We start from the raw sequence: 113803 nt of genomic DNA on the forward strand, positions 1-113803 counted from the left end.
TTTGGTCTTCTGTGGCCATGGTGGATATGCATTACACAGCCAGGGGTAATAACCCCCACACATAGGGTTGCCAATCCCCAGGTGGGGGCAGGGGATCCCCCAATTTGGGGGCCCTCCCTCTGCTTCAAGGTCATCAGAAAGTGGGGAGAGGGGGGAGAGAAATGTCTGCTGGGCACTCCATTATTCCCTATGAGGACCAATTTCCATAGGTTATAGTGGAAAATTGATCCGTGGGTATCTAGGGCTTGGTGGGCCGTTTTTTGAGGTAGAGGCACTGAATTTTCAGCATAGCATCTGGTGCCTCTCCTCAACGCCCCCCCCCCAAGTTTCAAAAAGATTGAGCCGGGGGGGGTCAAGTTCTATGAGCCCCAAAGGGTACCCCTATCCATTATTCCAAATGGAGGGAAGACATTTAAAAGGAGAGTGGTCCCTTTAAATGTGATGGCCAGAACTCCCTTTAAAGTTCAATCATGCTTGCTCCTGGCTCCATCCCCAAAGTCTCCTGGCTCCACCCCCAAAGTCCCCAGATATTTCTTGAGTTGGACTTGGCAACCCTACCCACACAGTATGATCAATACTTGTTAGGATTGCCAGGTCTGTGTTGGAAAACTGTGTTGGAGACTTTGGGGTGGATCCGGGAGAGGGTGGGGTTTGGGAAGAGGAGGGGCCTCGGCATGGTACAATGCCACAGAGTCCACCCTTCAAAGTGGCCATTTTCTCCAGGGGAGCTGATCTTTGCCACTGGAGATCACTTGTAAAAGTGGGGGTCTCCAGGCCTCACCTGGAGGCTGGCAAGCCAAATACCTGCACATGCTCAGATATCAGGGAACATTTGGTCAGTCCAAAATGGCAGCCCACATTGAGCCAGCAGTGGCTACCAGGCAGCATGAAGAAAAGGACATGAAAGTGTGTGGGGGGAACGGGATGGAGCCAGAGGCAGTGAGGAAAGGGGGAGGGAGAATGGTTTCCTCATGGGCCCCCACCGATGCTCCCTCTAAGCTGTGAAGTCTTGTGAGCAAAAAATTTACTTCATGAGCTACTGGCATTGAAAGTTGTGAGCTACTGCATAAATTAGTTTGCTCTGGGGCCATCCTTCCTGAGTTAAGACAAAAATGTGTGAGCCAGAGGCTAAAAAACTGTGAGCTAGCTCACACTGACTCAGCTTGGAGGGAATACTGGTCCCAACGTTGACAGGGCTGGTGCGTAGGAGTAGGCCAGATAGGTAAGTAAGTAAGTAAAATTTTATTTATATCCTGCCCTCCCCCGCTGAAGCAGGTAGCCAGTTTGGTGTAGTGGTTAAGTGCATGGACTCTTATCTGGGAGAACCGGGTTTTATTCCCCCCTCCTCCACCTGCAGCTGCTGGAATGGCCTTGGGTCAGTCATAGCTCTGACAGAGGTTGTCTTTGAAAGTGTGTCTGTTGTGGGGGGAGAAGACATAGGAGATTGTAAGCCACTTTGAGTCTCTGATTCAGAGAGAAGAGTGGGGTATAAATCTGCAATTCTTCTTCTTCTACAGGGGTGGCAGGCACTCCCTCCGACTCCCAAGTGCAGGCGCTGCCCTGCCGCTTTTGCCTTCCCAGGTCTGCACAGACCCAGGAGGGCAAGAGTGGCACAGCAGTGTGTGTGCTCCTTGGAGCCTGCCTTACCTTACAAGGGAAGGCAGGCTCCAAATAGAGCAGGTGCCGCCCCGCCACTTTCGCCTTCAGGAAGGTGAAAGTGGCAGGACGGAGCGCACTCTTCAGAGGCCTAGCGGGGGTGGGGCCTAGGGCACCAGAACCCGTGGCGCCAGCCCTGCTTGTTGGGACCAATTTGTAATCATGCTCAGTCATGATAGACCACCCACCCCATGTTCCCCAAAGTGGTTTTCAGCTCTGTCCACAGAAACCTTTAAACTTCTTCTCAGAGAATTGTCAGGCATCCACTTTTGCTCCCAGTTACCAGAAGCGGATATCAGGTTCTCTGCCTGACAGGGAGTTGACGATAATCCATTCAAAAGAAGGCTGTGGCTCAGCAGAAGAACCTCTGCTTGGCGTGCAGAAGACCCCAGTTCAAACCTTGGCTGTCATCTCCAGTTTAAAGGATCAAGCAGGAGGTGCTGTGAAAGACTTCTGCCTAAGACCCTGTACAGCTGTTGCAGGTCTGAGTAGACAATACTGACCTTAGTGGGCCAAGGGTCTGATTTTGGTATAAGGCACCTTTCATATGTTCAAAGAGAGGTTTCTCAAGCAACATTGCAGAAGTTCAGAATATCTCACTACATTCCTCTGTTTCCAAGCGATGTTTCTTCCTGCTTGCATTTCATTTTTTTCCTTTGAAGTTCATCTGAATTTCTTGTGGAAGGAGAGGCTCTTTGGTTGCTGGGCATGAGAAAACGAAGGTACATGAAGACAAAGTAGATGATTGAGGGTTTTGGCCAGGGCTTTTTTGGTAGAAAAAGCCCAGCAGGAACTCATTTGCATATTAGGCCACACCTCCTGGCACCAAGCCAGCCGGAACTGCATTCCTGTATGTTCCTGCTAAAAAAAACCCCCTGGTTTCCACAAGACTTGCCTCAAGACATGCACAAGGTGACTCTCTGTAGGGCAGCAGCTGCTTGGTTTGCTGTAGCCCCCCAAACACACCATTCACTTGGAGAAATTAGACAACCTTAAAACCCTGCCATTTTCTTTAATGAAATAGTTGCCTTGACAACCATCTTGTCACATTAGGGCAATGTGCTGCTGCGAAGATAGAGTATTTGCTAAGAGCTGGAGCTGAGGACAAGTTACAACAGAAGAAACAAACAAAGGAGGTTAAGGATCAAGCGAGGAAGCTTCCAGGACACCTGGCAGAAGGACGTTAGAACAGTCCTTCTGGATGTAACCAAAAGGGCCATTACGGTAAGTCCAGCACCTTATTTTCTGCATCAGCCAGCGGGATACAAACAAGACATGACTTCTTGTTGGGAGGCTTCTTGCATTTCGTGTCCACAGGTACGCTGCCTTTGAATATGGAGGTTCTGTTTAACCATCGTAGCAAATAACTCTGGATTGACCAATACTCTCCATGTCTTTGTTTTTCCATTCTTGATAGAATTAAGGCCTTTATAGGACAGCTGTCTCCAACATAGCTGCTCACAACAACCTTGCTAGATTAAATCAACTGGCTTCATTCCCGTGAAACATCCTGTTCATTACGGTGGCCAACCAGAAGCTTTCAAAAGGTCCACAAGATCCTCAAGAACTGGTACTCAGAGGTATGCTCTCTCTGCACATGGAGGCTCTCTCATGCCGTTTCAGTGAATCTACTGAACCCATTTTAAAGCCATGGTAGCACTGCCAATCCCCACTGGGGGCAGAGGATCCCCTGGTTTGGAGCTCCTTCCCTCATGGAGATATAAGGGAAAAAAGCATATCCTCCCACATGGGAAGGGAATAGAGACTTACTTTTTAAAAATTAAAGCTGGGGATTCAGTGAACCTGCTTAAAATATCGTTACAATGGCATATCAATATATCTATATTTTAGTGCCCTTTTAAAAAAAAATTCGGCCACGACCGATATAAGCATGTGTAAAAAAAATAAAAATGTGTGCGTGCTGTGATGCCAACGATGATGACAGCACCCTGCCTTGAAACTCCGGATTTCAGGCACATGTAGAAGAAAATATACTCACTCCACAGCTGTGAATGTGCAAAGGGAGGACAGATGTGTGGGAAGAACAGTGTCCAAACCAATCTCAATGCTTGTGGGTAGACTCCCAAGAAAATCGGGAGTAAGCTGAGCGTGCGGAATTCCCCTTCAAGTTCATCTGCAATCCCTTGGTGATAAGGATCCTTGCTACTTTCTGTAGCTCACCAATGAGATGAAGATCACACATCTCAGTCCATCCACAATTTGCATATTTCAGGCTTATCATCCTCAATTTGCTTTGGGGGAGGCATGCAGAGAAAGGAGATGGGACTTAACCAGGGGTCATTTTGTAGAAAAATATGTGGTGGAGCTCATCCAGGGATTGTTATGCAGCTGCACCTACTAGTCAATGGACAAGGAGGTGGAACTCTCAGAAAGGTTCAGGAGCTGTGCTCCTGTGAGCTCCCACTGAATCTGAGGCCTGGACTTAACTTTTCAACCTTTACTCAGTTTTGTTATTCAAAACCAGGCTACCTTCTTTAATAGCATTTGTGGGGGTTGGGAGATGTAGCCTTTAAAAATAGGACTTTTTTTGAGCAGGAATGCTCAGGAATGCAGTTCTGGCTGGCTTGGATCAGGCATCTGGCCTAATATGCAAATGAGTTCCTGTTGGGCTTGTTCTACAAAAAAAGCCCTGAAAATACTACATGTATCCTTTAAAATACACTGATATAAATTTGGATTTGTTTATTGTTGTTGCTGGGTATTGCACAGACAAACTGAAGTGATGCAAGAATAGTAGGATGGGATGAGTTTGGATGGGACCACAAGGTCTTTGGAGGAAGCAATAGACAAAAAATCAAACTGGTTTACTATACATCTTGCATATATCATAGAAGCATAGAGTTGGAAGGGACCTCCAAGGTCATCTAGTCCAACCTCCTGCTCAATGCAGGAAACTCACAGATATCTCCCCTAAATTCACAGGATCCTCATTGCTATCAGATGGCCATCTAGCCTCTTTTAAAAACCTCCAAGGAAGGAGAGCCCACCACCTCCCGAGGAAGCCTGTTCCACTGAGGAACCACTCTAAAGGTCAGGAAGTTCTTCCTAATGTTGAGCCGGAAACTCTTTTGATTTAATTTCAACCCATTGGTTCTGGTCCTACCTTCTGGGGCCACAGAAAACAATTCCACACCATCCTCTATATGACAGCCCTTCAAGTACTTGAAGATGGTGATCGAGTACTTGAAGATGGATATCATCAGAGTTCATTTGGGGTAGCCTGGCAAACCACTTTGGAAACAAGGGGTGGAGAATTGTGTGCAACTCCGCTCCTGCAGGATATTGTGGCCCATCTGAAGGTTCCCACTTTGGTACCATTTTTTGTCCATGAACAAAACAAACTCAAGGAGCACCTAAACAAAGCATCAATCACTCAGAACCAGGCATTTCCACAGGAACTGGGCAGAACCTGCTGGCAGTTCACACTTTATTCTCTGCGACTGCACCAAACAATGCAACATTGATGTCTGCCGTCTCAAAACAAGCCGGAGAGGGGACTGTTGAGGGCATGGCAATATTTTCTCAGAGAACAAGTCCTTCTGAAAAGGAAAAAGCTCAGTCCTTGACAAAGCTCTTTTTTAAAAAAAGAGAGCTTTATTTTCCATGTAAAGCCAGATGCTCAGCTAGCTAGCAATACTACTGTTTGGCAAACTGCTTAACTAGGAAGGACTGGGATAGCAATTTAAGAAATACAAGCCTGTCTTACACAAAATCAGATTCCTAGCCCACTGAGATCATTCTTGTCCCCTCTGACTGGCATCTCTCCAGGCTCACAGGCAGAGAAAGGTCTTTCCCAATACCTGCCTCTGAGATCCTTTAACTGGAAATGCCAGGGATTGAACACAGGAGCTTCAGCATGCAGAGCAGATGCTCTACCACCAAGTTGTGGGGGGCCATTTCTAGCCTGGAACAGCCTATGCCAAGACAAACTGCTGGTTCACTGTAGACTCCTTGGATCCATAGAAGCAGGGCCAGATTAGGAATTAGGACAAGTAGGCACTGGCATATGGGCCTCCACGCCTTTAGGGGCCCCAGGCCAGCTTCCCCCCTGCTTGCAGCCCTCCCAGCCTGCACATGCAGCCAGAAACAGAACTGCTCTTTGCCTGACTTGCCTGGTGCGGCTGCTGCTGGTGTCATTGCCAAGTTTGCCTCTCTCTGCCTCTCCCCTGGAGTTTTGTCAAAGGGGCTTTTGAGAAGGGGGCTGCAGGCTGCAGTGGGGGCCGTGGGTGGTGGGGCAGGCGCTCTGACTCTGAAATAATTTGCAAGGGGGCCCCCAAGATTTTGACTGTCTAAGGACCTCCGCAGGGTTTAATCCAGCACTGCATAGAAGTGGCTCTCCAAGGTCTTTCCCAGCACCTGAGAGCCTTTTAACTGGGACCTTCCACATGGCAAGAAAGTGCTATCAAGTGAACTTAAAATCCCATTCAAGCTTCATTCATGCCACTTGGCAAATCTCAAGAGACGGATCATTTAGGCACTTCCAACTTCAAATGCAGAATTTCCTGCCCGAAGGGCTATCACTCCCAACTTCACTCTGCATGGCTAATTAAGGGTCTGCCTAATGCCCACGTCTCTTACTACTCAGCAACCTGTGCATTCCAGGGGAATTAGTGATTTAACAACCAACCGCCTCCCTTCCCTAGTGCATGTTTTGAATAGCATATTTGAACGAGGAAAGTCTAAGCAGCATGGAGAACGACTGATGGCATTTAAAATAAGAATTTAATCAGAAGAAAAAGATTCACACATATACCGTACTTTGCACAACAATGGAAGAGGAGGAGGAGGAGATTGGATTTATACCCCATCCTTCAGTACCCAAAGGAGTCTCAGAGCAGTTTACAATCTCTTTCCCCTTCCCCTCCCCACAACAGATACTCTGTGAGGTAGGTAGGGCTGAGAGAGCTTACCCTTAATTGCTCTTGAGCAGAACAGCTCTGAGAGAACTTGTGGCTGACCCAAGGTCACATCAGCAGGTGCATGTGGAGGAGTGGGGAATCAAATCTGGTTCTCCCAGATAAGAATCCTGGAGGGCTTTCCTGACTGAATCCTGGACTGAATGGGGGGATACAAAAGAAAGGCACAAACATGCATTCTGTTGTCCCTCAACTTTGTACATGCCCTAGCTGGTCTTATTCTAAGGCAGGCTCTTTAAGCTTAGAGGTTTTTTGATCAGTCACACAGTTGAGTCCGACTCTTTGCAACCCCATGGACAAGGTCACGCCAGGCCCTCCTGTCTTCCACCATCCTTGGAAGTCTGCTCAAAAAGCTTGTCTCATGGATTGCTGCCTTGACATGGCGAGAGGGCTTATGCGGTTCACTGAGGCTGTGGGCTATGCCATGAAGGGACACTCAAAATGGACAGGCCACAGCTGAGAACCCAGACAAAATGCAATCCACTGGAGAAGGAAATGACAACCCACTCCAGTATCCTTGCCAAGAAAACCCCATGGACAGTAACAAAAGCTTAGAGGTTACAACCATCTAAAACTTTGGAGTCTTTATCCAGGCAGCCAGTCCTTTGTCTGGTCCACATGGCAATGGCAGCCAGAAAAACGGAGTCCAGGTGTGAGTGCTTTTTTGTCCAGATGGAATCAACCTCAGTGGACTGCTCTTCCTTCCATGCCAAGATATTTAATCTCTCCTGCCTGTCCAACTCCTCTATGGGTCAAAGCTCTTCTTTTTTAGGGTTGCCAGGAAGATTCTATGTAGCCTCCTGCGTCCCAAATCTCTGTCACCTTCTGGTTGTAAGATTATAGCCAAGGTGTGAGCTGGCCATTTCATTTTCTCCATCCAGGACGGCTATTTTCATTTGCAAAGTTTTGATGGCTCCGTAGTTGCTGCAGCCATCAATATGACAGGCCCTACTTGGAAGCAGTTGACTTCCTCCCCTCCTGCCTGTGGGGTTTGTGCAGAGCTCAAGCCTCAAAATAAAATGCATTTCTCCGCATCAGGCACAAAATCCTCCTTGGCAGCTTAAAATAAAATTAACCTTGAAATGCATCGGTTAACACGTACAAAGCAACTTGTCTAAAGTCAACTAGATAGCCATCTGACAGCAATGCTGATTCTGTGAATTAGGCAGATCATGAGGAGGGCAGGAAGGGTTGCATCAATGCTTAGTTCTTGTGGCCCTTTCTTACATGCCCAGGGAAATGCTGATTGACACTTTGAGGTCAGTCAGCAATTTTTCTCCAGGCCAGTTTGGCAACGGATCCTGGAGGTTTTTGCCATCTTCTGGGCATGGAGCAGGGGTCACTGGGGATGTGTGTGGGGGAGGTATTTGTGAATTTCCTGCATTGTGCAGAGGGTTGGACTAGATGACCCTGAAGGTCCCTTTTATGAACTACAAGCCAGCAAAATAAATGAACAAATCAGTAAGTTCTTCAAGTCTGTGTTCATTTACTCAGAAGTTTCAAGTTCAATGTTGCTTAAGCAAGAATGGAATGGATTGCACCCTTCATTAGTTCACAGTTTAAAAAAAAAAAATCCCAGGCTGTACCAGAGTGCAAAGACTATGTGAGCAATAAGCCTCCCCTCCCTTTGAAATTAAAAAAAAAACCCAGTTGCTAGTCAGATTCATTTTGGAGGCAATTACTATACCTCTGTGCTGTAATAACCATCTCAAACACTGTGTAACCTGCTACGTCAATTTTGAGCCTGCTGGGATATAGGGGGTTTTCTACGTATCAACAAGGATAATAAGTTGAAGAGCCACATGATTTTGTTATCATTTCACTATTTATGACAGTGAGTTTTTTTTAAAAAAAAAATTCAGAGAATCGGAATTCAAAGCCACGGGAATTGAGAAATCTGTACTCTCTAGATCTTTCCCAGAAACTCCATTTCCAAAAAGATCCTTTTATGCAGCAGGCCTTATCTTGGGTTTATAAAGAAGGGGATGCACCTATCCCTTATCCTTTTCCAGGGCTGGCACTAGACTGTTTGGCACCCCTAGGCAAGCTTGACTTCTGACTAATAACGTCATCAGGTCACACTGGGGGTGCCCAATTAGGCACCCCCAGAAGGCCAGCGCCCTAGGCAATTGCCTAGTTTGCCTAGTGGCAGAGCCAACCCTGTCCCTTTCCCCAAACTGAACAGATTGTCTTCTTTCTACTATAGAGACAAATGACAGATGGACAGTTTTCCAAGAGAGGCTTTCCTTTCTCTGCTAATGCCACAGCTATCCAAACAACACAATAGCACCACCTACTGTCAAGTTACAATCACTAAGGAAAGGCCCTCTGTGCAAGCACCAGTCGTTTCCGACTCTGGGGTGATGTTGCTTTCACAATGTTTTCACAGCAGGCTTTTTACGGGGTGGTTTGCCATTGCCTTCCCCAGTCTTTTACACTTTCCCCCCAGCAAGCTGGGTACTCATTTTACCAACCTTGGAAAGATGGAAGGCTGAGTCAACCTCGGGCAGGCTGAATCCAGCTTCTGCCGGAATTGAACTCAGGTCGTGAGCAGAGTTCAGACCTCAGTACTGCAGTACTGCTGCTTTACCACTCTGCGCCACGAGACCGCTTACAACCACTAAAGGCATTGTTAATTTTAAGCCATTTGTGCCCAGTCTGTTAAATCGCAAGTTTCAATATTGTGCCGCAGAATATTCCAAGAAGCGGTCAAAGGACAAATCAACCACAAGCTATGTGCACCTAAACAGAAGCCAACATGCTAGCTCAAGTCGACTGCAGACAGACAACCCTACGCATGTTGATTAGGTAAATTGGAAATTAGCAGGGTTTGGTCTACAGTAGTTTGTATGTGTAACCATCCCAACAGAAACAACTGCAGTGCCCTTCAGCAAAGAGGGAAAAATATATATCAAAGAATCTCACCAACTTTTGGAGTTGCTGGTTTGTTTTCTGCATTGCAGTTGCTTAACAGCAGCCTTGTTCCATCTTTTTGCCTTGTTGGAGCATCAAGTAGAAACATTTCCAGCTGTAGAAATTTCTGTTTAGAGTTCACTGAAATCTATTATTGCCTTGCTTCTAACACCAGGGGTGGGGGGAACAGATGCCATCAGTTCAGCTCATTTGAGACCCAGTGTGATGTAGTTGGTGATTAAAGTGTCTGACTAGGATCTGGGAAACCCAAATTTGAATCCCCATTCTGCCATGAAAGCATGCTGGGTGACCCTGGGCTAGTAATTCTCTCTGTTTAACCCAGGGGTGGTCAAACTTGCTTAATGCAAGAGCAACACAGAATAAATGTCAGATGTTTGAGAACCACAAGACATGAACGTCAGATGTCTGGGAGCCACAAGGCAAGGAAGGAAGTCAGGAAGGAAGATAGATCAGTGGAGGGAGAGGTAGAAACAAACAACTTTAGATACATTCTCCAAGCTGCTGGATGGCTTGGAAAAGTGATTTTCCATGTGGGTGGTGGGGGCTTTGAAAGCCACACAATATGTGTAAAAGAGTCAACACGTGACTCCCAAGCCACAGTTTGGCCACCCCTGGTTTACCCTTTGCCACATAGAGTTGTTGTGAGGATAAAACAGAGCAGAGAACAAATGTAACGCAGTTTGGCTCCCCATTGGGAAGAAAGGTGAGGTAAAAAGGATGTAAAGAAATAAATTCAAATACAGCAAATGCCCCAGTCAGCTGGGAGTGGGACGAATCTACTCCTTGGGCCAGTCCCATTCTCTCAGCCTAACCTACTTTGCAGGAGTGTGTGAAGATAAAACAGAAGAGAGGAGAACAATCTAAGCTGCTTTGGGCCCCATCCCCCCATTTGGAAGAAAGGCAAAGTATAAAAGAAAGCAATTAATTCAAATGTAGCAGATACTCAAGCTGGATGGGATGTGCCTAATTCCTCTACCTCACCAGCTGCTGATGGCGGGGGTGGAGAATCCACAGGTGACATCACCTGTGACATCACAGAGCTGACTACGGTTGCCAGGTCCGTCCCCCCCCCCCCAGCAGGGGATGGGGATTAGTTAACAGATCCAGGTTTGGAAACTCCCAGAGATTTGGGGATGGAGTCCGTGGAGGACAGGGACCTCCAGTCAGATACAAAAGTGTCCACAGTGTCCACCCTCAAGGGCACCCATTTTCTCCTGGAGAACTGATCTCTGTAATCTGCAGATGAGCTATAATTTGGGGGGATCCCCAGGTCCCAGTGGGAGGCTGGCATCCCTGGCACCAGTTTACCCAGCAAATCCTTCTTCCACAGTCAGGAAGCTCCTGAAAGCATTGCCACAAGTTGTCCTTTCTGCAGTCCAGGCAAGTTCTTAGCTGTATCCCATCCCATGCTCCACCCCAACCCAGGGAATAATGCCAGTTCTGAGACTTTGTGAGCTGCTGCCATTGGTATTCCAGTTTGAAATGACGTATTTTCTTCCGAAGACAAATTTAGAGCCAAGGAGACCTACAGACCAACTTTTAAACAATGTGGCTGTTAAAAAAAAATTGAAGGGAAGGATGAATGTATTAAAAATTTACACAATTCCTGTTGTCCTGAGAAGAGCAAGACTGATCGTTGACCCCATGTTACCTTTGATTGGAGCCTCTCCACAACTCATCTTGGCGTCTTGGCTACAAAAGAAAGACAGCATGCAGCAGGAGGGAAGGAGGTAGCCACTCCAGCCACTGATTCCAAGCAACAGCAGAGTTCTGAATATTAACCCCTCAAAGTCCAAGTGAGCTGTCGCAAAAAACATGGAAGTTCTAGTATAAAAGTATAGGGAAAACTAGGAACTTTCTTCATTTTTAGACAATGCATGTATGGTAGGAATGGCCAGGCCCATGTTTCACCACAGGATGGGAATAACTGAAGTAAGATCTAAATGAGGCCTGGGATGAATGCAGAAGTCTGGACAAACACATTCCACGTGCTGCATCTGACTGCAAGTCTGGGCGAGCAGACCTGAGGGACCCAGGTTGTCATCAGAGAAACAGGTGTCTGCAGCGGCCACTAAACATGTGCCTGTCAGCTTTCCCCTTATCCGGAAGCCATCTCTCTGGCTGTGCTGATCAAAGCAACAAAACCCTCGAGGCTTGACAATTGTGATGCACCCTACGTGGGACTCCTCGGAAATCATGAATGGTGCAAAATGTGGCAGTTCGTGAGTCACCAGGGTGGGTGATGTGGATTGTATCACACCTGCTTGCAATCCTGGCATGGGCTGCCTAATGATTTCGGAGTCCAGTTTGAGATGCCCGGGCTTACCTTCATGACCATCTCTTCCAGGATAAGCCCATGTCAGCAGCTTTGCTCGGTGCAGGTTATGGTTGGCTGCTGCCAGCTCAAGGCTTTCTCTGTGGTTGCTCCAACGTTATGGAACAGCCTCCCAGAGGATTCCGAGGCTTCTGTTCTACAGTAACACAACTCTTTACAGAAGACTTCTGCTCCTTAAGCAGATGGCTTTGTGGGTATCTTGAAAGATGGCATTCTCTGCTGCCCTTTAAAGTTTTCCTGCCGGTTGTTTTAATTTCTACTCTTAGAATTATATAATATTGTTCTGATTTTGTCTTGATTTTCCTGCCTTGGACAAGCTTCTGAAATGTTATATATAAGCAAGAGAAGAAATTAATTCTAACATCCAGCCCTTCTGATTAATCTGCCCGTAAGATGATCCTCTGCCTAAGGAGAAAGACTCTTCACCTGAGATGTTGGTGAGTTGCCGGCAACGGATAATGGGTTATGCAGACCACTGGTTTGGCTTGCTATAAAAGAGACTCTTATGCCACTGACCTCTACATTTATTTTTTTAATCAAATTTATATCGCACCCTCCCCTAACAGGCTCAGGGCGGCTAACAACAGTTAAAAAACATCATAGAATATGAAAAACATTATACAATAAAATGAATTCCACACATTTTAACCATAAAATCCAAGATGCACATCGATGTTTCTGAATGTCTATATTTGTCCAATGGGATTGTAAGTGCTGTGGGACATTTCTACCTCCCCTTAACTATTGAAGGAAAGCTTAAATAGTTCGGTCTTACAGGCCCAGTGGAACTGTGGCTAGAAGATAGAAGATATTGGATTTATATCCTGCCCTCCACTCCGAAGAGTCTCAGAGCGGCTCACAATCTCCTTTACCTTCCTCCCCCACAACAGACACCCTGTGAGGTGGGTGGGGCTGGAGAGGGCTCTCACAGCAACTGCCCTTTCAAGGACAACCTCTGCGAGTGCTATGGCTGACCCAAGGCCATGCTAGCAGGTGCAAGTGGAGGAGTGGGGAATCAAACCTGGTTCTCCCAGATAAGAGTCCGCACACTTAACCACTACACCAAACTGGCTCTCCTCCCACAGGGCCCTGATGTTTTCGGGGAAGGTGTTCCATAGAGCAGGGCCTATTGTTGAAAATGCTCTGGCTCTAATGGTGGACAATCAAATTTCTTTCAGTCCAGGAATCTGAAGAAGATTTTGGGACCCTGAACGTAGTGCTCTCTGGGGCCCATATGGGGAGAGGCGGTCCCGAAGGTAGACAGGTCCCAGGCCATATAGGGCTTTAAAGGTCATGACCAGCACCTTGAAACCAATCCCCCCCAAAAAACAGACACACAAAAGAATCCAACCCATCTTTGTGTACTTTCCGTTTTTAATAGAGTTTGACAATATATCTCTTCATCTGCATATATCCACCGCATCTATAGCCTATGCTGTTGTTTTTTTTATACACGTTAAACCAAACAGAAATCAATGTAAGGGATTGGTTTTAATTATGTTAAACACATACACAACAACAAAAAATTGTGAAGTCCAAAAAAAAAAAACAACCCGTAAGAAAATTAAAAACCACCGTGTTTTTTTTTAAAAAGTGTTTATATTGAAAGCAAAAGTTGTTATCAGGGTGATTGATGGTGGTTTCTTAATATATCATACAAGATTTCAACACACACAGTCATTATTATAGGCACATATCTCCCCCATCCCCAAATGTGTATAAAGTTCAAATCTCATTTTTTTTTTTGCATTGAAATAAATCTGTGAAGTAATTCAGAAGAAACAACCAATTCAGTGTGTACCCTGTCCTTTCTCATGTCCCTTTCTAACTAAATGGAAAACCTTCTTAGAAGTTAGCTGCCCCATATGGACAAAGGTGATAAGAGACATCACTGTCTGCTTTGGACCACCGAGTTCCACATTGGGGGGGAGGCACAGGGCTGAGATAGAAGGGGGAGGGTGACTGTTTACTGGCTTCACAATGACAGACCTGCTGAGTTCAGGACAAGCAGTCTGCACTAGGGGCTATCCTGTGCGATTATTCTGAGAGAGATTACTATGCATATGATTTCCTAGAGAAAGAAACATGTAAGCCAAACAGGAAGTGGGGAGCGGGATAGGATTAGAGGCATCTGTATAAGCAGTGACCCTGAAGGATTTTAAAGGGGGGGGGGTCACAGGGAATGAATGGAGATTGCAGCAGCCTCTTTGAGAAGCCTGGTGACATTTCAGCAAACTGTTTACTTGAGGAACTCCATTTTTTTCTCTCAAAGTCAACTTGAAAGGGGGGCCCTCCACAATTCCAACAGTAATCCCTCAGCCCCCTCTGGATGCAACATGTGTGAAGGTGGGCCTTCAAAAAAAAAACAACCCCAAACACTTGGCTTTGCTGTATCCAGTCCTTCCCTGCATCCTCCCCGATACGTTAAGGAAGACACGATTGCTATGCCCATAAAAGGAGAACACCTCCCGCAGTTACCCCATGCTTTGAAGGAAAACTTGGCAATGGGATAGGAAGGCGGCCACCTGAGACACACCCCAAAAGCAAGCTTCCCGTCCACCTCTCCCTCCTCCACTAGAAGGCCCAATCCTTCCTAACCGTCATATTTTGTGTTACCAAATCAGCATCTCATAAATATGCTTCAGCAGCCAGGCCCTTAGCAGCCTTAAACACACAACCGGTTCTCCTTCCCCAAATCCCCTCTGTTTTTTTTTTTTAATTACAGCCCTGCTCACCTCTTCCGGTCGCTGATTAAAATCTGGAAGATGAGATGCTGTTGGGCAGACGTTGCAGATTAAAGGGCTTTACAGCAGCAGACCGACTGCACCTCCTGTTCCCGCTGTTTTTCAAAAACGCTCGTCCTTGACCAGCTCTGTTCCCAAAAGCAGGTTTTTCTGCACGCTCTGGATGTTATAAAGGGGCTATCGCTCCTGAAGAAAAATCCCCCTCCTGAGCAAATCAATCCCCATCTGACTGCACTTGATGGGAGTTCCTTACTGCCTTGGTTGGTTTGTGCGTGCCTTTTCCTCAGAATTAAAATTCTGGAAAGCGTTAAAGCGCGCCAAGTTTGGCAAACCCGGGATGTGAGAAAGACAGCAACAGCAACTTGGGGATGGAGGCTGCATGTGGGTGTCCATTTCTATTTCCGTGCGTGTTAAAAGACCAGGCCCTTCTTGCTGTTTGCCTCCGGAAAGGGAGCAGAACGCCAGCCCCTCTCTGCCGCCAGCAAGAGAGTGATGCCAATTCGTTTCAACTCAAGAGGTCTTTGCACAGAACTCCTGCCCGAGCAGGAGCTACACACAGTTATTGCTTTATGAAGCAAGTTAGGGGAATCGCTGGCTGCTCTGGAGCTGGGACCTCTGACTCAACTAGCGTCTCTTCCCTTGATGAAACCTGGGAGAGAAGCATCCTTGACCTTTTCCCTGGCGTGAGCAATCTACACAAGCTTATCCTCTAGCAACAGTCTCTCACGTATCTATTTTTTTAAAAGTTTAGCTTGTTTAACAGGGACTGGAGCTGGCTGCTGCAAGTTGACTGGGGTGGTGCCGCCTCTTCCCAAGGGATGGGAAGTAAAATGGCCATGCTGCAGCAGGAGCCGGTTTTGCTCTTGCTGCCCCTCTCCCTCCCCTTGAGCTCTGAGCAAAGCAGGTACTGTGGCACAGAACCTGCTCGGGTTAAGGACGATGCCTCTGGCTGGCTCGCTTCCAGGTAACTGTCGTTTTCCCCCCGGCGGGAGACAATCCAACAGGGCTGAGGGGTGACGACCGGAAAGGGGAGCTGCGTTCCTCTCCTTCGGGGAGGGAGAAGCTATACCACCTCTCCACCTCACTCCGTTTACTTTGAAAATATTGAAAGGAAGTAAATACTGTTCCGACAGACATGCTACAATAGAAGTGCGTACATAGCTGCAGGTGACACACGAGATGCTCCGGAGAGAGTGCGCCCCCATGTCCTCGGAAGTGCACTGCTGCTTTGACGGAATCTACACTGGGGGGGTGGCTGCGTTGTGCACGTACACTGAAGCAGAAGGACCCTCTCTCCCTCTCGTCCGTCCTCCCGTGCCCGAAACAAGTTCAGGTGCTTGCGCGCTAAGGTTCCTACGGACAGAAACTATCCTATCCCAAAGGCACGAGGCCGCTCGTTAAACATTCCAGAGACTTGTCAATTTGTTGGGATAGTTAATGGCAAGGCTAATAGCAGCAATGTTTTTCAGGGCCTGTTCAGGAAGAGAGAAAAGGAGGGGAAAGAGAAAGCAAAAGAGTTGAGTGTCAGAGAGGCAAAGACCAAGCGAACCATCAAAATAGCAGATTCCCGTCCCTGAACAATAATGGTGCTGATCCAGCTGGTCCAACAAGGCAAGCCTGACAGAGGGCTGTGTGTGTGTGTGTGAACACAATGTGTGTGTGTGTGTGTGGAGGACTGCAGTTCTTGCAGCTCAAAACCCCGCCAAGCGCAGCATCATTTTCTCCTTGCGAGTGCTGCTACCTGTGTCTTCCAGCTCAAAGAGAACGCTCACAGGAATATCCTGAGGTTGTATTGAGTGAACAGGATTGAAACGACACATATGGCCATTCTTCATGTTCTGCACCTGGGTTGTGGAACAATACAACAAAGAGCTGCCTGACCCCTTTCAGCATCTATAACTTGCTATTCTGGGGCAATCTCAGCCTCGCTTCTGCATGTGTGCTAACAGGAAGCTGCAGCCAGCTGATCAAAACTCCTTGACAAATGTATCTCTTCAATACATGCATTTGCTGTGCTCTTACATGCATTTTCAGACATTACACACTTAAAACCATGTCTAATGCAATCCTAAACAGAATCACACCTTCTCAATCCACTCAGGAGGGCCATGGCACAGTGGCAGAACATCTGCTTGGCATGCAGAATGCCCCAGGTTCAATCTCCTGAATAAAAGGCCATCTGACATCTGTAACCCAAGTAACTCTGACTATGCCAACAATGGTGCGTAATTTTTTAAATATGTGTGATGCACTGTGGTCAAAGATCGAACATGAAACTCAGTACAAGGAAAATTCAAAAACTGGTTTCACACATGAATTTGGCGGTACAAAAATGACATCAGTTTCTAAAATAGTCCATCTCTTATCTGTAATCCAATAGACATTTGTATTCAAATTTCAATTCAATGCAGGTTCCAAATGGGCATCTAAACATGTTTTGCATAAATTCTTCAGTATGAGCAGTAATATAATAGTGCAATATATTTAGTGAATATAATAGTGCAACAATATACAGTGACAAATGCACTTCGTTATAATTAGAACAGTAATTGGATGTATCAGAGCAGGACAAGTCTTCTGATTACTGGCTGTTGCGTACACAAGTGTCTTTGCCAAAGTATTTCTGTTCCTTTCTGATCACCTTTAAATGGAACCCAATGGGAATAATAAATCTTTCAATACATGGACATGCCTATAGAATGCTTTTTTCCCCATATGTGTTTTTCCCATTTAGGCAAAATGTGTTGTTTGGATACTCATTTGGAATCTGCATTTAATTGAACTTTTGGGTACGAATCTTCTGGATTACAATTAAGAGGCAGGCTATTTTAGAAATATGATGCCATTTTTGTAGCGCTGAATTTATATATGACACCAGTTTTCAAATTTTCCATGTACTAGGTTTCATGTCAGTTCTTTGACCACAGCTCTGTTACTTTGCTTCACAGGGCATCAAAGGGGAGAGCTTTGTGAGGTTTGCTTTTGGGAGAGCAGACCCTCCTATGGGGGAGATTTTTCAGGAATAGCTGCTTTTAGGCAGAGACAGCGAGAGAGAATGCAACAGCTGAGCAGCACCCTGCACCGACAGTGAAAAGTGTCCCTTCTGTAACCATCTGCTTTAAGAACATATGAAAAGCCATGTTGGATCAGGCCAATGGCCCATCCAGTCCAACACTGTGTGTCACACAGTGCCCCCCCCCCCAAAAAAAAACACCCAAGTGCCATCAGGAGGTTCACAAGTGGGTCTAAAAGCCTTCCACTTTGCCCGCCCCCCACAAGCACCAAGAATACAGAGCATCACTGCCCCAGACAGTTTCAATAATATACTGTGGCTAATAGCCACTGATGGACCTCTGCTCCGTATTTTTATCCAATCCCCTCTTGAAGCTGGCTATGCTTGTAGCCACCACCACCTCCTGTGGCAGTGAATTCCACATGTTAATCACCCTTTGGGTGAAGAAGTACTTCCTTTTATCTGTTTTAACCTGACTGCTCAGCAATTTCATCGAATGCCCACGAGTTCTTGTATTGTGAGAAAGGGAGAAAAGTACTTCTTTCTCTGCTTTCTCCATCCCATGCATTATCTTGCAAACCTCTATCATGTCACCCCACAGTTGACGTTTCTCCAAGCTAAAGAGCCCTAAGCGTTTCAACCTTTCTTCATAGGGAAGGTGTTCCAGCCCTTTAATCATTCTAGTTGCCCTTTTCTGAACTTTCTCCAATGCTATAATATCCTTTTTGAGGTGCAGCGACCAGAACTGCACACAGTACTCCAAATGAGACCGCACCATCGATTTATACAGGGGCATTATGATACTGGCTGATTTGTTTTCAATTCCCTTCCTAATAATTCCCAGCATGGTGTTGGCCTTTTTTATTGCAAACGCACACTGCCTTGACATTTTCAGTGAGTTATCTACCACGACCCCAAGATCTCTCTCTTGGTCAGTCTCTGCCAGTTCACACCCCATCAACTTGTATTTGTAGCTGGGATTCTTGGCCCCAATATGACAGCAAACAATTCAGAATAGAGAGGAGCTTTGTTCATGCCAGCACATCATATACCTAAATACGATCCCCTGGGATGCCTTGAGGGCAGCCACATAGGAAAAAGCTCAAGCAGATTAGGACAAAAAAATAGTTAGGGACAAGAACACTTTGTGATCAGCAAACATGAGCACACAAGCTCTCTTCCAATTACAGAGTTTCAGACCTAAAAGGAAACCTGCATAACACCTGCCTGAAGAGTCATAATCTTGCTGAGCAAGGGCAGTTATGCAACTGTGGGCTAGGGGCACTACTAGGGCAGGGGCCCCAAATGATGTTTTCAAGGGGAAAGGTTTGGAAAAGCCAAGACACCAGCTTCCACCAGAGGCTTATGGGGAGTAGCACGCCAGGTGGAATGGCGCCGCTGAGGATTCTCAGAATGCTGCTGGAGGAAAAAGGAGAAAACTGAAGGTAATGCTTTGCACATCAGCCTCCAGGAGGGGCAGTTCTTTCATGGACAACAGTTGCTCAGCACAAGGTGTAAGAGAAAACAGAAACAGGATAGTCCTACAGCCACTTTCGGCCACAACGGCCACTTCTTACAAGGCCAGTCCAGAAGGAGCTCCCCGTTCTTTTTTAAAGAAAAAGAAAATCTACACAGCATCGAGTCCAGGGCTGCAGCGGTAGAAACGGAAGCCTGCCCTGTGCATCAAAATGTCTAACAGTGGCACTAAACAAGGAGCTAGGGAACAAATCCAAGGGGACATCCAGAGATGTAAGGCCACCAGTTAACATGGGTCAAAGCCACATGCTATTTACTGGCTTTTAAAAATTTTGGCACCCATCCTCCAAAGTGCACAGTGTCCCAAATCTCTCTGCACATAACCAGTCGTGTCAAGCAGGAGGGACGTGATCAGACATGCCGGGGGCTTTTACCTGTGCTGTACAGCGGTGAAGATGGTCTTCCGTATTTAAGGCAAGCAAGTATTCCTGCAGAGATCCAAGTTCCTGTAAACGTGGAGGGGGGGGGGGAGAAAGTATTTTTGCCACTGGATTACATGGTAACCCTATGAATTCATGGAATGGGGGTACATACTCTGCTAAAAAGCCAAAATAAGTTCTGCAACTTCCACTTCTGCTATCACTGCATTTCAAAAGGATCCCCCCACATAACTGATCCAAGGACTGCAGCACACCAATACTTATGCTGGTCAGGATGAGAATACGCAGAAAAACAGCAACCCTCATGACAGTAAAACAAGCACTCCGGTATAATCCCATAAAGGGACGTTTTGCTGCAATTATCTTAGATCACAAACTTTACCCAAGAAAGCGAGAGGACCGGAAGAACAGCCTAAACTTATTAGTTTGCATTTTTGGCACTTGGGAGAAAGGGGGAGGGGGAAGAGGAGAGAGAACACTTACACTGACTCTATTCTCAGTAACAAAGAAAAGTTCGGTCAGTGCCCGGTGAAGTGGGAGGAGGATTCCCGGCTTGGTCATGTCGACGCGCAGGTTGTTCTCCATGCGGGTGAAAAGCTGCCACAGTGGCTTCAGTAACGTGAGGTCACAATCCCTGGGATTAAAAAAAGATTAAATCAACACAGGAAAGGCAAGGCCCAAAGGCCCCAATGGAGTAAGTAGCCCATAACTTGGTTTACACATGAAAAAGAGAGGTGAAGGCAGAGTTCCAAGTTGGCAGGAACAGCCCACACCCTTTCAGACTCTATAGACTGAGGGGGGGGGAGCCTCCCCATAAGCAGAAAACCAATACTGCAAGAGAAGGCTAGGGGGATCGCCCTTTCTGTCTCCTGTGCTGCTTTTTTCATATTTGACACACCTTCCATGTTTCATAAGATAAGTATAGTGCTGCTTTTCATCCATATGGGTCTCTGAAAGCAGAGCAAGCTGTATGACTTGTGCAAACAGGTTGGTGGTGGTGGTGGAGAGGAAGTGCTTCTTGAGTCTAAAATGAGAACTGATAGCCCCACATCTTACACTGAATATGGGAAACAGGGCACAGGAGGATTTTACGAACCACTTCAAAGCTGTTGGGTACTATGCATGATCTCCCTGTTGTCATTTCAGCTTTATAGGATCTTGAATATCCATTGCTTGGTATGTCCAAGGAGTCTTTTATGACCCTCTTACTTTAAAGCAAAGCTGGACTACTCGAGGAGCTCCCCCCCACCCTGCTCAAATTCAGACATCACACCTATAAAGAAGTAACGAAGCTTTAACATAACCATTAAGGGCTGTCAAGTCACACCTGACCTGTGGCGACCCCTCAACAGCTTTTCAAGGCAAGAGAACAGCAGAGGTGGTTAGCTATCACTTCCCTCAGTGTAGCAATCCTAGACTTCCTTGGTGGTCTCCCATCCATGTACTAATCAGGGCCAAACCTACTCAGCTCGCAAGCTCTAGCAAGCTTTGACCAGTCTGGACTATTTGGGCTGCTAAGGAAGCTTTAAAGGGTTGAAAAGAAAAATGGCTGGTACTGCTGTGTGCTTATATAGCTTTGTCATGCAAGGCTGTTGGCTCAAAACCATCCAAAAGGAATGCTTGCAGGTTCTGCGGCAAACATGCCATAGAGCTGGCAGCCAGCTTTTGCGGAGACATGAGGCCCCATGAGGTCAAAGCAATCAGTGGAAACTCAAGAATATTTTAATTGGCATCCCTTAAAAAAAAAAAATCTTTCCATGCAAGAATGATTCTTAGCTTCACTTTTACCATTCTGTATTGCACGTTTTCTTGTTTTTAAAAAAGTTAAAAGCCACAAGATGGGACTTTTGTGGGTTTCGTTTGTGCAGATGTGAGGATGAGCAGTGAGGATGAGCAATGCAGGCAACAAAATGGAGACTTAGCAGGTGTACCTTTGGCTACAGCACTGCACTGTCTTCAGGAGCAAGTGGATGGCTTTCAATCGCTGGTGGCCTGTTTGTCGGCAGGCCACGCCCACCTGCCACTCCCAAACTTTGGCCAGCGGAATATGAGGGACCACTCTTTCCTCCGACAGCATCTGTTTCAGGATCTCAAACCCTGGAATTCAAAACACAGAGGGTATTTTTTTTAATGGTGTCTTTTTGCTTCTCTGATAAATGGCTATTATTATTTCTCTCAAAACTCTTTCTACTCCACATTTTCAAAAGCAGTCTGTTTGCTGCAAGCACCATGGAAAACAATGGAGCACCAATAAAGCCTAGCAGCAGGAGGCAACTCATTTGCGACAGCCAAGCCAAGCCTCAGAAATCTTACAAAAATGGGAACACCTCACAGCATACAGAAATAAAGTGCCTAAATGTCAGGAAAAAAGCTGCCATCCAAACCTTGTAGAGGGAGCTGTTACGAAGATTTGGGGCCACTACTAAAAAAGTCCTGCTGGCAGTTGCTTCCACCTCCACTAAGAAGACTTGGGGGTGGGGGGAAAGCAAAGGATCTTCACCCAACCCAGAAACTTACAAGTTACCATGGTAGCGCCCTATCATTTTGCATATGAGAACCCCCCCTTTTAATATCAAACAATTTAGCAGACACCCCCCCGCAATAGTAGTTATATTGTTTATACCCACTGATAGAGAATATTTATATTGCCAGAAAGATCAAAATGATATTTGTTTGGGGCGTGTATGGGTTCACGGATTTATTGCAATAATTTCGCCCTTCCGGGGCTCCCTGCCTGCCCTGCACCCCCCCCCCCACCCGGTGAGGAACCACTGAGGTACAACATAAAATGAGATTTTATACAAACAATCAGAGTGGTATTTTGCATCTGCCCTTCCACATCGTACTTCAAACTCCATGCTACGCACTGAGCATAAAAGCCTCTGCTTTTCCATGCATTTTTTAAAACTTATCACTTTCCCCCCCCAGGATGTCCATGTAAAGAACAGTCCTCAGGCCAAGACATCCTAGTTTCACAAAAGACTTCTCAATGTGTCACTCTGACCAGAGCTCACCTGTCTGGAACCTCCCTAGGTGACCGGCCGTCACTGTAAACTTGTAACCCCATTCGGTGTTGCTCATGTCGGATGTAAATCGATAGTACAGTGTATCTCCTGTCAAGCAGAAAGGAAAGATTCACACAAGCTGGGACCCCAGGCTCAAAGAATAATGGCAGGAGGGCAGCTCCAGAATTTTTCCACATCAGCAACATTTACAAAAAATGGGAGTGGAAAGTACCTGTCTGGTCTTCTAAAGGTAGGCTACCTGCAGAAGCACTGCAAATACAGGAGACAGTAAAGCCTGCAGCTAAGACCATAAATTTAGGAAGGGGAGGACATCAAAGCACCTGGTGTGTTATCTGTCAATTAACTGCTAAAACAGAAAGAAAACTGAACCCAAAATAACAGACCAAGTAACCAAAAAGTGGGGCAAATGTTCTTTAAAAAATAGTTGTTAGGCAATAAACAATTTTAATAAAATCACATCCAAAAGCCTGAAATAGATCTGGCATATAAACCTCCCTAAACAGAAAAAGTGACGTGGTATAAGCCCAAACTAAAAATCGAACATATACCTTTCAGCAAAAAAAACAGAAGCCTTCATTAGTGTTCAATCTATCCATCAATTTGTTTTTAACCAAAGATGCTGAGGACTGAACCTGGATGCAAATGCTTACTATCCTCAATGGGAGACATTATCTCTCTGCCTTTTCCAACAAACACGGTAATAGGCAGGGGAGGAAATTATTTCCTCCACGATGTTCTTTAAGATCAAGGAACTGTTTTAAATACATCATTTAACAGAGCCCTGATTCCAAATGCTGAAGTATCTGTCACTGGCAACTCCTAATAGATTAGAAATGTTTTCTGACAATTGTTTAGAAATATTTTTTGACAGGCAACACAACAGGAATGCTTGGGGGTGCTCCTTCCCATTAATAAGCCATTCTGTAAGTGACACACAGGGAGGGATGAGTCATGGCAAGCGTGGTATAAGACATATGGTGTTTTTCATTCTCTGCCAAACTTGGTGTATTGTTGGGGGCGGGGGGAATGAAACCAACACAAGCTACAGGGATTGTTGGGAGAGAAAGGAATTAGGTCAGAACTGAACCCCCATTAGTTGAACTGAACCTGATTATACTGTGGCTGGAAGGAGCAAGCCCAACCCTCTAAACACACCAGAGTGCATCATATTAATATTCTCAGAAGAGCTTTTGTTCATAAGACTGCCATAAAAAGGTAAAGATTGTCCCGTGTAAGCACCAGTCGCTTCCGACTCTGGGGTGACGTTGCATCATGACATTTTCACGGCAGACTTTTTACGGTGGTTTGCCATTGCCTTTCCCAGTCATATATACTCCCCCCCCCCCCCGCCAGCAAGCTGGGTACTCATTTTACCAACCTTGGAAGGATGGAAGGCCGAGCCAGCTACCTGAACCCAGCTTCCGCTGGGATCGAACTCAGGTTGTGAGCAGAGCTTGGACTGCAATACTGCAGCTTACCACTCTGCACCACAGGACTCTATTAAGACTGCAATACTGAACCGTAAAAGAGCTACCAACCACCCTCTTTGCACTCACCCAGGCTACTGACTAAACCAGAGAGGGATCCCAGACAGCGTCAACCACCGTTAGTGTTGAGGCAGATGTAAGGGTAAATCTAAGTTAAGGGTCAACAAAAGATGGAGAAAGGAATTCATAAAGAGAAAATGGGAGGGTAACTCCATTCCCCATGAGTAACTCCTGATTGCCAAGTATGGGTTGCAGACAGCAACTCTTATGCCAGCAAAGCACTCTAATCTCTGAAACCATATTGCATGCAATGCAATTAAGACAAACGAGGAAGTGGGTTCTAGATCATATCAAGTCAGAACCCTCCCTGGAAGCTAAAGTGACTAAACTGAGGCTATCATACTTTGGTCACTGGGAAAGACAACCATGCTAGGGAAAGTGAAAAGCAGCATGAAAAGAAGAAGTTTCACCTGGGAGCTCGAAGTCGGTCCACTTGTGTGGGGGTCCGCTGAAGCTGTGTCGGTCATGCTGCAAGTCGCTGCTGCTAGATATGAGCAGTTCATCGCACCCTTCTTCGGTGTTACACTGGGGATCAAACTTGATGGAGAGGTAGATAGCACCAGGGATGTGAACTTTGTCCTGTGGAAGACAACCCAGGCCAACGTCAGTAACTCCAAGCGTGTGGCACCAACGCGTCAACTCCAAAGGCAGCTTCTGGCTGAATGTGTCAAGGGGACTGGATTGGGTGCAACCCACTGAATGAATCAGAGACCTGAACTGCAATCTGCTGGAGATATGGAGCTTATGTCAACAGCATCTAGGCTGGTATCTGTCTTAGTGAACTAATGAGAACTGTGCATAGCCTGTGCTCAGCTTGGTCACAACAGGGGAAGCCCAACACCATGCCATGTGATGGGCGGCTGGCAAAGAACATCTGGATTGACTAAGCCATAGTTATCAGGAATGAGGGACAGCTCTGACATCAAAATATCATCAGCCCCCTCCAGCCCAGCCTTGATATTACTATCATATTGGTATTACTTTGTATTACTTTACTATCATCACTCACTGCTGCTGTTACTAGTTATGATGGGGACCGTAACTCCTGAAGACAGAATTGACAACTTGCATGAATGCGATGAAATCGACATCGGGGCATCTGTGAGATAGTATAATATAGTCGGTACGCCATCTGAAGTGCTGTTTTTAAGTTGTTTTTATGTTTATAATCAATATTGTAACCCACCCTGAGCCTGCCTGCAGGACAAGCAGCATAAAAATCCAGTCCGATCCAATAAATATATTAAAAAATATATTAACTTCATTTATACCACCACCTTGCTACCTGGCATTACATTTTATGACGCATGTGGCCCGGCCCTTATGACGCATGTTGGATCCAGCCCTTATAACAAAAGAGTTTGACACCCCTGGTTTAAATCATTTCCCTTTCCTCCATTTTATTCTCACAACCACACAGAGAGGTAGCAGGATAGGCCGAGAGCGTGTGACTGGCCCAGACACCCAGCAGAGTGAAGATTCGAACCTGCATCTCCATGATTCCTCTTCTGACACTCAGGACTCTAGCCTACCATGGATGCCAATGCAAAGGGTAGCTATTCAACTCTTCTGGTAAGACACCTCTGGTTGCAGAGTCTAGACGTATCCACTTCCAAAGCAAAACTGCAGCAGAATTACCCACCTCCTCAAAGGAGGCTGTCCATTGCATTTCTTCACGAGTCACTACTATGGCCTCCCTTCCTCCCCATTAGGACATACACAGTGATTCATAAGGGGGGGGGGGAGGCTGGGCTCATACATTCCTGATATCAGAAGAACTGACAGACCCAATACCTCAAAATTTGTATTATTGTTGTAGGGATGCTTGGATTCGCGCACTTGGACAGCCATTCCAGGTTCCTCCATAAACTGACAAGCTGTGAGTGCCATAGTTGCAAGCATGCTTTTGTCGCAGCCCCGCAGCACTTTCAGGAGAATCTGGGGAAGGAGAAAGAAGGGGGGAAGAGGGGAAATCTCATGAAAAAAACATCTCATCACACATAACCGTTACACAGCTCATAGCTAAAGAATTGTGGGTTCCTGAAAACACAAACATGCTCAGCTGCCTTATACTAATGCGAAAAGACCACTAAAGAGGAACGCGGTGTCTAAAACTGAACAAAGTGCCAAGAATCACCACACTGTATAATTATATTGAACGGGATACTAACCCACTAAAGGAAGTGATGACTGTTAAAACAAAAGCTCCCGTGTACATGTAGCACAGGTGAAAGTACTTTTATTCTAATACTCATCACTTCTATTGATATCATTTTAATAGGTTATGCATCCTGCTTAGTCTAATTATATAGTGTGGTGCTTATTAGTACTTTATACCCATGCAGACAAAAAGGTTCGCCTATTAGCTGACAGTGGCAGCAGCCTTCCAAAGATCTTTCCAAGCAATGGTACACAGTGACTGTTTTTCACTGGAGGTGCTAGGGAGTGAATGTGACTTCCAGCAGGAGTTCTACAACTCAGTGCTGGGTTACGACTTGACCAAATGTGAAACGCCAACAGGAAGAACGGGCATTCTCATTTTCAGCATATCTAGCATTAATTTGGTCTCGGAACTTACTCATCTGTAATTTAATCATGTCCTTTTTTCAACAGGCTCCTTCCACTTGAGATGAAGAGATGGAAGAAGAGTTGGATTTATACTCTGCCCTTCACTTGGAGACACAGAGTGACTTACAGTCTCATTTCCCTTCCTCTCTCCCAGTCACCCAGCAGGTGCATGTGGAGGAGGAGTGGGGAATCAAACCCGGTCCTCCACTCTTAACCACTACACCGAACTGGCTCGAAGAGACAGAGAGTAGCTCTTCAATAACCTATTTATTTTCCTCCTTTAACAAGTCCTTACTGAGCAACCTGTCCAACAGTAAAGTTCATGATGCTTACTGAAAAAACATCACTGGCCCTCACTTTGGACCATACTCGCCTCCCTGATTCTCCCATCCATTTCAAACTCCTTCCCTATGCAGATTGTGAACTGCAAACCTACAGATATAGAGACATTAAACTGCTACCTTTTCCCACAGCTGTTTCTCCTCCAGCTGCATCAGCATGTCCAGGATGTAAGTCATATGAGCTGGGCCACTGAGCTCCAGCATTTCTTCGCTGATGGCCACGTCATCAGGCCACTTGGCTAACAGCAAGGCGAGGACGTGCCTGGCATAGAGGACAGCTGTTGCCTCATTGACCCGGTGGAGATAACCCCGCACAGCTTTCTTGCTCTTGGAGTCCAACTCCTTCTGCAGCAAGACGGAACTTTTGGTGCGGCGTTGCTTGGCGTAGCTGAGCTGGAGGTCGCTTTCTGTGTTGGTGATGAGCTTCTGAGTGATGGGGTTGAGTTCTTCTGTGGCTTTATCACTGGGGGCAGGCTTCGACTGCAAGAGAGGAGCAGGCTGGAGGGATTTAGAACGTTACAATTCAGAACCCAGCTTTAAACAGTCTCTGTTTCTCATAGCACAGCTGTTATGGGCTGAGCGCAAGGACAGGCTGGAGCTGCTGAACTTCCGCCTGTTGCAGTATTTTCCAAACATTATATCCAAAAGGCCTAAACATATTCAGCAGGCACCTTCATACAAAACTTGTGATTCCATTTTGACAGGACGCAAGTATCAAAGTGTGCAGCCTGGACCCGGATGGCTCAGGCTAGGCCAGTCTCAACATATCTCAGAAGCTCAGCAGGGTGGACCCTGGTTAGTGTTTGGACAGGAGGCCATCAAGGAAATCCAGGGTTGCTACACAGAGGCAGGCAACAGCAAACCATCTCTGTTCATCTTGTGCCTTGAAAACCCTACAAGGCCACTATTAGCCGGCTGTGACTTGAGAGCACATCACTAAAGTGTATGCCTGTGTGTCCTAAAGGTCAGGTCAGAGTTTCCCTCTACATGTTTCACTGTGCCTCACTGCTCAATTATGTTTTCTTTCCTGTTTCTCTGGGGCGGGGAATCACAGCACCTAACAGGGAAGTAAAATGCAGCTTGCTATTTTGCCAGTAGGACTGGACTGCAGAAGCAGGAGAAGATTTGGATTTCTCAAGGATTTATTCTTATTAAACATGTTTACACCAGAACATCAGCTTTTGATTTCCTTCTTCCCCCTGCAGGCAAACTTTCTCTTCCTTTACAAAATCCTCATTGCTCTCTTCTAAAAGAGAGCACACCAAACATACAAAGCTGCTGTATACACAATCACAACTTCGAGTCATTTGACACCGTGTCACCTTGTCTGGCTGACAGCAGCTGTCCAAAGTCGCAGGCACAGAAAGGAGTCTCCCCAACACCTGCTTGCTTGGGTGATGCTGAGATTCTGCACTCAGAACATGTACTCTAGCAGGAGCAACAGCCTTGTTTCCACACACACAACATACCTTCTATTGAGCAAAAGAACCTTTTTAGGGAATACAAGAATCTTTTATTACAGGACTCTGTGTTGAAAGAGTCTTTGAGGACATTTCAGTTTCTACATTATTTCTGCGTATTTCCACCATTCCTGCCCTGCACAGGCAGAGTGTTACCTACACCCATAAGTGAGGGTTGTGTCAAATGTTCGTTTCTATAATGGAGTAGAAAAAGAAGACTGTAGATTTATACCCTGCCCTTCTCTCTGAATCAGAGTGGCTTACAATCTCCTTTATCTTCTTCCCCCACAACAGACACCCTGTGAGGTGGGTGGGGCTGAGAAAAGAAAAAGAAGAAGACTGCAGATTTATACCCCGCCCTTCTCTCTGAATCAGAGTCTCAGAGTGGCTTACAATCTCCTTTATCTTCTTTCCCCCACAACAGACACCCTATGAGGTGGGTGGGACTGAGAGAGCTCTCACAGCAGCTGCTCTTTCAAGGACAACCTCTGCCAGAGCTATGACTGAGCCAAGGACATTCCAGCAGGTGCAAGTGGAGGAGTGGGGAATCAAACCTGGTTCTCCCAGGTAAGACTCCGCACACTTAACCACTACACCAAACTGGCTCTCAAACTTATTTTGTTCATTTTCAGGGAAAGTATCAACGTTAATATATCTGAAGTCTGTAAAAGCTTGAGAGAAAAGTCTTACCATAGGGAACAAGAACCACCAACAGTTAAGAAGGGAATTGTTCGTCTTTATTATAAAAGAACCTCCCATTTTAAGCTATTAAATGGAGAAGAGGGAAACCACATATGCCATCCTGAACACCTGGAAGGAAGGGCAGGAAAAAAGAGAGATAAATCTCTCCATCTCTCTGCTTCCTCCAGGGAAGATGGTACTGAAAGCAGCTACACTGGGCACCCAAAGAAGCCTTTATTGCTCATATACATGGGGGACAGAGGGAGGGACAGAAAAACAGCAATGTTGTTGAATGGGGGGGGACCACTATATCCCACTGCACCTGTTTTGGTGCAGGACAGGACACTCACCAGGCAAGGCAAGATGATCATGTCAGTGTCTACTGCCTTGGAACTTTGTTCCTCTGAGCGCAAATGCTTGCTGGGTTGCCATTTCTGAGCCAGGGTTCGGATCCTTTCATCAGTTGTGACCACGTCCCCATCAAATCTTAAACAAACAAAAGCATGCCTAAGCATTTCACAGTCAGAGATGACATCTCTAGAAACAGGGTTTACATACAAAGCCTTTCCGATTTACATGTTCAAAGTTATTCCATGCCTACTCCTCTCTTCCTCCCCAGGACAGCTTCATGTTGTTTTGTTTGTTTTGTCATTTGTAGAAATCACAGATTGGTTTTGGGTTGCAAATCAGTTACTGTTTTTGTGCCCCTTTCAGATCACGTTTGCAAGATGCAAACAGCATCAGCAGCAAAAGCAAACCGAGTTTGCAGTTGGAAAGACTGTTCCCTTAACTCTGCTTCCCACTGAAGTGATGGCCACACCAAGACTCAAACCCCTCTATTTGATCCTACACATCATAAGAAACACATGAAAAACAAAACAAATCAGAAACTGTAAACAGCAGAGTGTTAAATACAACAGAAAGTAAAACTATTACATTTGGATAGTGTGCAAGCAATTAGACTTCTGCCTGTCTCCTCAATCATTAGCAGCTCCAGTCCCCTAACCATTCTATATATAAACATACATTTGTCCATTATATGTAAATATATATTGACTAAAGTAAATGTACATTTATCTATTGAAAACACAGTCCTTGCACATAGAACATAGAACATCACTCAATGCACAGCAGTCAAGAAGGTCAGAGCGCCTGCTATGGCTGCAACGCCACTGAGAATGTTCTCCGCAGCTGAGAACGAAACGTCTGGAAGAAAAACCTTCTCCAGTAGAACACGGCACTTGAGCCCGAAAGATTCTACAAACCCTAAAGAACATTAATTGTATCAGGAGAAATAGATTCTAAGCCCATTTCTTTCTAAGCCCATTTCTTGCTTGTTTTCTGTGTGCGGAATTGTTTTTTTAATGTGGGGAAGCCCTTCCATGTGAACCTCCAACTGCAGTCTGACATGATGTTTTCTAGGCCATGTTCGATTCAAATGGACTAATGGGGAGGCCCTAATAGGTCCTGCTAAGGCCCCCCCGGCACAAGTAAAATGCACATCAGAATCTTTTAACACACATAGGCTGTTTAAATGCTCATCAACAGCAATGTAAATCTTGTACACAGGAAAATGCTCCCCCGCAAAGAAGTTTCCAAAATGCTGAAAATTAGCTTCTATACACTCTTTTCATAATTCTTTTGAACGTCTGTTTGTCAAACTACTTTGCATACCTCTGTTTCTCTCGTCCCAGACTCGGAAATTCTCTTACCTCTTCTGAACCTCCAGGAAGAAAGAATCTGTTCTCTTCATTTGCAATTCGTACATGGCCCGAAGGATATGCAGAGGCGCATCGAGAGCATCGTGTGTCATCTGGAACAAAGTTTGACTGAGATCAGAACAGAGAAGCGGATGGGAAAAGGTGCTGGTACTGTTTTCTCAGCCAGAGCAAAGGTGTATATGCCTTCTTCTCCTCTGCACAAATAAGAGGAGAAAAGCTGCTACAATTGTTTCAAAGGGAAAGATAAGCAATTACAGTAGCATCATAGGAGGGGCAGAGTGCTACATTTAAACTGCTTGGAGTATGACTGGTCACTCCCAATTGTTCTTCTACCCACTCCTCTAAGAGTTTAATGTGACATCTGAATTCAGCCAAAGACTGAAAAGGAGCTCAATGTCTGCTAGTAATTTCTCCAGCCCTCAAAACAGAGATTTTGCCTATGAATAAAATCACCCTGGACTCCACCCATTCTTACCCTCACATTCTCAGGGTTTTAACCTGCAAGAAATCTGGCGCACACTCTTGATAGCAAAGGAGAGAGCTCAGGTAAGGCACTCATGCCTCATATTGTACAATATGATACAAAGCTGTTTTTCCTCTGCTGCTTGGCTCAATTACAGTCGTGAAAATTCTTACACGCCTCCCTCATGCCCAACAATTATACACCACAAAGTACCAAGAAGCAGATTTTGGTGGCTTCATCCAAGCCCTCTAGAGGGTCAGGCCGATTCTGGTCTGCATCGGCAGGAATGACGACAGACTGATCCATGGCTTGATCCTCATCCCTCTCCTCCAGTCTTGAGTCCTTTCGCTCAGCTAGGGAGCTTATCTCCTTTTTGGATGAGTAAAGCATGACTGATAAGATCTAGAAGAGAATGATACAGGCAACACTCAACTTCAGAGGGCACAGGAGAAACCTGGGTCCCAGACTGTCGCTAACATACTACGCTTTGATTGTATGTTTGTTTTAATTTTAGTTATGATTGTTATATGTCACTTTTCCATCTAAAAAGAAAATGCCTGAGGCAAATCACCATTTTAAGAAATTAAATATCTGTTACTTAATTGATACTTCATTTGCAGCAACTGCTGCAAAGATAGCAAAGTCCTTCACAGAATGGACACGTATTTGTTTTTACAGTATCATTTATGTGCATGGTGCTTTAACAAGGGACCAATGTAAGATCTTGGCCCTGTGAAGGCACGAATGCCTGCAGCTGCGTTATGCTGAATCAAACTCACTGGTCCATCAAGGTCAGTACTGTCTACTCAGACTGGCAGAGGCTCTCCGAGGTCTCAAGAGGAGCACCTTTTAACTGGAGATGCTGAGGATTGAACCTGGGACTCTATATGCCAAGGAGATGCTCTTCTTTCTGTGCCACTTCCTCATCCCTGCTTATGGAGCAGGAAACCACCTGAAGGATGCTGCAGCTCATTTTCAAATTGCCTTCCATTTGCAGGCACATTGTGACGAAAGTCTGTGTAATCCCAACCCCACCCTTTTAAAGTGTTAATACATCTGTATATTCAAACATCACTCCAGGCATCTGAAAAGACAGGTTCTAGTTCATAAAAGGCCATGCCACAATATGCTGGATCACCTCCATGGCGCCCCTCAAACTACCACATTTTAATCTCTGAGGAATTTAAGCATGAGGAGCTAAAGTTGCTCGGCTCAATTAAGTGAAAGAGCACATCACCTCTAAGTCTCGGAGAAGCCACGTCTTGCTGAAGCCTGTCCCTTTGCTGCACTTCTTCACCAGCAGCTTAAGTAAGCCCGTCTGAAGGAAGGCAGTGCAGATTTCTTCAAAGGCATGTGTCTGCCAAAGACAGGGAAGACACTGCTTTGTTAAGTCAAGTGGGTCGAGTCAGATCTGGGAGATGGGAGTCAGTCTTGGCACTCCACATTAGTGTCTTTTAGGGTTGCCAACAGATTTATGACAAATAGACCAAGAACTCCCTGTTTATTATTTCTTTTGGGAACTGCACACAAATAAAAGCAGAAACAATAACCTGTGCACATAAAAAACAGTTAAACGGCGACAAAAAAGCAATTGATGGAATTATGTAGCGATACCTAAACTACAACTGTCCCATGCCATTCTGAAATATCCATACCTTTCCTTGTCATCTGGATCTATTGACCTGGTACACCCCCTGACCGTTCTTTCCAAGAAGCTTGGGACAAAGTACACAGTTCCTCCTTCCCCCAACTATCCTCACAACAGCTTCAGGAGGTAGGTCTAGGCTGAGAGGCAATGACGGGCTCAAGGTCACTCTGTGAGTCTTATGAAGAGTGGGGATTTTGAACCTGGAGGCCTCTCAGTTCTTAGCCCAATATCCAGTACTACTGCACACTGCTCCCCTTCAAAGAAAAGAAGGCAAGAAAACTCCACATGGTAATTTCCAAACTGTAATGCTGCTACTAAAGACCAATGTGGTGGAATGGCCAGACTACTGGACTTTGACTGGGGAGACTAGGGTTCAAATCTCTGTTCTGCCATGAAGCTGACTGACCTCTCTTGTGAGGCTAAAATGAGGGGAAGAGCTGACTGCAGGGAGGGCAGGGGAAGTGATGCGATGAAAGAGTGAGGCCTTGTCCTGTGTAGCTACCTGCAGGAATTCCGAACCATACCTTGAGCGTTCTGTAAAGTCCCTTCAGAGCAAGAGACAAGACCCAGGATGCTTCCACTGCCTCGGCAAAGCTGCTATCGATACTTGTCTGGAGAAGGTGGCTGGTTATGAAAACAAAATGCTGGAGGTATTGGCGCAGCTGGCTCTGCAATTCGCTGTCATCTTGGACACACTTCTGAACCAGCTGGTAGTCTTTCACTAGAAGCAGAGCAGGGAGCGGATAAAGAAGGGGATCACGTTGCTTTTGGCTGATATCTCAACCAAGGTTAGCTTTGTCTACTCAAGGCAGCCCTGAACCTAACATCAAGTAATACTTGAATGCTGAACACCACTCCTCTAAGTCTGAACAAGATGCATCGATTGATCAGTTGATACTAGCCAGCACGATCTGCCCCATGCTCAATGCAACTCCCAAGCAAACAAGCATCTGGAACAACTGGAGCAGCCAGCGGCTGTATTTACTGTTTGTATCTGGAGCACTTTTTTTTTTTTAAGAGATCAGGTAGTGATTCTGAACACAATCTCAGTTCATTCCAATACTGCACTCATCTGTACAAAGGGACCAGAACCCCCAGCTCCACATTACCGAATCAAGTATTATTCCAATTTAGTATAATGAAATCACTGCTTACAAAAAAATTTCCTTTGTTAAACAATTCAAGATCATTTTGTGCTTGCTTTAGATCTTAGCAATATTTTGCTTGCAGCATACTTTGTTATAGGTTTCCCCCCTCCCCCTGAAAGACTGTGGAGTGTAGCTAAAACCACCTCTCCGCACTGCTATTCTGTTGAATCCAAAGATTAATGTTCTGCTCAAATGTTTACATATTCTCCTTAGATACGGGGCAGGGGGGGAATAGGTCCAATAGAAAATACATCCTATTTGGATGTTCTTATTCATTTTATTCTTAAAAATAAACTGACAACAGAACATCCTTAGATGTGTATAACTACCTAAAGATCTATTTATATGGCCAGTTATACTGTGATAACCAATACAGACTTCTGATTTATGGTAAGACAAGTCAAACTTCTGGTTTATGGTAATGCAAATAAAAGTAAAGTGCAGCAGCTACCCAGGAGATATCAGGACTCTCTCTTGTGTTTGAAAATAGGAGGGTAGGCTTCTCTCATCTGTAAATCTCAAGTCTTCCCCAGTTTAAACACACTAGCTGAGAGCCACAGATTTACTTTAGATGCACCCAAAGAGTTGCACGGCTCCTTTAGTCTTTTATCACTAAAAACAGATACCCTTGCCACAAACTGGCTCTGGAGACAGTAAGCCTGAGATAACTTCTGCCTTGTGATTTAACATGCTTTCTAGTTTGGCAGAAGCTATGAGGGTCGGATTAAGGGAAAGAGCAAAAGAGAACCTGATTTCCTTTTCCGGGTTTTGACATCCACAACCACTGCCCTGTTCTTCTCCGTGAAGTGCTTGAGAATGATCACATTGTGGGCTTCGTTTGCATTATCCATGTACACCGAACGAGTGCCCATGCACAGAACCTGTGATGGCAACAACAGCCAAAGTCTTCAAATGTTATTTGTCCCACCAATGTGGTTTTGACTCTTCCAAATCATTTCCCCTTTATCCTCTTGCCAAAAACATTCCCCAACAACCCCTTGGCCTACCAAGTTTACCTCTGGAAAGCCAACGAGCACCAATAAGGTGAAGATGTTTGTGTGTTTCAACTGAAAGGGCAGCTGTTTGATGCAGTGGTCTGTGAAAGCGGCAATCACCCCATGCCACTGGGCGGAGGAATTCAACGCTCGAAGGATGTCTGCCATGGTGCATGCCCAGTCAAGGCCTACGCGGCTGGAAAGCAAGGATTAGGGTCAATGGCATGTGCGACAGAGTTCTACGAGTTTTGTTCCTAAAGCAACGGTGTTCTACAAAAACGAAAAAGGCAGAACTGTTTCCCCACTTGAGACAACTGTTTCGTAATGGCTCCCTGCAAATGTTCAGGAAAAGAGTGCTGTTGAGGAAAACAAGATTTCTATTTCGGTCTCCATCGCTAGAGTGGCCCAGGGTCACCTTGGCTACCAGGAGGCTCATCCTACTGTGCTTTCACCTCCTTTGCCCCCCCCCCCCGATGGAGTCATATGCCTGGTGCCTAAAATGGTGCCAGGCATGACAAAAGCTAGCTGCTACAGCTTCCTGTGCACCAAATTTGTTAACCTGGGGAAGGAAAGGTACAAGACATCTAGGTGGTACTGCTTACTGCTCATTAACAGAGCAAGAGCTTTGAACAAGGTGACAGAGCAGGCAGGAATGGAAGCTGCAGGAGAAGAGAACCTCTGTTTGATTTGCTTGGCTTTATTCATGGAAAGAGTGCAAGAGGAGACCTGCTCAAACTGCCCTCCTCTACTGATCTGAATAAAACTGCATTTCCAAAGGAACAGCCTCTGCATCTAGAAAGAATTCCAATTCCTGGACATTCATCCTAGACTTACAGTTTAACTGGTCCTAAAGGCCTGGAGGCGGATAAGAGAAACAACGACAGCATAACATTTTGTCAAATTCATTGGAACGACCTGCCCCTTCTCTAAATTTAATGCTGAACTTCCAAGGCCATGCAACGTAGTTAATATGCAACTCTTCCCCAAAGGCTGATAGTCCCAAACTATGGAATTTCTGCTATGGAAGCTATAAATGAGAGAACCACTGAGGATGCTGCCCATCCTCTACTCAACCTGGTATTTAGAAGTACACTGCCTCCAAATTGAAAACCCCATTTAGCCACCTTGTTAATAGACCAATTTTTCCATGAATTTGTCTAATGCCTTTCAAAGCCGTCTGCCAGGTGTCTGGAGAGGCAGTATTTAAATATTCTAAATAAATCTAAGCTAATGGCTGTCACCATATTGGATACCAGTGAGTGCCAATGTTCACAGGGCCTGATGGCCAGCAGGCCAAACATGAGCTGAGTGTGGATCCTGAAATACAGCCCCATAATCCTCGGTGCTGGGGATGTACACCCATGTAAGAAGACGCTACCTGAAGCTAAGAACCTGAAAGCCCTGGCTGAAGCAGCACCTGTCCAAGCAGACGGCTCCCAGGCTGAAAAGGAGATGGGTCGTCTTCCAGCCTTCTGGCACCGTGGAGCCATCTCCGGCAGCGACGAGGCTGTGCTTAGCCGAGAGGACCTTGGTCACGGCAGCATCCACTTCGGCAGGAGTCAGCCTCCGAATCAACTGACCCAGGAGTCCCAAGGTCAAGTGGTAGGTTTCGTTCAAATGGCCAGCGTTGGAGATGACAACTTGAAACATGAGGGGGAGGATCTGATCCAGGTTAATGAGGGATGCTGCTGAGCCCTATGGAGAGAAACAGGGGTGGGGTGGGGTGGGGAAGTCATCAGTAGAACTGGTGATCCAGTTTGCTTGATCTCTAGGGCTTCTGCTTCTGGCCTGTTAGATCCAAAAAGCTTCCTCTCAGTCTGCTTGAATGCCAACCTCAATGGGAGTGGTGGGGGAAAGGTAATTTCAAATGATGAAAGAAGCAGATCCCAAAATATCCCCACCTTTCTTTCATCATGGAACTCGAGGTGATGTACATTTTCAGGGGTGGGGGAGGGCGTCAGGAGGCATCTCTCTAGACACTGACCAGACACACTTGCTTCACTTTATAGCCAGATGGCTCCATCAGGCAACCCGCAACCAGACCCTGTTCCCTCTTAGCTGCAGAGTCTTGTGAGCAAAAATTCTACTTTGTGAGCTACTGGTACTAAAGTTGTGAGCTACTGGCATTAAAGCTTGCTGTCATGGCATCAACTAAATGTGGTTTAGCCAAGCTAGGACATCACTGAGGGGAGAGGTTCTTGGTTTTGATTTCTCTTAAGCTGTCTTTTCTTTCAGGCATGCCAGGTGCCCCCCAACCTTGTTAAAATTGAGGAGGTAATGGGCGCACATAAGAAATGGCTGCAACGGTGATAGGGGCCAACCACAAAAAGCTGGGAGGCTCCCAGAGAAGTCAAGACAAAAGTCCTAAACTCTTCTGAAGCAGCGCCTAATCTGAAGATTCAGAAAAACCACGACTAGCCCTCTGCAGTGGGGAAAAAGGAGGTGGGCACCAGGAAACATACTGATGGACATCTTAGTATCTATTGCCACAGTGCTGGGGAAATCACTGCAACAGGCAACTGCCTTTTCATTTTAGAGTTAGCCTTCTGGGGATATTTCTTTTTAGAGATCCTGTACTGCAGTCGGAACCCTCTGCTCATGACCTGAGTTCGATTCCAGCGGAAGCTGGTTCAGGTAGCCAGCTCGAGGTTGACTCAGCCTTCCATCCTTCCGAGGTTGGTAAAATGAGTACCCAGCTTGCTGGGGGGAAAGTGTAATGACCAGGGGAGGCAATGGCAAACCACCCCATAAAAAAAGGTCTGCCATGAAAACGTTGTGAAAGCAGCATCACCACAGAGTCAAAAGGACTGGTGCTTGCACAGGGGACCTTTCCTTTTCTACTTTCAATTTAGAGCTCTCTCTAGAAGCACATTCATACGCCAAGGGAAACAAGCACCCTGGACAGAACAGCCACAAATGCTAGCGAAACAACTAACTGTTCACAAGGCCTTCCTGGTACCTCTTGCTTTCCCAGTAGCCACTGTCCCTGTTTCTCTCTGACACATCCCCCTTTGCTGCCTTCCCCAGTTTATGCCCAGTCTCTTACTGATTTCAAAGGAGGCAGCATGGCTGCCAGCAAGCCAAGAATCCTCTTCTGGGAACATTCAGCGAAGGCCTGTTCTTGGCTCAGTGTCACCTTTTCATCCCCTGGTTTCGGAGGCAGAACTTTGGCAACTTGAGCATCTGTAACGAAGTTTCCCCAGGATGAGTTGGAAACTGCTGTGTGCCCCTGCGCCCCAATTTTTAATTTTCACAGGAAGATATAGGAATGGATCTTTACCCGGTAGCTCTGGAGATACCCTCTCTTTTGCAGTCAAGTCTGGGTTCAGTGCAAGTGCCTCATGTAAACTCTCCTCTTTCTTTGGTGGAAGGCCATTGGAAGGCTCTGTCTTCGTTTTTGGTTTTCCTTCTTGTTTGGTATCTACAGAGGCCTGAATTTCGTTAGCATTTCCATTCCCCTAGGAATAAATTACAGACTACATTGCAGCAAGTATTTCACTGTGTTTTTAGACAAACTTGAGCTGGGGAGGGGTGTTTCCTGAAGTCTCTCCCTCCCACCTCCACACACACTCTCCAGGAACAACAGCAGGGCTGGTCCGCAGCTTTTATTTCAGTCTGCTCCCCTGGTGGCAGAAAAGCAGGAAGAGGGGGACAGGCAAGATTAGCCTTTATCCTCCTTTCTATCAATTTGGTGCTCCATCTAACTCTGGCTCAGAGAATATTTTTTTGTTGAGTAAAGCAGGGCAGTTAAGGTGTGCAAATAGCAGTTTTTGGTGCTCTCTGCCATTTGGAGCAGGAGCGTTCTATACAGAAATAATCTGCAACCGAATGTCCCTCAGGTAAACGTTGTGGCTGTTGTTTATTTACACACCTGTACAGTCAAGCAACCCACCCAAAGAGCTCAAGGCAGCTGAACAAATCACCTACATCTTTTTTCATTTGCTTGCCCTTTCCCCAAGCTAGCCAAGAGTCTTGAAGGCCACCCCAAAACAGTCAGCCTTGCAGTGCTTTCGGGAGGTGCTCTGGCTTTGAACATAAGCAAATCCACAGTGTGCAGAAGTCCTGACACTGAGAGGCAGCCAAAAAATGCACCTCTCTGTGCTCTGCCAGCAATCTCCATTCAAAATGTAAAGCCCATCTAGATGTCCCAGACCATCCAGAAAGTCTCGGAAAGGACTGACAAGCCATCAACACATTTGCACTTGGGGGCTTTCTTTAACTTTCTATGTACCCTGTTTGTATTTTATTTATTTTATTGTGCCATTGAAGGTTTTGAAATTTGATTTTGAACTTTCTACGGGAGTATAAAACACAAGCAGAGAACTGCAATACTTTTGGGGGGAATCCTCCCCTCTTACTTTTATTCTCCCACATGATGAAGCCCTCTCCTTGCATATATTGTGGCTCCCCCCATTGCAGCCACTGCCTCCAGGCTCCCCCACCCTGTCATTTATCCCAGCGAGCCTGGCACTGTTCCAGGCCTCCACCACCAGGTCTACGGCAGCTCCCTAAGCCACCATGCCGCCTAGGCATTTGTACTTGCAGAGAATGCAACGCCACTGAGGATGTTCTTCGCAGCTGAGAACGAAACGTCTGGAAGGAAAACTTTCTCCAGTAGAACATGGCACTTGAGCCCGAAAGATTCTACAAACCCTAACGATGTTACCAGCCGTGAAAACCTGAAATCTTTGATAATGCTGTTTTACTTTTGGTGGAATTTAACCCCCCACTCTGGTGGGTTTTGTTTTGTTATTAAGATTCTTCTGCAAACTTGGGAGGGGGGGGCTCCCAAGTTTGGAGAAAAATCTCTTTAGTGCCCATGCAGTCCAAATCCGTGGATTTAGATATCCACAAATGGGGGCCACATGTTGCTAATAGTATATAGCTGGACACCCACAGAAGGAATTAAAGGATACTTTAAAAAAAAGAAAGAATATTTACATTGAACTGGATGAAAGCTGCTGGTGCTGCCTTACTGCTTTCCTTGCCTTCTTTGCTAGTGTGGCTGGGCATGTTACTGTCTGCAGAATAATCAGTAGATGGCGTCACATTTTCGGACAAAGATTCAGTCTCTGGGAACATGTTGAGCAGAGCTAAAGCTTTCATACCTAGACGTGGAGGGATTGAAAGTGAGATATTCAAGAAGAGGATATTCACGCCAGATCAACAGCGTGCGCATATTGCGGGCCGAAGGGGAATCTGAATAAAGCATCCTCGGGTGAACGCAACCCACCATAGAGGTCTGCACAATTTGGGACTCCAACTCTACCGGTGCATCTATACGTAGCAGTGACAATTTCAAGTGCAGCAACAGGGACGTTCTGCTCCCTTATGGAGGAAGGGAAAGGGCAGAATTCTTCCTCCTCCACTGAAAAATTCAGATCATATCTGAGAACTTTCTGGATAGGAATGCTCTGCTTGTCACAGAAGGAGTCAGGAAGGATAGTCTTCCTCTCTGAGAAGCAACACGGTGCAGGAGCAAGTGGTCTTCTACCCTTCCAGACTCAAGGTCCACCTTTAGCCACTGCTGGCAGCGCAGGACACACATAGTTTCAACCGCATGTCAGTAAGTCATGTCAGTCATGTGACAGGAAGAGACAGAGTCAGACTCCCTGAACCTGCCCGTGCTAAAGAGAAATCCTCTCTACCGTTGAGTGGCCTGGCCTTGCTATCCATGTCAAGAGGTCGGAAGGGGTGGCATCCTTGATCTCTCCATATGCACACTAAAAGCAGATTGTCCCATCAAGCAGCAGCTAACAAGAGATAGCTCTGTATGGATTCACAACCCAACAGGGGCAACTCCGTGATCCATGTGAGGTCTCAACTCAAATACTGAAGACAGCAGCTGGGAGCAGAAGACTAAGTTCCATCTAAGCAACATGACCCTAGTATTCTGGCTTGGAAGGGCTCTGACAGAGAGTAGATCCCTGCCTTCCTGTGAAGTTATGAGATACAGGAAGCATTCTAGAGAAGCCAGCCATAGAGCTCTGTGCCCCAGACAAGCCAGCCCAGAAGCACTAAAAGAGGATGTTCCAACTTGACGCACTCAATAAACAAGTTGGTGTGTGTGGGAGGGGGAAGAAAGCCTGCTGTGCACACAGAGTCTGTGTCATAATGCCTTGACTCAAGAAACCATGATGCCCCTCCCCACTCACCTTTTCCATGCTGGGCTTTTATCAGGCAATCTCCGATAAGGCGAATGCACTCCTGCTGCAGGGCTCGGGCGTGGGAGACGACCGTGTGGTCAAGTGCCTCGCCTTCCACTTCCTCGCCGCTCGCCAAGTCAGCACTGTAGAGAGTCAAAGCAGCAAACAGCAGCCAGGAGTAGTTGTGGAGGTACGGCTGGATGAGCCTGTGCCCATCGCTGAGTCGAATGGTCACCATCGGATATGCCGTGATGCTGTGGGTGGGAAGGTGGCTGAAAAAGGAGGGTTGACGTCAAGTTAGACAGGCTGGCAGGCATTCTGCTTCACAAAACACTTGCTGCTAAGGGGGGTATTTGTATGTGTAAGAACATAAGGGGCCCTGCTGGATCAGACCAATGGTCCATCCAGTCCTGCACCTTGTTCACACAGCAGCCAACCAGTTCATCTGGATGGCCAACAACAGCACATAGAGGTTGAGGCCTTCCCAGATGTTGCCTCCTGGCTCTGGGATTCAGAGGCTCAGCGCATCATCGCTAGTAGCCACTGATACTTATCCTTCATCATGAATATATCTAATCCCCTTTTAAAGCTGTTTATTCCTGTGGCCATCACTACATCCTTTACCAGTGAATTCCACATTTGAATCACTCTCTGCGTAAAGCAGTGTTTCCTTTCACCCTTTCCAAACGTACTGCCCATCAGTTTCATTGGCTGCCCTCGAGTTCTAGTATATTGAATGGTGAGGGTGTTGCCAGGGTCTAGGTGAGAGCAAAGTTGGCATTTTGGTTTGTTGCAGGCCTTGGTACCATAGTCAGTGTTACTGTTAAGCAGTTTATCATTGTGGGTGAGCAGACTGCCTGTAAGCAAGAAAAAGTCAACCCCCCACTGCCTGCGTGAGGGAAGTGTCACTATCCAGCATGGCTATTCATGACCTACAACCCAATCCAACAATCTAATCCAATCACACCTTCTGGGAATCAGTCCACTTTCCAATGTATAGGACGGATGGACTCACATTCTAGCTTCATACGAAGAAGTGAGCAGTAACTCACAAGAGCTCATACTACAAATTTTGTTAGTCTCGGATTACTACTCTTTTCTACTGCTGCAGACAAACACCCATCTTGATCTATGACCTTCTTGTGTGTATTTAGACACACAGAAACTACCCTTGGCTGGTGGAGCAGGCTACCCAGCCCCAGGGACGGAAACCAGCAGACCATATCCTGAACAGTATTCTCCAAAGGAATGACAATAGCCATCCTATGTTATGGACAGCCTCATCCTATTAGTCACGCTGCAGCGTGAAAAACCCTGGGAACTGGCTTTTAATTAATCCCATCTGAAGACAGGTACACAGGAGGATGATTATGCAAAGCCAGTCCATTGCTGCTCCATCCGGTCCAATGCTGTCTACTCTCAAGGGCGACAGCTCTTGTAGGCAGAGAAAACCACTCCCCAGAACCTGCTATCCTCCAGCTACATGCAAAAGTAAATTACGGCCACCAAGTCACTGCACTATCCCACACTTATGATTAGCGTATCAGGGTAGAAATATACGGGTCCTCCACCACCATCCCCTTTTATTTTCACAATCACCCTGCAAGGCAAATTAGTACTGAAAACAAATTGTCCAAGATTGGATTTGAATCCAGAATCTCTTTCACCCAAATATGATATTCAATTAACTAAGCCATACAAATGCTCACATTCTTTCCAATGTCGAGGTGGGCATTTTGTAGGACGATCTTGGGGTCGTGGTAGATAACTCATTGAAAATGTCAAGATCGTTTGCAATAAAAAAGGCCAACGCCATGCTGGGAATTATTAGGAAGGGAATTGAAAACAAATCAGCCAGTATTATAATGCCCCTGTATAAATCGATGGTGCAGTCTCATTTGGAGTACTGTGTGCAGTTCTGGTCGCCGCACCTCAAAAAGGATATTATAGCATTGGAGAAAGTCCAGAAAAGGGCAACTAGAATGATTAAAGGGCTGGAGCACTTTCCCTATGAAGAAAGGTTGAAACGCTTGGGACTCTTTAGCTTGGAGAAACATCAACTGCGGGGTGACATGATAGAGGTTTACAAGATAATGCATGGGATGGAGAAAGTAGAGAAAGAAGTACTTTTCTCCCTTTCTCACAATACAAAAACTCGTGGGCATTCAATGAAATTGCTGAGCAGACAGGTTAAAACGGATAAAAGGAAGTACTTCTTCACCCAAAGGGTGATTAACATGTGGAATTCACTGCCACAGGAGGTGGTGGCGGCCACAAGTATAGCCACCTTCAAGAGGGGTTTAGATAAAAATATGGAGCACAGCTCCATCAGTGGCTATTAGCCACAGTGTGTGTGTATATATAAATTTTTTTGCCACTGTGTGACACAGAGTGTTGGACTGGATGGGCCGTTGGCCTGATCCAACATGGCTTCTCTTATGTTCTTATGGTCATAGCCTATTCTGTCATCCAACAGGGAAGGGGGTGACATTGGAGGACAGACAGCATTGTTTCTTGGAGAATGGGGAAGATAGGGGAGGAGGAAGGGCTGGGCAAGCTGGGTGTTGCAACAAGTGGTCATTCGGCCATTTCTCTGTTTTGAATGGCCTCCCCACACCACCATGTGGTGGTATTCACAAGGAGATGCAAGGCTGTGCACCTGTATTTTAAAAAATCAAAACTTCTCCTTCAGGATGAGGGCGAAACAGTACCTATCGGAGTACTTCTTGGCAGAGTAACACCCGAAGCAGAGGTCAAAGTCTTCACACACGTTACAATTCATACGCTGACCCACAATGATCCCTTGACAATGATCGCAGGCATACTCCATGTTAACCATTTCATGGTTGTCCTCATGGCCTTCAGGTTTCACTCCACCTGTGAGGCAAAAATAAACAAAAATAAAAGTAAAACTGCAGAGGTATGCAAACCCCATCACTGTACCTTTTTCACAGGGCAACTGCATGCTCTTATTTATCTGCTTTAGAGCAGGCCAAGTGTTTTGAAGGCTTAGGGCTGCAGACCTAAAAATCTTCATATGACTGAGAACCACAAGCCAAGGAAACCCCTGCTGCTTGGATCCTATCAGCTTGTCTGAGAAATTCTGCACCCATTAACTACTTATTATTTATTTATTTAAATTTGTATCCCGCCCTCTCCACAAGCGGACTCAGGGCTGCTACTATCCCTGCTGGAACAGACCAAAGGTCCATCCGGTCCTCTCCACAACAGTAACCAAACAGATGCATCGAGGAAGCATACAATCCTTTATGAAGTTTATATCTCTAATACCTGGCATTACATATATATGTGAACATATGAAGCTGCCTTATACTGAATCAGACCCTTGGTCCATCAAAGTCAGTATTGTCTTCTCAGACCGGCAGCAGCTCTCCAGGGTCTCAAGTAGAGGTTTTTCACACCTATTTGCCTGGACCCTTTTTTGGAGATGCCAGGGATTGAACCTGGGACCTTCTGCTTCCCAAGCAGATGCTCTACCACTGAGCCACCGTCCCTCCCCATATTATGATTTTTTATGATACATTTTATGATACACACGGCCCGGCTCCACAAATTCCCATTTATGTCAGATCCGGCCCTTGTAACAAATGAGTTCGATACCCCGATCTAAGCATTCTTATATCCACCAATTTAATTGACCTCCAACTGAGAGTGGATGACATGGTCCACTATAAATCCAGGAAGCTGGTATTTAGCACAACAAAGCCTAATCCAAAAATATCTCCCTTGAAGTTCCATTTTTTAAAAAAGCTGTTGCAGAGGAAACTCAGCATGTCCTTAAGGAAGTTATGGCTTTTCTGGCAGTTTGCTTACCCAAGAAGCATGTCTTACAAAAATCCATATCATTGCACTGCAAGCAGCGATAACGGTGCCAGGGTGCGATCTCATCACACCCGTCGCAGGAGATGTCAACGTGCAACAGATCACAGTAGCGGGCGATGAACATATGCATCTGGAAGGAGACAGACATGGTTTTCTTTGGCTATGTTTGCAAAAATCCCTTTTTGTTGAATAAATGATACAAGACGAGCTATCCAAGCTTGAGAGAGCTGTGACTGTATGGGACTAATTAAGAAGCCAGCTGGGCTACACAGCCTCTGGGTAATGGAACGGGAGCTGGGCCCTTTTTCCAACTCATCAGGAAATGGTAAGCAGGAGAAGACGAAGCTTTGGGGTTTTTTTTAAAAAAAATATGCTTGGAGTGTTTCACAAAGAGAACAGATGGGATGAATACATCTCAGAGTTTGCCTCTTCCCCTAAACATGCCTACACGACAGCACTCTCAATTAACACCCACGGAGATCCTAGTATGAACCCCAAGGAAGGACTTCTATTTCCTAATGGATAATCATAGTCTGCTGCAGCCGAAACAAGAAATTCTTCTGGCACCTTAAAGAGAAACAGATTTAGGGCCACATGAGATTGTCAGCTGGAACCAGCCCAGCTGGATGTAGGAGGGGCAGAGCCCCCACTCCATTGGAAACAGAAGGCCCAGGCTCTATTTTAGACATTTCCAGTAACAGGATCTCAGGTAGGCAGTTGGTGTTGGGAGAGACCTTTCTCTGCAGGAGTGCTGCCAAATCTCAGACAGCTGTATCGATGTGGCATAAGGCAGTTTCATAAAGTGGCACAACACTCCTTGTTGCTAAGGAAGGCTGAGCTTCCAGGGGGTTGATTCAGACACATCAGCTGATATTCCTGGGATCATTTCTCGACAAGATCTTGTGAACATACTTATACATTCAGAACGGGTTAAAGTCCAACATCTTCAGAGATGGTTCCCATGGAGTCACTTCTCAGGGATTCAAGAATGTTGTGTGTGAGAAACGCACATTAACTTTTAGCTCCATCAAGACTGTACTATTTTATACTGTAAGAGGATATTATATATTATATAATATCCTCTTACAGTTCTCCAGCGCACACACCCAAATCCCAGGAAGCCTTCGTGAAGCTATAGTTGCCTATTGTTACATACCTCTCTGATCTTGACATTTTTGCCAAAAAAACAAATTTTATCATAATCTGATATTTTTCTAAAAGCAGTGACACTCCTTTACTATTGCATTTTGGCTCTTTTGTGTATATTTTTGTTTGTTTGTTTTCCTCCTTTCCCCTTCACCTTCCTTTTCTGGGAAGTTAGGTCACCCTGTGCATTCCAAGCATTCTATAAGCTGAGCTCTTTGGAACTCATAAGTATGTATTCTCTACATAGGGAGTTTATTTTCCAACTTTTTATTTTGATCATATTATCTTGCTGTATCTACCTCTTGTACTTCGCCTGTCTGAATTTGATCCTAGGATAATGGTATAGATGTGTTGTCATAGGTTGTTATAGGTTTTTGTCTGGGGGGGAGGGAGATTTAAAGAGTTAAGATTTTGTGAATATCTGACTGCACTCATTGTATATCGTTTTTAAAAGTTTAATTTAAAAAAAAAACAAAGAAAAGACTGTACATTGTGGACTAGCAGAGAACGAGCAGTATGTGCCAAATAAACACAGAGAAAGAAAAAGGGAGTGGCAATAATAATTTTGAGTTCTTATTCTTTCTATAGCATTTTTTCAGAAAGCTGCTATAAGACTGAATCTCACCTCTGTCAAGAACTGACTTGATGACCTTATGCAAGCCACCACAATCACCCCACCTCTTCAGGCAGAAAGAGCAAGCGAGTGCCTGTCTATTTCTATAAGCAAAAAGTCACAAAGGTGGGAAGGGCTAAAGCACCTCCCCTCATACAAAGCCCCAATCAAAATTACTGCATCATGCAGCTATTTACCTTTGGAAACTCTGACAAGATCTGTTCACACATCCCCCACTGTCACATCTAGTCTGGCTCTAAAAATCTCGCTCTTCGTTTTCTAGTTTCTAGTAGCCTTCCCAACCCTCCCGCTCTGGCGGGGGATGCCAGGTTTTCCACCCTCTTCCCCCGCTCCCCCCCAAAAACAGAAGCGGGGGGAGGGGGAGAAACGGCAGGCACCCCATCCCAGAGCGGGCGACGCTGCCGCCGCCCCCTCCCTACCCGCAGCTGCTCCTCCGAGATGGGCCCAGGCTGAGCCCATCTCGGAGGAGCAGCCAAAGCAGAGAAGGGGAGGGTGGAGGCGGGCCAGGAGCATGGCGAGCCGCGAATCCGAGCCCCTCTAGGACCCGGACTCGCGGCTCGCCACGCTCCTGGCCCGCCTCCACCCCCCCCATTCCAACCCAGAGGCTGAGCGGAGCGCGCAACGCTGCTGCGCCGCCCGCCCCCCCCCCCCCCGCAGCTGCTCCTCCGAGATGGGCCCAGCCTGAGCCCATCTCAGAGGAGTAGCCAAACCAGAGAAGGGGAAGGTGGAGGCAGGCCAGGAGCATGGCGAGCCGCGAATCCGGGCCCCTCTAGGACCCGGACTCGCGGCTCGCCACGCTCCTGGCCCGCCTCCACCCCCCCCCATTCCAATGCAGAGGCGGAGCGCGGGACGCCGCCGCGACACCCCCCCCCCCGGCAGCTGCTCCTCCGAGATGGGCTCAGCCTGAGCCCATCTCGGAGGAGCAGCCACGGCAGCGCAGCAACGCTCCCCGGCGCCGTTTCCCCCCTCCCCCTAGCTCCACCCCACTGTCTCCTGGCTCCACCCCCAAAGTCTCCTGGCTCCACCCCCAAAGTCCCCAGATATTTTAAAAATGGGACTTGGCAACCCTAGTTTCTAGGCCTCACGGTTGTGAAGAAATGCTTGAAAATGTAGTCATGATGCCTGATGAAGCCTCAGAAAGCAGAGGGGTGGCAGAAATGTCTAGTGATTGGAGGCCTAGCTTGCTCTTTTGCCCTTCTCTCCTAGGTGAATGAATTAAGGAAAAGGAAGGAGGGTGACAGAAGAGAATTCTGAAATCTTACTTCTGGGTATAATCCAGACCAGGGTTCTTTATTGTGGTCCCAGGGGCACCATGACACCTCCCACAACTTCCCTTGGCACTTGCTGAGTTTCTCATTGTAAGGCAGGGCTGCTCTCTTTCAAATGAAAAGGTTTTTCTCTAGAAGATGAGGACTGGTAAGCAACTGGGCTTTCCTTAGCCACTGTGCAGTTTTATTACCTCTCAGAATTCCATTCTTTCCAGGAGGTGTGAGGAGGGAAGTAGTCCCATTAAGCTCTGCCCTCTTAAATTCCATTGGTGCCCACAGCCTCCATAAGGCTGGGGACCCCTAATCCAGACAATTTCAGCTTCTCTCTCTACAGAATTGTTAATGCTTGGATGCAGAACTAGTTCTTTTCAGTATGAGGTACACAGCCTTGTTCTTAAGCCTTGGCTTGCATTTTAATGAAAAACAGAGGCAATCTTGTGTTTCCCTGGAAGGCACAGTGCACAGTTGCCTAGAGAAACACATCCCCTGAATGACCAGGAGAATTACAGCAAGGATATGAGGCAGACATCTGAAATCCATGCATGTATTAGCGGAGGATGAAGTCACAAAAAACCACTTAAGTGATTAATTCCAGATTCAGCGTACATCAAGTAACTGATGGTATGGGCTCCAGTTCACACGTTAATGCCTCTACAAATCTATTTGCCTTTAAGGTGCCAGAAAATTCCTTTTTGTTCTTGCTGCAAGAAACTAACATGGACCACCAGGTGTGATCCAGCAACGGACCTTTTGTTTTCTATTCAGTTGTTGTTTCTTCATCTAGCTACATTATTGGGGGGGGGTCACTTTTAAGAGCAGCAGGAGTCATGCTGCACTCTTAGGATTTTTCACCCTGCCTCCACTAAGGTAATAACTCCCCTAATGGAGATTTTAGAAGTCTCACTTTCCTGAAGCAAGTGCGAGGAGTTACCTGTCTCAAAGGTTGTCCTCCCCCCATGACCGAGAATTACCCAAAATTCCTCCTTCTGCACCCCATAAAAGTGAAAGGGGTTGTCTGCAGTTGTATTCTCTCTGCTTTGAACCCCCTCTCCTTTTGTCTAACAAAACTGATTAGCGTAACCACCTTAGAAGAAGATATTGGATTTATATCCCGCCCTCCACTCCGAAGAGTCTCAGAGCAGCTCACAATCTCCTTTACCTTCCTCCCCCACAACAGACACCCTGTGAGGTGGGTGGGGCTGGAGAGGGCTCTCACAGCAGCTGCCCTTTCAAGGACAACCTCTGCCAGAGCTATGGCTGACCCAAGGCCATGCTAGCAGGTGCAAGTGGAGGAGTGGGGAATCAAACCCGGTTCTCCCAGATAAGAGTCCACACACTTAACCACTACACCAAACTGGCTCTCCTTAGGGTAAGGCCTCGCTGCTGGAAGACCAATGGTTCAAAGATCTCTCTCTTCATCATGTTAGCATCCTGACGCAATACAGGATGAAAACTTTTCTCACCTTTCTCTGCTTCTCTGGATCTGCTTGGCTTATCTTGTCACACCAGGCCTCAAAGATTCCATCTTGGCACTCATCCATCCACTCTGAGTTCTGCCTGTAGTCTGCAATTTCATCTTCTTCGTTCCACTGACTAAGAACAGGCAGAAAAATTAGAGGCTGCTGTAAGAATGACAGCAGTCTAATGACCCAGCCCCCTCCCCACCTCCCACCCCCCCAAAAGCCATCACAGGTCATATTTAGTCATAAACACAAAACCCGACTCTTAAGGGTGGTGGCTCGCAAAGGTTGCAGCCAACTTTTCTTGCTAAGTTCGAGGACTGTATTTCCAATAGACATCAAAGAAATGGGGGGTGGGGTGGGGTGGGTATCAGCAATAGCTTCATAAACTTCTAGAACACTGTTGCCAGGCTCAAGGATCCCTGTCCATGAACTACCAGCATCAGAAACATACAAAGTAAAACATAATTTGAGTTCAGGAACAGACCAGCAGAAATTCTCATGGTTATTAGCTTTCATAAGTCAAAGTTCACTTTATCAGTCTCATGAAAGCTTATAGCCTGGAAAATTTTGTTCACTTCTGGATCTGAGTTTTGTTCTGCTGTTACAGACTAACATAGCTATCCACCTGATGCAAACAAAATGAGAACGGGTAGCTCAAGTTTGGCAACGAACGTACAATAAATGCTTTCATTAGGGAGCAGGTTCTGGAAAGGCCGGGTACAAATGTTCTAACATAAATCATTTTCCTTTGCCATAATTAAGGCATGCTCAGACATAGTACCTTTTCACAGGTCACTTAAGCAGGATAGTGATCTTGAAAAGCCACAGAGAACCCAAGGTGGACAGGATCTGAGCTCTTTTAGCCAACAGACATTTCAAGAGGCCCACAGGCGACCTCTACCTCTAACACAACGGCCACAACCGCAGTGGAAATTCTTCTCTATTTGACAACTGCAGGCCCTGCCAACTTACCAAATGACGCTGACGTGGGTGCTTATGTTTTCCTGCGCCATGGTCATGAGGAGCTGCGGAAGCTGTATTTCAACAAAGAAGGAGAGGTCGCGGGGCTCCCAACCCATATCCAAGAGGTGAAGGAGGGATGCCTGCACACAGGACAAGGCAGGGAGCAGCGATCTAAACAAATCGGGAAGACAAAGCAGGACAACTTGAGTACAACTCCCAGGAGCTGAAGATTGCAATCAACCACAAGGGAGAAGGAATTTAATTTTTAAGAAGACCACAAATTAATAAGGTAATCCACAATGCTGCCACCTTAGCTACTCTGCCAGAACCATCAAGTGCTTGTAAGGAACAAAGAAGGATCAAATTTCTCTACACGCCCCCCCCCCCAAAAAAATGTATTGTATTCTCGTCTCCTCCATTTGCTCACTTTATCCAACATAAGAAATGTTGGCACATCTCAGGGATGTCAAATTCATTTATTATGAGGGCCAGATCTGACATAAATGAGACGCTGTCGGCCCAGGCCACGTGTGTCATAAAATGTAATACTAGGTAGCAGAGATATAAACTTTAAAGGCAAACACAATTAAAGATTTTTTAAAAAAAAACTTAGGAAAGGTCCCCTGTGCAAGCACCAGTCACTTCCGACTCTGGGGTGACGTTGCTTTCACAACGTTTTCACTGCAGACTTTTTACGGGGTGGTTTGCCATTGCCTTCCCCAGTCATCTACACTTTCCCCCCCAGCAAGCTTAAAACATTAGCACTCATTATTCTTAAAGGTGCTTTCTTTGTATCTCTCCCATGGGATCCAGGAAACTGAGCAAAGGAAGCTCTGGCTCTTTCCTTCCTTCCCCAGGGGACCAGGGCGGTGTAGAGTGTCAGCCAATAGAAGGAAGAGAGCCTTGGCTCAGTAGCTCTGCTGTGCAATTGAGAGAGCCTGGCAAAGCAGTCTCTCTCTCCCACCCTTCGTCCCCAAGGAAGGAGTCTTAGCCAATGGAGAAAACAGAAGTTTTGTTCTGTAGCTCCTGTGTGATTGAGCAAGCCTTGCAAAGCAAGCTGTTATGAAGAAGGAAGCAAGAGAGAGGGAGAAGGAAGCAGACAATAGCCAGTTGCTTGGGGCCTGATTAGGCCCCTGGGTGTATGTTTGGCATCCCTGATATATGTTATGCACATAATATATATGTTATATGTATACAGTCAATAGGGTGGGGGTGGGACTGTAAGCAGTGGGATCAAAAGGGAATGAAATACAAGATGCAGTCCAGCATTTCTTTGCTAGGCTGAACAGACACTTTTGCTGCTGTGAAGCAGTAGTCCTACTTCAGAGTTGTAATCAGAACTGTCACAGACTGTAGCTCTAGTATTTCATTGCCCTTGGACCTAACAGTTAACTGTTTCCCCTGTAATGTATACAGTATGCCAAACTGAAGGTACACATAATGAAAGTTTATGCAACAATAAGCATGCTTGTATTTAAAACATGTAGCTTTCAAAAGTATTTCAGAATATACTTGCATACTTTATCAGTAAGAAACTATCTTATGGGATGCAGATGAGAGCAGAAAACTTCTGGCTAAACAAGAAGTCAACAATAGACTGTGGAAGACCACAAAGATCATAAAGAGAGCCAGGCATGCTTAGAAGTGAGAGACTGTCCGTACTTGTCATTGAGGTTGCTAAATCCTTTTACAGCATTGACCAAAAAGAAAAGCAGCTGGTAGTAAGATTCCCGTATTTCTTGATGTAGCTCAGCACCGCAACCTTCCAGGTGTCCAAAGTAACTGGAAAAATGAAGACAGGATGCTCAGCTGTGATTATAATCCCAGCATTAGGAAAGACTAAAGTAGGTAACATGGTACATTGCGCATACCAAGGCTGTGCATTTTGTTAAAAATGGGGATGGTGCATATTCATGACCGCAGAGACACTTATTTTTCATGTCATGACGAAACGCTGTCCCAACACACTTCCTGGCAATGGTGCTCCGCACCCTCCTGTCTCTGTCTGTAGCTTTGCCTTAATCCAACTTTTTCCTTGGCTCCTTCCTTCTTCAATGTCATGAATCCAACACTGCTCCACTAAAGCAATCATGTCAGGTGGAAAATATTCTACCCCACATATGTAAATATAGTCTATCTACAGTAAGGATGGGGTTTGTCAGTATTTCTCCTTACTACCACGATCAATTTGCAGCACAACAGCCCTCACAGCTGTAAATGAGAGATGGGCATGGACTGGTCCATGGACCTAATTTCATCACAGACTGGGAGTTCGTTGGTGGTCGGTTGGTGGTTCATGAAATTCATGAACTGCGAACCTCCACGGACCTCAGTTTTTCTGTTCTGTGCCCATCTTTACTGTAGATAGATAGAGCTCAGGGGGCACTTAAATACCTACTGAGCCCACTTCTGGATCACACTGCCACAGTGACATTTAAATGCCTTTCCCATGGACCACTCCAATAGACCAAACAGACCACCTAAAAAAACTTGACGTCCATAAGCCTCAAAACAACAAATGCATGGAAAAATAAAATAAAAAATTCCATAAAAACATATCCAGCATATGAGAATTAATTTAACAAACCCATGAACCATAAATTGGATTTCCTACACATCTTACTTTGTGAAGTCTTTTTGGGAAGCCAGGAGTTCCAACAGAAAAAGGATGCAGGGAGGGAGGAAACAGTGAGGTTGGCTGAGAGATTTTAGGCACTGGTGAATTGTCTTCAGGACTTCCAAGATACTTTTGGCTTGAGCTTTTCTTAAAGCGAGAACCTCCAATACACTAGAATTAAAACACACACCACACACTGGTGATTACACAGCATTTGCTGAGCAGAACAAAATGGTGGCAACAGTACTGGGACAGAGGGATCAAGCAGCTAATCACATTTCACTTCTGCCCCAAGAGTTGTTCTTTAAAAAACTGTACCCACCCTTTCAGTCGCAACAGAAACAACAAAATTGGGGGGAGGGGGGGGAATCCTCCATAAATGTTAAATATGACAAGACAGAACAAAGGTTGCACTAGAACAGCGAGAGCAACAACATCCATTCTTAAATGCCAAAGGCTTCGACAAATTAAAACCCTTGCAATGTGCAGTCTCAGTGACACGCAAGAAGGTTTCAGAGACTTGGAAATGGGTTTCCAATGAAGGCTTTAGCAGATGGACAGGATTGTATGGCTGTTCTTTTCTGAGGATATTTACATTCAAAACTGTCAAATGCTGCTGAGTTGCATACTAAGACTCAGAGGAAGAAAGCCTACTCTTGCTTTCCGTGCTTTGAAACTAACTAAAACCTGGCCAGTGTTAGGTCCACAAGGGGAAACGTTACTATAAACACTCTATTGTCTCACACAGGGAACAGTACTGGGGACCAAATGAGGACGTGATCTTCAGTCTTAGATAAACACTCTAAACTAGCCACCACCCAGCTCTCAGAATGAAGTGTGGAGCTTCCGGTCTGGTGCCTGTCAACTTTCACCCAGCCAGCCAAGTCTTAAGTCTGCTAGGCCTTGGTTATGATGCCTACAAATCTCCTCACACCTGTTACCTCCCTCTTCCCATTTTTCGAAGCAATTCTAACAACCCCTAGCCCACCTCCCCCAATACTACCCATTTCTTCTGACAGTCTGTGCGATCCATCGTGGATGTATATTTGTTTTCAGGCAGAGAACTATATCCAGTTCCAAGCATGAACTAGCATGGCCACAAAACCCCACAACCTGGCTCACCTTTCATGACAAAGAGACTGGTCCTTAATGAAATCTAAGACGTGCTTCAGGATAGGGTATTTCTCCTTGATGCTGGGTGCGGATTTGGGTTCTTCCATTGAACGGAAAGAGAGGAGCCGTAGCCTTCCACGGCTAAATGGAGGTTTGCGTGTGGGAGTGGAGGGAGGGGACAAGGCATCTTCTTGCTCCGAGGCACCGCTGTCAAGAAGTTTGTTTGGGGAGGCCAAGGCCTTTTCTGCCTGCGGTGAGTCCAGTGATTGCTTTCTTAAATCTACAGCTCGGCTGCCCTCGGGGGAGGCAGAATCAGTCACCCTGCACGCAGGTGCTGCATCTGCAGCCTGAAAATCCGCTTCATTTACAGAGCTCGTCCTTTGGCGCTTGTCTTTGTGGCACTGTCCAAAGTCCTCCACGCTATCAGAGTCATGGTTTTCTGCTTTGGTCCTTGCAGGTAGAAAATTCAGCAATAAAAGGCTCTTCTGGATGCACTGTTGTGCTACAACATAAGCATGACAGATAATTATAAGAACTGCTTGAACTGGAAGGCTTAGGTCCAATGCCCAACTAAAATCTGGCTTACATTACAAATAAAGAGTTTGGTGGATAATGATATCAAAACTGAAGGAATAAGTAAAGAACAAACAGAAATGGAAAAGGTTCTGCTTGGAGACAATGAAAAATTAATTTCAAAAACATATAAGTTACTTTTAAAATGGTCTACAGAGGATGAAGTAGTGAAATCTCAAATGATTAAATGGGCAATTAATGTAAATAAAGAAATACAGATGGAAACTTGGGAATATTTATGGAAGAATTCTATGAAGCTTTCGACGTGTCATAGTATTAAAGAGAACTGTTTTAAAATGATGTATAGATGGTATATGACTCCTAAAAAATTGGCAAAGATTAACAACAAGATGCCAGATAGATGTTGGAAATGTAAAAAACATGAAGGTTCTTTCTACCATATGTGGTGGACTTGTGAAAGAGCAAAAACGTATTGGCAGATAATTCAACAAGAAATTTCTAAGATCTTGGGATATGAATTTAGGAAAGTTGCAGAAACTTTTCTGTTGGGATTACAAATGGAAAAATTTCCAAAAGAAGATAGAACTGTAATTTGGTACTTGCTTTCAGCTGCTAGGACATTATATACGCAGTTGTGGAAGAAAAAATGCCAGAGAAATGGGATTGGATTGTAAAAGTTATGACATGGAATGAAATGGACAAATTAACAAGAACTTTAAGAGACTATGATTTAGAAGTTTTTAAGATGGAGTGGAAAAAGTTCAGAAGATATGTAGAAAAAGAGTGGAAAATAAAAGGACATTGGACAATCTTTGATAATGATTAAGTTTTAGAAAAAAGAAGAATATTAATTTTTGTTTTTGTTAGTTAAGGGTACCTTTAAATATTAGTATTTTAAGTAAATAACACCGGCGGGGGTCAAGTAACGGGGGGAGGGGTGGGTGAAAAGTAATATATGGGATAGATAAAATAAGTTATTAATGATGCAAGAAATATAATTTGTTACCATATGTTACCAAATAAAATTGTGTTTCCAAAAAAAAAAAATCTGGCATGCATTAAGAATAATTTAGAATGCAAAACAAAGTTCACATTTTAAATTCAAATGAAGCCATTGATCTATGGTTGCTTGTCTGCTTCTTTCCCTCCTCAAGGGCATCAAAGTTGGAGCAATAGCTGTAACTACAGCTTACTGATTAACACATGACACCAAAGAAGATGATGTTGGATTTATATCCCACCCTATACCCTGAATCTCAGAGCAGTCACAATCTCCTTTACCTTCCCGGCTCCCACAACAGACACCCTGTGAGGTAGGTAGGGCTGAGAGAGCTCTCCCAGAAGCTGCTCTTTCAAGGACAACTCCTACAAGAGCTATGGCTGACCCAAGGCCATTCCAGCAGGTGCAAGTGGAAGAGTGGCGAATCAAACCCGGTTCTCCCAGATAAGAGTCCGCACACTTAACCACTACACCAAATTGATGTCTGAATTTGCCAAGTCTTTCACCAGAGTTTGGCACAACATCCAGACTGAGTCAATTCCTCCAGCCATTTCTTCTCATTAAGCAAGATTTGAAGCAAAGAATAAAAAAAAAACAGGTTAGAATTCCCAGGGGGTGGAAGAGGCCCTTCAACTTGCCCAGGCACCTTCGTTCAGACCATCATGGCAAACTGTAATTTGATTCAAGGCTTCCTGAAAGCTTTTAACTATGGTCCACGCATGAAGAAAGGAAAGCATATAAGCACAGAAAAAGTTACATTCTTATCCATCTTGAAAAACCTTTGTCTGCAATGTCTGAATACAGCCAATGGCTCTCAATTTGGGGGGCAGACTTCTCTGAATACTGCTCCCATGTTCTGGAACAGGAAGAGGGTCAGTCTGGACAAAGTTCAGCACCCTTGTAGAACTTCAGAATAGGACAATTCCCCAGAGATCGCTCACCACTCCACAAATGATCTCACACCTGCCCAAGCCTGGAGAACCCCTTATGCAGCCCACTATAATGCTGAGCACTGTGGAATGGAGACAGAAACAGAAGCAAAGCATGAAAGGAGAGTGTGCAAAGACACTTACCAAGAGTTTCTGGGTTCACCTCGCTCGCCTCCCCAGCTGGCTTCTCTTCCTGGTCACTCCCCTGGTCCACGAGGAACTTCTGCTTCATTTCTAGCTGTAGGAAGGATACGGAAATCGTTCACAGTGCCCTCAGATTTGCCTTGCCTAGAATGCATTTCAGCAAGCAGAATTAGAGAGTCCCAAGAGACCGGAGATTCGACGGATGCATTAGGGCTTTCAAAAAGCCTAAGGAAGTCTTCGGCCACCAATTTCATGTACATAAGGTACTTCCCCTAGAAATTAACATGACCAGACATGTAGATCATCAGCCCTGTTAACAAAGGTTTCTTGATGCCTATTTAAAACTGCAATTTTCCACATAATTTTACTACATGTGCAAAGCAAGCCTGAGTATCAGAGGCCCCATTTTCACTGGGGGAATCACACCCTGTGCCTAATCAAGCAGGTGGCTGTCCATACCACTGACCCAAGGCCATTCCAGCAGGTGCATAACTGTTGGAAGGACTTTTTTTTTAAAGAGTAGCTTTCTTGAGAAGCTACTTTTCTATATTGAAAGGATCTGTTTATTTACATTGCAGAACATTCATTTGTGAATGTCCACCTGCAGTCTGAAATGCTGCAGTCCAGGAACAAGTCTACCACTTCAGCTAGACACTGAGTTTGCAGGATCCGAAACAATGAAAAATCAAAACTCAAATGCTTAAAAATGACTTTTGAAACAGTCTTATTAAAGAACAAGGCAGGAAATAAAGAACCAACAGAGGTTTATGGCAGATATTCTTCAGCAGAGAAAGGATCAATATGTCAAACTCTGTTTCACCTTCTGGCTACAAAAGACAGGGTCTTCTCAGCAGTGGTGCCTGGACTGTGGAATGCCCACCACACAGAACTTAAATTGGTGCCTAGTTTGCTAACTTTTCAGGAACCAGCTGAAAACAGTTTGTTTGGTAATGATTTGTAGCATGTTCCCTGTTAGTCTGACAAGGCACTTAAAAAAATCCCTGTGGGACAGAAACTTTAATACTGCTTCTGCATTTATTGTTTATTATATATTACTCTCATATTTCATGTTGCTTTTTAAACAGCTTTCATGCTGGTTTTAACTTGCCTTTTAAAGGGATGTTAAACTTCCCAGACTGCATTTTATTTTTTTTGCTGCCAAGTTTCAGCTAACATACAGAAACCCCCATAGGGTTTTCAAGGCAAAAGGCTGTTGCCTGCCTCTGTGTAGTGACCCTAAATTCCCCTGGTGGTCTCCCATCCAAATACTAACCTGGGCCAACCCTGGCTTAGCTTCTGATGAGATCAGGCTAGCCAAGGCTATCCCAGTCACAGTTTTATTTCGCCGATTTTATTGTAAGTTGCTGGAAACGTAATGCTTTGAGCAAATACTTAAATAAATGCATAAGTAAAAGCATACCATCCATATTCTGATCCCATCAGCCAGGGAATACACTTGTGCAAATTCATCACTCAAAAGAGCTTTGCCTCCGCTGGTGACTGTCAGGGCAGAGAGGAAGAGAAGGAAAGAAAGAAAGAGAGAAACAAAAACCCTTTTAAGCTGGTTGATCTAATTCTACAGCCAACATTGAGGGCTAAAGGAAACAACAGCAGAGGCTCCACACATACTCCCTCAAGTTCTGCGCATGAACCCATGAAGCTGCTGCCTTATACTGAACCAGACCATGGGCCCATCGAGATCAGTCCTGTCTACTCAGACTGGCAGAGGCTGTCCAGGGTCTCAGGGGGAGATCTCTCGCAACATCTACTGCTTGGTCCTTTTCAATGGAGATGCTGGGGACTGAACTCGGGGCCTTCTGCATACTAAGCAGAGACTCTTCCACTGAGCCACAGCCCCTCTTGCCAACTGCACCATTTCGAGACTGAACCTAGAACCAGATCTGTCGCTTCATGCTTTTCTCAGAGGCAACAATTAAATCCCTCAGCATCCTCAATGCAGACAAAACTGAAATTATTAATAAATAAAAAGCAGTCTTTGAAACAACATTCTTGCTCTAGGTCTCAGGCAGCTCTGTCATAGGCAAGCGCCTGCTGGTCCCGTGTGTTGAAAGAACGATAGAAGCAATATCTATGTGGCCCAAACGTTTTCTGTTAAAGAAACGGGGTCACTCCTAAAAATGATACAGCAGTCTAAAACTGGATCCTATTATGTACTTTCTTTAGTTCTTAATGTGTCATATTAATACTTGGGCTATGTTTCAGTTCTTTCTGGTGGTTCTAACCTTCTAAAACCCTAATGCACTGTCTATTAAATTGTCCCATTTTGTTGACTGTACTGACTTACTGTCCCTAAGCTAAAGGCGAACAATAAATAATGTAAATCATTTTTTTTAATTGCAGATTTTTCTTTTGGACCAGCCCCGCTGACAACTTCTTTCTGTTGTGGAGAACAGCATGATGGACTAGGTGGACCTTTTGGTTGCAGCAACGTCACTGGTCCTGTGATTGCTGTTCTAACACATTTTCTTTAACTTTTTCATGATCTCTGTAACTAGCAGGAGGAGGGGAAGAGAAGAACTACATGATATCAGGGTATAGGCCAAGAGTTCTAAAAGTATAAAATATGCCTTCCCTCATGAGGTATGGATTTACATTTTTAGCACATTTCCGTTCCCAGAAGCTCAGGGCTACATGGTTCTCCTCTCTCCATTTACCCCCGCAACAACCCTATGAGGTAGGTTACACTGAGAGAGACTCTGGTTCAAGGCCACCCAATGATCCTTTGTGGCAAATGGGGATCTGACCAAGGTCTTCCAAGGCCAGTACTCAAACCACTATGCTACACAGCAGGCATGACAGTCTTTCAGAGTCCTACTAAAACAAAGATGCTGAATTTCTAGTGCTACTCTCTTTTTGCTAATGAAAAATGAGTTGATTGCTGTGTGGATCATGCAGAGCACCTGCCCAATTTTTCACTTGCTTTGCTCAGTCACATGAACGACTATGGGGATTCTTTTACTACCTCGATTACATGCAGTCCTCCAATGAAAAAATTCTAGATTCATGACAAAACGCGGGTTAGTCATCACATCTCTAAACAAAAGTGCCAACCAGAGTTTGTGGTTTGGACATAACAATTAGCTATGGTTTGCCATGAGTCTTCACATCTTTAATTGGCCACATACAAGGAGAAGAACATAAAAGCTAAATGAACCCTCTTAGTGGCAAATCAGACTGCTGTCATGTCTGAACACTGCTCATAAGACAAGAGTAAAATTTTACAAACAAAAATTTCACCCATCTGACCTTTGAAGAGACTTGGGCTGATTACTTTTGGTTCACTAAGGCTTCCAACTCTGAATCCCTGACATTTTTGATGTGCAAAACGTTAAACATGCATGAAGCGATTTTATGAATGCACCCAGACATTGACGAGATCAGTTACTGCAATACCCTGGGGGGGAAAGCAGATATCTGAAACATTTTTTTCAGGACAATATTATATTAGCTCAGGAGGGCAAAATCCATAAAGCTAATTTGACAACAACAAATCTTCCAGAGTGGAGAAAGTCACCTATGGTGACTTCTTGTCATTTCACAAACAGCTGTGTTAACTAAAGGGACTAAAATGTCTCCCCTACCTGATATGTGCCAAAGGGAGCAAACGTTATTTGGAAGAATCATGCAAGCTTGCTTATGACAGCTGAATTATAAGAGCAGTAGCCTTCGTTACGAATAAATATTCACTAATGCAGGAGTTACCATATCTTTGCAGTTTCCCAAACAAATCGGAAGAGAGATACACCAAAGCAGCAAATGTGGAGTTGACAGCTCGATCAACAGTGGAACCAGCAACTATATCACTCTTGGGGGCCTGTTTTTTACATGCCTGTAAGAGTCCTTTGAAAAGCTCAGAGTTTGGCCCACTGAACTCCTGGGCAGGGTCTGATTTTGCGAAGTTGAGAAGAAATTTATGACAGTCACTGACATGAGAGTTGAAGCCCTGGAAACAACATAAGAGAAAGAGAGAGAGAGAGAGTGTCAAGTTGAGTACATGGCCCACACACAAGTAGCAGACAATTAATTTCCATATTTATTACATTTGGTTTGTTTACTGCATTTATAACTTACCTTTCTTCTTGCATGGAAATCTGACTAGTCATCTGTGTACATCTAAGCTTGATAGTAATTCTCACGTCAGCAAGAACTCTACTTAGTGACTGGAAGTCAAACTGAAACCCTCTAGGGCTTGATTCTGCCCTGGTTGGTTGCAGCAGTGTGGCCTTCTGTCATGCCTATTTGTGTAGGCTGGTATTAGGATGAATGCCTAACACAAGCTCAGGGGGTTCTGGGATAGCTGGCTTATCGACACTAAAGTGGTCCCTGCACTAGCACAACTAGATCTGAGGGGAAAATTGACTTTTAAAATACCTCAGTGTTGCCTTGCTTTGTTTGGCTGGGCACACTTGCTTCTGTAGTCTGTTCAGGACACATCTGCTGCCTGAAGACTGGCTTCCAGAGAGGAGAATTAAGAACAGCTGCCACTTTTGCAGGCGACAGTTCTGTTTCATTTCCTACCAGTTGGAGGGAGAGAAAAAATACAGAATTGAATCTGGAACAGTAGAGGCTTTCCCTCTGTTATTTTTAAAACACACATCACCGGAAATGAAAAGTAAAGGAAGCTAAGCTGATAGAGGTCCCTGTGGATTCTTCAGTATGCACTATGAAGTCCTCTGCTAGGAGGCTCAAGTCTATGTACTCCATGTAGAAGTATGGTGTAGTGGTTAGAGTGTCAGACGAAAATCTGGGAGACCCAGGTTCAAATCCTTGCTCTGCCTTGGAAGCTCGAGAGGTACACACTCTCAATCTAACATACCTGACAGGATTGCTGTGAGGATAAAAGGGAGAAAGGGGAGAATGTTGTAAGCCACTCTGGGTCCCTGCTGGGGAAGTAAAAAGAAAAAAAATGTGGGACATCCTTAAAACATGGAGTCTTAAAGCAATTTAAGATGGATGCAGCTCTGTAGAGGGATGTACTGACATTAAGAGCTCCTGTCCTACACTGGCCAGGCTACAGATGTGCCAAGACACAATAAGGGAATCAATAATATTAAGATACCTTAAAAGTTGTTAAATTTCTAAAACAGGAATGCATTAAGCTCAGTGAACAAAAATATGTAATGAACTCACACCACCTATAACAATTCCTGACACTGTGAAGCATCAGATTTGTAATTACACCCGCTGAGCTCTGCATTAAAGGCAGGCATGAGGCACTTGTGTTGGTCCCTCCTGAGTATATTGTTGTATACCACTAGGGCTTTTGTTGAACAGGAACACAGTTCTGACTGGATTGGCATCAGGGGTGCATGGCCTGATATGCAAATAAGTTCCTGCTGGTCTTTTTCCACAAAAAAAGCCCTGTATGAAACAATGGTGGCATCAGGGGTGTGGCCTAATATGCAAATGAGTTCCTGCTGGGCTTTTTCTACCAACCCCCCCCCCGCATACCACTTAACATGTTATAAAGAAAAAAGATACACATTTGACAATCTTTTCCCCTTGTTCCTCACCAACAACTCAATTAAAGAAGCACAATCTTTTTTAAAAAAATCAATAAACATTCCTTTCGACTTACCCTGTACAGGTTTTAGCACCATACTCTGAGAAGCCAAGCGCCCCATAAGCCTGGCTACGAGAAGTTGCAGATCCAGGCCCCAAGAAACAGCAATGTCTAGAAGGCCGTATGCTGTGACGGAGAACTTGTAGCCCCACTCATTGTTAGTTCCATCAGAGTGGAAGAGAAACTGCAGCCGTGGGCCAGCCTTAAAGGTCACTTTCTACAGAGCACCAAAAGAGTCACATTTTTGCCAAGGGTAGTATGATGGGGGCACATCAGGAACATTAACACCAGGGCTGATTAAGATTTCATACATACACCCTGTCACTGTCCTCTGGCACATTTTTTTCAACTGTTTCATAGAACACCGCCCCAGCTAAATCACATCCAAAGCTAAAATTTATGGAGAGAAAAGGGCCTCCTGTTTCATGGCCTAGCAAGATTTGAGCCCAGTAACATCTTGTAGGCCAAGAAGATTTCCAGGGTAGAAGCTTTCAAAAGTCAACCATCAGACTAGAGCAGGAATGGCCAAACTGTGGCTCAGGAGCCACATGTGGCTTTTTCACACATTGTGTGGCTCTTGAAGCCCCCACCACCCCGTTAACCAGCTTGGAGAAGGCATTTGTCTCTAAATCACTTTGCCAAGCCAGCTGGCAGCTTGAAGAATGCATTTAAAGTTAAAGTTGCTTTCTTTCCACCTCCCTCCCCTATGTATTTGCTTTCTTTCCACCTTTCCTTCCTTCCTTCCTGTCTTGCGGCTTTCAAGCACCTGACATTCATGTCTTGAGGCTCTCAAACACCTGACATTTATACTATGTGGCTCTTATGTTAAGCCAGTTTGGCCACCCCTGGACTGGAGGAATGGAGACTCCCACCTGATAAAGGGAGGTTCAACTCTTGAAAGCTTATATACCCTTGGCATCTTCTTGTGAGAGCCAGTTTGGTGTAGTGGTTAAGTGCACGGGCTCTTATCTGGGAGAACTGGGTTTGATTCCCCACTCCTCCACTTGCAGCTGCTGGAATGGCTTTGGGTTAGCCATAGCTCTGGGAGAGGTTATCCTTGAAAAGGCATCTACTATGAGAGCCCTCTCAGCCCCACCACCTCACAGGGTGTCTGTTGTGGGGGGAGAAGATAAAGGAGATTGTAAGCCGCTCTGAGTCTCTGATTCAGAGAGAAGGGCAGGGTATAAATCTGCAGTCCTCCTTCTTCTTGGTCTTTAAGATACTATTGGACTCAAACCTTGCTCTTCTATTGCAGACCAGCTGCCCATCTGAAACTGTTTCACAAAGTTCACCACCACCACCACCACCCCCGCCAAAAAAAAAAACCCACCAAAAAGAAGAAGACTGCAGATTTATACCCTGCTGGGCAACTGTGTGTGACATAATAAAATGATTGCATAAACAACCTGCTGTCAAGCATTCCAAAATTTAACTGTACGATTAATTAAGGCTTAAAAACTTGAACAGCTTTAAAGGCTCTTTCTCAGCCTTTAAGTAACATAAGCAAACGGTTTAATGAAGGCTTGAATTCCTTCAAAGTGATTCTCATGATTATGAGATCATGCAAGGCTTTGACAGTGAAATGTCATTTATCAGGGAACTTCCATGCCCTGCCTGCAGGCTTCCCAGAGGCACCCAGTTTGGTGTAGTGGTTAAGCGTAGGGACTCTTATCTGGGAGAACCAGGTTTGATTCCCCACTCCTCCACTTGCACCTGCTGAAATGGCCTTGGGTCAGCCTTAGCTCTGGCAGAGGTTGTCCTTGAAAGGGCAGCTGCTGTGAGAGCCCTCTCTAGCCCCACCCACCTCACAGGGTGTCTGTTGTGGGGGAGGAAGGGAAAGGAGATTGTGAGCCGCTCTGAGACTCTTCAGAGTGGAGGGTGGGATATAAATCCAATATCATCTTCTTCTTCAGTTGGCCACTACAGAAAACAAGATGCTGGCCTAGATGAGCCACTGGCCTGGACTATCAGGTTCTTCTTAGGAAACCCTCCATGGACAACAATGTCTTTGCTACCTCCCCAAGCCAAAAAGACACTCCAGTAAGATCTGCAGTTAAAGGAACCTTTGACTGCAGTGGCAAGTCAAGGCTTAACTCCATGCATCATGAGATCATTTTCAAGTCACTCACCCTGGGCCACTTGTCTGCGCCAACTTTTGTATCATATCGCGTTTTTGCTCCTCTGGCATCAGTGAACTCCAGATAATCATACCTGCAAAAAATGTACCCAGTCATAACTTACCCTGTACAGGTTTCAGCACCATACTTTGAGAAGCCAAGTGCCCCATACCCCCAGACTTGGTTCACAGGGACCAAGAGAACAAAACATTGGACTTACTGTGGGGGCTTCTTTTCACTAAAAGTACCCTGTGTACACTGTACACAGACTGTGGTCGTTTTCACACATGCTGAATAATGTAGTTTCAATCCACTTCAGCAACCATTTGCAAGTGGAGTCCGCCATTGCACACAGTAAAATCCAGTTGCAAAGTGCACTGAAACTGAATTGAAAGCGCGTTATTGAGAGTGTGTGAAAAGTTTCTGTATGGGCATTCACAGTAACCTGTGAATAGAACTACCCTCCCTGTGTGATGTTGTGTGTGTACACACACAGACTAATCTGCAGCAGCAGAGTGGCTCTTAGTGCCTACCTTCCATATTGAAGAATCCATGCAGCCCTACAGACATTGGTAAGCTTACTGCCACAGGGAAGGGGATGATAGTGAGAAATCAGGACTGAGAGATCAAAATCTTAATCTGAGGGGAGTTTCCAAGTTATTCCCTTATTGTGCAGCCTCCTCCCTTCATGATTGACATTTATAATGTTAGAATCAAATGCATTTATTTTCATATTCGCTTTGTGCATCCATTCAAGAAAGCCAGACATGCAGCCCAGCCACCATCACAACCAGTTAGCAGGGCGTGAGAATAAATGCATCAGCTTTCCCAGATAACTACCATACTTTAGAAAGTAACTGGCAAGACACATGCCTGCAAATCAGTTATTAACAGTGCCCCCCACCCATACTGATGGCTTCATACCCAGAAGCAGAACGAGTCACCGGGATGGGGTTAGGGTTACTATGGGGTTACAACTATGGTGGAAAAGGTTCTTTCTTAAAGGAAATTCTTCCTCGATTTTCTGTCTGGGATTGGCAGCTACCGTCTCTAGGAAAGCCGCTTTTCAAAAGACCTCTTCAAACAGGTTTTGGGTACACGTGCGGCAGTGTTCTCTCTAAGCTGAGTTAGTGTGAGCTAGCTCACAGGTTTTTAGCCCCTGGCTCACACATTTTTGTGTTAGCTCAGGAAAAATGACCCCAGAGCAAACTAATTTATGCAGTAGCTCACAACTTAATGCCAGTAGCTCACAAAGTAGAATTTTTGCTCACAAGACCACAGCTTAGAGGGAATACTGCATGTGGGTAAAGGTCTGTTGAACTGCTTTTAGAAATCAATGGGGATGGGTAAGGCCAAAAAGAACACAAAATCACCCCTAGGCTGATCACTGCATGTTACCTCCTCTCCGTTTCACATCGTTCGTCAAATTCCACCTCAAAGTAAGTTGCCCCCGGACAAAGGAAGACTGTGACATCATGGCAGTTGTTGTCGTAGTTATGGGGCGATTCCATAGTCCATGTTCGCAGCACCACTGGTTGCTCTTGCTGCCAGCTATCCAGGTCCACCTAGCATAATTGAGGGAGAAAAATCAAGATGGAGCTGGGATGGGAGCCATGCTCAAAAGCCAAGCTGGAAATAATTCTACATTATTGCTTCCCCAGACGTATTCTGAATCAAAAACTTCAGAATTTGGTCTACATTGTGTCCCAGCGTAGCAGTACGTCTTTCCCACCATCACGACATATAAGGACCCAGATGCCTCAGACCCTACTGTGGTGCTTATGCCATGGACTGAGCCCCTCCTTTTTTAAAACTTGAATTGCCAGAAACTGAAATGATGCCAGAAAGACACAGTTTTAATATGTTCAGAACTAAAAATATTTTTCTGGATTCTCTGGGTTGGATTTGTTGCCTTTTGTGGAGTGTCTTCTCCCATATTACACCACACAGTGATCCAGCACAGCTCTTATGTTCTTAATCCTCCAAAACTTTCTTCCTCCAGGACTCTATAAACTTTAAGGGCTTTGAGCAGGTTGATTTCCCCTCCCCCAATTTCCCCTCTTAATTTACTCAACAGCTTTGAAGCATATTCAGTTCTCATCAGATCATCTTTTTGTTTTCCCTTTTGGCTCATTTACAAAGTCATATTTTTCTACATCCCTGGAGAGTTTCCCTGGGTAAGAAGCCATCCCTTCCTTATCTGAGAAAGGCTTCATTTTCTTGATATTTCTGTGATCGGTGGGGGGCACCCATTATATTATCAGATGCAGCAATCATCTTTAACAAGAAGCATGTTGGTCTAAAGTGTACAACAGAACAGCCCTTGAAACAAATGTCATTAAAAACATCTATTTGCATCCTCTTTGAAAGCTACCTTATCTGGATTCTCTCCAGGCTCCATTGACAAGTCGTTCAGTAGCTCTGTCAAGGTGCTGATATCCTGCAGCAGTGTGCAGTGTGGAATGTCTAAAGTGCAGAAGTCCTGCAAGACCGTCATCTGGAGAGCATGCAAAAGACATCCCATTAAGATTACACGTTTTTATACCGAATGTTTAACTAAGACAACAGGGTGCCACAATAGCCCAGTTAGTTCACTCACCAGCTGGCGAGTTACCATAGCAAAGACAGAGTTGCTTAATTTTTCCACTATGATCTTTCCACTATGTTGGGCCAGGAGAGGTTCTAAAGTTTTCCTGATGTTTGATAGGAACAGCTGTATATCTAGACAGAAAAAAAGATCAAAAAGGGACCAAAGTATGATACGCTGGCTATTTTTTTTTTCTTATTGCTTCATTAATACCAGTAGGCTTAACAAATTACTACCACACAGTTCTATAGAGGGAAGATCCCGACTTGAAAAGGGGTCGTATCAAATTCTTATATTAGTTGCTTCTTTTCCTTGGATACCTACATTTTGAAAGGATTTCCGTGGCGAGGTTCTTTGGTGCTGTGTCGCTGCCCTTGAGTTGCAAGTAGCACCAGGAAAGGAGGCTGCCTTGGACAGACCAGAATAAGGACGAGAGCACAGAACTGCTGTCTTGCTGGGCCATACCCGACATCAGCATTTCACACTGAAAAATTAAAAGTGTGAACTTGTTAGATAAAAGAGAGGTGGGTGTGGGAGATTTCCAATAAATACAGTGATTCGTTTCAGATTTCTATAATCCTAAAAACGTTTATTTTAAATACAAACACTAAAACAATCAAAAAACATACAACCATACCATAAAACACTAATAAGCAATATAACCATCAACATTCTGTTACAAAACTTACATTCACAGTTACCAACCACCTAACTTTAGTTGCATTGAGGGGATTATATCCTTATCACACAAGAAATCTAAAACTGGTTTCCATGTTTCATCATATTCTGATAAGGGAACTACAGCGCAAAAGTCTTCAAAAAATGGATTATGCATAATCTTGCCCATCAAAAATTGTCCCCAAAGTTTCTGGTACCATTGTCAAAATAAAGACCTTGTGGGGGACTTCCAGTTCCTGTCAATAACCAGATAAGTAGAAGCAACCAATGTTGAGACAAGAAATTTGATGTTTTTATCTATCAGTGAATCAGTCCAAAAATCCAACAACAAGGGGAGTAAGGCAATGGAAGATTACATTGCACATTTTGAGGTTTCATCCTATTCATTGCATTGACATATACGGTGTAATCAGTCTTGAGTGTCAGAGAGAAAGAGAGACTATAAAGTGTTCTACCTCTCTGGATGCCACCAACAGAAGAGTATCCATCACTGACAGCACTTGACCAACATCCAGGTCTGTAGAAGTTCCCTTCTCTGGTAAGAGCAAAAGTCCACCAGGATCCTGATCGCTGCCAAAGAATGAACAGTTTGCAAATATTGTATTAACACAGTTTTGCGTGTACGCCTTGAGCCTCATGCCAAACCCTCTTGTTCCTCCGCTACTGCAAATTTTTCAGGCTTGAAACTCTTCTCAAGTCGGGGTATCACCAAGATGCTACTTGGGATGCAAATCAGAACTGGTGTAATGAATCAAATGTCAACTCAAAGGATGTTGAATACCATTTCTGTAGTGCACACATTCTGTTTGTAGAACTTGGCTTGGTGGAGGACAGAATTTTAGTTGCACAACAAACTGCACTACACTAAAGCAGCTTTACACACAATGTACAGGAAATGTGGTATAAAAACAATCTCACTATTCCACATATTGTTTGAACATTCACTCCATACCCATTTCTTAAAATGTGTTTCCTTTCCCCCATCCATCGGAACCCAGGTGCTACTCCCACAATGTGAGGGTCTAATTTTCTTGCCTGAAGATGTACTTAATGGACCACTTCACACACCCACAGGCTTAGCGAGGATGACGACGGGCTTTGAAAAAAAGTTTGCTGAGATGTAAGATCTGCAACTTTGTCCCTTTGACATAATTAAGAGCTTTACCTGAAATACGTGCAGAGGGATTTGAAAGCAAGATGGGCAGATGGCTTGTGTTCCTGCTCTGTAATGTTTTTCTGGGGAGGGAAAAAGTGAAAAAGACATTAAAACACACACACAAACAGGGTTGCCAATCCCCAGGTGGGGGCAGGAGATCCCCCAGTTTGGAGACCCTCCCCCGCTTTAGGGTCAGAAAGCAGGGAGGGGAGAGGAAAATGTCTGCTGGGCATTCATTATTCCCTATGGAGACCAATTCCCATAGGGAATAATGGAGAATTGATCTGCAGGTATCTGGGGGTGCTGTTTTTGAGGTAGAGGTACCACATTTGCAGCATAGCATCCAATGCCTCTCCTTAAAAGACCCTCCAAGTTTCAAAAAGATTGGACTGAGGGGTCCAATTCTATGAGCTCCAAAAGAAAGTGTCCCTATCTTTCATTATTTCCAATGGAGGGAAGGCATTTAAAAGGTGTGTGGTCCCTTTAAATGCAGTGGCCAGAACTCCCTTTGGAGTTTAATTATGCTTGTCACAACCTTTCTCCTGGCTCCACCCCCAAAGTCCCCAGATATTTCTTGAATTGGACTTGGCAACCCTATACACACATTTAGTCCAGTGAAATAAACATGCGATTGAAGATTGCTACAGTAGTCACATGTATAGGTCTGTCCCTTCTATCACTGTCTTTCATCACACTTTTTGCTTTGTCCCAACATTCCCTCAATGATTCCTCCTTCCTGTCCTAGGTTTTAACTGGTGTTTCTACATTTTATACATACGTATGTAATTTAGTTTTGGTTTCAACTCATTTTATGATGTGGGGGTTTTTTCCTGCTGTTTTTAGTTTTAACGGAACTTGGGGCCGTGATTGGGCTGAAAGGCAGGATACGAACCTTGTAAATAAATAAAATTAAAAGATTTGCTAAGGTAATGGGTACAGAAGTGGAAGCAAGGAGATGTATACACACACACATGTCTAAATATGGAAGCTTTTAAAGAAAACATCCTTCATGCTACAGGTCATTTAGAATTTAGATACATTAATGGTCTGTTATCCAACACAGACCTGGCAAAGCCACTTGGGAAAGCCTTTTTGTAGATTACAGAACTGCCTCCCCACAGAGAAGCAGCAAACGCCATCAGTGGCAGGGCTTCCACCAGAATGTGAAATTGCATGAACCAAAAGACTTCAAAATGAAGTGATTTGCTTCCGTGGTGTTTTTGTTGCTGGTAGAGCGATGTGGAGAGCCAGTTTGGTGTTGGAGAGCCAGTTTGGTGTAGTGGTTAAGTGTGTGGACTCTTATCTGGGAGAACCGGGTTAGATTCCCCATTCCTCCACTTGCACCTGCTGGAACAGCCTTGGGTCAGCCATAGCTCTGGCAGAGGTTGTCCTTGAAAGGGCAGCTGCTGTGAGAGCCCTCTCCAGCCCCACCCACCTCACAGGGTGTCTGTTGTGGGGTAGGAAGGTAAAGGAGATTGTGAGCCGCCCTGAGACTCTTCGGAGTGGAGGGTGGGATATAAATCCAATATCATCATCATCTTTATTATCGCTTCCATGGGACCAGAAAGGCAAGACTTAAAACTGGCCTAAGAAATGAATATAGACAGTTTTACCATCATTGCAAACAGCTGCTCCCGCCGGGTATGCCTCTCAGGGAAAAAGATGGCTGCGCCGTTGAGGAGCGTGTTGTTGACTTCTTGCTTCAAGATTTTTAATGGTGTGGACTCATCATCTCTCCTGTCTACCACTGCTCAGAAAGAGAAATGCAAAGGGGTGGTGTGTGAGTCTGTGGTAGCAAGAAGAAACAAAAATGCAGTGGCACCTTAAAGATTAATAATGTTTATTTTGATCACAGCTCATGAAATATGTGCCACTGGATTTTTGTCTCATCCAGAAAGATTTTAAAAACTCTTTAAACAAAGGAATGAAGTAGTAACAGATTTCTCCTCCAAAAATTTAAGTTTCTGCAGGCCAAAGAAATAACTGCCCTTCTTTAAACACTTCATTAAAGAAACTTGAATTATAGCAAGATTAATACCCACCCCCAATAAGAATGTGCCCCAGAATCCTGTCACGCTCAGGGAGTTTTGTGCCACACAGCCAATTTATTTCTTTATTTAGTATATTTCTATTCCACCCATTCCATGTAGGGCTCAGGGCGGAGTACAACATATAATAAAACAACAAAATACAATAAAAACTTAAGTATTCCGTTAAGTAGAAAGTGTTGATACACTGAGGGTTTCAAAAACAGGTCACCTTCACAAAGATGCTTGTAGAGTGCCTCAGCCGCTTGTGTGTTGTCAGGCTTTTTGCTCGGTGCGTTTTCCTGAGATTTTGTGGTTTTACAGTCTGCAGCGAGCACTGAGAAGCAGCTCTGCAGAAGCTGCAGCACCATGGTTTGGGCCTCAATGCACTCTTCGCGCGGACTAGAAGAGAAAGTCATAACATAACTGTAACAAAGTTTCATCTCTAACGATGTAAGAGTGCCAGTAATGCCTATTTAAGAGACAGGTGCTTGCGAGAGAGAGATGTGATATCTATCTTAAGCTATCATGCGTGCTCAGGAAGGTTACAACAAACTAAAGATATAGATATAATAACTCTAGAAACACTAACAAAGCTAATGCGGTATATCAGAACAGTGATACTCAGTGGCTCAGGAGACGCCTGTGGCTCTTCTGAACACCATCCCCCAAATTCAGCACATGCCCTGTATTTCAGGAAGGTGAGCAAAGCCCTTGCTCAATGGGGCTTGTGGTCAGCATGTCACTCCCACTTTGAAAGAGCTGCTGGCAGAAGAATGGCTGAACTGTGAGCCTCCCTGAAGTGCAGGCCTTGTGTCAGGGATGGAATTCAAAGTGGCCCTTTTGATTGAAAGCAATTACAAATACAAGCCGCCGAGTGAGCACCACTGCATTAGAGTGCCAGACTAGGATCTAGGAGACCCAGGTTCAAATCTCCACACTGCCATGCCATGGAAGCTTGCTGGGTTATTGTGACAATAAAACGGAGGAGACGACAACAGTGTAAGCTGCTTTGGGCTCCCAGAAGGGAAAGAGCAGAGTAATAAAGGCAGTAAATAAAACACTTTTTTAGAAATCAGCATGTGAAATCCTGGCTACTCTCTACACACAGAGGCAGAAAGCACAGCAGTTACTATGGCAAGCTGGGAGGAGGTCTGAGAAGAGGACTTTAACTACTGTCGTTTTTCCCACCTCCAAGCCTCCTTGTTGCTGTCAGGAGGGGGAAGGATTAGACGAGGCACAGGAGAAGCTGTGTATCGACAGCTTAGGCTAAGCAAGCCCCGCCCCACCAAGCAAGCCCCGCCCCACCAGTCCATGGGAAGTGTAAAAAGATAAGCAGAATCCGGTCAGAAGGATGTTTAGGAAGAAGCCCAGAACTGAATACTTTGGGGATGGGGTGGAGCAAAGGTGAGGATGCCACCCATTATCAACTGATACCCATTTGTGACAAATCAATCTCAGGAAAAATGTGATGTTTCCTCTCTGGAAGAGAAAACATACTATTCAAATGGTCAAGAAACCCCACTGCAGATTGCTCCAGCCGCTGAACTGCATATGATAGGGACTTAAACCACTTTAAGAGCCAATCTGGCCAGCAAGCAGGTTGTAAGAAATACCCCATCTGAAATTCCCTGCTCTTTCCTATTAATATAAAAGATCCTCTTTTTACCCAAAGTTTATTATTGCCTTCTCCTCAGTTAAAGCAGGACTTCAGCCAGGACACTGTGGGCTAAGCAAGCTGAAAGGAGCACAATTTTTAGAACTAGTTTGCTTTAACGGAAAGAAACCTACTTTTGGTGAAGACTGCTGTAGAAATCCCAAAACAGCTTTAAATCAAGGCCTCCAAAATCCAGGTATGATCTGTACCTTAGACCACTCTCTTTCTTCTGCACCTAGAAAGAATACGGAGTCACAAGAAGCTGCACACTGAATGCATTTTCCCCTCTAGTTTTAAATCAAAAAGTACCAGGAAAGAGGAGGGAAGGCAGGGAAGTTAATCACTAGAAGATTAATGCCAGCAGAATTGACCTCGTTGCAGCAAAATCTGGCATAAATCTGCACACAAAATGGACAGCATTTTTCCTCCAGGTTTGAAAGAGCATTCAGCTTTACTAACACTTCGGCTTTTTTTCATTTGTCAGCACAAGCACAGCAGAGTCGAGAGGAGCCTCGGAGGACATGCTAATGTGATGTGGCATAAGCTTTCATGAGCCAGCCTACATCAGAAGCAGTGGGCTCTGGCTCACTCAGATTTATGATGCAATAGATGTCAGCCTTTACGGTGCCATATGGGAGCTTCTACTATTGCGCCTCAAAAAACTGAGAAGTTCAGTATAGTCTGAAAACTTGTTCCGGCACTGGCCACTTTCTGTAGAGGCCTAAACTGCGGAATCTAGTCTTGGTCTTATGCCACGATGGGCTCTCCTGGGCTACTGCATTTATTTCACCAGGCTTCTTTCCCAGCACCTCCTTTATTATTTACTTCAGCCATATTACACTGCATTATTCTTTACTAAGCCACATTATTTACTGCATTACAGCAGGTGGCCGTGCATTTAAAACCAGCAGCCTAGGATTCATAGAGAAGCCGCAGGGGAGAGAAGGTAAACATACCAAATCCTGGGCAAGCTGTTGGATGAAACACAGAGTCTTCAGGAGAAGAGTTGTTCCACATACGGTATCTCCATTTGTTTTGCTGCACTTCATACAAATCATTCTTCTGTTCGGCTCGGCAGATGCAGGCCGAAGGTACCCAAAGAGGCTCAAGCCTTGCACTCCGAGTCTCTCAGCTTTTTCTTGCCTTGTGCACAGAAACTTCACCATCAGGTACTGAAAGGGACGTGACATCCAAAATTATTTTTAAAAGAAGCATAAGCCCCTGACAATGATGTTGCGCAGAAGGCACCCACTAAGTTGCTTCGCCTGAAATGTGTGTGACCCCAGAAACTGATGGAGAACGTGAATGTAAAGTCTGGGGATGTATCGGTCACATGCACCAGACTGATGCTGTGTGTGCTACACCAGGCCCAGCCCCATGACAACACCAGAGGAAAGTACAGTTGTGCTTCTGGTGCACTGCCATTGCCTACCTCTGTGTAGCAACTCTGGTATTCTTAGGTGGTTTCCCATCCAGCCAGGGCTGACCAAGCTTAAGAAGATGATGATGATATTGGATTTATAGCCCGCTCTCCACTCTGAATCTCAGAGTGGCTCACAATCTCCTTTATCTTCCTCCCCCACAACAGACACCCTGTGAGGTGGGTGGGCTGAGAGGGCTCTCACAGCAGCTGCCCTTTCAAGGACAATCTCTGCCAGAGCTAAGGCCATTCCAGCAGGTGCAAGTGGAGGAGGGGGGAATCAAACCCAGATCTCCCAGATAAGAGTCTGCACACTTAACCACTACACCAAACTTAGCTTCTGATATCTGACAAGATGAGGCAAGCCTGGGCTGTCTAGATAAGGTCAACAATGCTTCTTACAATGCATTTTTAAAGCTCACTGCCAGCGTTCGTGTATGCTCAATGATAAAAATTTCCTAGTAATTCTACTTTACACATTATGCAGCAGCAAACTTGAGCATGCCACCAAGTGTAGACCCAAACAGAGAACTGCAGCTAACCCAAGCTCTCTGAGGACATAAAAACTGCATTAGTGTTACTGGGAACACATTTAATTGCTATGTCTAACTACAAAGGATTGAGGAAGAGCAAACTCTCAGTAACAGTTAAAGAAGCCCTGTGTCCCACCAGTGGTACTAAACGTACAATCCGTTGAGAACCACTGCTATAAAATCACATAGTAAAAGTTTTATTGATTTCAAGTCTAAATGTGTAGAATGGAAGTTTTACTTTGGAAATTCTGCACTGCTGCATCTTGATTTCCACTTCATCCCATTCCTCCTCCATTTCAAACCAACCAACAGGATCCTCCTCTCCCAGTTCATCACGAGAAGTGCCGCTCCTACAGGGACAAAGAAGAAGAGCTGGGTTTTTATACCCCACTTTTCTCTACCCGGAGTCTCAAAGTGGCTTACAATCACCTTGCCTTCCTCTCCCCACAACAGATACTGTGTGAGGTAGGTGGAGCTGAGAGAGCTTAGTTACCAACCCAAGTTCACCCAACTGGCTGCATGTGGAGGAGGAGTGGGGAATCAAACCCAGTTCTCTGGATTAGAATCCACCACTCTTAACCACTACACTATGCCAGCTCTCAGGAAAATCAATTGGGCTATGCCTTCTCTGCAGCCACATGATCCAGCTGCAGTTAACAAATGGTACCCAACTATGTCAGGACTTCCTATCCCTGGCAGACAACATTTCCATCCCAAATATCTCTGCCTTACAAGCACTTGTAGTCCTCAAGGTTCCCAAAGAGGTGAACCAAAGTCTTTCTGAATGAGGATCAGAGCGAATGGGAAGATACTGTGGCAAGGAAGAGGGCAGCACAGGGGGAGTGGAATTTTCAAAGTAACAGTTCAACAAAGTGTTTAACAAAACCTTCTCTGAATAGAAGATTCAAAGGCACGTAAGCAACATCTTTCAAACAGCTACAAAAGATGGAATTTTAAAGACAAAGAGGCTGCAGGTAGCCACAGTGGTTCGAAGCACAAAAGTCACACAATCTCTTAGTAGGACCAACCAAAACGGCACAGAAGAGGGCAAGCTTTTAAATTCAGCCAAATGCTTCATCAGGTTGGATGCTTTTAAAAACTTGGGTGCCAGGGGAAACCAGATGTCTCAGGCTATGATCTTAAGACCTTGTTTTGCAACTATCTTAAGGCATCTTGAATTACACAGTTTTCATTTCTGTGGGAATCTTTATCACCCTAGAAGCTCCTTGGTTGGGGGCAGTGGGAAAACAGACCCAAGGTACTAAAGAGACATGGACCAGAGAACTTCAACTCCTTCCTTCCGCATCCTCGACATTACACCTGCAATCTGTATCTGAACATCTTGCCTCACCTATGCTAGAACACACTAGCAAAAACTTCTACTCAGCTACTCATCTGGATGGAAGCTTAGCTAGCAAAAGAATGATGATGATATTGATGATGATATTGGATTTATATCCCGCCCTCCACTCCGAAGAGTCTCAGAGCGGCTCACAATCTCCTTTACCTTCCTCCCCCACAACAGACACCCTGTGAGGTGGGTGGGGCTGGAGAGGGCTCTCACAGCAGCTGCCCTTTCAAGGACAACCTCTGCCAGAGCTATGACTGACCCAAGGCCATCTCAGCAGGTACAAGTGGAGGAGTGGGGAATCAAACCCAGTTCTCCCAGATAAGAGTCCGCACACTTAACCACTACACCAAACCAGAAGGCCAGACACACTTTCCCAACTGATCGTACTCTCAATGAGGTTTAGGAAAGTTGCCTTTATCTATGAGGAAAGGTGAGGTATACATGTTTTAATAAATAAAAATAATCAATAAACGTATGTCAAAAAGCACTGGCTATCAGTTCACAAACATGTGTTCTTTCTGTATGATTTTTTCAAAGCATTCACAATGCATGTTGGGGGTTTTTACCTGATTTTTAAAAACTGCCGAAAATCCTCTAGCTTCCACTTGTCATAGCGTTCAAATCTTTTAAAATGCTCCTCAGCATGAAACTTTTCTGAAGAGCAGTTATAAGCAAACACTAACCCACATCGGGCCCCAATCGCTCCTCTTCGCACCTAGGAGGAGAACAAACCTATAACCAGGCACCAAATAAAATAGGAAAGAGAAAAAAAACACCATCTTTGGTGTTCACAAGCAGCAAAGCAAGAAAATTGAGGAGCAAGCAATCTGTTCCTTCTAAGGATAACATCTAAATTGTTGAGGAGAGTTGTGGGACTCCACATGCACACCCCAGATGCCTGGTCCACACCTGGCTCCAGAGTCCTGATCAGCTTTGGTCAAGATTCCTAATTCATTCATCTCATTTATACACTACCCTTCTTCCAAGGAGCACAGAATGGTCTTTATGGAGGGGGTGGTCTCATAGGTTTCCTCACAACTGTTAGGCAGAAAAAGTGAATGCCCCTAGGACATTCAATTATTTTCATGGTTCAAGCAGGGACCTGAACTGAGGTTCCCTTCCCCACCCCCCTGCCAAGTTCAACACACTTCCTGCTACACTCACACTAGTTCCCTTGCTCTCCCTTTATGTTCCCAGATCGGCTCAAACAAGCATCATTTTGTAGCCATGTAAATCATGAAGAAATTACAGTGATGCCCCTAAAACTGCCATTAGCGCATTAGGAATGGCTAAATGTTGTCTGCCATGAAAAAGTCTTTACACCAAGTGTTGGCAGGACCTTCTAGATATCCATGGGGGCCTTAATGCCAATCTGCCACATTAAGAATAAACAAAATACAAGGGCAACATTTGTCCACAGTTTGTTTCAGCCAATGAAACTGAAGCTCAAGGAAGGCTTTAAAAACTATGTATAACTTCATAGAAATTAAGAGCCACATTTTTTCCTCTGCCGTAAGCTCAGTAAGAGCCTTTTAACAAATCACTTTCTGCCACTTAACTGGTAAAGGGAATAATATTGACCAGGCTTACAGCACTACTGTAATGATTACTGTGTGTGAGAATCTATCTGAGCCCTTGGTATTGATATTATTATTATTATTATTGTTATTGATGGCCTTCGAGTTGGAAAATTTTACCATAGTTGTCATTTGGAAGTGTACTCCATTTTTGCCTCTATATTGACTTGGTTTCTACATGACCGGATGCCCTCCTCCAGCATGACCAACCATCCTGTTAAAGGGGTGTCTTATAAGCAGGGCTGTCATGAGAAAGCACACCACACTTTCAAAACAGCTACTACTCAATGAGCACAGCCCTACCTTTATTCTAATCTGCGTGACCTGGAAAGCCGATTCAGTCCCCGTAGAAAGGATTACACTTGCCCGAGTCTTCCCAGTCTCTGTAAGGAAGCCTACATAAACAGAACACAAGGCTAGTTAATTTCGAAGGGATTCTCCCGGGTGAGCAGTTTCAATGTGACAAATTTGGAGCTGGACCAACCCAGGGGGTGTTGCCCGGGACTGATTCCATGACGTGCAGATTTGGCACGACGACGATGACTTGCCTCTAGAAGCCAAGTGGGCGCTTACCATCCCCCGTCCAGGGCTCCACAAGGAGGTTTTCGGGTCCTGATTTGTCCTCCTTTCCCTTGACGTCGCAGGCTTGCAAAGTCAACCGCAGAGGCGTTCCTGGAGAATGAGAGAGGCTTGTCAACAGCAAACAGAGGGAGTCCACCAAAACTATCTTGGATTCTTTGGCAAAGGAGGGCAGAAGCTTTTTTGTATTGTGGGTGTTCTGCCTCTTCCTTCTTACTGAGCTTTTCTCCTGTAATATAATTTCTGAAAAAAATTCTTGAATCTTTTTTCTAATATTCTTTTACTCTCAGCCAGGGTTTTTTATTGCTGCTTTCTAGTCAACAAAGTATACTGATTTTTACAGAATCTCTTGTATTGTTTTAGAGGTTACAATTACAAATTATATCTGGAGTGGCTAGGCCAGTAACGATGCTGCAACTAAAACCTAGCTTCTTGGTGAGAGATGATGTAAAAAGTGTACAAGTTTCTTTCAGCATAGGGCTGCAAACATCACTGGTTTCCACACTGTATCTACAAACTGGATTAGAGGTGAGCACCTTTTTTACAATTAAAGACCCAAACATGTTAAGATTGAGAGCAAGAGACCAACCAAGAGTCCAGTATAAGGAAATCTGATGGCAAAACTCAAAATGCAAAGCTTGACATTACTGAAAACTGTGCTGATAAAGTTTCTGAAGAGTTGTATATTAGGAAGTGGCCTACCAACGGTTTCACAATAAGTAACAGACATATCCAGGAGGACCTGGAGCAGTTATTTTAGAGAACAGGCATAAATCTGCATGTGATTCACACTGATATTACTAGCAGTGATTCCCTTCTATGATTTCCATTGTCTGCAAAGCATTTCTAAGAAGCTCTTTAGTCCCACACAAATACCTGGTTCTGTTTCCCATCACAAGCTGGTTATTCTAACATCCCCCCACTCCTCTAATACACATTAGCTCACATATTTGATTTTTTTGGGGGGGTGGAGGGGGGAAGATCCCATTTTTCACAATGGGGCACAGACTGCAGACTTCTGAACTAGATGCTTCCTACTAAAAAAACAACAACAAAAACCTGGAGTTTAATTTAGTCTTGTATCCAGCCAATACTGTGACTCATTGGAATGATTATGACATTCTGCCAAGGTTTCTCACTGCTAACCAAGCTCCATAAAGGCAAGTAAGGACTTTGCATCCCGCTGCACAGCTATAGCAGTGAGGTGCAATGGGTAGAATGCTGCCTTAAAAGCAAGTAAATGTGACCACGTTTTCACTCTGACCTTGGGTATTACAGAGTTTTCACGAGGGGAAAAATGCTGGTGAGGAGAACAGAACACACCGCTTTTAAACTCCATGGGGGAACAATGGGATAAAGATGTAACTGACAGAAAAAGATGGACAACATCTGCTCTGCACTCCAAAGGATAAAACGAGGAAGGGAAGAGCTCTGAACTCTTAGGAGGAAGAGCAGCATATAAGAAACACAGAGATGTTGCTTTTATTATTAAGCATAAAAATACAAGTAGTAGTTAGCATCTTAAAGACCAACAACGTTTTCCATCTGATGAAGTGACCTTTGACTAATGAAAGTCTATGACCTGGAAAATTTTGTTAGTCTCTAAAGTTCTACTGGACTCTAAATTTGTTCTGCTACTACAGACTAACATGGCTACCCGCCTAAAACAATCTACTAAGTATTAGGCGGCTGCTATCACAAGCCTTAACAGCTACAGTAAATAAGGCTGCTTGAAAAACATATGGCTGTCTTGTAGAAGTGGACCCAACTGGCCTTTGCACAAGCAGAACACACTTCCTCTTATGCAAGAGGCACCCATGGTTTCTGCGGATTCTTCCTCAAGCTTCAGCCTCTCGTATCATTCCTCATGATCCATAGGAACACCAACAGGAAGAGGGAGACAGCAGAGATGTGTCCCATGAGTGGAGCTCAGCTCACAGTTTTCAGGATCCGGTCTGTTTTATTATATACTGAATGACTGAGTAATTTATGTTTTGCCTTTTAAACAGAGTTGTCTTGAACATTTTGTTTAAGTTAGCAGCTCTGATTATTTTCACCAATCGTTTCTTCTTAGGAGGTTCCGATTTCTATAGCTACCCAAAAATAAGCCTAACGGATGACAAATGTAAAACAATTTCATGATACTCTGGGGGCATGAGACAACCCATGCAGCTATAATAGATTTGCAGCCCTGTTATAAAACATCTGTGCTCTTACACAATCCCACTAGACAAAGAAAATACCTCTTAACATTACTAGAAAACCTATTGTTTAGATGGCATATGCTATAAATGCTACTGAATAACCATCTTAAAAAGGTAGAAAAGAGCAAGAGTTCAGTAGCACCTTGAAGACTAACACAATTTATGGCAGGGGAGGAGCTTTCATGAGTCACCGCTCACTTATTCTTTAGGGTGCTACTGGACTCTTGCTCTCTGCTGCTACAGATAAGACTAACGTGGCTACTCATCTTGGTCTAGATTAAAATGGTGTGAGAGATGGAAGGGTGTGTGTACTACCGCAGGCTCCTGACATGGAGTCCTGGAGAGGAAACAGCGCTGAAAATTCTACATCACCAGAAACTGCCCTGGTTACTTGCCTTCTCTCACAGGGGCAAACTACTTCATCCTCACCTCAAGCAAGTTGCTATTAGTAATCAGGACTTTTTTTGTAGAAAAAGCCTGGCACGAAGTTATTTGCATATTAGGCCACACCCCATGATGTCACCATTGTTTCACACAGGGGGTTTTTTTGTAGAAAAAGCCCAGCAGGAACTTATTTCCATATTAAGCCACACCCTCTGATGCCAAGCCAGCCGGAACTGCATTCCTGTGCGTTCCTGCTCAAAAAAAGCCCTGTTAGTAATAATTCTGAAAACACAGGTAAGAATACACTAGTTTTACTCAACCGTCATCTTAAAACACTGTTGATGAACCATACAATCTGCTAAACTATGCAGAGAATATCAAAATCATTATATGTGTATGCGTGCAAACACACTTGCTCTCTGACCATCAGAGCACACCATGCCAACACCTACCATATTTATAGAGCAGGTTTTGCCTGACTGTGGCCATGGAAGTGATGAGAGACGCAGCTTTGTACGTCGTTTCCAGATGGTCAGAAATTGTGCAAAGTGAGCTCAGCACTTTAGCAATACTCCCTCTGGCGAGAGCAAATGCCAACATGGTGAGCTCTACCTCTGGAGAAGCACAACAACTAGGAAAGGGGAGGGGGGGGAGAGAGAGAAAGAGATCTGTAAATTCAAACATGCTTTTAAAAAGTTTAAGTCGGCATCTTAATGTTACTCATATTTTATTTAGTTATTTATTCCATTAAAATATTTAAATTCTTACTTTCTTCCAGGTTCAAGGTAGCCTACAATAATACTTAAAACATACAAACAGCTAAAACCAAAGATAAAATAAGCCTTGAATCCTTCCCTCCACTTGAAAGGTGTCTGCTGTTCAAATGCCTTCAAATGCCTTGGAGAACAGGCAAGCACACTTTGAGGCACAAAAAGGCACACTAAGAACAATTCCAAGATTTACAAATCTGAAACGTATTTTGTGGTATTTCAAGCCCCAGAAGCCACCTACATGTTTTGCATGCAGATTGCCCTAGGTTCAATGTATGTCACCTCCAACGGCAATGGATCTCAGGTAGCAGGACTAGAGAGGTTGCTTCTCAAGATCTTAGAGACCACCTGCCAGTCAGTCAGTAATGAGCCAGAAAGAAGAATGTTCCGATTCAGTATAAGGCAGCTGAAGATGTTCATGTGCATTAATAGTCCAGGCTGGTCCAAACTCATTAGACCTTGGAAGCAAAGCAGGTTCAGCTCTGGTTATTACTTGGATGGGAGCCCACCAAGGAAGACCAAGGTCACGATGTGGAAGCAAACAATGGCAAACCACCTCTGAATGCCTCTTGCCTTGAAAACCTAACGGGGTCACCGTAAGTTGACTGCAACTTAATGGCAAAAAAAAGGGGAGGGGGAGGCTAAAAGAAGCAATTAGAAGAGAACAACCAAATACAGCAAGTTGTGTTTTTAGTTACTTGGGCTGAAGTATGATCAGGTGGACAGCCATGTTGGTCTGAAGCAAGAGAACAAAGTTAGAGTCCAATGGGACCTTTAAGACCAACAAAGTTTTATTCAAATTACTGGATAATTTTGTTCTTGGGCCAAAGTTTGTTTTGCTAGAAGACCAATCTCTGTGGATCAAGGCCTCACCTCTCGCCCTGTGAAAAGAGCCTGCGAGAAAGTGCTGTTGGCCCAAGCCCTCACCCTCCCTTCTAGGCCTGTTTCATTCCTGGGTTAGCTAGCAGCAGGGCTTGGTAGCACTGCTAAGGTGGCCAGATTTGGCTCTGGTGCAACCAGTTACTAGTCTGCCCTTTAGGAAATATAAATTTATTTCCACAGCAAATATTTTTAGACAGGCTGAAACAAATTTGAAATAAGCTGTGTTTGCCTAGTCCTGTTACACAGCCACTCAATTAGGGATTTAAAGTAATCTCTCATGCCAGGCATGCTGTAATACAAGACCCATTACTATGAAAGGGGGAGAACAATCTCTTGGTGTCCTCCTTCCATACAGTTACAGTATAAGCATTTATAATGCCCCTCTTTTTTGCAGGGTTAAACTCAAAAGATCCAGTCCTTGGTCAACACTTTTCAGAACTCGCCACTCCTGACTGATGGCATTCGTTATGAACATACCTGGTAATTCTCAGCAGAAAACTGTCTACTTCTTCCAAAACATTAGGAGACAAAAAACTTGAGAAGTCTGTGGAACCAGGTGAAAGAGACAGCGGTGGCATATGCTGCAGGGCTTTCCTAGAGAACAGGGGAAGATCATCCCATCAGAAATGAAGAATCAGCTACGCAACAAAAACATTGCTAAAGCTTCGAATAAACAAAGCTGCATTCACAGCAAGATGGTATTGGAACACACTGGGAACTTCTGCTTCTGGGCATGCCTCATAAGCAAGGCTGCCAGCTCTGGGTGGGGAAATACCTGGAGATTTTGGAGGTGGAGCCTGGGGAAGGCTGGGTTTGGGGAGGGGAGGGACCTCAGCAGGGTATAAGGCCATAGAGTCCACCCTCCAAGCACAAGGAGTACACTCCCTGGTCATGTCAGTCCACTGATGGACCCTCTTTATAGGTTGGGGATACTTAATGCTGCAGTGTTACTGAAAAGAATTTAGCTCTACAAGTTTCCAAAGCACTGCTTTGTAAAGACACAGAGCCCATGAGTGCAATATGCACACAGACCACAAAAGTAGTAAATAAATAAGTAAGAGTAGCCCACACTGTTTCTCAAGTTGAGATAGGTAAATTGCCCAGCTGCATGCACAGAAGTCTTGACCTAGAAAAGAAGCACTAGAGGCGAAAGACAGAGCAAGGGGAACAGGACTCACTGGGTATTTTGCAAGATGGTGTGGACAATTGCTGGATTTGTTTCCATGGAAGCTGTCACCAAAGAGGTCAAGAGTGACCAGTACCAGATAGCTGAAGCGTCACAGACTGAGACTCCGCCCTTCCTCACTCTCTGGTAGCCAATAGCTCTGAGCCCGTGAATTCTGGTATCGCACCCATCGCTAAGGCAGCGTTTGATGTTTATCTGCACATCTGTCAAAGAGCATCAAACAAAGGTAATTTCTTCCAGTCTCGCTTTGCCTCTCATGCATCTCTAGTAATTGCACTGATGCTTGCACCAAGAGAACATCCCAAGGCTCTCCCCCCACCCCATCACTGCATAAATTCTAGAACTTACATTTATTTAGAACATTTTTATGCTTCTTCTCCAGAGAAGTTGTCCAAGGTGAATATTTTATTTCTTTAGTCACATAATTTTATCCCTTTAGTCACATAAAATTTTATCAATTTAAATTTCACGTTTATTCAGAATAAAGAAGAAAGATTCCTAGATCAAAAGTAATCAGTCAAGAAACATGACTGCTGCCCAACAGCCCATCCAATGTATTTCAATGTGTTCAAGAGTCACGCAAAATTCCAGCAATGGATGAAGCTGCAATTGCAGGCAGAGTAGCTTCCAAGCAGCTGCATTTCCAAGCCAGTTTGGTGCAGTGGTTAAGTGTGTGGACTCATATATGGAAGAACTGGGTTTGATTCCCCACTCCTCCACTTGCAGCTGCTGGAACAGCCTTGGGTCAGCCATAGCTCTGGCAGAGGTTGTCCTTGAAAGGGCAGCTGCTGTGAGAGTCCTCTCAGCCCCACCCGCCTCACAGGGTGTCTGTTGTGCGGGAGGAAGATAAAGGAGATTGTGAGCCGCTCTGAGATTCTAAGTGGAGGGCGGGATATAAATCCAATATCATCTTCTTATGGTGTTTTTGTACAGATTGTTGGCTATTTTACATTAGGTATAAAATTGGAAAGTTCCACTTAAGTACCAGGTAAAAAGGTAAAGGTAGTCCCCTGTGCAAGTACCAGTCATTTCCGACTCTGGGGTAACGTTGCTTTCACAATGTTTTCATGGCAGATGTTTTACAGGGTGGTTTGCCATTGCCTTCCCCAGTCATCTACACTTTCCCCCCAGCAAGCTGGGTACTCATTTGACCGACCTCGGAAGATGGAAAGTTGAGTCAACTTTGAGCCAGGTACCTGAACCCAGCTTCTGCTGGGATGGATCTCAGGTCGTAAGCAGAGCTTAGGACTGCTGTACTGCAGCTTTACCACTCTGCGCCATGGGACTCTTAGCTCAGTACCAGGTAACAGACAACAAACCCTTGAACTAGCAGATCTGTTTCATCTTCATCCCTCCTGTCCTCCAAGAAGCTCAGAGCAGTGCACATCTTTCTCCCTGCTTCCATTTCATCCTCGCACCAACCCTTTAAGTCAGGTGAAGACAAGAAACTGCAACCATACCAGCATCACCTGGGCCTCCCACTCCTCAACCCAACACTCTTAACCACCATACCATAATGGACTTAAGACTCCACAAAAATAACTGAAGCACTGGGGTAGATTTGACAACATGTAATGCAAGATTTAAACTGGATTTGATTCTTGGGAGATTTTGCTGGGGTGTTGAGAAGCCAGCCAGAAAGCAGGTGTATAAAAGCAGAGAGCATACACTGGCACTGTTTGCTTAAAGACAGTAAATTACTAAACCAATTCAGATTTCAATGCTTTACAAATGTTAACACATTCCCTGGAGGTACAACCGTGCTTTGCCTGAGCCCTAGATCCTGTAAATTCAGCTCTGAAAAAAAATGACGTTACTTTAAAGAAACCAGAAACACCAATTGCATCGTTATTGACTCACACATCTGACTAATGTTAGCGTTTTCCAACAATGTCACGTAGCCGGTGACATTGCTTGGAATGTGAACATCGCGGACCTCCTGAAGATTGCTGGCAGTCCTTCCAACTGCTACTGTGACTTGCTGCGGCATGTAACTCTGGTCGTTTGCTGCAACTGCAATGGAGAGGTGCCTCAGAATGACGTCTGGCTTCATCTTTAAGCTGCGAGGCAAGACAGAGAAAAATGCAACTATGAAGCAAAATGATGAAAGGGGCATTGAACTCACCATGGATATGTCTTCTCATCAGATGGAGAGTCAGCCTGAAAGGGTGTTCACTCCTCTTGCTCACTAGCAGGGCAGGACCAAGTAAATCTGAGTGTTTGGCCCTTTTGATGACCCCATATGCTCCCTCTGACCTCTTCTCCCTCCGGTCAAAGCAAGACATCTCCTTCAATGCTAGCTTAGCCCCGTTTTCCCATTCCTTCCTTCTGCGCCCAAATTGCCCTTTATCAGGACAGCAGCAAGTTCAACAAGGGATGCTATCTTCTGCACCCCCATCCAGATTTGCTTCTGTTATTTGGCTGGAGCAGTTTACACTATGAAGTGTAGAGATGCTACCCTTCCTGCTCTGCACTGAAGAAAAAGAAGAGAAAAGGGCCAGGACTAAAAGCTTCATTTTGAAAAGGAACACCAGTGGAAGAGAGGCTCCAGTCTGCACAGAGCTGGCAAGACTGAAACCTGAGTGGGGAGAGAGGTGCTGCAAGTGGGAAAACAGACTAGAGCTACAGGTGAGGATGGGGATTCCCATCATAGCAGGGACAGATTAATGCAGATTTACAGGGCAGATGTACAGGACAGTGATTTCAGAGAAAGTAAGAGAGCAACCCATTCAATGAAACCCCTCCTCCACTAAATTACAAGGTGTGTGTGCGTGTGTATGTGTGTGTAAGGGAATCAAAGACATTCTCCCACAGGCTTCATCACTGCCGCATCTATGAAGTCAATCCTACAGCTCAGCAGCTCAAGCACCTATTTGTGCTGCTGCAGTTGAAGTCTGATCCAACGTCTGGCAAGCAGGGCAGAGCTGGCACATAACACCCCCCCCCCCCGCACAGCATATCTGAAAACAAAAAGCAAACCTTTTAAAAAAAAAAGGCAAAAGAGGTGAATGAAAAAAAATATATGCTGACCGGATTTAAAACATTTTGGTCCAGTTGTTTAACTCACAAAAGGTCTGCATAGTAAGTAAGAGAACTAAAATATGTATAAATCATGAATAAATGCTGCAAATTATACCCAAGCCAGCAAAAAGAGAATCATTCGCATTCAAAAAATTCAAAGCCAAGTCCCAAGCATTCATGCAGATCTGTTTCCAAATCCCTTCAAAACAGATTGGGTTTAGCCTGATGGGAAAATGCAGTCCATTTGAGGTCTATTGCATCTCATCAAATAACTATCAGATAACTCATAGCACTGTCCCACCTCTATTAGGTAGGGATAAAGACCACACCTATTAAGGATAAGGAAAGGAAAGGTCCCCTGTGAAAGCACCAGTCGTTTCCGACTCTGGGGTGACGTTGCTTTCACAACGTTTTCATGGCAGACTTTTTACGGGGTGGTTTGCCATTGCCTTCCCCAGTCATCTACACTTTCCGCCCAGCAAGCTGAGTACTCATTTTACTGACCTTGGAAGGATGCAAGGCTGAGTCAACCTCGAGCCGGCTACCTGAAAACCTGGCTACCGTCAGGGATCGAACTCAGGTCGTGAGCAGAGCTTAGTACTGCAGTACTGCAGCTTTAACACTCTGCGCCACGGGGCTCTTAGATTAGGGATAAAGATCACACCAGTTAGGCCTACACAGGCTGGACTTGGTTACATTGTCTCTTCCAACTCCTATGTTCAACACAAGGATCTCAAATGAGCTTGGAAAGGCACAAGGCAATTCCCATCTCCCATCACAGCCCTGCCAAAATATTTCACTTGAGAAATCCTAGATCATAGATCCCAGCAAGGAGTCTCTCACTTACCGTATCCAGTGCGAACGGGCGCTCCCATCAGACTGCCAGAAGGAAGAAGTTTCCCCATTGGTCATTTTGTCAATATCTGCTGAGTTGGAGGAGGTTTCTATGTGAGTGTAGCACTTTGAAACAGATTTAAGCTTGTCCAACTCCTGGTTTCCGTTTAAGTCACTGGGGCATTCTGCAGAACGAAATGAAAGGAGCAAAAACAGGACAGTCACAAGTGCTCCTAGCAGTTTTAACTTTCTTCTTGCTGTGTGTTCCTTCATCTGTATGTTTTATTGCTTTTGATAGTTTGTGAGCTCTCTGGAGGAGGGCATCCAGTTCACACTTATTAATGTACTCAGTGTAAGGCGGGGTGTCAAATTCATTTGTTAGGAGGGCCAGACCTGACATAAATGAGACCTGCTCCTCTTAAGGGAATGCTGACAACATTCTCAGTGACCCTTAATATGTTCAAGTTCCATGGCAACCTGGCTCCTGGGTTCTGCCTAGCTCTGACAATTACATTTAAATAAAGTTGTGATCACATAATTTCTCAGTTGCATCTTCAAGACACAAGAAGGCACACATACCCCACAGCTGGAAAGGGGCATCCTACAATCAAGTCCCTAAATCAACTTGGCTTTGGGGCTACTGGAAGAGAGAGCAGAGCAAATGCACACTAGCCAGATAAGCAAGATATTCAGCCGGTAAGAGTTTATCAACCCTGCAATAAACACCTCTTTCCCAAGAAACCAACAAGTTTCAATACCCTTTTCTTTTAAGATGAGCCGGTCTAAGGAATCCTTCAGTACAGAAGAACGCATATTGCAAATGTTGTTGAAGTACTCCAGGACTGGATATGGGATGACAGAGTTGGCAATACGGTTCCGGTGCAGGAATCTCAGAAGCGTGGAAGCATGAAGGCTACGGCGCTCCTTTGATTCAGAAAATATGTCTATAAAACCTTAAGAAAGACAAAGATAGATGCTCTTAGGCTGGTGCATTCAACTGTTATCAGAAGAAAAGTTTCCCGTAATCCAGTGAATAAATACTGAGAACAAAGCAATACTTATTTTCCACCTATGCTTGCTGCTGATGGGCTTGAATTGTCAGTTAATGAATCCAAAATGGAAACCACATTAAGTGCTTTCAAATAGCACTGGAGAAAACAAAAAACTGATGCTCAGCAAAAAATCCTTGCGAGGTTTATTTAGATTTAAATGCCGCAAATCTGTAGGCAGCAACTGAGTTGTTATTGACCCTAGGCACAACCATTCAGACACCAGTGTGATCTTATAAGGCTATCAGCACACTGATCCAAACACAGAAAAGGGAAACAGATCGCCAGCTTGCAGATTTGACAATTAAGGCTCTGCTGGCAGGATAAGCTATCCTAATGTGACAATGCAAAAACTCATTTTAAACTTCTGATTTTCATGTTCAAGGACTGAAGCAAAAGCGGAACAAAGGTGATTAAAGGGATTTGCTCATCTAATACATACCCTGCCAGAGGCAAGTAAAAATATTTAGTATTTACAGCTTTTCCTAATTTGTTTTTCAAAATACTTCAAGCAAAAACATAGGGAACAATGGTGAGAGCGGGTAGCCAAAAAGCTGCCAACCAGATTAAATGACTCAGCTGTACTGAACAAGTGTAGTCAGCATGATATAACAGTTAGTGTATCACATTTAAGACCAGAGAGCCCTAAGTTCACATCCCCATTTAGTCATGAAGCAGTCTGAGTGACCTCGGGCCAGTCACTCTGAACCTAAATCTAACCTACCTAACAATGTTGTTGTGAAGTTAAAATGAAGTTATGGGGAGAAAGAAAGACCATGTACACTGCGCTGAGCTCCTTGAATCACAGAGTTGGAAGGGACCTCCAGGGTTATCTAGTCCAACTCCCTAAAAATAAACCAAAACAAGCTTCCAGCACAAACTGCATGCTCTTTACTACTATATCTCAGCAGCTCTTGAAAAGCGGAATAACTGACTTGGTGGTACAAGCTCTAGAGAAAAAAGAAGCTCAAAATGAACCGGGTTTCATGTTATGTGATTTCACAAGTAGTTTCCATTTCTAAAAACACTGCCTTTAAAAAAGTAAGTTGTCCCTAAGCCTCAATTCTGGAAAATGTGCTTGAGAATATGCATGCAGCCTCTTCCTTGATAGTTTGCTCACTGTTAAAATTTTACAAACCCTGCAATATTTCAGGATAATGATTATACAAAAAGAAAGTCTGTTCACTCTATGGTTGTGCATATCATGTGCTTTTTTTTTGCATAAAATTCCAAACTTCTCACAGGATATGAAAATGGCTCTTTAAAATGGGTACCAGAGATACTTCCAGACATCCGTTTTCCAAAGAATCTTTGTAAATACTGAGCTCTTTTACTGCACGCTATTTATTTTGGGTGTACCCAAATAGAGCTACAAGTATTACAAAAGGCTAACACATTGTGAGTCACTATCATCACTCTCATACATCTTTGGGAAAAAACTGGAGTAAATAAAACATCAACTGGTGATGTGAACTGCACCAATGAACTAGGACATCTCCCAGAGCAGCACCGACATGCTGTGTTAGTCCTGTGGTTTTGTGTACTTAAAATCAACCCAAAGATCTCTGAGTGCAAAAATGACAACTTTTCCCCCTCCCACCTCTCTCTTACCTGGGACAAGTGAACAGGCCTGCAACTGCCTGATCACATGACTAAGCTCTCCTTGCAGATTGGCTCCACTGGAGGTCTTGAGAAGCTCCAGCATATTCTCCACATCCACTGTGCCATCTCCCTCAGTATCAAACTGAGCCAAGGCCTAGAGGAAGAAGAGATGATCAGCTATCAGAAGGGCAAATTGGGAAGATGATGCTTATTGAGCTCCCCACTTGTAAAGTCAGTCTGAGCTTTAAAGTCACTATCTGAAGCTCTGTTACATGTCCTCCCCACCTTCAGAAGTGGGGCAAGAAGCCACCAAGGACAGGGCTTTCTCTGTGGAATGCCCCCCAACCCTCTACAGAGATGTGAATTTTCTAGTACCAGGTTAAAAAGTTCTCATTTATGTGAGCTTTTGGTTGCAATTCTAAGAATAGTTCCTGGTAGAAATGAATGAATGAATAAAATGAGGCTCCCTTCTGAGTATACCAATTTAGGATTGCTCTCTTTGTAAATTAAATTACTAATTTGTGATTAGTCTCTCTGATCCTTTAAATAACACAACCTGTGTTATATTAGAGAATCTTCTACCCCACTCCTCAGCCTTACAAGCAGCTTACAACATTTTAAAAATATTTTTAAAGGTATCCTACAAGTTAAAATTCACCCCAACAACTCAAAAAAGAGTAAATCACAAAGTGGAACAATATTCCAAGCATTAAAAGCAAGACTACAAAGCAAAATAAAAATGCAACAAAACCGACCAATGAAAACTTTATAAAGCAGCAGGCAATCACAACGGGGGGGGGGGGGGACCCTATTATTAGATCACAAAGCAGAGGCACAAAAACAAAGCAAACTAGTCAACTAACTATCCAGCAACAAACCAATCACACTGCTTGTTTTATATTGCCAGCCTCTCTGTATTGTTTTACTGCTTAATGCAATTGTGTTGTTTTATAGTAAGCCACCTAAGAACATCTTTGGAGAGGCAGCACAGAAATACTTCTAATAAATTAAGATAGCCAATCCACATTCACACATACAAAAAAAATCTATCAGCAACAAATGGCACTGAACTGGCATGAACTCGATCAGGATTTGGCCAAAGCAACCATTACTGGCAATGAATTATCAGTTTATTATTTTTTTCAGGAGGTTTATGCGCAATCTAAAGGAAAGCTGCAGGCTTTAGAAGTGTGTTCTCTGCTTAGAACTTCATTGTTTAATCAAAGTAAGTTGCCAAACCCAGTTCCTGAAAGAACTCAAAGATTCAGCACTTTTAATGTAAAGCTAGTGCAACCTAAAAAGTAGCGAAAATAGTAACTCTCCAAAGTTTGGTAAACAAAGGGTGAGCATCTTTCTAGTGCTGGATTTTGGTGGCCAGTCTCAAATCCTTCATAAAGCCACAACACTAGACCAAGGGTGTCAAACTCATTTGTTAGGAGGGCTGGATTTGACATAAACGAGACCTTGTGGGGCCGGGCCATGTGTGTCATAAAATGTAAGGCCAAGTAGACCTTAATATAAAGGACACATATACTTTAATATAAAAGACACATAAAAACACAATTAAAGATTTTTTTTAAAAAGCTTTAAATAAAACATACTTAAAAGATTAGCACTCTTGCAATGTTTTATTTAACAGTCTCTGATAACTGAAGGAAGCAAGAGAGGAGGCAGATTTGCTTGCGGGCCTGATAGGAACCCGGGTCGCATGTTTGACACCCCTGCACTGGACTGTTCTGAATAGCGCCAACATTCCCTACCTCGTCTGTAGAAAAGGATCATTAAATAAGAATGACCAAGAGTGTAAATCACCAAACTGTAAAACCACTAAAGCCGTGTCATCTTCCATCCAGTACAGGCCTTCCTGGAGGTCATATTTATATTGTGCAGAGGTGAGCCATTCACTGCCCACCCACTTTCTGCATCCAAGCTGTCAGCTTCTCTCCCCCCACCCTTTCCTAACAGGTGTTCCATATCAGATGCTCCACTCTATCAAATGTCCTAGTTCAGGGATGGCCAAACTTGCTTAACGTAACAGTCACAAAGAATAAACGTCAGATGTTTGGGAGCCACAATACATGAATACTGCACATATATTTTAATTAAAACTCAATACTGGACTCGGTGGCTCAGCCGGCAGCTTCCCTCCGATACATGCTCACTTTTCTCCCTCAGCTCTTGCGCTCTCTTTCCCCGCTCTGGGTGTCCGGGTGACCTCTGTGGTGGAAGAGAAGAGCTTTCAAGTCTGCCTATTTCCCCCTCCTTCCCTGCTTCACACATGGTGGAAGGAGTTGCCTACCTATGGGTCAGCACTCAAAGGCTGACTGAGGTCCCGATGCTATGCACACTTACTTGAGAGTAAGCCTCAGCCTCCGGGAGCTGCACAATATGAGTGGAAGAGCCACACATGGCTCCCGAGCCGCAGTTTGGCCACCCCTGTCCGAGTTTAATGGGGTAAACGCCCTGAATGGACTAGTCACTTTTTGCAAAGCACAGCCTCCTTCTGACTTTATTCTATAAAAGAGAGGACCATGACTGACTGCCCTTGAAGAAAGCACAGAAAAGCTGCAATCACCCTTCATGGCAGGGAGCAGCACAGCAAGCAAAAATGAAACACATCTGGCATACTAAAACTGAACACAAAAATGTGACCTTGGGTTCATAGCAGGACAGCACTGTAAATGAACTAAGGAGGGAGGAACAGAGGACTCCATAGCACCCATTCTTTATAGAAGAGAAAATTCAATTTCAACAGTTGCTGTGGTCCAGACTACAGCCCAGAGCAGGATGTTCTCCTTAGAGCAGGAAATTCTCCTCCATGCCAACCAGCTCAACAAGTACCTTTGTTGACTACACAGATTTGACGACAGACCCACCCACAACTAACAAGGGCTTTGAGATATTTGTTTGAACTGCGATATTTGAGAGGTAACTTAGCCAAACATTGCTGTCAGTTGCGTGACTAGGGCTGCCTGCTCCTGACCTTTGATACAAGGAGATAATCAGGCTGCATTTCAATAGGCCTTACCAGCAGAGATATACTTGACACTCTGAGCCGCTACAGAGAGAAGCACAGGATATGTGGAGTTGACACAACAGTGGTATAAGGACCAAGTTTAAAAGCTCCAGCTTAAGCCTTGTGATATTGTGTGTGGGTGCCACACACACACACACACATTTGTTCACAGTATACTCAAACACCATGGAAGAGATTTAATTGATGGAAATAGCCTTATGCCTTTCCTGAAACAGGCAAAAGACATTCACATTTACAACCCGTGTATTTCCAAGCTAAATTACAGCCAGTGTTCATTCGTATACATTGATATCCTCCAAAGGGTGTACATTGCAAAGAACTAGCACAAATACTTTGAGGAAACAGTGGAGGACTAAAGTAAATATTCCTTTCCACTCAGTGTTTTCTTGGATGCACTGTCCTACCACCATGAACACATGCACAAAATCCCAAAGGCAACATACTGTCTGCAACTCACTGGGTAGCATTAGGAATACAACCACAACACAAGGGAACACTGGTTATACGTATTTTCTACTCCAAATTAACAGCCCTTACAATATGCAGGGTTTGCTGACCTATTCTGATCAATCTGACTTGCCTGTGTGTGCGTGTTAATTACTGTCAAGTTGCTTTTGACTTATGGCTACCCTATGAATTAACAAACTCCAAAACATCCAATCGTGAATGGCCTTGCTCAGGTCTTGCAAAATGAGGGCCCTGGCTTCCTAGACTTAGTCCATCCACCTCATGCTGGGTCTTCCTCTTTCCAGCTGCCTTCCACTATCCCCACCCCATAGTTCCACCCCATGACATTAATCAGGTTGTGCCTTGTGTTGTTATAGCTTCAATTAAGAAGCACACCCATTGCACTGGGCTTTGGGTAGTGTGGAAATTTCTTGGACCCCATTTATGTGAAGTAACCATTATCCTTAGATTGTCCTTTACTGGCACTTATTTCAAAGAGAACCAAAACAAAATTATAACCCGTTCAGGATCTTAAAAAAAAAAAAAAGCAAGGTTTATTTATATGTCAAATAAGCAGTGTTTCCAAAGAAAAGTGCTGTCATTTCTTAGGAACAGAGAACAGTAATTCTTTGATGACTTCCCTGCTGAATAACAAGGTGTGGCCCAGAACCTTTGCCCTGGAGTGATGTTTCTCCTTGAACCATCACCACTACTAATGTCACACAAAGGTAAAACCACCCACACCTTGTAATTGTTGGTGTGCTGAACTTCGCTTCTGAAGGCATTTTTCATAAGTGATTTATTGTGTTCACCATAGAGACTTAAAACCTACATTTGCTAGAAAACATATTCCATTATAAAATGACATTTTTTACACTTGCTGCCTCAACTAGTGAGACACTCCACAATAAAAGAAATCATAGCCTGACTTCTTTCTCCATTCTTTTCATTTTTACAGAGTGAAATGGACTCCTTCTCCTATTCAAATGACCCTTTTCAGATTTGCATGCCTTGGAAGTCCAGAACAGCAGAGGAGACACACCGGCAGCTTCACTCTCCTTACTGATGTACTGACCTCAATGCAGCAATGCTCTTTACACGAACAAAACAATTTTAATTTCCTTCCCCTGAACAGAAGTTCCAGTAACATGTCACATACAGCTTCTAAAATTAAGAACAGCAGAATAGCTCTGCTCAGGGAGACTAATAGTGATCCATCTAGTCTAGAACCTCATTTCACACAGCGGCCAACCAGTAACTCTGGAAGGCAAACAACAGGGCACAGAAGCCAAAAAAGAGATGCCAGGACACAGCTTGGCATCCTCTAGGAGCTTTGGGGGTGGACATAACATGATGTTACATGGCAACATCATGTCAACTTTGTTCCAGATTTTCATTTGCTTTAATTTCTGCAGTCCTATTCCTATTACATTGCTTATTGGATGTCCTATCCTATTGACTTAACGCTGAATAATCTGCCTTGATACTCAGAAAGAAAAGATGACTATACATAATGTAAACAAGCAGAATTTCTAAGGCATTGGCAGACACGGTGTCCGGATTCTCCCCCAGATGTGGCACTGCCACACAATGCAACGTCATTTCCACTATGCCACACACACTGTTCTCCCACGGGCCCTAGGAACAAGGGCAGGTGAGGGGGCACAGGGGACCCAAGCAGGAAAATGATTGTTCAAAGCAAGTAATTGGCATCCCTAAGCCAAAGCCTTCCTCCTGTATGGCCTCCTAGCACTGGTATCCAGACGCTTATTTGCCTTTGACTGTGGAGATTCCCTTTAGTCAGCACGGCTGATGGCACTAGCCTCCATGAATTATCTATTCCCTTTTAAAACCATCTATGCATGCGGCCATCACTGTATAATCTGGCAGCAAATTCCTTATTTCAATCACTCACTGACTAAATAAGTACTTCCTTTTGTCAGTTCTAACTCTACCTGAACATCAATTTCATTCTGTGACAGTGCTCTATTTTGGGCAAGAGAGTTCTCTCTACCACCTTTCTCTACTCCATGCATAATTTTATAAATCTTATCGTGTCCCCCTCACTACCAATACATTACAGACTGCACCTAGAGAAGTTTATAAAGCTTCTCTAGGTACAATGTACTGGTGGAAGGGGGATACACATTTAGGGGGGAAGTTCCACTGTGAATACATTTTCTCCACCCACACCCCTCTCTGCAATAGGGCCACTACATTCATAATGTGCATGTTTCTCAGAATAACATTTCTGCTCATAGCAGCAGCTTATTTGACCCCCTCTTTGGGTGACCCTGGGCCTGTCAGCCTAACTTACTCCACAAGGTGACTCTCTGTGCAGATAAGAGGGGAGAACAAAGTTACATGCTCTTTTAAATCTCAGTTAGGAAGAAAAGTGGGACGTAAATAAAAATAAGAACCCTTTATTTCACTGTCTAGTTTCTGTGCACTAACCATTCCTATTCTGAAGCTTAACCCGTAAGCTAATGCACTACCCCAACTAATTTAAATTCCACCATCTCAGGCCCACACCAATGCTAATCTATGTCATCTTTCATACCAGGTTCCAACTTTTTCCCATGAGTTGCCTCATTCACAGTTCTGACATCTTGATAAAATCTACAGTTAGTCAGACCAGTTGTCTGGCTCCCTGATGTTCATGTACTTCCTTATTCAAATTGTCCACAGGGCTCCTTGATGTTCATATACTTCCTCAATCAAATTGTCCACAACCCTTCCTAATAACTGTGGCCTATGAAGAACCAGTGCTGGAGGTGCAGGATCCATACAGAAATCCTAACACAGCCTAGCAATCACATGCACAACTCAAATCACTTTTTACAGGGCTGTTTGGGACAAAACAGTACAAAGACTGTAAAGCATTATGCTGATAAAGAGTAATACTGTTGTAACTACTTGGGGCTGTTCTGGAGGACAGACCAGAAGCTTCAACTGATGCAGGTAGTTTATTGGCAGGAGTTAAATATTCCGCATCTATTAAGCTGAGTTTACAATAATTGCATCGGCTGCCAATTTGCTTCCACATTCAGCCTTAAGTGCTGGAGTTAACCTTGAAATCTCTTCATGACCTGAGATCCTTATATCTGTGGGGAAGCATCTGCTCACCCCAGGTACCGACAAGACATCATCAGACCAGGAGTTATTAGTCTCTCCACTCAGGACAATGGGAATTGTTTCCACTCAGGTCTTCTCAGTGGCCATGGAACAGAATCCCTGAGGATGCAAGGAAAGCCCCAATCTTGTCAAGGATTAATAGGAAGCAGAGAGTGAGTATAAATGGGCAGTCTTCGCAGTGGAGGACAGTAAGCAGTGGGGTACCGCAGGGCTCAGTACTGGGTCCCATGCTCTTCAACTTGTTCATAAATGATTTGGAGTCGGGAGTAAGCAGTGAAGTGGCCAAGTTTGCAGATGACACTAAATTGTTCAGGGTGGTGAGAACCAGAGAGGATTGTGAGGCACTCCAAAGGGATCTGTTGAGGCTGGGTGAGTGGGTGTCAACGTGGCAGATGAGGTTCAATGTGGCCAAGTGCAAAGTAATGCACATTGGGGCCAAAAATCCCAGCTACAAATACAAGCTGATGAGGTGTGAACTGGCAGAGACTGACCAAGAGAGAGATCTTGGGGTCATGGTGGACAACTCACTGAAAATGTCAAGACAGTGTGCGATTGCAATAAAAAAGGCCAACGCCATGCTGGGAATTATTAGGAAGGAAATTGAAAACAAATCAGCCAGTATCATAATGCCCCTGTATAAATCGATGGTGCGGTCTCATTTGGAATACTGTGTACAATTCTGGTCACCGTACCTCAAAAAGGATATTATAGCATTGGAAAAAGTCCAGAAAAGGGCAACTAGAATGATTAAAGGGTTGGAACACTTTCCCTAAGAAGAAAGGTTGAAACGCTTGGGGCTCTTTAGCTTGGAGAAACATCGACTGCGGGGTGACATGATAGATGTTTACAAGATAATGCATGGGATGGAGAAAGTAGAGAAAGAAGTACTTCTCTCCCTTTCTCACAATACAAGAACTCGTGGGCATTCGATGAAATTGCTGAGCAGTACTTCTTCACCCAAAGGGTGATTAACATGTGGAATTCACTGCCATAAGAGGTGGCGGCGGCTACAAGCATAGCCAGCTTTAAGAGGAGGTTAGATAAAAATATGGAGCAGAGGTCCATCAGTGACTATTAGCCACAGTGTGTGTGTGTATAATTTTTTTGGCCACTGTGTGACAGAGTGTTGGGCTGGATGGGCCATTGGCCTGATCCAACATGGCTTCTTTTATGTTCTTAGGATCCAGAAGCTATGTAAAACAGAGCATTTCCAATGTGCTTTTACCGACTCGCTCTCGAGTGGAAGTCAAGTGTAATGGTTTGCTTTTTCTTTCTAGTTGTACAATATTTCTGTGTATGTTAAAGGTTTTTTAATGATGAAAACTGCTTGGAATACTGCCGATCTGCAGAAAAGCAGGATATAAATGTTTTAAATATACCACACACAATATGTAAATAATATTACTGCATTCCCAAATCCAGCAGGAAGTTTTATTCCTGCTGGCTATTCAAGATTTCCTGGTCAGATGTGGGCCAAGACATTAGTCACAAAACATCAACCCTTAGGTGCAAGTGTGCTTAGAAAACTGGTTTAGTGGAGAGATTAGAATATCTGATTAGGACAAGGAAGTTTCATGTCTTTCTCAACTGTGAAGACAGTTTCAGGTGGGCAGTCATGGTCTGAAGTTAGAAGAGCAAGATTCAAGTCCATAAACCCCTTAAAGACCAACACTCAAGAGCCAAAGCTCCCTTTGTCGAATACTACATCCTGGAAATCCTGTTGGTCTTTAAGGGGCTTATGGACTTGAATCTTGCTCTTCTCATCCATGAAGTTCAGTCGGTAACCTCAGGCCAGCTGCACTCCCTCAGCCTCTTCCACCTCACAGGGCTAGGACAGGATAAAATGGAGCCGAAGAGAACCATATATGCTGTCCTGAGCTCAGCAGAGGAAAGATGCGATAAGATGACAGATATGCTGCTGCACTCCCATATAACTATCACATCCTTCCTGTTCCATTCTCAGACTTTCTAAACTGCCCCCAAAACGAAAGCAGGCAACTCACAAAGCATTTTACATTGTTGACTGAAGTAAATAAACTAACATCTCCTCAAGCAACATTTCCATTCCAAAACACTCACAGAAACCTAAACACCTTACACAATGGCCCAATGAACTTGTACACCAAGATACTTCCTACTACCTAGCCTTAAATTAGAACAGAAAAGAACAGAGAATCTAATGGCTGCAGGATGAATTTGGTGGTTTTCAAGAAGACTGCATGTGGGCAATTTATAGGGCATGCTGGTTCAAGTCATCTGATTTCAATAAACTGCCTTAGGGAACTGAAAGAACTCTGCCTCCCAGCCTTCATGCTATGCCTGGTCTGACTCATTCACTGCTGGATCACAAAGTTCCATCTAATTCAACATCTTGTTCCCATCAGGGGCTAGCCAGATGCTTCCAAGGAACCAATCTGAAATTTGTTTGTGCCCAGCATAAGGTACCCAGAGAGGTATGTTGCCTCCTAACATGGAGGTATGATTCTGCACAATTGTGGCTATGAACATAACAGCAAGTTCTGCCGGATCAAATCAAGGCGGATCTATCTAACCCAGCATTTTGCTTCCAGCAATGACCAGCCAGAAGGTTCAGGGAAGGCCACAAGCATGAAAAGGAAGGCAAGAGTTTGCCCTCCCCCCCGCCCCAATACTGTTTTGTATCCCCACTGACTGGCTTTCAGAAGTACAGTTGCTTCTAAATGTAGCTAAAGAAGAGACAGTGCCAAAGTACCTAACGTCCTGGAGTTATTTGGATAGTGGCTTGGCCAGACTAGCAGCATCCCATTTAAAGCATGGCTGATATTTTCTCCACATACCCCCATCTTTATAGGGTATACAGAGAAGTGATCACTTCAAGCATCTGAGGAAAACAAAGGGCTATAACCTAAGAAAGTTCACGAGTCTCTTGTTTCTTATAATTTCAAGTTGCTCCCTCTGTTACACATTATACTGCATCTGAATGTGGATGTCCCATCTACAGTCATAGTTGTGGGGTCAGGAGGGTGGTGTTAAGAGGTTATTACACCAAAACAAAAATAACTGATTTTGATCTTCTGGAGTGTTTATAAAAGGGCTTCCACCTACATGGCACAACTTTTCCCATACCCCCATAGTAGGAACAGAATCTGGGGAGACATTTTGTGCTGCAACAAGAAGGGGAGGCAAAAAATTCACATTGTGCAGTGAAACTATGACAAAGCCGAGACATTGTTTGTTTTCCCCTTTACAACACAGTGAAGAATATCTTTCAGTGACAGCACCAAGAGGAAAAGGAGCTATACAAATTAATCATGGGCTCAATTTCCTTGCCTTTAAGCTAACTGTTTTTGTTTTATACTGCAAAGAATTATTGGGGCAGGAGAGCTCATGCTTAGAAGAGGAATTTTTCAAGTATTATGTTTTAGAACCAATTTTATTGACATTGCCCATCAGATTCCAACATACAGGTGTTCTGAATAAGAAAATTAAAGTAGCAATGACAAAATCAATAAGATACAACAGATTCCCACACATAAAGCTGCCTTATGAAGCTGTCAGTCCATTTGGCACAGCACTGTCTATTCTGACTGGCAGCAGCTCTCCAGGGTCCCAAGAAGCCCTAACACCCACTTCTGGAGACCCTTTAACAGGAAATGTCTGAACCTTGTGCTCTGTACATGGAAATCAAAGGCTCTATCACTATGTCATGGACACACTTGGTAAAATAAATTCATTTTATGTACCCTCCTCTGGGTGAATTTAGTTCGTATCTAATTGGACATTCTATGTCCTTCTAATAAAAGCATACAGCATCAGCAGTTTTACATGTAACCATTCTTCTCACTTTGTTTTTCCATGCAGCCCTTCTCTCCTCCTTTTTCCCTTTGGGTTGCATAAGCTTTTAGGAATCAGATCCCACTTGGCCGGATGCCTGACACACTACATCCTCAGCTGGCAGATGAATGCATAAACGCACAGACAAATACACAGAAACAAAATGGTAAATGGGGGAGCCAACAAGTATTTAATCAGGGAAAGAACCAGATTTTAGCAGCAAGAAACAGAAATCCCAATAAAAAGCTTGCTCAATTAAAAGTAGAATTAGGATTGCCCAGTGCTGATATTCTTGTTTTTATTCTTGACTGCACAATAAACAAACCCTTCGACAAAGTACTTATTATACATGTTTGTGTCCCTTTTCTGTCTCTTTGGTGTTGTTGAAGTGTAATAAACCTTATTTTTTAAAAAAAGCTTGCTACATACAATTATCTTTCTGTCTAATTGGTTCTTCTTCACTGTATGGCTCACACATAAGTTGCCAAAAGACAAGAGCAGTTCATGAATCTGATAAAGGCAGCTCCAGTGCATGAATGCTTACAGTGGCCCCCTTCTTGTCTGCTATGAACTGCCCCCACATCATTCACTTCCTTCAATTCTCTCCTCAAAACTCTGTGAAGCCTTTGGTACAACATTCATCCATTCCCACACAGCAAGATGTCATATACTGAGTCAGTACCTTGATTAAGGTCAGTTACTGGCAGGTAGAAGTCCCATTACCAGGTTGTCTAACTGGAAATCTTGAAGCTGTGTCTTCTACATAACCTGCTATGGGATTCTTTTTTTTACAGAGTCAGATCATTGGGCTATCACGATCAGCATCATCTACATTGACTGGCAGCTCCTCTCCAAGGTCTGAAATAAAGATCTTCCACATCACCTGTTACCTGATCCTTTCAACTAGAGATGCTAAGGATCAAAGCTGGGACCATCTTCATGCAAAGCAGATGCCCTGTCACCATACCACAGCTTCACATAGACACACCGTTTTCCCTAGTGAAACTAAGCTTAAGTGCCTGCTACTGACATAAATACTTATCTCCCCTCCCCATTCACACATATTTGCATCATCTCTCTAGGCCAATTTTATATTGTATGTTCAATATGCTTGTGCTGTGTTAAAACAGTGCCATAAAATAAGCAATATTCTTAAAAAGGAACGCATTAAAAATACTTAAAGATCTACACTTCCATCTAGACCAGGGGTGTCGAACTCATTTGCTATGAGGGCCAGATCTAATATAAATGAGACCTTGAAGGGCCGGTCCATGTTGGGTTGGCCTGAGCCATGTCGAGTCGGGCCATGTGTGTACCTATTTAAGATTAGGTAGCAGAACACAGACAAACACAAATATATATTTTTTTTAAAAATTAAAACATGCTTAACATGTTAGCACTCATTGGTCTTAAAGGCGCGTTCTTTGTTTTTCTCCCATGGGATTCAGGGAACTGGGCAAAGGAAACTCCTTAGGGAAGTGAAGAGTGGTGTCCTTCTTTACCCAGGGACTGGGGGGGAGCCTCCGTCAATAGAAGGAAGAGATATTTGGCTCAGTAGCTCTACTGTGTGGTTGAAAGAGCCTGGCAAAGCAAGCTATTTCTCCCCCCTTCCTCCCCAAGGGAAGAGCCTCAGTCAATTGGGAAAATAGAGGTTTTGCTCTGTAGTTCCTGAGCAACTGACCAAGCCTGGCAAAGCAAGCTGTTATACAGAAGGAAGCAAGAGAGAGAGAAGGAAGCAAATGACAGCCAGTTGCTCAGGGGCCTGATAGGAGCTCTTCAGGGGCCTGATTTGGCCCCCCGAACTTCATGTTTGACACCCCTGATCTAGACTTTCCTTGAAAGAGGTCAATGTTAGAGTCAGTTTGATGTAGTGATTAAGTGTGTGGATTCTTATCTGGGATAAATGGATTTGATTCCCCACTCCTCCTCATGAAACTGCTGGAGTGACCTTGGGTCAGTAATAACTCTGTCAGAGGCTATTCTGGAAAGAGCAGTTTCTATCAGAGCTCTCAGCCCCACCCACTTCACAGGGTGTCTGTTATGAGGAGAGGAAGAGAAGGAGACTGTAAGCCACTCTGAGACTCCTTAGGGTAGTGAAGAGTGGTATATAAATCCAATCTCCTCCTCTTCATCTTTTTCTTCTAACATTTACTTAGGTACTAATACTGCACTACTCTCTCCAGTGGGGTCCCAAAGTGGCTGACAACATTGGTCTTCCTTCCTCTGTTTTATTCTCACAGCTGTGGAAGACAGAGTACATTGAAAATGATTGGCCCAACAACCTTCTATGACAGAGAGGGGATTCAAACCTGGATCTCCCAGATCCTAGCCTGACCACTACACCGTGAAGGCTCTCTGAACTGTAGACCCATAGAATGTCTTGTAAGGCCTGAAGAATACCCAGCCTCTGTAGCTCCAGAGGACTTCCCTAACTGAGCAGTTCACCAGATAAGGGGAAATCCAATTCTGGGAAACCTGCCAAGCGGAAATGTCAATAGATTCTTTCCTCCACTCCCTGACAGACCCAAAGATTTTATGAAAGGAAAGAAAGTTAGGATGAGAGTAGGGCTGCTAGGTACCCCCTGGCTACTGGCAGAGGATTGGGGGGGTGGGGAGAGACTGTCACATGCAGGATTGGAAACTCCTGGAGATTTGGGGATGAAGCCTGGGGAGGAGAGGGACTCAGTGGGCTACAATGCCACAGAGTCCACCCTCCAGAACATCCATTTTCCCCACGGAAATAGACCTCAGATGAGCTGTAATCCCAGGGAATGAGGAGCTGTAATCCTAGAGCAGGGGTGTCAAACTCATTTGTTATGAGGGTCGGATCTGACATAAATGAGACCTTGAGAGGCCAGGCCATGTCTGGTTGAGCCAAGCCATGTCAGGTTGGGCCAGGTGTGTACCTATTTAAGATTAGGTAGCAGAGATAAATTTTATACAGAACACAGACAAACAAAAATATATTTTTTAAAAAACTTAAAACATGCTTAAAGCGTTAACACTCACTGGTCTTAAGGATGCTTTCTTTGCATTTCTCCCATGGGATCCAGGGAACTGGGCAAAGGAGGCTCTGGCTCTTTCCTTCCTTCCCCAGGAAACTGGGGGGGTGAGCCTCAGCCAATGGAGAAAACAGAGGTTTTGCTACATAGTTCCTGAGCAATTGAGCAAGCCTTGCAAAGCAAGCTGTGATGCAGAAGGAAACAAGATATAGAGAGAAGGAAGCAGATGACAGCCAGTTGCTTGGGGGCCTGATAGGAGCCCTCTGGGGGCCTGATTCGGCCCCTGAACTGCATGTTTGACACCCCTGTCCTAGAGAATACCCAGCCCCCACACTAGTTGAGCATGACTGGTCCAAATTCACCCCTGCCAGTGGGTCCTAGTCCCAGACTCTAACCACTACACTGGGCCATTATGAAGTGACCAGTGTTCCCTCTAAGCTGAGTTAGCATGAGCAAGCTCACAGTTTTTCAGCCTCCGGCTCACACATTTTTGTCTTAGCTCAGGAAAAATGGCCCCAGAGCAAACTAATTTATGCAGCAGCTCACAACTTTAATGTCAGTAGCTCACAAATTTTTGCACACAAGACCCCACAGCTTAGAAGGAGTATTAGAAGCAACCTCTTCCTCTGGAAAACTCATGCTGAAAGAAAACTGGGTTACTCTTTCCATTGCCTCCAGTCTTAACATAAACATTTCCAAGGAAGAAGATACTGGATTTATATCCCGCCTTATACTCTGAATCTCAGAGTGGTCACAATCTCCTTGACCTTCCTCCCCTGCAACAGGTCACGTAGGTGGGGCTGAGAGAGCTCTCACAGCAGCTGCCCTTTCAAGGACAACCTCTGCCAGGGCTATGGCTGACCCAAGGCCATCCCAGCAGCTGCAAGTGGAGGAGTGGGGAATCAAACCCGGTTCTCCCAGATAAGAGTCCGCACACTTAATCACTACACCACAATGGCTCTCCACAAGCCACAGGTGGCTTGTCTGCCTTGCAGGATCCGTGTCTGGAGCCACGGAAGGAGCCAGGCGCCCTCCCGCACTGACCTCTTCGTTCCTCGCCCGCTCCTCGGCGGCGGTCCCTGCTGCTGCCCCTGTGGTTCCGGTTCCCCCCGTGCCGGCGGCGGCGCTTGGGGCCTGGGTGGGGCCGGCGCGGCTCTCGAGGGCTTCGCAGAGCTGCTCGATGCTGACGACCTGCTCGCCGCGGCCCAGGCGTTCTTCCAGCCAGCGCACCAGGGCGCCGTGGTGGCGGGAGAGCAGCGGCTCGGCCGAGGGCGCCTCACGCAGCCGGGCCACCGCCTCCTCCCGCAGCCGCGCCTGGCCCAGCAACACGGCGGCCGGCGGGAAGGACGAGGACTGCGGCGGCAAGGAGGCGGCCGGCGGAGCGGCGGCGCCAGAGGCAGAGGAGGAGGCCGAGGGGTCCATGGCGCCCTCGCTGACGGGAGAGGCGGCGGCGGCGGGGGTGCCGCGCTCTTCTTCCTCCTCCTCCTCGCCCTCGCTGTGGCTGCCCACGTTCCCCATGGAGCGCCTGGCCTCGCCTCAGCCGCGCCGGCTTCTTCCTCCTCACAGCGGCCGCCTGTCAGCGCTCCAGGAAGGGCCGCTCCCTCAGGATTCCACACGGCCGGAAAGCGCCGCGGCGTCGCAAATTCCCGTGGCCGCAGGGATAGGCGAGCAGGAAAGCCAGGTCGCGAAGAAGCCGTAAAGCGACGCAGGGGGACGACGCCCGCCGGTGTTCCACCACTGGACAGGGCTCTTTTTTTTGCTTCTTTTGCGATGCCGCCGTAAAGCGACAGCGCCGCACAAGGCCTTTTTTTGCGGCGGCGCCGTAAAGCGACCTGCACGGTTTTGTTTTTGGAAACACAAAACGTGTTTATGGCGCTGTCTGAGGAATGGACAGCCAAACAAACTTGAGATGGAAACGGAAGGGAACGATTCCCCCCCCCCACTATGCTTTAGAAGGGTTGGTTTTATGACACTGACGTAAAGTGACAAAGTTCTTCCGAAGTTGCCGGAAAGCGACATGTAAACTGGAGGACTCCGTGTTTCCCCGAAAGGGGTTTACGTCTACAGGGATGGCCAACGGTAGTGCTCCAGATGTTTTTGCCTACAACTCCCATCAGCCCCAGCCAGCATGGCCAATGGCTGGGGCTGATGGGAGTTGTAGGCAAAAAACATCTGGAGCGCTACAGTTGGCCACCCCTGGTTACGATACTCCTGTTTACGACGCTGTCGCAAAGCGAGCGACAGGATTCCTGTCTTTCCTTTCCCTAGCCATTCCTTTTCAAAGCTACCTAAAATGTCATCTAACTCAGGTGGAAGACAATTATAGTGGCAGAAACTGAACTTCCGTTAAGTCTGAGTTCTTTTGCGGCGCTGACTTCCTTTGCGACAGCCAGCCAATGAGCAGTCAGCAGCTCTGAGAACCGGAATCAATGGCGTGTCACGTGATTCCCTCAGCTTTCAGCTTGCCGGCATATTGAATCCTGGCAGCCCCGACCCTTCCCGTTTGCCTCTCGTCCAATCCATGCCGGATGCTGAGAGGAGCGCTGGCTGCCCTGGCTCTGGGCTTAGTGACCACCTGGGTCTGGAGCCGCTGGTTCGATCCCCGATTGTGGCTGTGGCAGACACATTACCCGGAGTGGGTGCTAAACGCCGCCGAATTGAGCCGCTACACGGGTGGCGTTGGTAGCCCGGGGCTTTACTTGGCTGTGCTGGGAAAGGTCTTCGATGTGCAGCGCGGACACAAGCACTATGGACCAGGGGGAGCCTACAGTTTCTTCGCCGGTATTCCTCCTTGGAAGGATAGCCTGTGCACATTTGGCAGTTTTTGGGAAGAAGTGTGCGTGCATGTTGGCTACTGGGCATGCATACAGGAATGAGGGGATAACCCCCGCCTTTGCTCATTTCACTTTGCTTAGCATGCTCTGGTGGTTGCAAGGCATGCAAATGAGAGATGATCCTCAGTGTCTTTCTGTGTATCCTCACCAGTCTTTGACCCCAAAGTGTCTGTACTCCCTCCTCCTTTCTGTGGTGCATGTATATCACTTGCTGGGTCTGCAAAACAGGTGAGAGATTCCTTTCTGGCCCAGGGAAGCTGCTGCCCCTTTTAATGTGTGAAGCCCTCAGTACTTGCAGCATGTATGCACTTTGGTGCGTGGTACTTAAAAGCAGGCCACTTGGACATTTTACGTGACAGTATTTAGGGGCTGCAGTTTAGTGGACCATCATCTGGTTTGCTTGCAGCAAATCCCAGGTTCCAGTTAAAAGATCATGGGCAAACCCTTTTTCTGCTTGAGACCCTCATTGCTGCAGCCTGTCAGTACTGACCAAATGGGAGCAACACAGCTTCATATGTTCAATCTCTTTGCCATGGGCTGGTAGACCTTCCAGGTGTTCACTGAACATTGTTTCTCTAGGGAAAGATGCCTCTCGAGCTTTTGCAACAGGTGACTTCAGTAAAACGGGCTTGGTGGATGATATTGTGGGGCTGTCACCGTCAGAAGTGCTGACCATCCAGAACTGGCTGTCATTCTACAATAAGAATTATGTGGCTGTCGGTATGTGACTAGAGATTGCGCCGAAGAATCTGCTTCTCTCTAATTGTAACTTTACTTGTGATGTTACCTTGGGCAGAATGTTTGGAGAAAGGCAGGACCTGTGGCCCTGGTAGTCTTTCACTGAACAATGAAATACTTTCTTTTAAAAATTTATTTAGTGTGTGTATATCTATATTGAGCTGGGAACCCAAAGCAGCTTATAAAAATTCACTTTTAAATTTACATAAAATGCAGTATTAAAAAAGACAAAAAGTAGGCAGGACATCCTAGACCGGTGTCCACCAAGGCTCATAGGATCAATCATAGGATTGATGAAGATTCCTTCAGTCAGGTGATTTTTGCTTTTATTTTTTCACATGTGCAAACTGGGCTATCTAAAGCAGGGGGGGTTGAACTCATTTGCTATGAGAGCCGGATCTGACATAAATGAGACCTTGTTGGGACAGGCTGTATGTATCATAAAATAAACTTTATAAAAGACATAGACAAACACAATTAAAGACTTTGCTTCTCTCCCATGTGATTGAGGGAACTGGGCAAAGGAAGCTCTGGCTCTTTCCCTCCCTCCCCAGGAGATGAGGGGGCGGAGCCTCAGCCAATAGAAGGAAGAGAGGCTTGGCTCAGTAGCTCTGCTGTGCGATTGAAAGAGCCTCGCAAAGCTCTCCCTCTTCCCCCGCAAGGGAGGGGCCTCAGCAAATGGAGAAAAGTGGTTTTGTTCAGTAGCTCCTGTGTGATTGAGCAAACTTGGCAAAGAAGAAAGTGAGAGACGAAGAAGAAAGACTTGCTCACGGGCCTGATAGGCACCCTCTGGGGGCCTGATTCAGTTCCCTGGCTGTACATTTGACACCCCTGATCTAAGACATCTCTGCATCAGCAGTGCTGTGATCTTAGGCAGATAATACCTGCAAGAATATAACCTGTCCCACTTGTGATGCCTACTTTTCTTTTGAGGTGAGCACCTGCCAAAGATGCTCACATGAGTTTGTTCACAACTGAAAAGGAGTATTCCACACACACAGCCTTTTATTTTTCTAAACTAAAAATCACAGGAAAGATGCTCAAAATCTTTGGAATAGTTTTAATGCCACAAGGGATGTTTACTGTGTATATATACACAGCACTGGGAAAGGCAACTCCCCAAGGTGAGGATGATGGGCAGGTAGTGGTTGAAGAATGATCTTTTTGGTTTCTCTCTCTTCATAAGGCAAAGTTGCAGGGAGATTTTATGATGAAAATGGGAACCCCACAACTCTTCTACAGCAAGCCCAAGCACTGATTGATGAAGGGCAGAGGCTGCAGGCCCGAGAGGAGGAGAAAAAGCAACGCTTCCCACCTTGTAACGCTGAATGGCGCTCAGCTTCTGGAAGCAGAGTCTGGTGTTCCAAGGAAAGGTAAGAGTTGCATTCAGAAGTAGATGTGGTAGAAGACGACTGCATACTACAGATTTATACCCCGCCCTTCTCTCTAAATCAGAGACTCAGAGTGGCTTACAATCTCCTTCTCCCCCAACAGCAGACACCCTGTGAGGTGGGTGGGGCTAAGAGAGCTCTTACAGCAGCTGCCCTTTCAGGGACAACTCCTGCGATAGCTATGGCTGAACCAAGGCCATTCCAGCAGCTGCAAGTGGAGGAGTGGGGAATCAATTTTAACCACTACACCAAACTGGTAAAAGAGGGACAGGATGGCAGGGAACCGGAGGCTGTAATATTTCACCACCTTTACATCCAGTGTATTTTATTATTTAACTAAAAGGACTCATGAAAGAAAGGAAATACATGGCCCTGGTTCTGCCCATTCAGTCTCCCCACTATCTTTGCCCCGCTCGCCTTACACACTTTTTACTCATGGTGATGGCAGCTACCACTTTGGATTCACAACTAGGGCTGCGAGCCCATCAACAGGGATGAAATCTCCCCTGCTCACAGCTGCCTCTTTGAGCAGCACTGGGAGAAAAATAAAAGGCCATCAGCGTGACATCCCTTCAAAGAAAACCCAGACATGACATTGTGCCCCTTCTTGAGCTCTATGATTTTTGAGGTCATGCTGATGGCCCCATCCTCACCTCTCACTGGTTGTCAGGCCAAGTCCTAGAAACTCTATTCACAACCTAAAAGTGCCCAAGCGCTTCCCCCCTCCCCGGTCTTTAATGGCTGTGGATTCCCTTCCCAACATTTTTAACCTTTTTTATCCCTGTAGACCTCTCACTTCCCCCTCTCCCTCCCAACATTTGCAGAATCCTTAACCATAAAAAGTTTGGATTTTCTTTAAAGTCTACATAGAGGAAAGCTTGTGGCTACATGATAAAGGTATTTTGACCCCATTGTTCTTGCAAACTTGGATCTTTTGGGTGGCTGACAAATTCATAAAATCCAACTAAGCGATGTGAAAGAAGGACCCTAACATCCACTTGAGTCTGGGATGAGAAGATTATTTTGTCAATACTAGGGTAAAAATCTGTTTACCTAGCCGTCCTGGGCACTCTGGTAGAAAGGTGGAGTTCACACTCTGCTGTTCTTCTGGCTGAGAACTTCCGTTTAGTTACTGTGCAGTTAGAGAGCTGCTTTTTCCTCTGTAAATTAGCCACCAAATCAGGATCTTTGTCTGAGAACAGGGCCTTTTCAGTAGTGACTGCAGAAAACACTCCCTCAAGATGCTTCAGTGTTGTTCTTTGACCTTATTATGGAGAGAAGCATGAGCTTTGTCTTCCGAGAATGGCAGATTCGTTGTTTATTTGGTGATTTTATAGGGGTTAAAATCTTTTTAAACCTCTTTTGGGAAAACATCTGGTAATATGTTGTGTAGAAATGGATAAATAGCCTTGTTCCCTCACTGAAGTGGATTGTAGAAAGTGGGGGATGGGAGATTTGCACTTTTCCAAGCATATCTATCCTAAGCTGGAATGCTTTCCCTACTTGTCTTTGCAGTGGTGGAATCAGCAGAGATTGGGCTGGCGTCCCCAGGAAGATGTATGAGGCAGGCTCACGGGGCAGCCACTGCGTGTGCGTGAAAACAGAAGGGGACCCTTCTGAGCCATCCTCTTCCTTCCAGCCCAGCAACAGAGGCGACTTGGACAACCCCAAGCTGCAAGAATACGAAGGCTGCCACCCACTGGCCAACTGGTGTGCTTTGAAAGACTAAGGCAGCATTTAAATGCCAAAAGCAACTCAAACGAAGCCAAGATCTGCACACAGAGCTTGTTAGTCACTTCACTTATCCTCCTCATCTGCTTTGAAGCAAATGCTGCTTCCCTATGATGTGTGAATGCAGGCGGGCCAGGTGGATTGGAGTTCTGTTCCCCACATTCTGGGATTAAGAAGGGAAGCCATGTGCTGTTTTGAACTGACAGTAGGCCTTTTGAAAATATATTGGCATGAGTCACTATACAGTCTCTTTTCTTTGAATTTAAGACACGACCTTGCAAGCTAGCAGGCCAGTATCTGGTGTCAAGCGGTCACTACCGCAGGGGTAGTTGTCTTGCATCCTTTTACAGTGAAGCGTTCCTTATCTTCGTATCCCAAAAATGCAATTCTGAGATGGGACAAAGGCCAACCAATATATAATTACTTTCTCACACTCACACTCACTTCTGCAATCAGAACTCCCAAATGCTGTCTGATTCGATAATGCTTGTTTATTACAAGAATTTAAACACAGCTATATAAATATTGTAAAAATACATTGCTTTACAAGGACTTGAGGAAGGAAAGCTGCTGTTTTAATATTTTTAAATGGTTTTTCTGAAGGAGTTTACCTTTTTCAGAACAAGACCAAGAATCTTAGGAACTAGGGGCTATTTTAAAGTAAATTTTTTTCAATAAAACAGACACAAAACCTACTACCGGATAGGATGATGAAATACAGACAGATCTATTCCACAACAAGGTCCAAGTCTGTGGAAGGCCACTGAGATAGTAAGCCCTGGATCTGTGCTGTGCCACAGTGCAAGTCGAAACTCGGGTCAGAATGCTTTTATATACAGAAGAAAAATCCCTAGACGAAAACTAGCTTTGCCCAGCAGACTAGGCCAGAGTCTTCCCCCAAGATCTAGTTTTCTTGGTGCGGAGAAAAGGACTGTATAGAAGAGCATTCTCCTTTGCAAATTCCACTCCTGCAGCCTGAAGCAACACAGCCCATGCAGGCCTGCCTTCTCGGCTATTCTTTGCAAGGATATTGGATCCATGGAAGATTCCTTGCTTTCGTAATAGGAGACGCATTTCAATGTCACGTGGAAAAACTACAGGAGCTGACAGTTTCACAGGCAGAGTTAAGGCATTTGTCATCCTTTTGTAAAGTGGGTTAGTACTCAGTATTTTCAGTTAACAACCACTTAGTGTGTGAAATGTTGGCAAACTGATTCAAAGCAAAGTTCCAGAGACCTCATATTTTAACCCTAGGACTGAATCTACTTGAACAAGACAACCGAGTTAAGCTCGAGATAAACAAGGACGCTCTTTCCATGTGGTTTAACAAATAAGCCAAAAGCAAGGCCCTTCCCCTCATAATCTTAACAATGATTAAACACTGGAGATTATATCTTCAAACCTTTTTCTTCCTTTTACTAAAGGAAACCAACATTACCGATTTCAGTGCAATCAGGCCAGACTGATCCAAGCATGCATGACCGTGATTGACCCAAGCATGCACTGTCCAAAACTAAGATGCCAATGATCTCGACTCCCCAAAGGTGATTTGACTAGAAAGCAGCAAATCTAAAACAGACACATTTAAGCATCCAGCAATCTGCTTCAAGACAGATAACCCTCTCATCCCCAAGCAGGCCTGGGCTAGTCATGATCCATCAGGAAAGTTCCCATCAGAGAAAATTCCTGGTTTTGCCGTCTTCATGCCTCGGACCGCCATGATAGAAACTGTTGTGCACCTGGAAGGACAAACCCCCCCAATGGGTTTTCTGTGGGGCAGGGAAGTTAAGATCAGAAATCCTACCAGCTTAAATGATCACACCAGCTGATTGCTGGTTAAGAGAGGCAGAATCTGATCTGGAGGATCAGGTTTGATTCCCCACTTCTCCACATGCAGCCAGGTGGGTGACCTTGGGTCAGTCGCAGTTCTTTCAGAGCACCCTTAGCCCCACCTACCTCACACGGTAGGATGTCTGTTGAGTGGAGAGTAAAGGAAGATGATTGCAAGCCACTCTGAGACTCCTTCGGGTAGTGAAGGATGGACTATAAAACCAACTCTTCTTCTGTACAGATGAATTCACAGACAAAAGTTGTGGCAAGGAGCTACATCTCTTCTCTCCCTCTCATCCCAAAGCTAGCAAGGGGGAACAGCAGAAACTGAACAGCACTCCCCTTAGAGCGGACATGGCTCCCCTCCTCACGTTGGCTTCTTCAGCAATGTTAGTCGAGCAGCAAAGGGTTTTGCAAGGCAAGAACTACCTTTTCTGAGTGGAGGGATTAGGGAAGCCTTCACAAGCTCCCCAGTCTGAACTGAGAATGTGTTTGTCCCTTTAACCCATTTAGAAATGTAACAACCAGAAATGAAGGTAGGCTTCACCCCACCACTCAGCAGCTTGTACTTCATTAACAGGTCACCAAGTTGAATGTCACACTGATCCCCAGGAAGCAAGCAGGTAGTGGGGGGGAGGCAGAAAAGGACAGATGTCTGCTGCTTGGAGGTAGATACGGGGAACCGAAGAGAATGCATCAAACCCCAAACCCCACTTTGCGAGGCTTTCTTGAGAAGCAGCAGAAATTGCAATGGTTTTGAACTGTATCCTCTGCATCGCCTGCTGTCTGAATTCTTGAGTTTCTTTTTAAATGGGCAACAGTCATGCCAACAGGTATGCACAGGCCCATCTGGAGGAGGCGCTGCAGAGCTGGGCACTGCAGTCTTGGCCTGGCGGAGGGTCTGCAAAAGCTGGCTTCAAAAGGTCTATTATCAGGGGTGGCCAAACTTGCTTAACATAAGAGCCACATAGAATAAATTTCAGATGTTTGAAAGAAGGAAGGAAGGAAGAAGAGGGAGGGAGAGGTGGAAAGAAAGCTACTTTAAATGAATTCTCCAAGCTGCCAACTGGCTTTGCTTGGCAAAACGATTTAAATAGAAAAATACCTTCTCCAAGAACATAACAGAAGCCATGTTGGATCAGGCCAATGGCCCATCCAGTCCAACACTCTGTGTCACACAGTGGCCAAAAAACCAGGTGCCATCAGGAGGTCCATCAGTGGGGCCAGGACACTAAAGCCCTCCCACTGTTGCCCGCCCAGCACCAAGAATACAGAGCATCACTGCCCCAGATAGAGAGTTCCAACAGTATGCTGTGGCTAATAGCCACTGATGGAACTCTGCTCCATATGTTTATCCAATCCTCTCTTGAAGTTGGCCAATGGGGCAGTAGAGGCTTCAAGAGTCACACAATATGTGCGAAAGAGTCACATGAGGGTCCCAAGCCACAGTTTGGCCACCCCTGGTCTATACATCAGTCTGGAGGTTCAAGAATCCCAAGGGAAAGCAGGCTCCTCCTTCCTCTACTCCCCATCCCCCCGCCAATACAGCTGTATCAAAGCTCTGAATAACTGGTAGTCCCAATCAATCACATGATGCCCTTGGCAGGGAATCATAGAACAAAACTCTGCACCTTCAGATTATGAACTGGGCACTCCCTCAAAAGTTATTAATACCCACAGTTATCTCTTATCTGGAAATGCCCTGCTGGAATTA

At 45.0% G+C, this 113803-nt stretch overlaps 2 protein-coding genes across 3 annotated transcripts; one reads left to right on the plus strand and one right to left on the minus strand.

The window, feature by feature from the left end:
• Window positions 1–13218: 13218 nt before the first annotated feature.
• On the minus strand, window positions 13219–105083 carry ZZEF1 (zinc finger ZZ-type and EF-hand domain containing 1). Its single transcript, XM_060259564.1, has 55 exons — window positions 104610–105083; window positions 90141–90285; window positions 88239–88433; window positions 87494–87665; window positions 85486–85685; window positions 83618–83828; window positions 82917–83033; window positions 81240–81418; window positions 78194–78292; window positions 77924–78015; window positions 76610–76758; window positions 74931–75042; window positions 73696–73911; window positions 72874–72974; window positions 71315–71484; window positions 70669–70802; window positions 69065–69135; window positions 68355–68469; window positions 67546–67705; window positions 67234–67355; window positions 67009–67131; window positions 66033–66199; window positions 64647–64728; window positions 62533–62734; window positions 61326–61468; window positions 60657–60897; window positions 58354–58433; window positions 56934–57027; window positions 54336–54828; window positions 53220–53384; window positions 52259–52378; window positions 50606–50767; window positions 49634–49763; window positions 45114–45252; window positions 43991–44156; window positions 41289–41551; window positions 40075–40241; window positions 38414–38591; window positions 38180–38316; window positions 36551–36828; window positions 35155–35329; window positions 34887–35019; window positions 33515–33711; window positions 32580–32699; window positions 31556–31744; window positions 30871–30971; window positions 29509–29644; window positions 27138–27497; window positions 25903–26046; window positions 24519–24687; window positions 22550–22648; window positions 21467–21632; window positions 20019–20169; window positions 19530–19601; window positions 13219–16078 (listed from the first exon to the last, which is right to left on the minus strand). The coding sequence occupies exons 1-55, from the start codon at window positions 105081–105083 to the stop codon at window positions 16004–16006; spliced, it is 9051 nt and encodes a 3016-aa protein (XP_060115547.1). The 3' UTR covers window positions 13219–16003.
• Window positions 105084–105990: 907 nt separating this feature from the next.
• LOC132587161 (neuferricin) lies at window positions 105991–110500 on the plus strand. 2 transcript variants are annotated; one of them, XM_060259387.1, is made up of 4 exons: window positions 105991–106346; window positions 106979–107119; window positions 108324–108510; window positions 110044–110500. In XM_060259387.1, the coding sequence occupies exons 1-4, from the start codon at window positions 106094–106096 to the stop codon at window positions 110255–110257; spliced, it is 795 nt and encodes a 264-aa protein (XP_060115370.1). In that variant the 5' UTR covers window positions 105991–106093; the 3' UTR covers window positions 110258–110500. The 2 variants fall into 2 exon arrangements, with proteins under 2 accessions (XP_060115370.1, XP_060115371.1); XM_060259388.1 differs by having other exon boundaries at window positions 106060–106346; window positions 110168–110500.
• Window positions 110501–113803: the final 3303 nt, after the last annotated feature.

Source organism: Heteronotia binoei, chromosome 18 (assembly GCF_032191835.1).
Source record: "Heteronotia binoei isolate CCM8104 ecotype False Entrance Well chromosome 18, APGP_CSIRO_Hbin_v1, whole genome shotgun sequence".
In the NCBI taxonomy this organism is placed as follows: domain Eukaryota; kingdom Metazoa; phylum Chordata; class Lepidosauria; order Squamata; family Gekkonidae; genus Heteronotia; species Heteronotia binoei.

Excerpts from the sequence above, each read along its gene's own strand:
- ZZEF1 (XM_060259564.1), bottom strand. The coding sequence starts at position 105,083 with ATGGGGAACGTGGGCAGCCACAGCGAGGGCGAGGAGGAGGAGGAAGAA. Across the intron at positions 85,686-87,493 it reads GCCCGTTCGCACTGGATACG|CTTAAAGATGAAGCCAGACG; the intron begins GTAAGTGAGAGA and ends CTTGCCTCGCAG. Across the intron at positions 70,803-71,314 it reads CTACAAGCATCTTTGTGAAG|TGGTAGACAGGAGAGATGAT; the intron begins GTGACCTGTTTT and ends CTTTCTGAGCAG.
- LOC132587161 (XM_060259387.1), top strand. The coding sequence starts at position 106,094 with ATGCTGAGAGGAGCGCTGGCTGCCCTGGCTCTGGGCTTAGTGACCACC. Across the intron at positions 106,347-106,978 it reads AGCCTACAGTTTCTTCGCCG|GGAAAGATGCCTCTCGAGCT; the intron begins GTATTCCTCCTT and ends TTGTTTCTCTAG. Across the intron at positions 108,511-110,043 it reads GTCTGGTGTTCCAAGGAAAG|TGGTGGAATCAGCAGAGATT; the intron begins GTAAGAGTTGCA and ends TTGTCTTTGCAG.